The following is a 137,631-nucleotide window of genomic DNA, read 5'->3' as shown; positions in this document are numbered from 1 at the left end:
TCCAGAGAACAGAGACAGAGAAAATCTCCTCTCTTAAGTCTTTTGTCCTAAACAACATCCTAACTAAAATCACTATGGTTACTTAACAGATATGATTCTTGAGTAAGATTATCTCTATAATAAGGCCACAGATTAAGAACATGTTATTGTTTGTATGCATGGTTTGTGGTGATAAAGTTTGTTCTTGGTTGAATGTGTGAACTGAACCAAAGAGGTATGTAATTGTGTCTTAGCCGCCACAAAGCATAACATGTTTTAACATCTGCATGCCAGCTGGCTTTCCAGCATAGAATTTGACAATTTGAATTTGATGGTTTGATTTAAATTTCCTTAACAGTTAATTTTACAGTACATAGATAGACAGACAACAGTGATAGAATGTAATTTTACAGTAATCTCTGGTGGCATGTGTTTTCAGTCAGCATTATTTCTCTGCACTCCAGGGCAGGCTGTGCTTTAAGTGACAAGGCCTGATGAAGACCACTCATATTCTCATGTGGCACAAAATTATTCAATGGCTGAGTGGAAACAATCCATTTCAAACCCATCATTCATAACTAACCTGCTGTGGACCCCCAGTATCCAAAAGTCTTATTTCTCCTTTGTGTGAAATAACATACTGTGTGCAAAGACTGACGAATAAACCCCCCCACAGTTAACAGCATCTGCGTGGGCCCCACAAGGGTTGTAACTCAGGAAAGAACTCAAGTGCTGTCTGTTCTCCGCTTTGGTAGGGAGGGTGCGAGGAATGCGACACCGAATTGGCTATACCAATGATGTCCAGCTTGACCTGTGGTGGGATGGCTCCTGTAAAGGAAAATGAGCACATCTGGAGTTCTGGAACATTCTGGCTAACCAGTTTAATTCCTCAAGGAACATTTTTGGTGTGTCTGCATTCAATGCAATGGGTCCACTGCATTATTTAATGATGCACCTGTTCCAACCCCGATGGTCCCCCAGAGGCGGTCAAATGAGGTGAGACTGAAGGGGTGACTCCATTCTGAGCATGTCTATAAACTAGCCATGATATTCTGTATTACGTAATATTGGAATGCTGCAAGGAGCATGCTCCATAATAATTTGAACTTCCTCTGCAGGATCTGCTGAACAATGAGCTCTATTTCTATCCCAGTTCACCATTCAAGAGGACATGCACGTCACAAGGTTTAGCTTTAGTTTTGGCTGAGCATGGAGCTGATGTGGCCCAGGCAGTAAAAGCTAAACAAAGTTTGGGCGGTCTCTCTCTTGGCAGTAATGTGAGTCCGTAATAGAGAATGAAGCAGGGGCCAGTGAGTTTAGCTGGGGTGGGGATGACCCACGCACACACTCTCCCACATATAAAACTTTAATATCTGAACTTTGACTTCCATCAGTAGTCCTTTGGAAAAAGGGATCCCTTAAACTTCTGTAGTCCAACTAAAAAGCCTTAAGGCTCATTCACAATAAAAACAATAACTGTAAAGGTAGCAATAGCCAGCAGATAACATTCCGTTTGTTGTATCTATTTAAGCGTGTGCTGTAATGTTATCTGTGGCTTTAAATTCTTGAGTCGGATGGATTTTGTCTCTGTATTTATTGTTAATCAGCTGGGGGAGAAAAAAATATTCTGAAAGTGATTCTAATAATATTGTTTTACTGTGTCGTTATCGTTATAGTTGTGGTGTGGACTTCCCTATTACAATAACCTTTTGAAAAATCCAGCATAAACTAGCCTGGATATACTGGTTAGAGATGGTATAGTTATGCTGTTCTCAAACAAAACTGAGCTGGTGTAGCTGATCCACCACAGCATTCCCGCTTCGCATGCCGGTGACCAGCAACCAGCATCCCTGGTCCCAGTATGCAAAACATACCTTATGTTGGTGACCAGCAATGCTGGATTTTTCAGCAGAGTAGAATCAGAATGAGTATTAAAACTTTTTAGTTATCATCCTTGGTGTGAACGGCCCTTTACACACTGTGCAAAGACTTGCACCTGTGTTGAACAGCAACAAAGACCATTTGTTCACTTGAATGTCTGGTATCATTGCCCTTTTCAAACAAGGTAACACTGTTAAGAATTAATTCATTATGCCCTGGCACATACATTTCTTGGCTTAGGTTGAGATTTGACCTGACAAGAACTGTACAGACCGCGAAGAAAGCACTGTAGTCTTTGAGAGGCCCAGGCCAAGTGGAAGAGAGCGAAGAGTGGAAAGAGAATCTGGCGGTAACAACACACACACACACACACACACACACACACACACACATATATATATGAACCCTGTGCTCTGGCTTTGGCACACTGCATCCCTTGCCTGATAAAATTAGAATCAGGAAGCAAAACAAAACGTTGAGTGATCTGCACAAGTTTCTCAGAAATTGAATTTGACAGACAGGTTTATGGTCTTGTTAATCAAAAGAAAAGGGGACCCCTGAATTTTGACTGACTGCATTTGGCCTGTAACCACACACCACGCAAATTTACTCAGCTCATTGCAGAGTGGCTTCAGGGCGTCTTTTTAAGCATTAAGTCTGCCTCACTGCTCATGACACATGGTCTTTTTCAATTCACATGATGGTTTACGTAATTGCATTTTCTTCTCTGTACAGTGCTGTTTTTGGGGAGTGTAAATTACATCATCATAATAGAAACAGAATGAATTAAAGGTACATACCAGAGAATTTTTTTTTAAACCCTAGTGAAAAACAAATTTATACCAAAATGTAATTAAAACAGATTTATTTCATACTAAGTATACTACAAATCCACCAGTCATAAGGGTCAATTTGAACCTGAATAATAAGAATCTGAATAAATAAGCTTTCCAATGATGTATGGTTTGTTAGGATAGGACAATATTTGGCCGAGATACAACTATTTGAAAATCTGGAATCTGAGGGTGCAAAAAAATCTAAATATTGAGAAAATCGCCATTAAAGTTGTCCAAATGAAGTCCTTAGCAATGCATATCGACTCACACAGATACATTTTTGATATATTTACGGTAGGAAATTCACAAAATATCGTCATGGAACATGATCTTTACTTAATATTCTAATGATTTTTGGCATAAAAGAAAATTGGCTATTGCTACAATTTTACCCGTGACTTATGACTGGTTTTGTGGTCCAGGGTCCATATGTGGTCACATATATACTGACGGTCACTGTGATTTTGCCAAGTAAGACATGTTCCTGGATCAACATATTTTGTTGATCCTGGAACAACATTCCTATTTGAAAATTTAGTCCTAACCTTTTCCCAACCCCTAAACCTAACCCTACCCATAATTTATCCCTAAAATCAGAGGGAAATGATAGTTGAATAACACTGTTGTGGAAACACCTAACCCAGGTTGTAAGCCTAAACTTGACATAAACTGTAAACATGTCCCTCAAATCTGATTGGTTGATTGGAATGTTGTTCCAGGATCAACAAAAATGTTTATCCAGGAACATGTTGTACTTCACGTTCACCATTTAGGGACATATTGCTTGAGACTTACTGATATAAATATTATAATTACTTTATTTGGAGTACTTCTTTATTGCACAATGCACATTTCTTAATATTAAGACTACAATGGGCCCTATCACACAACCGGCGCAATGCGGTGCCAGGCGCGACGCAAGTGTTTTTTTGCTAGTTTCAACCTGACGCAGTTAACATTTTTACATCCAGTGCCACATTGTTTAAATAGCAATGCATTTGCGCCCATTTGTGTGCCCATGAGCGTGCTGGTCTGAAAATTAGGTGTGTTCAGGCGCATTGTTGTCGTGTTACTATTTTGAGCCAACTAAAATAGACTACGCCATTGACCAACTAAAACCTGGTCTAAAGTCAATGGAGCAATATTTGTTTTGTTATTTAAAGAGCGCGTTAGTAATATGTGGCTATATGTGGGTGCACAAGGCGTGTACCCTATGCTTATTACACACACAGGGACGCACAGCAGCACACAAACATGCCAAATATTAAAAATAAAAGGATTACAATGTAAAAGATTATTATTGTGTGCATAAAGATAAAAATGCTTTGGTGGAATCCGGCTTTTCCCGTAGATGGTCTGCTTGCACGCTTTAAACTCACGCACGAGCAGATCCGTTTCTTCGCCAGAGAAGCATTCAGTTTTTCCGCTTGCAAATTCTGCTATGTAATATAACGAATCCGTCATGGCGCGAACACAACTGGCTTTTAAAGGGAATGAGAGATGACACTCTGATTGGTTTATTGCACGTTACGCTCAAAACACACCCATTAGGGACAACCCTTTTAGACCATGCGCCAAACATTTTTCCCATCCTTAAACTAGCAAAAGTGGATTCGGACACGTCTTAAGTGCACTTGCGCTGTGCGCTTTAGACCATACGCTTAGATCGTTAAAATAGGGCCCAATATGTTTTAATATGACTATTAATAAGGATAGTATGATCAATGTATAATATCAGTATTTAAATGCAAGATATTTAAAGTGTACCTGAAGTATACTTGCAATAGTTCCATTTTAGCACAATCAAATATTAAGTATATCTTTAGTTTGACCTCAGCACTACTTCTGGACAACTAAAGTACATTAAGTACAAAATTAGTTGCTCCATTTTAGCTAACTTTATATCAATTTAGTACACCAAAAGTACAATTGCAGGGTATTTATATTAAGTACATATATGTAAATGTATTTGTAGTATATAGCATAAAATAAATGTATTTCAAATACATTTTGGTATATTTATTTTTCACTAGGTTTAATCTAATTACACATAATTTTTGGTCTATTTGTCTTACTCAGTTCTGAAGCATCTTATATCTTTATATATCTTATATTTTTAATAATGTGTAGAACTGAATCCCCTAACACTGAATCAACATTTTAAATTTATTTAGAAGACTTGATATAGATGTAGAAGTGTGATGCTCCATTATGCTAATATTATTTTCATTAAGTAGTGTGTTCATGTGTGGTACTTAAGGCAGCACGCAATGCCAAGGTTCTGAGTTTGAGCCTCACCTGGAGCATGGTTTTCAGGGGTTAGTGTTAAGACCAGTCTGACTTTTGCTGCTCATCTTGAATTGAGCCAATCTGTAGCATTTGTGCTAATCTTCCTTTGAGTGAGAGGTTAATGCTTGAGTATCCCAGTTTAGTAGTCCAATCCCCATCATTGGCTCCTATAGCTGAGCTAGTAGAGCATGGTGCTGAACACCAAGCTCATGGGTTTGGTTCCCAGGAATCACATATCCTTTATTCTTAGAATACTTAAATATACTTTTAAGTATATCTCAATCAAAAGTACAAGAGTACAAGTATAGGCCAAATATACTTAGACTTTTCTTTCAGTATGTCAAGTATACTTACCTGCAATTTTATGTATATTTCTGAGAAGTACATAAAAAGTAGATTAAAAGTATACTTTCTTATTTTTAGTTTAAAAGAAGTATACTAATAGCACACTTGAATAATTTTTTTTTTTAAGGGTAACTGATGTTACTTTAGCTAAAACCTATTCTGCAATCATCACACAGAATGAGTCACACCTTCATTCTTTTCCCAAAGTTTGGCCCATCCCTCTTTTTCTGGTCTCTTTGTTGGAGCATTTGTTCTAATTTCTCCAATGGTGGCCGTATAGAGAGAGAACCCTGTTCTTGGCAACGTCTGCACTGGACTCAATTTGAAAACTGAACGTACAGAATCAACAGCTTTGCCATTTCAAAGGAATGAATACAAAAGGTGAAAGGCATACTCTCTGAGAATCTGACCTTGGAATCATCTCTGTCTGTGCTTTGACAAGCAATTCTTATCACTTTCTCTTGATAATTGATGTTGGGGCATACCTCCCTGACCCCCCTTCACCCTCTCTGTAACAACGGTTTCCATACAGAAAGGGTGATTGTGCCTCTTCATTCCACCTCATGCCACTTCCCGGCTCTCTCTGTACCTCGCATGACAGAAACAATGATTATGGCAGCAGGGGTTGAGCGTAGTGGATGTTTTTTTGGGGTACATGAGGACAGTCAGGGGGATCCTTTACTTCTGTTGCCAGGCCCTCAACAGGAGTCTCCTGGGATTGCTCTTGGTGTAGCACGCTCTTCCTCTCCACCACAAAGGGAGATTTAGCCCTTGCTGTGTCTAGGGAAGTGGACTCAGAGGGAGGTGGCGCACCAGATAAGGGAATCTAGAGCAAAGAAACAATAGTGTCACAAAAAAGAACAGTCACAGCCTTTTAATGTTTGCAGAAAGCTCCTTGCAACTCACCAACCCCCCACCCCTCAGGCATTTGCAGCATTGTGTGCGCCTGCCCACCCAGGACTATGACATTGGTTGACATACTGGGAGAACAGAACAACATAAAAGACGCTGCAGCATTTTTTATCTGAAGCCAACAAGTGTGTAATACAAACCCGATTCCAAAAAAGTTGGGACACTGTACAAATTGTGAATAAAAAAGGAATGCAATGATGTGGAAGTTTCAAATTTCAATGTTTTATTCAGAATACAACATAGATGACATATCAAATGTTTAAACTGAGAAAATGTATCATTTTAAGGGAAAAATAAGTTGATTTTAAATTTCATGGCATCAACACATCTCAAAAAAGTTGGGACAAGGCCATGTTTACCACTGTGTGGCATCCCCTCTTCTTTTTATAACAGTCTGCAAACGTCTGGGGACTGAGGAGACAAATTGCTCAAGTTTAGGAATAGGAATGTTGTCCCATTCTTGTCTAATACAGGCTTCTAGTTGCTCAACTGTCTTAGGTCTTCTTTGTTGCATCTTTCTCTTTATGATGCGCCAAATGTTTTCTATGAGTGAAAGATCTGGACTGCAGGCTGGCCATTTCAGTACCCGAATCCTTCTTCTACGCATCCATGATGTTGTAATTGATGCAGTATGTGGTCTGGCATTGTCATGTTGGAAAATGCAAGGTCTTCCCTGAAAGAGACGACGTCTGGATGGGACATATGTTGTTCTAGAACTTGGATATACCTTTCAGCATTGATGGTGCCTTTCCAGATGTGTAAGCTGCCCATGCCACACGCACTCATGCAACCCCATACCATCAGAGATGCAGGCTTCTGAACTGAGCGCTGATAACAACTTGGGTTGTCCTTGTCCTCTTTAGTCCGGATGACATTGCGTCCCAGTTTTCCAAAAAGAACTTCAAATTTTGATTCGTCTGACCACAGAACAGTTTTCCACTTTGCCACAGTCCATTTTAAATGAGCCTTGGCCCAGAGAAAATGCCTGCGCTTCTGGATCATGTTTAGATATGGCTTCTTTTTTACCTATAGAGTTTTAGCCGGCAACGGCGAATGGCACGGTGGATTGTGTTCTCCGACAATGTTTTCTGGAAGTATTCCTGAGCCCATGTTGTGATTTCCATTACAGTAGCATTCCTGTATGTGATGCAGTGCCGTCTAAGGGCCCGAAGATCACGGGCATCCAGTATGGTTTTCCGGCCTTGACCCTTACGCACAGAGATTGTTCCAGATTCTCTGAATCTTTGGATGATATTATGCACTGTAGATGATGTTAACTTCAAACTCTTTGCAATTTTTCTCTGAGAAACTCCTTTCTGATATTGCTCCACTATTTTTCGCCGCAGCATTGGGGGAATTGGTGATCCTCTGCCCATCTTGACTTCTGAGAGACACTGCCACTCTGAGAGGCTCTTTTTATACCCAATCATGTTGCCAATTGACCTAATAAGTTGCAAATTGGTCCTCCAGCTGTTCCTTATATGTACATTTAACTTTTCCGGCCTCTTATTGCTACCTGTCCCAACTTTTTTGGAATGTGTAGCTCTCATGAAATCCAAAATGAGCCAATATTTGGCATGACATTTCTAAATGTCTCAATTTCAACATTTGATATGTTATCTATATTCTATTGTGAATAAAATATAAGTTTATGAGATTTGTAAATTATTGCATTCCTTTTTTATTCACAATTTGTACAGTGTCCCAACGTTTTTGGAATCGGGTTTGTACTTATCTACAAAGAAAAATGTTGTTTTTTATTGAATATTAAAGCCACAATATGTACAATTTTTGCATTAAAATATCCAAAAACCACTAGCACAGTGTTATATATTTTGTTTATTTGTGTACTTACATTATCCCAAATGTTTCCAACAATGTTTAAATCCAGAGAAATTCACAATTTTAACCACTGTAACGTCCCTGCTCATTGTTGCCTGTCAATGGTGTCATGTCCACGTTATCCTCAGTTTCTGCTTTTACTGCCGTAGAAAACATGGCAACACATTAGCTGCGTCCCAATTCAGATGCTGCATCCTACAAAGGATGGTGACTTCAAATGACACACATTTGAACGCCACAAAGGTTGGAACAAGCGTTGTTAAATGAATTGGGATGAACTGGGACAGCTTTCATAGCGCCGCTGTGAGGCAATCGGCCTTCAAATGGGGATGCAGACTTTTGATTGTTTGTGGAGGAATTCCAGTGATGAAAAGAAAGTCATGTCTATTCTCAAACATAAAACGCACAAAACAGAACCACTGTGCATAAAGGCTATTCATATAAGCACATTTAAACCAAAGGATTTACACTTTCATTAATTTGATACACTACTCCACATAGGAAGGAACAGAGTCAGACATGCCAACTAGTTATGATGAAATACACTATATTGCCAAAAGTATTGGGACACCCCTCCAAATCATTGAATTCAGTTGTTCCAGTCACATCCATTGCCACAGGTGTATAAAATCAAGCACCTAGGCATGAAGACTGCTTCTACAAACATTCGTGAAAGAATGGGTCACTCTCAGGAGCTCAGTGAATTCAAGCGTGGTACCGTGATAGGTTGCCACCACAGAGGGGGGTCAGCGCATGCTGAGGCGCACAGTGCACAGAAGTCGCCAACTTTCTGCAGAGTCAATAGCTACAGACCTCCAAACTTTGCGTGGCCTTTAGATTAGCTCAAGAACAATGCATAGAGAGCTTCATGTAATGGGTTTCCGTGGCCGAGCAGCTGCATCCAAGCCTTACATCACCAAGTGTAATGCAAAGCGTCGGATGCAGTGGTGTAAAGCACACCGCCACTGGACTCTAGAGCAGTGGAGATGTGTTCTCTGGAGTGACGAATCACGCTTCTCTGTCTGGCAATCCGATGGACGAGTCTGGGTTTGGCGGTTGCCAGGAGAACGGTACTTGCCTGACTGCATTGTGCCAAGTGTAAAGTTTGGTGGAGGGGGGATTATGGTGTAGGGTTGTTTTTCAGGGGTTGGGCTTGGCCCCTTAGTTCCAGTGAAAGGAACTCTTAATGCTTCAGCATACCAAGACATTTTGGACAATTTCATGCTCCCAACTTTGTGGGAACAGTTTGGGGATGGCCCCTTCCTGTTCCAACATGACTGCGCACCAGTGCACAAAGCAAGGTCCATAAAGACATGGATGAGCGAGTTTGGTGTGGAGGAACTTTACTGGCCTGCACAATGTCCTGACCTCAACCCGACAGAACACCTTTGGGATGAATTAGAGTGGAGACTGCAAGCCAGGCCTTCTCGCCAACATTACTGCCTGACCTCACAAATGCGCTTCTAGAAGAATGGTCAAAAATTCCCATAAACACACTCCTAAACCTTGTGGAAAGCCTTCCCAGAAGAGTTGAAGCTGTAATAGCTGCAAAGGGTGGGCCAACTCCATATTAAACCCTAAAGATTAAGAATGGGATGTCATTAAAGTTCATGTGCACGTAAAGACAGGCGTCCCAAAACTTTTGGCAATATAGTGTATTTTATTTATCCTATAGAAAACAATTGCAGAATCAGTTTTCTTACTATAGAAGCCAGAAGTGTTTTGAGGCCTCATGGCCTACGTGACTGTGATTGCAAAAGTCAGATGCATCTGAGGAAGTCTTGTGGCCCATTGAGCAGTTTTTTGCTAAGTCAGGGGTTTTCCAGTAAACAACAGATGGCTGTGAAAGACCAAGATCATTATAGAGGTGTGAAATAAAAATGTCATTTGGAGGCTTCTTGCCTTTGGGGAGTGTTGATTGTCCTTGTTACAATGTTACATTTTTCCTATGAGAAAGGGTGCACCATCAATTGAATTCCACAATTAGGGAGTAAGGCAAAAGATGTAGAACTTAGTTTTGGGAAAACCAGAATCTTAATAGAGAATTATATCACTTTGTTGCAAAATAACAGATAAGCAAACTGTATAAGAACTGTGCCCTGGCAAATTCAGATGAACAGCTGGCATCTCACTTTATTGCTTGATAATAAATTTATGCTAAAATGCTAAAAATAGAGAGTTGTCATGATAGAAATATATACAGGATATGCTATAATTAATTAATACGAAAATACAACTACAACTGTATTATTTATTATAAAATCATTATTTTATTTATTTTTTTATTTTGGTCAAGTTCTTCATCAATATGTCGACTTTAGCTTGCTTGCTGGTTGTATGTCGTTATTTCTGCTTTGAAATGAAAAGGTTCTCTAATATTTAAATTTTGGGTAGATGCATTTTTGTGGAAAAAAGCTACACTGTTTACTTTTAACTAAAAGTAATTATTTTCCAGATAATAAATACAACATAAATTATATTTAGAGGTCATAATAGTGGCATTAAAAAGTTTGAAAACCTGATTTTGAGTCATAATAATTTTGAAATTAGAATTAATATATAGTTTAGGCAGGAAACTATAACAATCGCTGATTGGTTCTTCCAGTACCGCAACACCAAACAATCAGAGATCTTTCCTAATCCACGTAGCTTTATTTATATTGTATCCTAGCTGCGATCAGCATGCCGCAAGATATGAGAACTTCTATCATCCCACCTCCTCCCCAGCGCCACCTGTAGAGATCTGCTACGGGGGGTTCTACCATCTTGCAGCAGCCTTTCTTTTGTTGTTATTTTGACTAAGCTCAACAAATCATGTATTTGCTCAGCAGCAGCAGCGTAGCAGATCTCATCCGCCAAAATCAAGCCTATGTACATTCCATGCCCCATGCCAATAAATTCTGGTTGAAATCTATTCACTCTGTAAGTTATCATGATTGAACTGTACTTTACATTTGCATGGCTAAATAAAAGAGGTTATTTAATAACAAATATATGTACAGATAAAGCACAGTTTTTGGGTGAAAACAGAGAATGAAAGTATAGAAATTAGAGTATGTATCCTGAAGAAAACTGCAAGGATTGAGAAATGTCTAAGTGGTTGCAGCTTTCAGAACCATAAGTCTGGGCAGTCATCACATTAGAGGCTATCTAGCTTTGTTGCTGTCTTCTCTGAAACAGAGGACACACACAATACTTGGAACTACATTTTATGGCAGTGTGACAGGGAAATGAGCCCTAGGACAAGCTGCCAGCAGTGGTCTCACAGTTTCAGCTGAATATGAGCAGAACAGAAAGATGATCGGTGAATAGAGATGCATCTTATTCACAGCCATGGAAAACCTTCTTTTTTTCCCCCAAATATCGTTCCTTCATCAGTTCATGAACACAAAAAAGCAAAGGTAAAGCACTAGTTTTGATTGCAGTAGTTCATTTCAACCTTTAACATTAAAGGGTTAGTTCACCCAAAAATGAAATTTCTGTCAATAAGTACTCACCCTGTGTCGTTCAAAACCCGTAAGACCTTCCTTCATCTTCAGAACACAAATTAAGATGTTTTTGATGAAATCTAAGTTTTTTTATCTCCCATAGAAAGCAACGTAATTACCGTCACTCAAGGTCCAGAAAGGTATTAAAGACATAGTTAACCCTTATGTGCATACCTCGGGTCTTTATCGACCCGGGACATCATTCACTACCCTCCTCCTCATTCATTTTTTAAATATAGATGTCAACCTTCTTAGTATTCCTCAATCAATTTATTATAAACAATATAACAAGAAAAAAATTGTATAGGGTCGCTAACGACCCGAGGTGTGTATCAGTGTAAGTATATTTTTTTCTGCACAACAATTGAATCTATGATGACGGAATAAGTGCAGTTCACCTTTATTCCACAAGGTGGCAATGTCTGATACACAATGATGAAGTCACGTTTCATTCAGACAGAAAACGAAAGAATAGGAAGTATCACAAGCAAAACGATTTACTGCAGAGCAAGTACTGAACACAATCAAATATGACTGTCGCTGTCACTTGATGGATCTGGTGAAGCTGTCAGCGATCAAAATATTGATTTTGAAGTTGTTGAAAATGATATAGTTGGGCTCATATTCGCAATCTAAAACATATTCTTAAAACTATCATTTGCTGAATGTAATGGGAAATGAGCTCTGACGAGGACAGTGATGATGGCATAAAACATCTGCTCAAAATGAACCCTTCCAAGCTCCAAAAAGGTAACAAAATATGCTTTATTTTATTCTTCTGTAATTGTTACTCTAATATCAGGGGAGTTTTATATTATCGCGAGTCGCGACAGGTAGAGATCCATCCGTGTTAGATATAGATCGGGGTCGCTAAAGACCCGAATAAGAATGATTGGCGAAACATTCATGCATTTAAGGGTTAAAATAGTCAACGTGACTACAGTGGTTCAACCTTAATTTTATGAAGCGACGAGAATACTTTTTGTGCAAACAAAACAAAAATGACTTTATTCAACAATTTTGTCTCTCCCCTGTCAGTCTCGTACACAGTTGACACAGTGAATGCAGTTCAGTGCTCCCGTGTTTACATCCGAACACCGGCTCAGTATTGGCCGGCTCCTGTGTCAACTGTGTAGAGCAGGGGTCTCAAACTCAAATTGGCTGGGGGACACATCATAGGAGGGCCATTTAAACATTTAAGCACAAGAAAGCGCAAAATTTCTGAAAATTTACTTTCCTTTGCATTATTTCTCATTTACTTCAAATTTCATTAATAAAATATTTTGTGCCATACTTAACAAAAAATGTAAACAGCGGTGTCTCTATCATTGTTACATACAGTAGGCCTATTAATTTTTAACAGTTAGTGCAAATATTTTCCCTTACTTTATTTTTAACTTAAATAACATCAAAATCTTGCACTGAACAACACTGTACTGAACAAATGTGTAAATGGCCCGCGGGCCGGCAGTTTGAGACTACTGGTGTAGAGACTGACAGGAAGGAGAAAAAATTGTTGAATAAAGTTGTTATTTTTGTTTTGTTTTTGCGCACAAGAAGTATTCTCGTCACTTCATAACATTAAGGTCGAACCACTGTAGTCACGTTGACTATTTTAAAGATGTCTTTACTAATTCTCTGGACCTTGAATGTGGTAATTTCGTTGCTTTCTATGGGAGATAAAAACCTCTCGGATTTCATCAAAAACATCTTAATTCATGTTCCAAAGATGAACAAAGGGTGAGTACTTAATGACAGAAATTTCATTTTTGGGTGAACTAACCCTTTAAACATGCCAAGGACGCAAAATTTGATGGTTAATATAACAAATGAAATCTCAAATGACATAAATAATTGTATCTGTGATAGAATGTCTTCAAAGTCATAGCCAAAAACCAGAACAACCAAAATTAAACACATCTCTTTGATCTACAGAGGCAGGTGCTGGTGGAGTTACAAATAGCTCCCACACACTGTGCAAAGCAGATCCCAGATCAGTGTCCTTGAAGTTCATGTGATAATTATGTAAAAATCAGCTATTCATATTGCAGTCCCATTCCAAAATGGGGTAGTTGATCTCAGTCTCAGGCACTCCGCAATATGTTTGAGCTGAAAAAAATACGACACGGAAGGAAGGAAACCATTAAACATAATCCAGACACAGAATACGTGATAGGCTGCTTGTCCCTGTGCAAGCAAAACAGAGACAGTCACGGAATTTCAGTCACTGGTTTGTCTATCACATTTTCATGACAATAAATGAATGCCTAGGAAAATATGATTCACACTTTGCCCCATGTGTGCTATAGAGCATAATGTGAAAAATATATTTACATGTTATGTTACACTGTTCCCTGGTGTAAAATAGATTTGAATGTTTCATTCAAATTGAATAGTGTTTTTTTTTTTTTTACCACTTGGCAAGATTCAGAAAGTTATGAAAACACATTGTACTGTCTGTAGTGTGCACAGAAAACCAAGAGACAGAAAGTTCCTTTCAGCAACTATGTGCTTTTTGTTTTTTCAGATTTGTACACTTCTCTTTTTAATAACAGAAACAGACTTAACCAACGGAAGCAGACTTAAAGGTGCAGTATGCGATTTCTCAAAATCGTTGTTGAACACAGTTGATATGTGAAATCAGTCCAAACAAATACACCCCTCCTTCATGGCTCTGCCCCCAAAATGCAATAGACAAATTTGGAGCAGACATATCAGTTACATCACTTGCAGCTGTGCGTGCATCGTGTTGGCAGAAAAACAGTGGTAACAAGTGGAGGAAAATGGGCAAAATCCGAAGAATAAGAGAAAAATATTTTGTTGTGCCTTTGGATGTCAAAATCAGAATGCAAAAAAAATAGTCTTCATTTTTATAGAATACCATTGTTAAAGACACTCTTTGAAGCTAAACCAAGCGGCAACCGCCCACAGTCTCTCTTGAAGCCAACACGGAAGTGACCTAAACTGCAATTCATCGACTGGCCGCTAGAGACAGGCTCCAAAAGGGAGTCAAATCTGTATCTCCCCCATGTTAAAATGCCCAACTTTACAGCAGAAAAAACATGTTTACAGCCTGGTACAAAAAGTGGTTTTGGTCTATACAGCTAATTTTGCCCTTCATGTCACCTGTGAGAGGGGTGAATCTTTTTTATAACTCATTCGTTTAAATTATATTAAGCCTTAAAATTCTGCATAATTAAGGGCATGCTAATTCAAGCTGCTGAACCTGGCATCTCTACCATGTTTGTGCTTTTTTCTGGATTATTTCATACAATTATCAAATAATATTGCTTGCTGTACGGTTAATGGTCGAGAAAGATGTATGTCTGTGTACATGTGCACGCATGCAGAAGATAAACAGAACACACGTTGTTGGATCGTCTTGTCATTGGTTAAAAGTCCACCAGATTTACTACAATGACAATGGCTGGAGAATATGCCTCTTAGGACACCACAAAATCTGACAGCACTGCTTTGATATTATAACTAAAACTGCTGCATTATTTTGAAAGATATACTTTGGACAAAGGCTCGTTTGTAAGAGTCTAATGTATAGGATTGTGTACAGTTTTACAACATAAACGGTGCCCAGATTGCATAATGTCATGAAGAACGATGATGGAGAGCAGATCGTTCAGAATAATGTGATGCAAACAATGTACAATATATCAATATTTCATGGATTTAACGCTTTTGTGGACAAAAAGTGCTGTTGGATGTTTTTCAATGGTTGCTTATCATGGACATTTTACCCAAGTGCGACGGATTGGATTCATCTCATGATCAGTGATTATTATTTAATGAAAGGTATGAAGTCCCATTTTAATTTTGCATGTTGTCATTTGCACACCTGACACAAATTACAATATTACTGTTGCTGGAGCATCTATATTGTAAAACAGACACTGTAGACTGACAGTAAACCCTTAGAATGATGTATAATTTGTTATCTTTATTAATATTTTAGATCTATTTTAGATATCCTAGTATCTAAGATAGATATATAGCTCCTTAGCCTGAGCTAACTTGATCACATCGAGTTAGGTGGCGGTGGTTTCAGCAACCAGGCATCTCAGCTCCACCCACGTCCCGCCTCTTTGCCCATTTTCGTTTATCCGGGAGTGACGCGCTGCCAAGATGGTGGCAGCTGACTCTGCCCACTTTTGGGCTTCAAAAATGGTCTTCAGAAACCTACGGGTGATGTCACGGACACTACGTCCATTTTTTTTTACAGTCTATGTTCTGTTGGTCTCAAAACTTTGGTCTCAAAGTTTTTGCTGTTGCACTGTATGCATAAATTGTGAATTATAAAAAAACAGTGTTTTTAATTTACCTTGAAAAAAGCTTGCAGAAAATACAGATTTCTGATCATGTTCTTTGTCTCAAAATTGTTTATTGCTGTTTATGTGTTTGTAAATCAAGCCAGTGACTACACAATTAATTTCACATTGTTTCACTTAGTAGCATGAAAATAATCTGTTATTTAAATTGTGATTAAATTATATGTGATGTGATCTGTGAAAACCCATCACATGGGGAAATTTTACCTATCACAGGTATCAACACCATATGAAAGCTGGATTCGAATCTGTTTTTACTTCTTTCATAGCTTGTCTGTAACAAAAGTTATGGTTATCTGAAGTCGGCTGATCGCTCTGATTTTCAGGAATGGAATTTTGAGAAAAACAGGTTTAAATAACTGTCACCCCCTTTTTTCGCACAGACATGAAAATGCACTATCCAAACATAAATGGTTGTAATTCAAGAATGCTTTGGAATATAGACCTAAGGTTGGTCTTGTTTTAAAGAAGACACTGTCAGATTATTGTAGAAGTGAAATAAATTATGAAAGTGAAATAAAAAAAAAGTTTATAGAAGTTTAAGTTTATGAAAATGTAAAAATATAATTGTTTATATTTTATAATAATATAATAATATATTACAAAGCATGTTTTACTCTTAAACTGCAAGAAAATAAAACCCAAAAATGTCAACATTCCAAATTTTAGGTTGAAATATTTCAAAAATGAGCTTTCAGTAAGATTTTGTTTGGGCGCAGTACCAAACATTTCACTAGATGACACCCAAGCTCCATATCTGACCATTTAAGGGCGCCTCCATTTATTTGAGTAATCTGAACCATTTATTTCCATATTTTCATAGATTTTATGAAGTAGACATCCTATTCAGAAGTAGTATGGTTAGTTTGGCAGTATTTGATTTGAATTCAACCTCTAATAAACATAATTATAGCTCCGTTGTTCTATTGCGCTTCGTTTTTTTTTTTGTTTTTTTTGTTTTTTACCTCCGCTGGGAGTGTTCTCAAACAGTAACGTTAGACAGGTGCACCGTTGGCACGGGGGACAGGGAGGTCAGGACACGCAATTTTAAAAAGACAGAAATTGACCCCCGCACTTTTGATAAGGGCTGCTTAAGTCAGTATCAAACTAAAAGAGTATCAAAAAAGCTACAAACTAGCTAAGGATATTTTCTTTCAAATGAGACCATTTTCACGTTTCTGTGAGCTTTCGTTCGTAAATAATCAACTGTTTTGTTGCGGATGTGCAGAAGGGAAATGCGCTCTCGAAGAAACATGCAATCTCCAAACCGTCGATCAAAGCATGCTAACGTTTTCTGAGGACATGTCGATGGTATATAAATCATGCCCGAAAGTTAGCATTCGTGGGGACATGTCAATCAAGCCAACCGTTCATTCAGAAACTGAGAAATTTGACACAGGCTGATCTCTCACATTCAGTTCCGGTTGACGCGCGAGCTGGCTTGACTGAAGTATTTGTGAGTTTTCGTGAGGATTTATAGTTTATGGACTGTTTTGATTTCGATAATCACATCTAGCAATGGAAAAGCATCGATGGCATCGATAAAAGAGATCTTTGAAAGCAAAACTAAAGTGATTATTGCCTCAGCCAGCAACGCAATGGGGAGGATGCACGAGAGGAGAGGACTCTGCGTTTGGTATGTATAAACTGTTTTACTGCATTTGCAATGCTTATACTCATTTTTGATTGAATTATTATTATTGTGATGAATGCTGGGGATTTCTCTTTTTGTTTGGCTTTGGCCCCGCCTATTGGAACTTTTCTGCAGCATGTTCTCTTTTCATTGACAGGATGTAAGGATAATTTAACTCACCTGGAGGACATTTAAGGGACAACAGGTGAGAGAAGCGTGGGCCAGAGTGAACGTGACTGGCTTTTTGCGCTCAGGGGAATGTGGGGACGCTCTGTGTTGCTCGAGACCATTAGGGTTTGTCCGGCAACGAAGATAGTTAGATAGATCGTATGTGTGTAGTTAGATAATGGTGGGGGGGTGTTTAGGAGCGCTGGCCACATGTTCCAGGAGCGTTTTGAAGACACTTTATTACGCCAAGAGGATTGATCAACAGCTATTACAGACATTGTGATTTCTAAAGAAAATTGTGCTGCCACAAAGGACTAATTAACGACCAGTGACGTTGTGATTAATTGCCGCTCTTGCGGGACTGGAACGTACTGAAAAAGAGCGCGTGCTGTCTGCGAAGACACTGACCATCCAGCACGGCTGATTCCTTTCCCTAAACCTCGGGGTGGGGTCTTGTTTCCTGGACATGGGGAAGTGTTTTACATTTTAATTCTTTTTCATGTGTTGTGTGTATGTGTGATTGTGTACGTTGTAGTTGTGAGTTTTACAGTTTTATGAACATGATTACTCTGTGTACGGGACGGGGGCGGCGCTGATCTTTTCACTTTCTAAATTGATTGCAGGATCACGATTTCTAGTGTGCTGTGTAGGGCTGGGAATAACCGCCAGAGTGCAGTGTAGTGTAGTGTTAAAGTTTCACTTGTGTAGCGCCATTTGTCCTAGTGAGAGTGTACCGAGTAAATGTTCGTTGAACTAATTTAAATGCTTCTTTATATTAGGGTTAGATTTCTTTGTATACAATTGTCAATAAAGTAATACCTTTCTATAAAGTCCTGGTGTTGTAATGTACCCTCTGTCCTTCATTAATTTGATTAAACCTCTTTAAGTTAAATCAGAGGTTTATTACACTGGTGGCAGCGGTGGGATAATTTAAAAAAAAAAAAAAAAAAATGGAGGAAGAGGGTATGTCTATGTCACAATCAGGAACAAATTCATTAGTTTCAAATGGCGTTATGACAGCTGCTAACTCTGGTGTAATTCCAGTTTCTCGCCCTCTTTTCATGCCGGAAACGTTTACTGGGGTAGGATGGGAATGGTCTGATTGATCTGAACAATTCGAGATGGCTGCACAAGTAAATGGGTGGGATAATGAGCTCAAGTTAAAGTTTATGTCTTTATTATTTTCTGGTCGAGCCAGAGATATTTATGGTGGACTTCCTTATGAAGCAAAGAATAATTATGTCCTTTTAAAAGATGCAATGGGCAAGTGTTTAGAGCCTTGTGAGAGTGCAGACTGGAATCGGGTGAGCTTTTCCTCCCGACGTCGGCTCCCTAATGAGACAGCTCATGAGTTTGGTAATGCATTAAGACGCTTGATTTATAAAGCCTACCCTTCTGCTGATGCTGCTACTCAAGATTTACTGGCTCGTGACCACTTTGTCGCACATGTAGGTAGTGGCGATATGCGTATACATTTGCGCAGTGCAAAACGTGCCACTTTAGAAAGTGCCATTAACTTAGCATCTGAATTGGAGCTTATTCGGAATTTAGAGCATACATATTGTTCAGATTCTAAAGTCCGTGGTCTGAGTGCTCAGAATTCATCTGATAACAAGGTTGAAGTTTTACTGGGCATAGTGGAGGAGTTGCGTCAAGAAGTTAAGGCTTTACAAGTTACTGTAAAGGATATGCAGGTGAAGTTTATGCCAGCTACTGTACGCACCACCCCCATGATAAGTTCATCTGAGCCACAGGTCCGTTTTCGGACTGAAGCCTGCTGGGAATGTGGTTGTACTAGACATTTGCGTAGGAATTGCCCTTATTTGCAGGGAAACTAGAGGGGGCGGGCACAGCAGGCCAAATGCCTGCCCCCACGTCAGTGTCTGATAAATTGGCCTCAGTTTCTACAACCGGTGCTGGAGTTTTTCTGACAGGTAAAGTAGGTGGGTGTGAAACACGTTTATTGATTGACACTGGGGCACAGGTTTGTATTGTACCCAAGCAGTTTTGGCTCAGTGTAACTAATGGGGGGTCCAGTTTAAATGGATATCAGGGTAGAGTAGCCGTGGCGAATGGTGGAGAAATGTCAATCCTGGGTCGTTGGCAGACTGTATGCCAGTTTGATTCCTTGGCTGTGATTGCTGAGTTTCTGGTGGCTGATGTTACTCCCCAAGAATTGCTGCTGGGTACAGATTTTCTCTCTAAATTTGGGGCAGTTATTGATTTGGGTGAAAACTGTTGTCGGTTAATGGGTAAGAAGCTCCCCTTGTTTAGTGAAGATGGTAGTGTACAACCTAAGGTAGTTAGGGTGCAGGCAGATACTATGATTCCTGCTCGTACTGAAGCTATTGTACCTGGTAAAGTGGAAGGACTTCTTCCACAACATTATGAGGGTATGATGGAGCCTTTTTCTATCATGCTTCCAACATGTGATGTGATGGTAGCTCGAGTGGTATGTAAGGTTGAAGAAGGAGTGGTGCCAGTGCGAGTTATCAATGTGTCAGAAGATAATTGTGTTTTAAAGCAAAACATGAAGATTGGTACTTTTTTTCCTGATGTGGAGGTAGGGGATGGTGCGTTGACCACCAAAGTGAATGAGCCAGTTTCCTCCTCTCCTTTGACTGTGGACTATTTAGTGTCACATTTTGGGTTGAAGGAACAGGGGTTTGATTCCAGTCAGATGCGGGCGATTGAGGAGTTACTACATCGTAATGCGTCCGTATTCAGTAAAGGGGATACTGATCTGGGGAGAACTCACCTCGCTTTGCATAAGATAGATACTGGCTCTGCACAGCCTGTTAATTGCCCCCTCGTCGGGTCCCTTTGCACCTCCAGCAGGAGGTTGCTGAGCAGATAAAAGAAATGAAAGATAATAGCATAATTCGTCCATCATGTAGTCCATGGGCAGCCCCTGTAGTTTTGGTTAGGAAAAAAGATGGTAGTCTTCGTTTTTGCGTAGATTATCGTAAACTAAATGATGTTACAAAGAAGGATGCGTATCCTCTTCCTAGGATTGATGATGCTCTTGATAGTCTAACAAATGCCTGTTGGTTCTCAACTTTAGACTTGGCGAGTGGCTATTGGCAGGTGGAGGTTGACCCACAGGATAGACCTAAGACTGCATTCATTACTCGTCAGGGTTTATTTGAATTTAATGTTTTAAGTTTTGGGTTATGTAACTCTCCAAGTACTTTTCAGCGTCTGATGGATGTTGTTTTGGCTGATCTGCAGTGGACCACTTGCTTAGTGTACCTTGATGACATAATTGTTTTTGGGCGAACATTTCAAGAGCATCTTCAGAGATTGGATGAGGTCCTTCTTAAGCTTCGTCATGCTAATCTTAAGGTTAAACCTTCTAAGTGTACCCTTTTTGCCTCCCAAGTGCAATATCTGGGCCATGTTATCTCTGCTGAGGGAGTGATGGCAGATCCGTCTAAGGTAGAGGCAGTACGGGCTTGGCCTACACCTAAAACCCAGACTGAGGTGAGAAGTTTTGTAGGGTTAGCCTCCTATTATAGAAGGTTTATTAAAGGGTTTGCTGAGATTGCTCGCCCTCTACATCAGCTTACCGAAAAGGGGAAAAGATTTTGTTGGGGGGAAGAGTGTGAGGAGGCCTTTCAGCAATTAAAAGCAAGTCTGACTGTTGCTCCTGTCTTGGCCTATCCAGACCCTAAAAAGGCATTTATTTTAGACACTGATGCCAGTGATGTAGGGATTGGGGCTGTATTGTCTCAAGAAGATGGGGGTTTGGAGCGGGTGGTGGCATATGCTAGTAGAGCTTTGACTAAACAAGAACGGAAGTACGCAACTACAAAGAAGAAGCTGCTTAGTGTGGTAACTTTTACAAAGCATTTTAAACATTACTTGCTCGGGAGGGAGTTTTTGTTGAGAACTGATCATAACTCATTGCGTTGGCTGCATAATTTCAGTGGGTTGGAGGGGCAGTTGGCTCGCTGGGTAGAGCAATTGGCCAATTTTCAATATAAAATCATTCATAGGCCGGGAAAGCAGCATGCCAATGCTGATGCCCTCTCAAGGCTCCCAGGATCTGTGGGTGGAGGTAATTTCCCTCAGTCTAAGGCACAAGTGACAGTAGTTCGAGCAGTAAGTGAGGCTGAAGTAATGGGAAGTCCCATAAGAGATATTCAGGAGAGCGAAGATGATTTGGTTAAGGCTCAGCAAGAGGACCCAAGTATCCAGCTGGTGATTCAGTTGAAAAATGGCTCAGGGGATAGCCGTAGGGAAGCTGAGCTAAACCCTGCTCTTGTTAAATATGTGCCATTGTGGGACCAATTGCAGGTTCAGAATCAGCGGTTGGTAAGGATACCTCCAGTAAATTCTGATGCTGCTTCTGCAGTACAGGTGGTTTTACCTAGAAGTCTAGTTCCAGGGGTGCTGTCCATGCTGCATAATACACCAACTGGGGGACATTTAGGTATTCAGAAGTTACAAGCTAAGGTGAAGGATCGTTTTTATTGGCCTGGGTGGTTTGGGGATGTAAAAAAATGGTGTAGAGAGTGTCATGATTGTGCATCTCGCAAGGCTAATGGAAAGGCTCCTTGCGCCCCTCTTCAGATGTCTGTTGCATCCCGCCCATATGAGCGTGTGGCTGTAGACATACTGGGCCCATTACCAGAGACTTTAAATAAAAATAAGTACATTTTAGTTATCAGTGACTATTTTTCCAAATGGACTGAAGCATTTCCCCTCCCTAATCAAGAGGCTCAGTCCATTGCCAGAGTGCTGGTGGAGGAGTGGGTGTGCCGGTATGGAGTGCCTCGGAGTTTACATTCTGATCAGGGGAGAAACTTCGAGTCTAGCTTGTTTAAAGAGCTGTGTAGATTGTTGCAAATAAATAAGTCTCGTACTTCTCCTTATCGTCCTCAGTCTGACGGGCTAATAGAACGGTTTAATCGTACTCTATTGTCAATGCTTTCATTGTTTGTGGATGAAAATCAGATGAACTGGGATAGGTTGCTGCCATATGTGATGATGGCCTATCGTAGTAGTGTGCAGGCAAGCACTGGGTTTACACCATATAAGGTGTTATTCGGGCAGGAAATGGTACTTCCAGTGGATATTATGTTGGGGGTAGATAATATGCAGAAATTTCAGTCTGTAAATGAATATGTGACTGGAATAGCAGAAAGTTTATCTACAGTAGTAGAAGCAGTAAAAAGGCATCAGCATCAAGCTTCTCAGCGACAAAAGACGTGCTGATTTCCGAGCAAATTTCCACTACTATGTAGTTGGTGAATTAGTTTGGATTCAAAATAAAGCTCGTAAAAGGGGTGTATGCCCCAAATTGCAGAGACGCTTTAAGGGGCCATTTAAAGTAATCGAAAGGGTGTCTGATGTGCTGTATAGAGTGCAGCTAACAGAGGGGGGATCTGAGAGTGTTGTGCATTTCAACCGAATGAAGCCTTATGTTGCTTGTTCTGTTTCAGAGTCTGTGGGGCAGGATAACCAAATTACCCCTGAGGACTGGACTGCTAAACGACATCCTGAGGTCCAGAGCTGTGCCGAAGAGGAATATAAACTTGTATGGGGGTATCATCGACCTGCTGCTTCAAAGGCTGCCCAGACAAGGGAGAAGGCTGTTGCATCTAGTATTGAAAGAAATCAGATATCAGAGGCTGCTGTGGAAGATGTTTTTTCCAGTGGAAACTTATATCCTGTTGCTGGGGACATTGGTTCAGGTGAGGTGCAGCAGGAGAGTGGGGACCAGAGGATGGAAGCTAGAGGCTCCCTTCCAGAGCCATGTCCACAAAGGATTCAGCCAGCTCGTTTTCGGAGACCACCAGCTTGGTCCAGGGATTACAATTTGATGTGACTCGAAGACGAATCCTATCTACCTGAGGGGACGGGAATAGTGTGATGAATGCTGGGGATTTCTCTTTTTGTTTGGCTTTGGCCCCGCCTATTGGAACTTTTCTGCAGCATGTTCTCTTTTCATTGACAGGATGTAAGGATAATTTAACTCACCTGGAGGACATTTAAGGGACAACAGGTGAGAGAAGCGTGGGGCAGAGTGAACGTGACTGGCTTTTTGCGCTCAGGGGAATGTGGGGACGCTTTGTGTTGCTCGAGACCATTAGGGTTTGTCTGGCAACGAAGATAGTTAGATAGATCGTATGTGTGTAGTTAGATAATGGTGGGGGGGTGTTTAGGAGCGCTGGCCACATGTTCCAGGAGCGTTTTAAAGACACTTTATTATGCCAAGAGGATTGATCAACAGCTATTACAGACATTGTGATTTCTAAAGAAAATTGTGCTGCCACAAAGGACTAATTAACGACCAGTGACGTTGTGATTAATTGCCGCTCTTGCGGGACTAGAACGTACTGAAAAAGAGCGCGTGCTGTCTGCGAAGACACTGACCATCCAGCACGGCTGATTCCTTTCCCTAGACCTCGGGGTGGGGTCTTGTTTCCTGGACATGGGGAAGTGTTTTACATTTTAATTCTTTTTCATGTGTTGTGTGTATGTGTGATTGTGTACGTTGTAGTTGTGAGTTTTACAGTTTTATGAACATGATTACTCTGTGTACGGGACGAGGGCGGCGCTGATCTTTTCACTTTCTAAATTGATTGCAGGATCACGATTTCTAGTGTGCTGTGTAGGGCTGGGAATAACCGCCAGAGTGCAGTGTAGTGTAGTGTTAAAGTTTCACTTGTGTAGCGCCATTTGTCCTAGTGAGAGTGTACCGAGTAAATGTTCGTTGAACTAATTTAAATGCTTCTTTATATTAGGGTTAGATTTCTTTGTATACAATTGTCAATAAAGTAATACCTTTCTATAAAGTCCTGGTGTTGTAATGTACCCTCTGTCCTTCATTAATTTGATTAAACCTCTTTAAGTTAAATCAGAGGTTTATTACATTATTTTAAAATGTGAAAGAACAGCAACCGATATGATAAACTATTATTTGACCAAAAAAAATGTCATTTAGGATATGGCAAGGCTACTTGCACACTGCACAGCTGTCTGCAAGTATGCAAACTTGAATAGAACTGCCATTTCAGTAAATCTACATTTTGATATTGTGAAATGGGTATTATTACAGTGCAAAAACTGTGTGTATAAACAGTAATTTCTTTGTTTCAGTTTCTGTTGAAGATTAGTGAGCAGCAGCAGCAGAGAAACATGAAAAGTGGGAGAAATGTGAAAATTAGTAGGTAGTTGGAGACGGAAAGATACAGGAGTTATTTGCCTTAGAATCCTAAAAGGACCGACATATCTGGGATTGAGCTTTTTGTTGGGTAGCCGGAGATGAAGATCATGAGTTAAAAGCCAGACCCACTGTCCTGGAGCATAATTAGGGTTGGGACGATGGTGACGATCTGCTTGCTTCTTTTGCTTGTTTACTGCTCGCTGCAAATGGACATGAGCCTGATCCCATACTGCCTCATTCCGCTGGATCCAGTCATCAACAGCCAGTACATCAGAGGGTTGCCCAGACCATGGAAACAAAGAGGTTGGAATTCTAAAACACACTGGAAGTGGGTCATACCAGTGGAGGGCTTTTGAAGAGAATTTTGAGCATATTCCGCCCAGGGGACAAAGCGGCTCCAGTCTGATTGGTTTTGTTGACAGTTCGTTCTTAGAAACCTTATGAGCTCTTATTTTAAGTGTTTAATTTGGCCATTAGACTGAGGGTGATAGCCCGAGGTGAGGCTTACATTCACATTGAGCTGATGGAAGAAGGCTGACCACAAGCGGAACGTAAACTGGGGACCCCTGTCAGAAATATTGTCTTCAGGTAAACCATAAAATCGAAAAACATACTGGAAAAGGTTCTCAGCTCTCAAAAGCCGTTGGGAGCTTGGGTTAGAATAGTGCTGCTAAAAAGCCAGTGGGAGCTTGCTGTTAGAATAGTGGTATTGCCTTGAGAGACCAGGAGATCAGTTACAAAGTCAAGGGCAATGTGAGACCATGGTCAACAGGGGATGAGTAAAATTTGTTGCAGGTCAGCCAGAAGTTGTCTGGAAGGCTTGGTAGTGGCACAGACATGACAGTTATTTACTTAAGTAATAGTATCAGCTTGCAAGGACTCCCACCAAAAGCGGTTACGTAAAAATTGTACTGTAACAGTAATGCCAGGGTGACCAGAGCTTAGGGAAGAGTGGACGCAGTGAATGACCTTTTCACAAAGGCCTGGCAGTACATATGTCAAGTTAGGAGGGCACACTGGAGGGGGGTGGGTGTTGTGAATGGGCATGAGTGATTTCGTTCATAATGTCCCACTGTATCGGGGCTAGATTAGTGAAGTGGGAATGATTGGTTCTGATGAGAGATTCTGAGGGCTTAGGGCTGCGGTCGTGCTGGCGAGATAATGAGTCGGCCTTAATGATCTCAGAGCTCGGCGGGTAGGAAATTGTAAAGTCAAACCAAGTAAAAAATAGTGCCCACCTGGCCTGCCTGGGACCTAATATTTTGGCTGAGCGTAGGTACTCCAAGTTTCGGTGATCAGTTAACACCAGAAATGGATGTCTTGCCTCCTCGAGCCAATGACGCCACTCTTCAAAGGCAGCCTTCATGGCCAGAAGTTCCTGGTTGCCCACATCATAATTCTGTTCGGAAGGAGAGAGTTTGCTAGAGTAAAAAGCATAGGGTTATAACTTGGGAGGGTTACCTTGGTGCTGGGAGAGGACAGCTCCAATTCCGGTGTCTGAAGCATCCACTTCAACCACGAATGGGGTATTGGGGTCAAGATGATGTAAGATGGGAGCAGAAGTGAAGCGATGCTTCAGTCATTGAAGGATTGAATGGCAGCATCAGACCAGTAGAGTCTAGATGGTCCTCCCTTTACCATGGTGGTGAGTGGTGATGCAATAGTGATGAAGTTCCTTATTAATCTTCTATAAAAGTTTGTGAATCCTAAGAATCGTTGCAGTTCTTTCACCGTGGTAGGTTGAGGCCACTTGAGTACAGCACGTACCTTACTATCATCCATGGCCACTCCTTCATGATGTAACCGAGGAAGGAAATGGATGTCTGATGATATTCACACTTCTCAGCCTTGGCATATAGTTGGTGCTTAATTAGACGTTTCAAGACCGCTGGTTAACGTGTTCTTCCAAGGAATCTGAGTAAATCAAAATATCATCAATGTAAACAATCTAACATCGGTTCAACATGTCTTTGGACTGGAACACAGAGGGACTATTGGCCAGCCCAAAAGGCATGACAAGATATTCGTAGTGCCCACTAGTGGTGGAGAAGGCAGTTTTCCATTCATCTCCCTCAAAGATTCGGATGAGGTTGTATGCGCAGTGGAGGTCAAGTTGTGTAAATTTTAGCTGGCCTCCGTTGTTCGAGTGCTGCAGGGACTAAGGGTAGTGGATATTTGAATTTTACAGTTATGTCATTGAGAGCACGATAGTCCGTATAGGCCACCATCTTTCTTACCCACAATGATGGCTGGATCTGATGGCTAGATCGATGGTCCAATGTTCTCCCTTCATCTCGACAGGCTAGCTTGGATTGTACCTTGACTTTTAAGCCTTTGCATAACAATAGCTTTAGCGTGTCGTCCACCCACACCATCTGAGTGTCAAGAGTACCAAATTCTAATGCGTACTCAGTGGCTGTGTTTCTTCCTTGTCTAAGAGAGAGTAACTGATCCCCAGCACTCTTTCTTCCCTCAGGATGTTCGAATACTTCGCGTAACTGCTGTATGAATGCATTAAAGGACGTGAGATTCAGGACCTAGTTAGACTAAACAGCTGTTGCCCAGTCTAAGGCTTTTCCAGTCAATAACGAGCATACTAGAGAAATTTTACTGTCATCCGTGGGATATAACATGGGCTGCTGTGCTACAAACATGGAGCACTGCATTAAAAACTCTTTACATCTAGCTGGGGTGCCATCGAATTTCTCAGGAAATGCGAGACGGGGGTTGGCAGTGATATTACTCTGAGATATGAGATTTTGTACCTGGCTTGGAGGTGAAATCGGTGGCGCAGGATCCGATGCGAGCGTTTTTAGCCACGTTAGCTGTTGTTGATGCGTGGCTAGCAAATTTGCCTGAGCCAACACCTCAGACATGCATGATAACTGCTGGAGCCATTGCTGGTGAAGTATTTTGTGACAGTGACTCAGAAGCACCCGGATTGAGATCCATGTGCGGTTTATTTATTTATTTATGCGGTCTGTTAGCAAAAACAGAATACAGACAGGCGTGGGTCTGTACAGCCAGGTTAACAACAACAACGTAAGCAGAGACGTAAGCGTGGTCATAACAGGCAGTCGAGGCAGGCAGCAGTTAGTAACAGTAATCCTAAATACAAAACACAGGGTCAAAGGCAGGCGGCAAGAGCCGAGAGAACAATAATCCAAACAAGGTCAACAACAGGTTAGACAAAACAAGGGGAAAACGCTCAGAATTGCAGGCCGTGGCAATACAATACTTCACACTGAACTATACATACTCTGAACTATAAATAGTCTGTAAAATGGCTACCAGGTAATGCACAATAAGGTCAGGTATAAGGATTCTGGGAAATGAAGTCTGAAATTTAAAACTCAGGGAAGGTGACCTCTGGTGGCCGATGGAAGGAACTTCGTGGGCACTATTTGAGGGAACAGCCATTTGTAGTGGTGTCCGAAATCATAGTGGACGATGTTGAGTGCACTCATTCAATCCCACAATGCACTGCAATAACGAGTGTACGACCGATGCACGCTCAATGGCTAGAGAATACCCATAATGCACTGTGAGAGTCGCACGCTGAATGAATTCCCGCGTCTCGCCAGGAGATGGCGCTCGCAGCTGAATCAATCATCCATTCATTTTCCAAACCATGCTGGTCCAGTATAATATCATACAGGTATAATTTCCTTTTTAATTGATCATTAAATCATTTAATTAAGGTTTGTACATGCTAGTTTTCATGGCAGAGTTTAACATAAATATTCATTACTACTGGAACTGCCAGTTTGCTACATTTCAAATGATTAAACAGCAAGCACAAACTGCAAAATCGACAGCCCTTCCGGCGCACTCAGTGTCCGAATTCACTCACTCGTTTCATTCACTCCTTCAAGTGTACTATATTAGTGGAGTAATGTAGGGAATAGTGAATGAGGGTATAGGGGGCGATTTCGAACACAGCAAATGTGTTTATAGACTAAATACCATGAAGCCATTCTAGATACCATAGAAACCATATTGTTATTTTTTTACCATGGTAATGAGCCATGTGTTGTCTTACCTGTGGTTATCGTGATCTAAATATAATATATACTATGGAAGACCAATGGTAAATTCTAACTAAAATATTCACATTTTACCAAAAAACAATAGCTTTTTAAAAAATTTTTACAGACATTGAAGTAAAAATACATTTAAACCTGCGTCCCAACTCATGCTACTCTTACTGTCAACTCAAGCTACTGTCAAGAGACAAAACATGTCATATGATTAATATTTCATGTGTGGTGTGGTGCTACCAAATCAGGTGCTGCTGCCACTGGTCTCAAATGTTAGTCTGGAGCCCTGTATAAAATTAAGGAGAAGTATTCGGTCCCCAGGGGTGTCCGCAACATCGAATTAGAATCTGGCCCCTATTAAAAAAAAGTTTGGACACCCCTGACATAGGGAGAGCATAATCATGACAGCTATTGGCGAAGATCAATAGCTTCGCCGCCAGTTTTGTCTGACGAAACATTAATTAATTTAAAACATTAATTGATTTAAATATTTAAAATAAGGAAAAGTGTTCAGTTAGGGTTTGATGAAAAACATGCTGTTATGCATGATTTATCACAACTGATATGTAACCTCTCTGTGGTATAGGCTATGTGACAGGCAGTGGGTCTTGTTCCGAAAAAGCTTTTAGTGAACAGCACTGTTGAAAAATGGTGTGGCGAAATAATATAATAAGCATTGATTCACTCCAGACCGTGCCTGGGCCAACCCCCACCCCCCACCTCATTTCTTGGAAGCTTCTATCAGATTTTAGAGACTTGTGCTTATGCATCTGGGCTCCACTTGTTTAGTAAAAATCAGAAAGCAGATGACTTCCACCAGACTGTTAATTAATATGAAGTAAGGACATTACAGCTATGTACAGAGAATCATGCTGATTATAATCGTGTTTCCAAAGTCTGAGGACTGAAACTCGCGTGCAATATCACACGAGCAAGAGTGCCGTTGTTCTGAAATCTGAATGTCCGTTATTCAGCTTTATGCTGCCTTCAAGTGCACCTGGGAAACTTTTACCTCAGAGTCTGGCATTTGTTATTACTCCAATGTCACGTATTCAAGTCGAAAACTTAACATGGAAGTTGCCTAAAACAAAACAAAATAATTAAATTGTGAACAATAAACCCAAATAACTACATCTGAATTCAAAAGTATTAAAATGATTCATTTCTATAACTGATGTTTACACTTATTTAGTCTATTAAATCAAATTGTATGCATTTCATAAAGCAAATTGTGAAAATTGAGTCAAGTATAAAATCACTCCATCCATCCACCTCTACAGCTCTGTTGGGCTCCTCTATCCCTCATGCTCCACCGCGGTCCTCACTCACTTCGGCGTCGCCTCAGTCCTCTGGCCCCCTGGCTCTACCTTGGACACTCGTCGCAGGGACTCTGTCTTGGTCCTGGGCCTCACCATCTCCCTGCGTCACCTCAGTCGGTTGGGCTCAAATCTACACCTTGGCTCCTCCCTTCATCAGTTCCACTGTGGGTCACCTTCCTTCTGGCTGCCTCCTGGGTCGCTCTGGACTCTTGTCTTCCATCCGCTCCTATTTGGAACCTTCCACTTTCCGCTCCTCCATGGGCCCTTTCACCATGAACTCCTTCTTGGCTCCACCCTGGTTTCTCCGGCCAGTATCTCTGCCTGTTTCAAGCTCTACGCCAGCTCCTTGTCCACCTTTAGAGTCCCCACCCTCTCTCTCTCAGTCAAACTGTTACGCCGTTTGTTTTCGTTTTCATGGACTATTAGTTTGTTTCTCTCAGTTACCTGTTTTCCTTTGTTCCATTTTCCCGCTCTTCATTTGTTACTACGGTTTTTGATTAATTAGTTGTCATCTGTTTGTCATTGAGTTCATTCACCCTGTGTATTTAAGTTCTTAATTTCATTCCGTTGTGTTTGTCTGGTATTGTTCATATGTTGTGTTCTACACACTGTTTTGTTTGTGTTTCTTGCTTGGATTACCTGAGTTTTACTTTGTTTATTAAAAGGACTTAAGTTAATTGATCTTTTTCGCCTCTGCTCATCATCCTCCGAACTAAAACATGACATTAGGTTTGATTTTCGCTCACTGATCTCTTATCTTTCTGCAATGTTTCAAATCAACCCCCACTTCTCTCAGCCATTCCAACCTGATCTCACAGGAAAATGTAACTATGTTACGAGGTGCCGATTTCATTTGATTTCAAATGATGTAAAACGTACAAAAACATATGATTATTAGAAAAAAGTAAACATGATGGTCCACCCCTAACCTCAAACCATATCACTGGGGCGTAAGCAGATCATACGAAAACATACAAATGAGATCGTACGGATTCATATGAATTAGCCACCAATTCGCCAAAACATAAAATGGTTATGAATGGCCATGAAATTGGGTTGGTCATTCATATGCTCAGAACTCGTATGCTCCGACTCAACTTGATAGACACATTGGATGCATTCACAAAATCTCTGTATTACTGTAATTATGAAATTCTGACTTGTAAAAAGTCCTTGTAGAACTCATAACTACAATTTGTAGTTACTCTCAGTATTTGGAGAGCTCTTGTACCACCTGATCAGTGCAATGTCATGTGGAACCACTCAAAATGGCAGTGGCTTCAGCAGTAAAATGTAGAAGCAGTGGTTTAGTAATATTTAATATTATTAATTCGTATAATCGGCTATTGTTAATGTCTTAATAATGTAAGAATAATCTGAAAATAAAAGCCCTACAATACAGTTTAATGTAGAGTTGAACTATTGTTTGATTGGCTGGGAGAATCAATGGAGTTTAATCGCCCTGTAACTGGACCTTGTGCGTATAGATGAAACGGTATGAAAATTTCATATTATTATTATAGTGACCAACAACAGTTATCAATTTTTATCAAGGTATTGTTAAAATGTGATGTTCAAAAAGTATTGATACACACAATGAAATCATTTCACTAAGTTTTACATTGAAAACCAACAAACAACAATTTATAAGCACTGCGCTTATAAACTTTACTTTATTAGGAAGTACACGGAGGGAAGATGAAAAGAAAATGCAATCGAAACTTTTCTGAAGATAGTCAGTTCCCTACAGAGATATGTTCATATAATTAATTCATTCGTACCGTCATTCATAAAATTTCCTTAAGCATTCAGTTGTAAATTTTGTAGAAGTAAAACCTCTCACTGTCTTCCGCCATGTATTTACACAAAACAAAAGTTTTTCATATACGATTTTAATAATAATTAAAATATGGAATGGTTATACAAATCGTATGAATTTATCATCAAACCTGTAACCATTTCATCCCTACATGTTTGAAGTTTTTCAAAATGCTGATCCCCACTTGGAAGATTATATTATAAAGTATTGGCATAATGTCTTGTTGAACACCCTACTAAAGCTTTGAATCCTTCTGTTTTGGTTGCTCTTTTTTATATTTACTTGTGAACTTTGACACCTGATATAGCTGCAGACTTCTACAGATAGGCCTATACATATCAGAGACAAGATGAGCATGCTTCATTGGGAGAGAATTATGAAATCTTGCCTGCATGTTGACAGCAGGATATCAAGTAGGACAGCAGGCCTGTTTTGACAACAATTCTGAGGCCTGGGAAAAATTGTTCTGTAAAGAAAAGTAGGGCAAGCTAGGGTAAACTAGACAAATGTGGACACAGTGTTTTGTTGGGAATCAGAGTTTTTGGCAGTTTAACCAATAATCAAGTAAGCATTCAATCAGAAGTTCTGTGCAGAGTGTTTACTGTGAAATTTGAGCCACAGCAAATCAGAACTACATGATGAACATACATAATGCACCAACAGTCAGCACTGCATGACAGACAGTGCCTTAAATTTAAAACATCAAGCCAGGCTTTTATCGCTCCCTTTCAAGGACCATAACTCAGAATGAGAATTAAATGGAGATGTAGCATAATCTTTTTCTGTTTTGTCTCTATCTTCATTCTGATGTTTATGTCATAAAATGTCCAGGAAAAAGGGGTCAAGCTGACAAAGTTCAGGCAGGCACAGGAACAATGGTGGTTTTGTAAGTGTCCCTTGGTGTTTATCAGTGCGCGACTGCCTTCGTGTCCTGCTGGGCACATTCTGAGCCTGCTGTCACGAGTGCCACTATCATACAGTAACATAACCGCAATGATCAGCCCTCCTCCACCACCATGCTGTGCGCTCTCTGTTCCGTGTTTTGTTTTGTCTCTTTTTCGTTCTCTCTAATTCTTTATACCATTGTCTCTTTCTTCAACCTATTCTCTCTTCTCCCAACTTTTTTCCCACTCAGCTTCTGTAACAGATAATCAGTCAGAGACTTACTTGTACAGTACTGTGTGAAATGAGTTCAGTACAGTTCATGTTGAGGCCTGGGTGGAAATAATTCAGTGGTACATATAGGGGCAAACAAAGAACGCAAAGAAGCTTAGTGACAAAAGTTCTTGAAAATCTCAGAATGAAGTTTTGTGAAGAAACACGATCTGTTAAATGTGAGGTATGGCAGTTTCAGGAAGGCCAAGCAGGTATATGACACTGCATTTACATGGGCAGTTATACTCTAGCTACAGCCGATTTTTTTTTTTTTTTTTTTTTTTTTTTTTTTTTTTTCCAGTCAAAGACAACAGAAGACAAATTGTTGCTTAAATCCAGTAGAAATCACACACACACAAAAAAAGAAATTTCTGTCAATATTTATTCACTAATGTCGTTCCAAACACAAAAGAAGATATTTTGAAGAATGTTGGTAACCAAACAGTTTTGGTTACCCTTCCATTGTATGCCTAAAAAAACTTGTGTGTTTGGCAGAAGAAAAAAACAACATGAGGGTGAGTAAATTATGACAGAATTTTCATTTTTGGGTGAACCATCACTTCAAACTGCATGTAAACATACTTACCAAGAATCCTAAATCATATCTTAATCCATTATTAGGATCCTTCCACAAAGATTGGAATTGCTTTTGTTTAAAAATGTTTCTGATAGGCCCACAAACAATTTCCAGTTCACAGTGTTTGAGTGTAATTTATTTCATTAGTCCCTGATTTTGTGGTCTGAAAACTCTGGAACTTTAACCAGGATCCTCAGAAACAACAAGCAACACATTTGCATTTCCAATTTTTCCAATAGCAATTCAAACAAAGTCTTTTTTCTCTGTGTGGTTTGTGCACTTTATAAGGATACTGTTGAATTTGAATTGTGGCCCTCACTGGCCTTACTTAATATCTCAGAATTCTCCACTGTGTGACAAACCAGCTGTGTTCATATTTGTTTCAGCGTGAGAGCCTGGCCTGGGAAAACCAAGGACACGCACCAAAAAAAACCACACATACAAGGGCTTATGGGAATACAGACGCAATCCTGCTATTTGGGTAAGTCTTTGAATTTACCTTAGATTATATCTGACATTAAAGAGGATGTTCTGACTAGATCGTTGTTGATTCATAACCTGAGAGCAAAAGCATACGGGTGAAACTGATATGCCCCTAGGGAGTTGAGGAGTATTGAACTACATCCAAGATGTGCACTGTGAATTTTTCTTTTGATGTTTTAAAAGGTTCATGTCAGGATGATGTAAACCTTGTATCTTCACCATTAGTTGAGAACACTGGAAATGTTTCTCCACATGCAGAATGAATGCTAAGACTCTATGTAGTATTTCTGGTGAATTTATGAACTCTGTGCTTCATAGCAAACTGTTCACAGCTGTTCACTTGTACTTGCAGCTGTCATGTAAATGTGTTCTTTAATAACCTTTGGATGGCATGTTAATCTAAAGATATATACTGTGCAACTGCACCCTAGGTTTTGGGAATCGTGAGCTCAGGGTCATGAAGTAAAAGCTGCCTTACACTGATGTCTAGTGCTTATGATTCAACTGTGAGCTGTATGTGCTGCTTTAGTGCATTTTGAAAATGAACATAGAGATTTTCACAAGATCATACCACAAAGCAAAACTCAAACCTGGTCTTTTGTGTGATGTGTCCTTGAGTCAGGCTGACCCAGACAAGACAAGCTCTTAATGTTCTCTCTATCTTTTTTCCTTTCCTTTCCTTTCCTTTGATTTGATTTTTTTTTTTTTTTTTTTTTTTTTTTTTTGCCCTCTTCAAAACCTGTACAAAATAACATAATGTTACTTTCCGCACATACGGTTAAAAAGGTCATTCGCAACTCATGTTTGTGTTTATTCGCTGGTAGAATTTTACAGAGGCCTGTTAAATAATGTATTGTGAGGAGATTAAGCGTTAATTCGTTAATGATGTACAAACAGTATATTAATGCACACTACTTCAATATAAAAGGTCCAAGGGAGCAGTAGGGTGAATTCAGGTTGATTGGGACACTTTTTCCCTGTTATCTCAATGGCAAAAAGTGTCCCAATCACCCTGAATTCACCCTACTTGAACCCTTTTTACTGTCTGTAATGATGTGCTTCTACAGCTATTAATAAAGTTTTTTTTTTTTTTTTTATACATAACTATTTACATTTTATATCTCTCAATATTTCAAGACATGAAAATGCTATTGTAGATAATATAATAATATTCAAGGTAATCTCCTATTAAGTTTACCCAACTATGATGACTTCCACTTCTAAGAATCCCATAAATGTGAAAAGGTCCATACTGAGATTTGGGATCCTTTTTTTTTTGTTTTTTTTGTTTTTTTGTTCTTGCATAAGTTTGAGTGAACTTTTTGAGCACAACATGGATCAAAAGTATTTTTTCTTTGCTTGAGTAAGAGCAGTTAAGTTACCCAATACAACACCACCAAATTTGCATTTGTTTTATTTTTTCATGTAAGATCTAAATTAGATTATTCCCCACTGTTTGATGGTGTAGCTGTTCCTTTTAGCCTTTAAAGAAACCACAGGCAGTCAAGAGACTGCTTTTAATTTGTGACTACATTGGGCAACGACAAAAGTATTTCTAACACCAGCATAATAGTCTGGTTTAAAGAGTCACTGAGTTTAATGGGCAGGCATGAGGCCATTGTTGCTGAGGATGACTGAAGATTTACATTTTTCTTTGTGGAGAGAGTGGTGAAAATGTCGGAGTATGTGGCTTTTTTACAAGCTGTCTGAATATTGAGCATCTCTCTCGGCCATGAGTCAAAGTGTTTGTTAAAGAGATCATATTGTACTTTTTTTTTTTTTTTTCCCTCAAGGTCCACTTTTTGCACCAAAAACAGAATATAGTTTATCATGGCCATTTCTGACGTGAAATGACTAAGCTTTTTCTGTGTTTACACAGAGACTGCTATTTCTTTCTCTGTTTTTTATTTTATTATATACATTTTTTTACTTTATACTAGAAAAGTGAAGGTGCTAAGAGGAGAGGAAAGTGGAGGGAAAAGTGTAATAGGTTTGGAGAATTGCATCATTTTACCCTCTCCTCCCCAGGCGATGTTTGCCAAGCACAACTTCCTGATCTCTGTGGTGGGTCTGCTGTCGCAAGAAAAAATTAGCAATAAAACCATACTTAGGTTTTTTCATTTATTTTTCCCGACCTTGTTTGTTGCATTATCCCAGTTTCCAGAATCCTATATCACAGATGGCCTCCTCTTCACTCATAAAACTGTGTTGGCAAGAAGCACATTAGCATTACCTGGCCTGTTAACATAGCAATTATTGTTTTGTTTTTTATGCATTTAAAAAGGGGAATCAAGCCTAGCCAGATCTTGCTGAGGTTTGCGTTAATGTTTCTTGTAAACTTAATTAATAGTGGCATATCTGGTTCTGTGCATAGGATCACCTTCATTATATATGGCCATCTGTGACTGCTGCAATGAACAGGCCTTTACCAGTATTACAGCTAGGGCTGCCACTAACGATTATTTCGGAAATCGAGTAATTGGTTTATTGTTTTGACGATTAATTGAGTAATCTGATCATTTTTTTGTGGTTAAAAAAATAGACCCAAGTGAACAATAACAATAAAATGACTTAAAATACATAGTTATAATAACAATGAGGAAATAATAATTGGTTCAGATACAGTATCAAAAGCAAGTAGGCTAATCATATGGTTTTATTCAACAACACTGTTAAAATACATTGTGTAATATACATAATATAAACATAACTTATGTACATTACGTATTATAACAAATGCCTGCAGAGGGCGCCAATGGCCTGGTGATTGTTGTTATTACACTTTACAGCAGGGGTTCTCAACTCTGGCTCTCAAGATCCACTTTCCTTTTGGCTGCATCCGAAATCACATACTTCCCTATACTAGCCTATATAGTATGTGAAATGTGACAAAAGAAGCATCTCTGAATTCACAGTACTCATGAAAGAGTAAACAAAATGTATCCAGATGACCTACTTCTTCTGATAGACACTTTACTATCCCATGAGGCCACGGGAGAGGATTTGTGAATGGCAGTGAAGCAACGCAACTGACCTTGGTAGGTCACGTGAAAAGTACGTAGTACGTCCAGATTACATTCATACTACACACATACAATACAGAACATACTTTTTTAGTGGTCGCAAAGTAACTACCTTTAGAGTATGTGATTTCAGACACAGCCTTTAGCTCCAACCCTTATCAAACACACACTGTAAAAAAATTCCTGTTAAATTACAGTAAACTACAGGCAGCTAATTTACCTGTGCTGTAATGTTACAGTGTACCTACTGTAATCTGCAACAACAGTTTATTACTGTAAAAAAACAATACAGTACTGTGCTGTAGAAAATATAAGCTGTACAGTATAATATACTGTCAGGTGGTTGACATTTTACTGTTATTTTAGCTCCTGCTGTAATCTCAATGAATTATATATTACTATATATAATAATAATAAAAAAAAAAACTAAAATTGCTTGCAAACAAATGACTCCAATAAGAGATGGCCTTAAAGCATTATGCTTTTATTAAAGTTAATGTATCAAATACATTCATTAAATGATGCTCTTCACCAGTGAGAATGGGCTAAGCAGAACACCATGCAGTGACTTCAAATAAGCATCTGGTTGTACAACAATGCTGTGACTAAATAGCAGGTGACTAAATAAAGCCCCATTCAGAGTCAATGAGGTTTTTTTTTATAAGGGTGTCCACATGGAGATGTACAGTTGCTGTCTTTTCTGCACAAGCTTCCTTGTGTTCTTGGACACCACCTTCACCTGGCTAGCCTTCCACCCCCATCTCAGGAGTTTACACTGATGATGAGCCTAAAATGCAATTGTAGATAAATATAAGATATTAGGTGAGGTAAGATTAATTGCACTTAAGAAAGAAAAAAAAACTTTTACATTCACCATATAAGTTGTTGCAATTATGCAATTATCTGAGTCATCTTTAACTCAGATTTGAGGCATTAGAAGATGTTAGTATCTTTGATGTAGACAGCATCATATTACTTTGTCAGCAGTGTTAAGCAGATATTTAGGACTAGGGATGAATTGCCCTAATGTGGGACATTTTTTGCATTTCAGACATTTGTGACATATTGCGATGTGTAGCCAAAACATTAAATCCAAACCCAAAACCATTTTAAAAACCCCAGAATGTGTCCTAATTAAATCAAAAGAGAAAATGCAGATAACACATTCATAAAAGAAATGATAGACATATTAGTGCTCTTAAAGGGTTAGTTCACCCAAAAATGATAATTCTGTCATTAATTACTCACCCTCATGTCGTTCCACACCCGTAAGACCTTCGTTCATCTTCAGAACACAAATTAAGATATTTTTGATAAAATCCGATGGCTCAGTGAGGCCTGCATCACCAGTAATAACACTCCCTTTTCAATGCCCAGAAAGCTACTAAAAGCATATTTAAAACAGTTCATGTGACTACAGTGGTTCAACCAACCTAACCTTACAAAAGAGCGGCTTTATTCCACAATATCTAGTGATGGGCAATTTAAAAACACTGCTTCATGAAGCTTCGAAGCTTTACGAATCAAAAATACCTTAACTTGTGTTCCGAAGATTAACGAAGGACTTACGGGTGTGGAACAACATGAGGGTGAGTAATTAATGACAGAATTTTCATTTTTGGGTGAACTAACCCTTTAATGCAAGTCGTCTAAAACTGTCTGCAGCTTTACTAATGTGGGATAGTTGTGTCCCTAGTGTGGGACACTGAAAAGTCTATGATAAAAGGCCAAAATCTATGATGATGATGATGATGATGATAATAATATTAATAATAATAAAAGGTCTATGAAAAGGCCAAAGTCTATGATAAAAGGCCAGAATCAATTGATTTATGCAGAATAGTAAAGTCTTCTTAAGTTAGTAATTCTCTTGGATATTGATGGACTAACTGATAATTGAACATCATCAGACAAATAATACAATATGATAGTTTTGATGCGTTTATTATAAAAACATTAAGCAACTATTTTCTTAGGCTATGTTATGTAGAAAAGAGTTAAATGCACAGTCAGAATTCCTCACTGTTCTCTAGTTCATTTTACTTAACAACAAACACATGCAACCACAACAGGCATAGCCAAGGCCTACAAACACTAAACCTTAGGTGTCCCACATTAGGCAGTATCCCACTATAGGGCAATTCACCCCATGTCCTGCAAACCTCAAGATGTCAGTTAATGCTATCTTTAAATAAATTCAGAACAGTGTTTGGAATGTGAAGTAAAATTCTCTGTCTTTACCTCCCTCCCTCACCTTTCTCTCTCTCTCAACTATGTTAGTTGATCATTGGATTGTTCAGAGTGGTCATGTTGTAGCATAGAGCTCTACACGTAGCTGGTGCAATGATAGTTTAATTTTAATAGGAAGAACAGAACTGCCAGTTTACAGAACCATGCAGACTGTATTTTCTAATGTATTTTGTTGACCTTTCAGAAACAGCAGTGATGATATTTCTAACAAATGCAGCTGCTGGGACATTTTGAAATTTTATGAGACTTCAGGGTGCATGGTTCACATTATTGGCAGTTCTATTCTTCTTTTTAAATTTGCATGCAGAGAAAACCGGCTAGCCACTCGAACTATCGCTGGACCATGTGTAGAGCTCTATACAGTGAAATGGTCAGTCTGAAATGTCCAATCCCTTAACAAAGCTGTGCTCTGAGTGTATGAGAGAAATAATGAAAGAGAGAGAATTACTCTCCATTCATTAAACTTCATCTCAAGGAACAACTGTAATCATTGTCGATATCTGAAGCTGATATAAAAACAAAAGAGAGAGACAAATTTAAAGGGTTAGTTCACCCAAAAATGAAAATTCTGTCATTAATTACTCACCATCTTTATGAAATTTTTGAAGCGTCAAATTGGTAGTTGCTTAGCTGTCTATAGCTGCACAAAATGTAATTCATTCAGCGTTTTCCTCTAAAGGGACATAGTGGTGGAAAAAAATTGGGATGGGAGGACAAAATATTTTTCAAAGCTTTTGCATTCTCTCACAAAACTTTTGTGTTCCCCCGAGAAACTTTGCATTCCCTTGCAAAACTTTCGCAAAGATGTTTGCGTTCCCTCGGAAAACGGTTGTGTTCTCTCGCAAAACCTGTTGTGAGTTTTGACAGACACTTCCTGTTTAATGTCCCTCTGGCAGTACTTCCGATAACTCTGTACGTTAACAATAGAGTTTTATTTTGAACTTAGACTTAAAGGGCTGCCGGTTTAGGGCCCACTCCACTAGAGGTATGGCATCCTCTTGGGCATGGTCCAGCGGAATCTCTATCGCAGATATCTGGAATATGACCGCTCCTTAGTCGAAAGATTCTGACAATATGGCATTTCTGCATGACTATTGCTGCGTCCCAATTCGCATGCTATCCATCCTAAATAGTATTCGAAATAAGAATTAGTATGTCCCAAATCGTACTATGTTGAAATGAGTATTCCAAAGATACCCGGATGGTCTACTTTTTTCCGGTTAGAATTCGAAATGCAGATCCGTGCACACTTCTAACGGCTAATATTGCCCATAACACATTGCACTATGGACGAGGATTCGATTAGAACTACAAATACGAATAAAAAGTAAATTATACGAATAAAAAAACGAATAAAAACTACAAACGTGACGGATGTGCGAGACTGACGGTTAAGCAGAGCGGTTAAGATAAAGGGGTTTGAGTGATTAATAATCAGTAGTATCTAACCTGACGAAAATATATTTATTAAACGTTATCCACATTATATTTCATCTGCAACAGCATTGTGAACTTTTATAACAATGCATTTGGTCATTAACTTTTAAATGCATCATTATGCAAAGATCAGGAGAATTCTCTGCATGAAAGACTCATGACTGGCAGATCAACGTGCGATTACATTTCTCTTCGAAACAGTAGGAAATTAAATTTAATTGAATGTGGAGAATTTTAACTGTGACAAGATGACTGACAGGGTAGTTTAAACAGTTACAGGTTGCATAACTAAGCGACAGAGCGTCCATTAAAGATGCAATTATGACAAAGTATGTCCCAGAGCTTGCATATTCTTCTGCTACACGCAGACGCAGCATTAGGCATTCAACCTCACCAGTTTTGACGGGCTGAAATGCCAGTGGTCTGTGCAGTTGCACAGACATAAACCAATCAGGCATCAGAATTTGGAGAAAACTGAGTTTTCCCCATAAGCGTCAGTGAACTGACGCAGTGCTCATTCCCGGGAACGTTCTCAGGGAACCAGGGTTACATGAGTAACCATAAACGTTTTCCTCCATGTCATGTTACCATTAACCAACATCAAATAACCGTGAACATGAAAAGTGTGTTAAAATATTGAAATATTAAGTTTTTCAAATGTTAAACATGATTAACAACATTATAGATCATGAAATTCTGAATGCTTTCAAACACCATTATGAAACACGACATGAAAGTAGGTTGCCTGACTTTCATTGTTCTGTGGAAGATATATTGAAAAATGTGTCAGTGTTTTTTTGTTTTTTTTTTGTACATACAATGAAACACAGTGTGCACCAATATTGACTGGTTCCCAACATTCTTCAGAATGTCTTCTTTTGTGTTTCAAAGAAGAAGGAAAAAAAAAAGTTTGGTTTGGAAATGATGACAGATTTTGGACTGTCCCTTTAATCTATAGACATATATAGTAGGCCTATACATGACTATTCCCGACCAGGGGTGTATGGAAAGATTTTAAATGTTGTTTTGCAGCAAAAATATGTGATAAATAATAGTAATAGTAAGTGTGCATTTACTGCATATTACGTGTGACCTTAATGATAATTCTTCATGAGATCCAGTAAATGAGAAAACAGGAAAACATTTGTAGTTTGGTGTTGATAAAGCGTATGGCTAAAACACTGGCTATCTACAAAATAGTCAAGAAATTAAGGATGACACAGAATACTCACACCAGGCTAGCTTATATAGCCTACTTTTTACATTTTTGGTTTGTTTCAGTCATTGTTGTCAACACTCCGCAGTACTGTAGTCACTGAATGAAAACAAACTAGACTGATCAAACTATTCAAATAAATTTTAAAGTCACAAATATAAAAAAAAGCTAAACACATCAAATAGTAAAACAATAAATTAGCCTAGTCTAGCATAGGTTATTTGCTCATCTGGGGTGTGTTTCCCGTACAACGACGTAACTCTCTACTTCACTACCATAGTACGATGCATCGTTGAACAAATCAACTAGCTAGTCACGACTGTTTCCTGAAACCGTATTGTCACAAACCTGTCGTTCAGCCACGTTGGTAAATGATGTCATGCAGGTGGTGGAGTAATAACTTCTTTAAATGAATCCATTTGAGATTGAATTAATGGCCATGGACATGGCATCTGAGGACTAATTATCATTTTTCTCAGTTATTTAGCTCCATTTCCAGATTCAATCATAGGCTCGTTCTTACGTACCAGAGCACATACGCACAATGTGCACTCTTCAAAAACGGTGATTAAAATCTTTTGAAAACTAAAATATATAAATGACATTTGCATATATTCGAAAAGATAAGTCGGCTTGCTTATTTTGTTTAAGGCAACGATTTATTAAGTCCACATGTCATAAAAACAAGAAACTATGCTCCTAACCACAGCTCGAGAGCTGTCGTTTCAACCACACAAGTTTGTGATGCAGTTTGCGAATGTTCATTTGAACTATGGTTTCGGGAAACACCAAATCATTGAACTATGTTAGTAACGAAGGAACTTGCGATGTTAGTTGGCTAACGATGCTTTTGGGAAACACACCCCTGAATGGCTATAATCAATCAGGCAAAACAGCTCAGACGATTTATCATATTACACAAACAATGCACTGTTTTGAACATGAGAACTGTTACAGTTTATGCACAACACTGAAACATTGATACTTTTTCGAAATAATCCATTGAACAGTTGTGATTTGAGGAGCGTGCACTAATATTTACAGTTCCATTTGTTTGTGGGTTGCCTCAAGGACACACCCACAATAGGGGGAAATTATGAATATTCATGTAAGCACCACCCAGTGGAACCAAATAATTCAGGAACTGAATATATTGTAACACTGACACAGGCAAATTGCAATCAAGGATTTTTTAAATTGAGTAGGCTACTCTAATTTAATCGAGGAATCATGACAGCCCTAATTATAGCAATAAACAAACAGTGATTATGTAGCTATATTTAACTCATTTCCAGTTCCATTCACATGTTTAGAATGTGGTTCCATGCGATGCTGTTTCAGTGTTTAAAGTTTGTTCTTTCAGTGTAATTTAAAGCCAGTAACAACCTGTTGTTTTATAATGACATATGAAACCTCACCAGTCCAGTTTCAGCTTAACTTAGAATAAGACAGTTGAAGCCAGGGAGGAAAATGCAAACAAACTCTGAGGTGATAATGGGAAATGTTGAGGAAGGAACAGCAAGTACTTTGACTTAACAGTATGGTTATTGAATGATCACATGTAGTTCATCTGCACACATTGTGTGCTATATACATACAATACACACAAAATAGACTCGACAAGTCCTGAGAACTTTTTACATTATGCACACCTATAATCTAATTTTATCACTGCTTTGTTGAGATTTATTTATTTATTTAACAATGTGTTCAAAAGATCAGTTTAAGTGAAGGTTAATATTAGACAGATGTAAGGAATCTTGGGCAATAGACTAACATCTGGTTCTAATTACACCGTGTCATACAAGCTTCAGCTAAAGTGTGTGTGACTGCAATGATTTGTGCGGTGTCTGACACAATGTAGTTTTTGTGAATCGAAAGATTTGTGACTTTTTTCCTTCTTTTTTTAAAAATTTAATGTAACAAGATGGAGCCATTTATTTAAATCATGACTCCCCCCTTAGTTTTTGAGATCGGGGATCTTTGTAACACTTTGCTATAACTCATTATTGTTTTGTTTTTGCTGTTTTTAAGTAAATTAATGGTATACTTTTTTTTATTAATATTAGTTCTATCTGCTACAAATTAAAGTTTTAAAATGTACAAATTATGCCTAAACTATATAAATTAAAGTCAGGAATAAATGTTAATGAACTATATTAAAGTTATGGTAGGCAATTTCATAGAGGCTAGAAATAGCAAACTACCTTTGAAAGCACTGATCTATATAAATGACTGGATTGCTCATTGTGTTCTAAACTGCCAGCAGGCGGTGAAGCCACCGGAAGCATTCGAGGGCCCATCTTACGATTCCCTACTGACAGAGGGCATCATTAGCTGCATCCCAATTCAGAAGCTGCATCCTTCGAAAGCCTCGAAGCTCGGAAAGAGCGTTGTTAAATGGGACGGTCTAGTGTACAGAGGATTGTTCCTGTCACCTAGCAACTGTGACAGTTGCTGTTGATGAGTGGCAGTAATGTTTGCACTGGACTTTTCTGAAAGTTATATTAAACTGTCTGAAAACAAAACAGGGTTCACAAACTGTCTAAATATGTTCACCATGGCCCATTTCTGTTTATAATAAAGAGTATAATATATAATTGCATCTTAGTAAGGTATGTCAAGATTTAAACCGCATTTTACATTTGTATCATTAGATATTTGAGTAAGCTGAAACCCAATACTTTAAAAGTGTACTTTAAAAATTTAAAAGTGTAGTTCGGCAATTTAATTCAAAAAATCCTGTCATCCCTGCCGCGCAATGAATTCTGGGGTAGGCAAGGCCATGTAGGATCAATCTGTTATAACTTTCATTGCAGTAGAAATGAATGATGCATTTGGAGGAGCCTTCAAATTGGGACAGCCTTCGTCGCACTGCTGTGATGCAGTCGGCCTTTAAATGCAGCCTTCGAAGGATGCAGCCTCTGAATTGGGATTGGGATCGCTGATGATGTGTGATGTCTGCATGAGAAGAGTGTGTGGAGGTATGGAAAAACATATGTTGACAGGCAGGTAGGACATTGTATCATTGTATTCGAACCGAATGCAATGACTGGACGAACATTTTTTGGTCCTGAGACTTCCACAGAAAATATGTGTACATTTTTTAATATTTAGACCACTTCTATTATTGATTGCTATCAGGATGTGAAGAGAGTTTCAACCAGTATGACAAAAAGTGTTTATAAATAAATTGCCTACCCTACCCTAATCATAAATCATTATCATTTGCAATTGCTTTTATACTTGAATGGCATGATCATCTATCCTGTGCTCTGTAACTGTACGTTTGATTGGTCGGAGCTGTCAAATAGACAGAAGAAACATTTTGAAAACTTTGCAGTAGGTATTAAAGTAAAATGTAAGCAATGTTTTGAATTACTGTATGAGCAAAAGCAAGATCAATGCAGTATTATTAAAACTTATTTTCTCTATTTCACAACAATGCAGTATTGAATAATATACAGCAAAAGTGAATTGTGCCTAATTTATGTTTAGAAGTTAATTTAGGCTTATTGATCAAGTCGAGTTGAAGCAGACGCACATGAGTGAATGAACAAATCTAATTATATATTCACTCCAAAACTAACTCGGTGCATGTTAAACAATTTCAACACTTTCTATAATACCATTCTTCAACTTGTACTGTTGTTTTTGGGTTAAAGGTGGTTTGGTGTTCTGCTTAAAAAGTACAAAAACAAAATCAGTCATCCACGGCTGTTTTCACATGTATGCCTCACCATCCTCTCACACCCCTTTTAATCTCTCTGTCTTGGCAGGACTTGTGAAGGCTATAAGGGGATACCAGATTGTCTGTGCCAAGAATGGAAATATTAGACACCTTAAAATTGAAAGGACTTTTCCAGATTTGTTTGAGATAGGAGCGCATGGCTTGGGTTTCCAGTTAAACTCTGAGAAATAGTCCAAAAATAGCTCTTATCTATTTAATCAAACCTGGCAGGTCTTGACTAGGGCAAGATTTTCAAGAGATTAATCTGTATTTTCACCTGCATTGCAGGTTATTGTCGCTTGAGAAACTGGGTTTGTCTGTCATCGCTGTATTAAAATATCTTTGTGTTTTGTTTTCTTGCATGGTACTGTTCACTGCTCACTAACATGAGAAAAATATATTGGGGTTATTGTTAGGTTAAATATTAATTAGGTCACAAAGTTAGATTGTTATGATGGTGGATTTTATACCGTTTTTGTGCACTAGGACAGAGGTTCCTGGAGCCCCCCAGCACTGCACATTTTGCATGTCTCCTTTGTCTGACACACCCATTTCAGGTATTGGAGTCTCAATTAATGAGCTTATGATCTGAATCAGCTGTTTGATCAAGGAGTGTTGGTTGACTCCAGGAACATGCTGGGAACCGAATGCCCATTTTACTGAGAGGGTATTTTAACTCAAAAATCTCAATGCATCATGTTGCTTTAGTTTTTTAACTGTTCACAACTATTTTTTTCTTCCCCCAACATCCCTGGCTGTCTCTTTCTTTTACGTTAATTTATAGGAATAAAAACACAAAATGACAAGACTGTAGAATGGGTATGGTGGTCTTTCTAAAAATAATTTGATGATTTCTGTTTGCAAATTTAGGCTTTCTCCGTTTTTTTAGAGAAAGAGAATTTGAGAGGAACATAAAGGTTATAATGATGTAGATATTCGTAAAATTTTTGTGCATTAACTAATTTACTGTGAATTAGTTGTAAAACTAAAGTTTTTGAAGCCATTTCTATTTCTCAGTAGTGTGTGTGGGATGGGGGGAGGGGGGCATTACCATGTAATCCATGTCTTACTAATGCTATTAGGTACATGTGACTGAAATCATAGGGAAGCCAAACATGAACAAATAGTTCAGTGGGTCAGACCTGCTAGAACTCAGATTTATGTCATATCAATTGTAGTCACGTAATGTCATGCAATCCTGGTCCTAGGGACCCCGTGCTCTGCACATTTTGTATCTCTCTCTTATTTAACTCTTGTAAGCTATTCATTTGGGATGTATACTCAGGATGTTGGAGTCTCCAGAGACCCTAGACAATAAAATTTTTGATTTTGTAACATAATAATGTAATTTTTTTAATTAATTTTTTATTAATGTTTTTACTCTACATTTGTGCAGTGTTGGGAGGATTTGATATATTTTTTCTAAATTTATTTAAATAAATTTTAAAAAATATTTTTAAAAAAACAGTTTTTTATGTAAAATTTACTGTTAAAAAAATCTATATTTCTCATTTTCATTAATGGAAAAAACAGGTCTTGAATTGATTTTTTTTTTTTTTTTTTTTTTTTTACATTCTGAAAACACAAATATAATCTAATTTTTATTAAAAAGAAATTTATGGATTGAGAAGAGGTTTGTCACACTCACACCACATGGACTTTCAGTTTGTTTGTTTTCATTAATCACATGTGCTCCTTTGTTCTGTTTTCCCGCCACAATCAGTCACCATGGACACTGCACTAATCACCACAGCTGTTAATCATTTGAGTTAATTGTCTTTGTATATAAGTTCAGTTCTGTTGGCGTGTCTTTGTCTGGTCTTGTTTCTGTTTTGGTTGTGTTGTTGCTTCTCTGTTGGATCATGCCAGTTTGGATTATTAAGGTTAACCTATTTATACTCATCTTCATCTTTGTGTGTGTTTACACAACCAGCATGTTATTCTTTTCAAATATTCTGGGAAGTATCTGGCAATGAACAAAATTCTTTCTCTATTCACATTTGAACATCTGGGTTTATGAGATTTAAATTTATATTGCAAAATAATTTTTCTTGTTAATGTCTTAGTTGCACATAATTTTTTGAGCAATAATGAATCAACAGATTCCTTGCTAACTGAATATGCTGTAATACTGTACTTGATTTTCCTTCTTTACTGGAAAGAAATTAATCAGATCTCAGAACAAAGTGTGTAGCTGCTATTACATGCCAAAATACAGCATTTGCAATCACATCCCGGAAAGATAAATGTGGTCACTGTTCATTAGTAATGTGGTCAATGCGTTTGTCTACAGTGTGGTTCAGTATTTTACCTGCAACATTTTATTGACAAAATTGTGAAACTAAATTGCTAGATCCACCTTATTTTTCAATGTGGAAGTAAGCTGTTTTATACCGCTAAAAATAACTGGAAGCGGATAACACCGGAAGCCAGACACATTGAATTTACAAGTGGCTGCACCTGCTCTTGTGAAAAATAAAGGTGGATATACATCTGTCTCTGCTCACTTTCATGTTATAGCTCATAATAGTCTCTCGTGAAGAGTTTAGAGCTGTTCTTGTGGGGTTTTCCCCATTCTTGGTATAATAAATAATGTGACTAAACTCAATGTTAATAATATAAGTAGTAAGTCTTTGGGACAAACGTAGTACCTAAGAATAACCTATTCAGCAACATGCCTTTTTTCTGTAATAAAGCCCAGTCTTCATCCATTTTTCCAGCAGCAGGTTTGTGAGTTGTCCTAACAAGAATCTTTCCAAAAGGTTATAGAGGTACAATTAGGTCAGAGACTTTTTATGTGCAATTATCTGCTTACCACACTTACTATTTTTAAATCTTGTAGCTATAAAGTTTTCTCCCATTTTTAATGTAGAAGAACACATCCATGTTATATCACTACTAACCATAGTGTTTCTTTTCCATACAAAATGACTTGTGGTTCCATCACAGTTAACCTGGAACCACTTTACCATATCAAGAACCAAAAATACTGTCTGCAGTCAAACACGATTGACTATTCTCAAAAAAAAAAGACGAGAACACAGCCAATTTGCACAGCTGTATTTTTAAGGGAATTTTATACTAGAGAACTACAAAGCTTTTCTGCAGCTTTTTGTAGATAATTTACCCAGTCATGCACACAGATCTTTCCCAAAATGACTTCACTTAATCAGTCTTTTTATTGAGAACCACATTGTTGCTATGTATGATGACTGAAGAACTCAGTTTCCCATTATTCCATAACTTCCCATTGCATACAATAACAGTTTATGATTCAACCACACACTGATGATCTGTGTGAATAATTTGTGCTTTACTATTTATCTTATAGGATTATTTCATGTATTTTACTGTTACATGGAGTGAAAAAAGAATTGAAACTATGAATATGTCCTAACTTCACCTCACTTGTCCTAAACTGCATATCTATCCTGAAGTTCTCTTGCCTCCTCCTTAACATTTTATTCCGCTGGGTTTATTTATTATAGTCATTGCTCATATTCATATAAATCAAAATCAAAAAAACATATTATTATTATTATTATTATTATAGCCATGCTTAGTAAAAAAGAGAGAGAGAAATATGTTTCATCTGTATAGCCTTTGAACCTGTGTTTGAGGAGATATATCGTTTGCCACACCTTTAGGAGTGTACAGAACTGCCCATTGCAGTAATTTAACAGTATGATAATCACAATATATTTTTGCTGCCAACAGTATTCTAAGTGGTTGAAATTGGCAGAGAGATAACTCTTGTTATATTCCACTGAAAAAAGTAACAAGTAACTTGACAAGCTGATGACAGAATTTTCATTTTGGGGTTCACTGAAGTCCACCATAATTAACCTATGGAACAGTGTAGCTCCATCCCTAATCAAACACACCTGAAAAATGTAACCTAAGTCTTCTGGATTGGCAGGTATGTTTGATTATGGAACTAAACTCTAAAGGACCAAAGTTGGCCATCCCTGACCTAAAACATTATAAGAACTTTGCAGGCTTTACAGTATGTCTAAGATTTCTGACTTAAAGTTGTGTGTGAAGGAGAACGATATGTGCCAGTATGCTTTGTTTCCTCACTTATGCACCTCATTAGTACAATATCCTACAAGAATGCAGCACTCAAAATATGCATTAAGGGTCAGTGAACCCAAATGTGCTGGTTACTAGGACATGACACACAAAATGGAACTGCAACTGAGTCACTCTGTGTGGGAGTATTCAAACAGCTGCTGATGTAACAAAAGGTCCCTCTTGACTGTGCTGGGCATCAACATTATCACTCACACAGATGCCTCCAGGCTTCTATAACAATAATGTTTGATTCTATGATACAAAATATTTCTATATTAAAATCAATATGGTAAAGGATTAGGATATATAGTATAATAATTGTATTATTATATTTATGTGTTACGGAAGCCCTAAACGGCCATGGATTATTATTATTTTCTATCTTGTTTTGTCGTGATCACGACTTAATTTTCTCGTGATCTCGAGATAACAAAAGTTGTTTTCTCGTCATCTCGACATAAAAGTTCTTTTTACAGTGATTGATTCTAAAAACACACTGTACCCGGATTCTACTGTTGCTATAGTAACGAACACAACTTTCACGCGCATCTGATCGACGGATAAATCATGCGCTCTTTTATCTTGTGGATATTTCAGCAAAATGTTTACTTCACTTAATAATAAAGTTTACAATAAATAAATACATATAGGCTAATCAATCACTGTTTAATAAATGTACGCTAAACATTTTATTTGTGTAATTAACATGTTTTATGATCAACAGAGCGTTCAACATCTCAAGCGCAGCCAGAGTATACCTTCAGAAAGATGCCAGATTATTCTATAATTCTATAAATTACTCGATTAAACCCACTTTATTTTCCTCATTCGTTTGAAATAAAATTATATTACATAATGTGTTTGTTATTTTTATTCGTCATGTAGGATAGGCTGTGATATCATTAAACTGTCTTCCTCCAGTTTCCATTAAAAAGAGGTGCAATACTCCAGATTTCCAAAAAACAAAACTTTAATCCAGTTGATATAGGCTAAAACAATCTTGGGATGCTGTTTGAGATCATATTTCTTATCAATATACATTGAGTGAAACGAACACTGAAACTGCGATGATTAAAATGGCGTCTTAAAGATACACAATAAGGTGCAAACAGAATACTATACAGTGACATCAAAATTAGTTTTAATAAGCAATAAGTTTAGTATCACACCGAACTATTGCGGTCGTGAAACTGTGGTGAGTCATGCACTAGTCAGAACGATAACAGATAAACTTTCAAGCAAAATAATCATATTCAAGCATTTACAAGTTAAGTTAGTTACTTAACGCACACAATACTGCACAAAAACCGAAACTCGTACAATCTGGGCCAATATAAACTAATACAGTAAAGTGGATATTTACCGCAAATCATCAGTTATATTTGGTAATATACTGACACCTGTTGGCACATTTGTGTAATTTACAGCAGAGATTAAGTCGTGATCACGAGAAAACAACTTTTGTTATCTCGAGATCACGAGAAAATTAAGTCGTGATCACGACAAACCAACTTTTGTTATCTCGAGATCACGAGAAAATTAAGTTGTGATCACGACAAAACAAGATAGAAAAAAATAATAATCCATGGCCGTTTAGGGCTTCCGTAATGTGTGGTGTATATTAAAATAATGTTTTAAAAAGTCACGTATTGTTAGGCTTATAAGAGAATGGATAATAATTGACCCCCTTTTTGACAACTTTCCACTGAGTGTGAGAGGTTGTGCCACTCTGATTGTTCAACCAGGAGCTGGCTCAAGCCCTGCTGTTAAGCTCATTTAAAGAGCACATTGACCCTGGAACTTACATAGAACATGACCCCATTCAGTGTAAAACAAAACACCCCATCACAATTTGGCCACCAGAAGAACAAAAGAATGCATGGTCTGAGCAAATGTATAAACAGCCAATGTTTCATCAGTGACTGAGAATCTGTCAGGTTGCTTTTGCTAGAAGAGGAGACCTTGTTGATGGTTTTGTCAGGGGATAGTGCCCTAATTTTGGATGAAATGGGACTAAAAATAATCATTATGTGGAGACATCAAATGCATGTTAAAAATCAATCAAGAGGCCTGGGCTGATTAATTCAAAACAAAGCATTCTTTGGCTTGTATAATAATTTGCTTCTAAAGTTTTATTTACTTTATCCACTGAGCAGCTGAAGGTCTTCAACTGATGAGCTGAGAATGAGGTTCCTCAAGAGGGGGAGTTCTGGCATGGATTGTGTTGTGCGGTAAATGTTGTTTTGTGAAGCCAAGGACTTTGTAATCTTTGAGTACATGGAATCTGTACTTGTAGGTAAGGCACGTCACAGCCTGGTCTGTTCACTTCCTGTAATATTAAAAGAGGAATATTGCTGACCTGACTTGTCCTCTATCCCAGTTCTTTTGGACCTATAGAAAAATGATGTCAAAATTATTAGTGGCAAGTGTTGGCCCTGCTTGTCCACATCATTGTGTGTGTATTGTTGCCCAAGCTTGACTCTGACATTACCTCTGACTTACCCTTTATCTTAGAGTTACAAACAGTTCATTTATTATCCTATTATAGTCCAGCAGCAGCAGCTTAGTAGACTTGCAGCATGTGTTTGAAGGCAGATCATGTTTTTAGACAAATGTTCTATGCAAGCTGAAGCACAGATGGTGCAGGATTGAAGAGTACATTGTTTGAAGTTCATGCACAGATACCATGTGACTGAGTACAGGCATGTGAGTGTCAATGCACATTGGATGTGTATTAGGGCTTCCTGGGATCAGGAGATTTCAAGAGGAAGGATGAGGCATGTGTGGACAGGTTCACTGACCTTTATTTCAATCTTAATGTAATGGAAATATGTTTTTAAAAATTTGTATAGATTATGGGAAGTTATTACAAAAGGACCTGCTGCAGAGATAAACAATGTAGGATGCAACTTTTAAATAAGACATTAAAAATGTAAGTGGTAGCCAACTCAGGATAACATGTTATGTCATTTTTATGTTTCACTCTATCTAAAATGTACAGAAGGTGTGTGTGCGAGAGAGAGAGAGAGAGAGAGAGAGAGAGAGAGAGAGAGAGAGAGAGAGAGCGAGCGAGCCACACACAGATTGCAAAAATCCCACTCAGCCATGGAAGGGGGTGGTGGGGGTATCAGCAAGTAGATTCAACACTCAAGGGAAACGATCCCAGTCTTCCATTTCACAGCCAAGAAAACCAGCACATGGTGTGAAAAGTAATGCTTTAAGCGTTATGAACACATTTGAATCCCCTGACTCATATTTCTGCCAAAGACATAATGGAGGCAGACACCATGTGCTGAAAACTTTCTTATTTTCAATCCTCATCAACATGAGATATAAGGTAGAAAGAAAATTATGTTTAAGCCGCTTTTCTACCGTTGGGCCGAACGGTTCTTAGGGTGTGTTCACACTTCAGTTAGTTAGTTCGGTTGGTCTGCTTGGTTCATTTGGTACGCAAAAAAAAAAAAAAAAAAAAAACATATAGTCCTGGGGCCTGTTTCAGAAAGGATGTTAAATGAAAACTCTGAGTAATTCTGGGTTTTCCGTTTGAGAATGGGAGGTATGTCAAACCCGAGAAAGCAGGGTAAGTCAAGCCTGTTTCTGAAAGAGAGGTAACTTATACTCAGAGTCAGTTACCATGGTACCTTACTCTGTGAACCTAACCTGGTCAGGAGCAGGTTTCCTTCGGTAAACCCAGAGTTTCTTTTGGTCTCCTCCCCCTTTATTAAGCGCAAGCGATGTGTAAATACTTTCACACAGAGTATTTTTTGTCTTATTTCAAGTACAAATATCAAAAAATTCTTAAATCAAGATGGATTTTCTATATAAGAAAATTATAAAGTTATACATTATAAATATAAGATATTTAGTCTTGTTTCCTGGGGGGTGGGAGGGGGGTCTAAATTAAGTGCATTTTACTCGAGTAAAATTATCTGCCAATGTGGTAATAAAAATAATCTTAATACAAACGGAAAACAAGATTATTCGGAGTGTCTATTACTAAGTGCGCCCACCAATGTCACACAAGGTTAAAAACAATAATGTGGTTATTGGCTTCAGTGGCAGTAGTGCGTTGGGCGTGGAGAACTAACTTGTGACGCAATTGACCGAGTTCGAAATCGCCTTTTGCCGAGCTCGCTCTTCTCCCTTTTTCCATCACATATCACATCAGAAAGGCATTGATTTTCAACAAAAATGAAGAAAATGTTCCAAAAATGGAAGTAAATTGCCTAACGGGTGTTTAATAATGATAAAATCATTAACACTCTTATTATTGCATCCTGTTAATGTACAACAATACTGAGGTGCAAATAGTAGGCTATGTATCTGCCAGTATAAAATATAAATAGCATCTAATTACTATTTACACTTATTGCAAAGAACTGGTACTTTTAGCCTACATGGTAAATAGAACATAATTTGCAAAGCCATCTTCATTTATATAGCGCTTTTCACAATACATATTGTTTCAAAGCAGCTTCAGAAAAATTAGTTGTGTCCGTGGATCTATGCGAACTGGAATGATTTTGATAACGTTTTATCTATACATAGAGAAAGGAAAGGGAAGGGGGCCTTTGCAGGGGATAGTTTAGTTGAAACGTCAGGGCTACGTTATCATCATGTCTAGATGCAGGTCCTTCATCTCATCTGGATACGGCCTGGATCTGGCAGGCTGTGGCAAACCTCTGGATAAACAGAGAGAGACTAATATTAGCGTAGACGCCATTCTTCTTATGATGTAGAGAGTACATCAGGTGTTATGGGAAGTGTTCCCGGTTCCGGCTGACCTAATCTATGCAGCCTAACAATGTACATGATTTGAATTACATAGAAGTACAGTATCTTACAGAAGTAAGTACACTCCTCACATTTTTGTAAATATTTTATTATATCTTTTCATGTGAGAACACTGAAGAAATGACACTTTGCTACAATGTAAAGTAGTGAGTGTACAGCTTGTATAACAGTGTAAATTTGCTGTCCCCTCAAAATAACTCAACACACAGCCATTAATGTCTAAACCGCTGGCCACAAAAGTGAGTACACCCCTAAGTGAAAATGTCCAAATTGGGCCCAAAGTGTCAATATTTTGTGTGGTCACCATTATTTTCCAGCACTGCCTTAACCCTCTTGGGCATGGAGTTCACCAGAGCTTCACAGGTTGCCACTGGAGTCCTCTTCCACTCCTCCATGACGACGTCACAGAGCTGGTGGATGTTAGAGACCTTGCGCTCCTCGACCTTCCGTTTGAGGATGCCCCGCAGATGCTCAATAGGGTTTAGGTCTGGAGACATGCTTGGCCAGTCCATCACCTTTACCCTCAGCTTCTTTAGCAAGGCAGTGGTCGTCTTGGAGGTGTTTTTGGGGTCGTTATTATGTTGGAATACTGCCCTGCGGCCCAGTCTCCGAAGGGAGGGGATCATGCTCTGTTGGCATTCATGGTTCCCTCAATGAACTGTAGCTCCCCAGTGCCGGCAGCACTCATGCAGCCCCAGACCATGACACTCCCACCACCATGCTTGACTGTGGGCAAGACACACTTGTCTTTGTACTCCTCACCTGGTTGCCGCCACACACGATCAACACCATCTGAACCAAATAAGTTTATCTTGGTCTCATCAGACCACAAGACATGGTTCCTTAGTCTGCTTGTCTTCAGCAAACTGTTTGCGGGCTTTCTTGTGGATCATCTTGAACTTGTGATCGATATGACATCTCTTCGTTTACTACTACAAACTGATAATGGACAGATAAGTAAGATCTGAACCATGCCAATGCAATTCCACTAATGCCAACATAATTTTCAAGTCTATTCAAAGAATATTGTGGTCGATAGTGTCAAAAGCAGCACTGAGGTCTAGTAACACTAATAGAGAGATACAACCACAATCGGATGATAAGAGCAAATCATTTGTAACTCTAATGAGAGCAGTCTCAGTACTATGGTACAGTCTAAATCCTGACTGGAAATCCTCACAGATACCATTTCTTTCTAAAAAGGAACATAGTTGTGATGAAACTGCCTTTTTTCTAGTATTTTTGACAGAAAAGGTAGATTCGAGATCGACCTGTAATTGACTAATTCTCTAGGATCAAGTTGTGTTTTTTTTTTAATAAGAGGTTTAATAATAGCCAGCTTAAAAGTTTTTGGTACGTATCCTAGTGATAATGATGAATTAACAATATTAAGAAGAGGATCTTTGACCTCTGGAAGCATCTCTTTCAATAGCTTAGTCGGTATAGGGTCTAACAAACATGTTGTTGATTTTGTGATTTAACAAGTTTAGAGAATTCTTACTCTCCTATAGCAACGAATGAATGGAATTTTTCCCCAGGGACACTACAGTGCACTGTCTGACGCGATACTGTAGTAGACGGTTGCATGGTTATAATTTTCTCTCTAATATTGTCAATCTTGCAAGTAAAGAAGTTCATAAAGTCAATACTGCTGTGCTGTTTGGAAGCATCAGAAGTTGAAGCTCTATTTCTCGTTAATTAGCCACTGTATCAAATAAAAACCTAGGGTTGTGTTTGTTTTCTTCTAAGAGATTTGAAAAATAAGTATATCTAGCACTTTTTAAGGCCTTTCTGTACTCAATCATTCTCTCTCTCCACGAAACGTGAAAAACTTCTAGTTTTGTTTTCTTCCAGCTGCACTCCATTTTTCTGGCAGCTCTCTTAAGACCCCAAGTGTGCTCGTTGTACCACGGCGTTGGATTAGTTTCCTTAATCTTCTTTAAGTGCAGAGAAGCAACTGAGTCTAATGTGCTGGAAAAGAGAGAGTCAATAGTTTCTGTTGCAACATCGAGGTCTTCTAAGCTGTCTGGTATGCTAAGGCGATGAAACTGATCAGGAAGATTATTTATAAAGCAATCTTTAGTGGTAGAAATGATGGTTCTAAAAAAAATGCACTTAAATTATTATTTTTTCCTTTTTTTGCATGTGGGATACCATAAAAATGAGTATTAGTTCAATAACTTACCATTCTGCCAGTTTTCACCTCTGATATTATAACAGTAATAAGAATTTAACTTGTATTGACTCAGAAGTATGCGGATGTCTTTTAGTCGGGTGCTGTTGCCATGGTGAATCGTAATATCGGAGCTCCATTGATCATGGCTTTTCATAGTCGTGGTGCACTTATTTAACTCAGAGTGAACCTACTCACTACTAACTCAATTCAGCTGTTCTGAAACAGAAAACTCAGAGTTTCCCATCTCAGAGTAAGTCAACTCAGAGTTCAAGTTTTAACTGAGAGTTGGTTGAACCTCCTTATTGAAACGGGCCCCTGGTCCGCTTAGAGATCAGATTGGCATTTTTATCACCGAACCAAAAGATACCGAACCTAAAGGCACAGGGACACGTGCACAATCTGATTGGTCGGCGTTTATAACGTATTGCTTATTTTGAGATGGAACTTACCGAACATCCAAAACAAGGCTGTGTGCTAGGCTAAATGCGCATGTTGTATGTCTGTAGCCTACATATGGTGGTATTTTGACCAGCTGAGAATTCACAAAGAGCTTATAAAATGTGTAAAGGAGTCAAAACAGTAGCAGGAATCCCTCTGTCACACACACAAACGATCTGCTGTGAGGAGACGCGGTTCTGATGCCTGTACCGAACTGGGATGGGCAACATCACGACTATGACGAGGAAAAAAAACAATATGCGTGAGCATTCTGTCCGGTCGTTAAGATATCATAAGTGTAGTAATGACAAGATGCTTTAGTAAAATTCAATTTCATTTAGAATAAGTATTAAAAAAAGGTCCTTTATTGACATCAGTGGTTCCAAGAAGAATTACCCATTGCACAAAAGTTTTTAGATTAAATGCACAGTATGTAATTTTTGCCACCAGAGGTAGCATATTCAAAACAATAACAAAGGCGTAGCTTGATGACGCTGTGAAGGAGCATGGAATGAATAGGCTTGTTCGAGATGCATCAGCGCTGAGCAGACCAATCCGCGTATGACATCAAAGTACCACGAGAGCGACTGGAGAGCATATGACTCTCTATTATGCTTTTGAATCGCTCTCGCGGTACTTTGATGTCATATGCTGATTGGTCTGCGCAGCGCCGATGCATCTCGAACAAGCCTATTGTTGTTGGATTTGCTCGGCCGCCATGACAGTCGCTTCAAGTGGAGTGATACAAATGGTGAAAAGGTAGGGGTGCTGTTATCACTAGAATACTGCATGGTTCTCAGCCAATCAGATTCAAGAAACAGAAAGAACTGTTGTATAACCAGCTTTTATAAACATTACATCTGTGCATCTTGGGACAAAACAACTGTCACTGTCATGTAAGAACAAAATATATAACACTGTGCTAGTGGTTTTTAGATATTTTAATGCAAAAATTTTACATATTGTGCCTTTCATGAAATGATTTTCAAACAAAGAATAAAAATGTTCTTTTAAGAACAGCTGAAAGGTTTTTTGGGGAACCCAAAATGGTTCTTTTTTTGGCATTGCTGTGAAAACCCTATTTTGGAACCTTTATTTTTAAGAGTGTATGCTATGCTTGGTTCTACTGGGAAAATTTATCTCTGCTCTTAATTTGTTCCAGTATAACCCTGTTAAGGCATAATTGCATGGATCAGGTCTTGTGCTGCCCAAAGCTCCGAGGATCCAAAGCTTAAAAGATTTGTTTCTTGTTTTTGATTTAATTTCAGTCACGTAAAAACACAAACATAACAGATTGTTCCTGATCTAAAATCCGTTTCAGCAGAAAAAGCCATGAGAAAAACTGTCAGAGTACAAGCATTTCTTAAGCGTCATAGCAGGTGTTTGTGTTTTCCAGAAATCCGTGAGTATTTCTATGTTTGGCGGATTTAATTTGGCTACTGTTTTTGTTCAAATGGATAAAGAGTGGATTACAACTCACCACCCATTCTCAATGACTAGCACATGTTATACCAAAAACACCAACCGCAATAATCAAGTGACTACATGCCTTGTAGAACAGGGTTACACAACAGGGGGGTTCTATCTATCTATCTATCTATCTATCTATCTATCTATCTATCTGTCTGTCTATCGTTATGTCTGTCATTCTATCATTCTGTCTATCTGTATCTGTCTATCATTCCATCTATCGTTCTGTCTATTTGTGTCTGTCTATCATTCTAAAAAAAAAGCTGTAACATTAACAGCAGTATATAAAGCACTGGCACCCACTCAGCATCTTTATTTAAAAGTAATATTTAATTAAATAAAATTGTATTATTAAATGGTTTAAATATCACTGTGAGTAGTTCAAGTAAATAGGTCATATTGGTTTAGATGACTAAAACAGTTGAGAACCCCTGTTATGAAACATGATTTGTAATCATCTCATTACTTGTAATCATCCATTATTACTGGAACATGAGAGAAATCCAACAGGCTATGAGTCAAATGTTCTTATTTAAAAATATACTTAATAACCAAGATCCCATGTTTTGTTAAAGTGTACTAAAATGTACAGAAGAGTACAGGTATAACAAATAATATACAGCAATGCAGTAATAGTGTAGAATTTTACAGAGTTAGAGACCAATTAGATAAAGCCAGTTGCATCTTTAAAAATTGATTATACAACACAGTCTGCTGCAATCGAAAAATCTTAAATGTGTTTAAATCAGTAACTGATTTATTTATAAAATGTTACTGCAGCTTTCATTTATAACAAATTCTTTTAGTCTGTGGATGTTTTTCTATGTCAAATCATCCGGTTGTACCCAACAGCTCTGTTCCCAGATTTGTTTATGTGTATAAGCCTGTGCCTTGGGATTTATCCCTTTTCGGATTTTGTACATATTTTTGCATGATGTTCTTAACTTACTTTTACTTACTGATGTTCTTTACTTAGGCCAATTACCATGCTGTACATTTACACTTGACCAGATTCACATCCTGGGAGTCACGAAGGCTAGCTTGCATTTGCCCAAATACACACACACTCCTATATTGTGCAGATAAGGCAAAGTTCAAGTCTCTCTCTCTCTTTCTCTTTCTCATGTTTACTGTACATGATGCCATCATGTTCTGACTGAGAGAAATTGAGGGGGAAAAATGTTGTAAACAACACTGGACAAATTTAGACAGAGATTTAAAAACTGATAGAGAAGCACATAAATAAGAGCAGAGTTTGAAAGTGAGAGAACAAAACCAGAACAGGGGAGATGGAAGGAAGATAGAGGAAAATGGGGCAGAGATAAAGTAATGAGGAACAGAAAAAAAGATTGTGTATATAAGAGAGAATGTTGGAACTTCACTATAGAACGTTCAGTACTGTTGCCATAGTAGATGATGTCACATTTATGCCTTAGCATGATTTTTGAGTTTGTTTTGTAAGCTGATTTATTTTTGTGTGTCATTGTGTATGTGTGAGTTTGTGTGTGAGTTGTGCTGTGTTTGGCAGATGTCCAATATTTACTCTTCAGTATATGTCTGACAGATCCTAAGAACACGCTGTCCTGGGAAAGCTGTTTTTTTCCACACCTCTCTCTCTCTCTCTCTCTCTCTCTCTCTCTCTCTCTCACTCTCTCACTCTTGCTTTCTTTCTCTGCATTTGAGATGAGCAGGGAGCTGAATCAAGTCTTTGTTCTTAGACTAAGACACTGAAGAGGATTATCTATATGAAGGAGGTGAGTCTTTTCTCTGTGTGTTTCTCAGTAGCAAAGCTCCTACAACCTTTTGCAAAGTAAAATCAAATCTCTTTCAACAACAAAACTGACTCATAGATCACAGTCCTTCATGCTTGATCCATTTGATTTGTTCTTTTTGGTTCAATAAGCACTTTATTTAGTTAATATCATCATTCTTTCAAACTACTTACACTGTTCTAGAGCTTTCCATTAAAAATAAGCAAAACCCAGTTTAAGTTAAGCATTAGACTTTTTTTCAAAAATGTGTTTACTGTCTCACTCAGATGAGACTCCAGTAATATTAGTAGGCTAATAAAAGCTTTTTGTTTTTATAGCTTTGATATACATATGAAAGTTCGCATCACCAGCCCAATACTACTTACTTTATCTTGGTAACCCCTCTTATTTCGGAACAATGTTGTAAAGTAAAACAAAGCCCTCTTCATCAAATATATACAACAGCAAAATAAGATTACAATACATCAAGTCCAAGGTCATCTAAGCACCTGTTCTCACACAATGTGCTGGTAGTGTCTCCTCAGAACACATTATAGTTCATTAACAGAAGGATTAAGGCTCCAGGCAAATCAAAATCATTCACTTTTGCAATTAATATCACCATATTATTGAAAATACATAGTAACAACTGACTGATTACTGTATATGCTTGCTTCAAAAAAGTTGCAGATTTGCATTTCCGCAGCACTTTGGTGCCATTTTATATATATTATAATGTGAGGAGAACTATGTCTAAAACTTGTGAAAAGCTGCCAAAATATTTTAAAGAAAAAATCTATCCTGTAACCAGCCAATAATGTGTCATAGTCCTGATGGGGTTATGTAAAATTCATTCAGGTATGTCCTATACCTTCTTAACCTGAATGATAGTGTTACCAATGTTTTATAAAACAAGACAAAGCTTATTGAAGTCAACATGTTTTCTTTTTGATTCAATTATTGTGCTACATTTGCCGAATAGATAAAGGTTCTATAGGAAAACATGTTTAACTGGCTATTTAAGTATAAACTTCATCAGGGAGAAAGGTTTTTAAAAATGTGGCATATATTGGTTTAGCCAGCTGTAAAAATCAAGGTTCCAAAAAGGGGTTTCACAGAGATGGCATAGAAGAACCCTTTTGGTTCCCTAAAATAACTATTTTTTCTTAGTTTGACGGATCTTAAATTCTGATTTCAGATGCCAGTAAACAACCTTTATTTTTAAGACCCATGCACTGACACAGCCCTTTTGACTAGGATTTTTAGTAAAACCTGAGATCACCTACATTGTGGGGCCAGCAGTGGGGCCAGCAGAAATGGATTAATAAACATACTAAATGATATTTTTTTGAAAATGTAAAAATGCGAAAAGTTTTCTGTGATGGGTAGGGGATAGAATATACAGTTTGTACAGTATAAAAACCATTACGTCTATGGAGAGTCCCTACCATGATAGTGAACCAGACGTGTGTGTGTGTGTGTGTGTGTGTGTGTGTGTGTGTGTGTGTGTGTAAATCACACCTGCTGAGCTGATAGCAACATTATCTGGCAGATGGGGGTTGAGAGGAGTGATTTTGGTTAGGAATGTCTTGCCTGTAGGTTCTTCTTTCCCATTCAGGCCCCTCAAGAAGAAAGAAGACTTGCATAACGGCTGTTTTGTAATTTCAGCAATATGGAAACAAGATATTTACAGCCTGAGACAAAACGGTTCCTTCCTTTCCACTTTTCTTTGTTCTTTCTGTTTGCTTATGTGCTGATGAAACTGATCTCAGGATACATGTTATGGTTCGTAGATCATAATGTCCATAATCTTTTAGGGAAAACCAATATTCAAATTAAAATAAAGGCAAATAATCGAAATATTACAGTTGTTTTTTACAATCACATTGGCACCAATATCAGGTGATCTAACTATCAGTTGAAACAACTGCTACTAATAAGTACTAACTGCATGTTGCATCTATGTTTAGATTATTAGCACCAATTACTATGGATCATGAACCAGTAGAACTACATTATCTATGGATGTAATATTTCATCATCATTCATTTCCAAACACTGTTTCTGTGGTCCCATGTTCATGTTTTTAGATTTGACATCACTATATGGAGTTCCTTATAATGAGAACCTGTGTCCAAATATAGAAGTATAGCTGTCAATCCGTTTTACTCTTTACAGTAAGCCAGGCGAGGAACACTGCAGTTGAAATTTTACTGTACTGTTTTTTTTTTCCCTTTTTTTGTAGCTAAATAGTTTTGCTTTGATTCAGAGAAACCTTTGTAATTTCATTGTATTACATCAATATTGTACATTTCAGAATTTGTTCACTGATTCCACTGTGTCTGTAGTATTCTCTCGACTAGTCTTTTTACAGTGATGTATTTACGTGTAGTACGTGAAATTATTGGTGTCTTGTATGTTGATCTAAATTAATGTTCATATGATATTTTGTGATAAATGGTTTATTTAAACCAAGGATTCCACAAGTGCAAGTTTCTTTAAAGATATGAATCCAGAATCCAATGTCTGATTAATGACACCAAGGTTCTGAAATCAGTGCCAAATTATTGTACAAAAGGAGTGAACTTTAAACCGGTGTTGGCCATGACCTTCATGCTTGATCAGTCAGGGCTGTTCAAAGCGTCCTTAACTCTCCTGAAGGTCTGGGATAGCCAGGTTGAGGAATGGTTTTGATCCTGACCCCATTTAAATGGCCCTAAGAGTGGACCATTGACCCCTGCCCTGCTAAGGCCAATTCACACTGCACTGACTGATGCCGACCAACGTCAACAGACACTTCATCTGGTTTTGTTGGATTTGTCTGTTACCCCTGTCTGCATTGGTCTGAATCTGTTGAATGTCCGCATTGGTCACCGTCTGTCGGTGCAGTGTGATTTTACTTGGAATCCATGCCAGAGATAACACCTCTAAACCCCTGTAACAGAGAACCTTCGTCAGCAGAGCATTACACTCTGGCTTCATTTCTGCCTCTGTCATAATATTTAATTACTGCTATTAGAAGTTAATCAGATTATGGGGATGGAGAGAAAATACAAAATATTGAAGGACCTACTACTCTGTGAGCAATGGTGTTTATTTGTTCATGCACAAAGGATGTACTCTGGCAAACATAGGTATATAAACAACAAGCAGTTTATACTAAATTTTAAGGGATCCTGTGAAAGGGTTACTGTTTCCTCACGTTGACCTCAGGATTTTGGATATTGACAGTGGAAACAACTTGATCTTGCTGTTCTGTGTATTGCAATGTGTTCCAGCCAAAAAAATGTTGCTGTTTAATGTTTGATATGTGGCCATCTATTCAGCCAGAAGATGTTATAAGACCAAGCCACAGCCATTTTTCATTGCTTAAAGACCTCACAAATGGTTAGACAAATGCAATTTTTCTTTCCTGAATTGACCAGTCCCACTTTATATTAGGTGGCCTTAAGTATTATGTACTTACATTTAAATGAATTAATCCTTATTGTGTACATACATGTTTTTACACAGGTACTTATATTTTAAAAATACCTGCATGTGATTACATCTACAATTAATTTCTGTAATTAGGGGTTCAAGCGCGTAGCGCTGAAACCCTATTGTAATTGTTAGGATTTTTATTATTATTATTCCACCATAAAACTGATCCTGCAGACCAAACCGTAAGGCCTAGAGACTTGGCCAGATGGTAGGTCTCAATTTGGGGAAAGGCCTGACAAGGTATGACCCTGATTGGACTATAGGGGGCGCTACAGTGATCAACAACGCAAAACTGCTTATAACTCCTAGACCGTTTGTTGTAGACTCAAGTGAAAAAAATTCCGCCGTTTTGAATTTTCTAAAAAATCTACTTTTTCGAACTCCTCATAGGCGTTTGTCCGATTCACTTGAAATTTGATATACATCATCTAGAGAGCTTCCTGGCAAAAAGTTATCAAAAGAATTTTGATTGGTGATTCACGCTCGTGACGGGATGCCAAAACGTTCGAAGTAGGCAGGGCCACTGGTTATAACCTATAAACTTAAATGGTTATAACTCTTAAACGAAATTAGATATTTTCACCAAACTTGTCATACTCATGTAGGAGTTCATTCTGTGGTCATACAAAAAAAATTGCTGAGATTTATCATTTGGTGGTACTATACTACGAAAGAAAAAACATAAAAACAGCTATAACTACGCAACTGTTAGTCCAATTGACTTGAAAATTGGTATGGATTGTCTTTGTCCGAGTTGCCTTGATGATTTATGATGACATTCGTGTATCTCGAAAAACATGGCTGCCATCGGCCTATAAATTTTGAGCACCTCTTAGACCAGGTTAACGGAGTCCGATTGGGACGAAACTCGGTGAGCCTGTTTGACTCATGGCCCTAGAGGTCTGGGCAAATTTTGAAAGAAAACGGCCACTGGGTGGCGCAATCGTGTTTTAGACCCTATATATCACGCAACGCATCGCACATACACACAATATTCATATCATATGTTGAATCTCCTCACTCTGAACAACTTTGCCTCAAGAACCACTGCTGTCAATCAAATTATTCATTAAACATTTGCGATTATTTTTTCAAACTCCTCATAGGCCATTTGTGCAATTTGTTCAAAACTTGACATGCATCATCTAGAAACACTAGATATCAAAAGAATTTCGATTGGTGATTCACGTTCACAACAGAACGCCAAAACGTTTGAAGCAGGCAGTTGTCTTTTACTAAAATGGTTATATCTCTTGATTGCAATGAGATATTTTCACCAAACATGGTACACGTGTGTACAAGCTCAGTCCGAGGTCACAGTAAAAAAATTTTAGTGTTTGGCCACTTGGTGGCACTGTAATAGGAAAAAAACATGAAAACCACTACATCTACACAACAGTTAGTCTGACTGACTTGAAAATTGGCATGCACTGTCCTTGTCCAAGTTGCCATGATGGTAAAGTGATTGTCCACTTGGTTGTGCTGTAACAGAAAAAAAAAACATGAAAATGGCTATAACTATACAATCGTTAGTCCGATTGACTTGAAAATTGGCATGCAGTGTCTTGGTCGAAGGTGTCATGAATGTCTATGAGGACCTTCGCATCTCTCAAAAAACATGGCTGCCATTGGCCTATGAAATTTGAGAACCTGTTAGACCAGGTTAACGGAGGCCGATCAAAACAAAACTTGGTGGGCCTGTTTGACCCTTGACTCTAGCAGTCTGTGTGAAGTATGAAAGAAATCAGCCACTGGGTGGTGCTACGTATCACACATAAACAATATTCATAGCATATGTTGAACCTCCTCATTCTCTATAACTTTGCCTTGAGGTCCTAGGTATTTTACACAACCTTAAAACCACTGCAGTACTATCTAGATTTTTTAGGTCAGTAATTATCAAAAACTGTTGAACTTTACCATTTGGATAGCCATAACAGGATTATTAAGAAAATGGCCATCTCCAAATGTAACCAAAAGCCTATAAATCGGCCTAGACCATAACACCATAGATGGCATAAAGGTCTTAATACGCTTGAACCCCGATAATGCTGCTTGCAGCTTTAATTACATTTATAATTACACTGTTGACCCATCCCTTACACCTTAACCCACCCTTAAAGCTACCCATACCACCAAACCTGTCCCTAACTTTACCAGTATCCCATCTCAATAGAAGCACAAGTGTTTTGCAATACAATATGAACGCAATAAGTACATTGTACTTATTTTTTGATGTAAGTACATAGTAGTTAAGGCCACCTAATATAAAGTGGAACCAGTTGACCTAACAGGAAGCTGGGTGATATAAATCTATAGGCAGCCATCTTGCTGGAGTCATTGGGTTCAAAGCATGTTTGTATAACGGTCAAGAAGTTTGAAGCCAGGTGCATCCTACAGGGCAATTACACTCCCTCTTGATGTTTCGACATTCCTGGTTGATAATGCACCCATATGAACTCTAAACAAATGCAAATATTTTCATTAACAGCATGATAAAGTCAAACTCCTCCAATGAAATGTCACTTAGGGAGTGCTGGATCTTAGAGTGCTAAGCAGAATTTCACCCTCTTCATCCATCCAAGAACTACAGACTTTTCTTATTGCATAGTAGTGCAATATCTCATGATACAGAGGATTAAACGGCATTCCAAGGATTGTACTGTAGCATTCTGAGGGCAAATTCTGAGGGTCATTGATACTAATATATTGGCTTCCTGTTATTTTGTCCAGCCCCTGAACAAAGAAACATACCTTGAAACTTTTTTTCAAGCAGCTACTTTAAGCAAAACATAAATACTTCCATTATTATTCATTTTTTACAGTTCTTTCTGAAATATTTTCTGTTGTGAAGTAAGCCATTCAGTTTAAGTGTGCTTAGGCCAGAACATTTTCTACAGAAGGTTTGTCCTAGCAGTGATAACTGTACAGCTCTCTATCGCCCCCCATGGACAAACATTGATAGACTAAAGTAGGAATATCACTACTGTGACTTTGTACCTCAGATATATATAAATGCATATAAAAGCTGCACTTGTTCATGCAGGTGCATGTTTAGAACTATTTCCCCCCTTTATGTCTAACACAATTTTTTCTCATCTAAAGTGCAGAGCTACTCACATGCAATTTATAATCATAAACTGATATAATACTACCTTATTAGGCATTCTGTACCTATAATCATTTTCTAAAATGACCTCTGGTGGAAAACATTGAACCCATCAAAATGATAAAAGTTTGTCCTTGTGCCAGAGGCTTACATAAGAATGAGTAGCATGCGATGTTATCACCATATGGCAATGTCTTGGAACGTGTGTGGTGCAGAATTGACCAGTGGTGATATTGATGAATGGCCACATGTTCTGTGACCTCCAAAGATCAATCACCCCAAGGCCAAGGAACACTGTGTTCTGCACAGCACTGAAGCAAGTATGTGCAGGAAACACTTTAACTGCTTACTGTATGGGCAAGGCTTAGAGATGAATGACAGGGTTTGGAGTTTTTGTCTGAGCTGGATGAAGGAGGATCTGTGTAATTTCTTATTGTGTACTGTACTGTCATGTGTAATTAGACAAACTCAATGTGAATAGCTTCTGAGGGAGGGAGGAAATTTAGAGAAAGAGAGATAAATACAGATAAAGATTTAAACATGAAAGACAAACACAGAGCTTATGGACCTACTTCACACACATTCTTAAGAAAGATGTGTGGAAAAGACAGAAGTAGGGTAATGATGACATGAGGTACTGCAGAAACTCGTCAATTCAGGATGAAATAACACGCCTGATGAGGGAATGAGGTCAATGTCTGTAGGTACTTCACATCCTATGTTTGTCTCCCTTCCTCCCTCTGTTCCTCATTCCTTCTTATTCTTTGATGCTTCACCTTTTCCCAGTGTAAAGGTCAGATTCTTGCTCCAAGGATTTATGGTACTGTTGATGTCTTTGTTATACAGCTCTCAAAGTGTGCTCAGTGGGAGCACAAATCTACAGGTGTCAGCAAAAGGAGATTTATTTGTAAAGATGATCTTAAGTAGTTTGAATGTTTTAGTAATATTACATGTATCTTCTTGGACTTTTTGTCATGTCTTTGTGAAGACATGCACAATTTATCCGCACTAAGAAGAAAAGTTAGTGACCCTGTAAATGAGATCTTTCTTTCATCATTTCACACATTCAAATGCCTTCTCTACTTTTTATTTGCCAGCAGCACTTTTTGTCCTGCTTTTGCTTCCTTTTGTACATTCCTATGAATAAACATTTGTTTAATGTAACTTTGAAAGGAGCAGCAAATTAGACCTGCTGGGCTTATAACACATACACTGATGCCAAAACACATCAAAGGGCCATTTCATGGATTAATCACAGAAGAAAGACAGTCATATGATCAAAAGTCCACCACACGTGCACACAAAGAAGCACAACGTAGTGCAACCAGCTACAAGGGAAAGTGTCTCACTGACACCTGTAATTCAAGTCAAGTAAGTTTTAATTTTTGCAGTACACATTGTTTCAAAGCAGAACAATATTGCAGTAATAGTGTCTTAAATTCTGTAAAGTCTTTATTTAGCAGTTTAGCAATTAAAAAAAAAACTTAATACATTTCTCCCACACAATTCTGATTACTTAGAAAAGAAAGTTTTCACAATAGAGTTTTGAAACCAAACAAATGAGTAAAAGGGTGAAAAAGACATGAAGAGCACATGCCTTGTTGGAAAGAAGACAAACATATGTATGTTGGGGGGGGGGGGGGGGGGGGGGGGGGGGGGTGTACAAGAAGTGTTGTGAAGCTTTGGCTATTGGGCTTTTATTACATCTGCTTGAGCATAGTCCCTCCCCTCTCCTGCAGAGTACACTATATATACACACACAGTCAGACGAATCTGTTCACTAGCTCTTACTCTCCTACTCTGAGTTGGAACGTGTGAGATGTGTGTGAGCTTGAGATTGTAGGGAACGGAGCAGGCACATGGTTGCTCGTTTGTAAGTGTGATCCCACTTGAGAAAGAGACAGTGACAAAGAGACAGGGAGAGAGAAAAAGAGGGAAAGGTGCCAGAATCAGTATAAGAGAGACAAAAAGAAAGAGAAAAGAGGCAGGGAGAGAGTACAAAGCATTTTCACCTCTAGTACAATGGAAGACTGTGCATTGTCTTTCTGGATTTACATCGGAGTAATGTCCATCATTGTTGGTGGAGCGGTGAAGAAGTTTCTGGCATTCCATATCAGTGCCATGCCCTCAGTGGTGGCATGGCTGGGTGCCACTCTGCTGGTGGAGAGACTGTGTGCCCTGTGCATGCCTGCTGTGCTGGCAAGATTGGTCCTCTGTGTGTCCTGCTGGCTGTACTTTACGTGGGCCACCCCCAAACCCTCCCTGCCAGTGGAAGGCAAGGCAGTCTTCATCACAGGTAAGAACAGAAAGAAAAGGAAGAACCAAAACTAAATTGGAGAATAAAATGAGTGGCCATGCATGTCATAGTTTAGACTGTGATTATATTTAGTGCTTGATAACATTTTTGTTTTCTTTGTTTGATTCATGGCTCACTGAGAGGATTATTATGTATTGTCCTGAAATGCACGTGAATTGATAAGCAGAGATTGTACAAACAGCTGGGAAATGTAGGTCATGCTGGGTGGATTCTGTTGTGCAAAATTGCCACAATTATATTATGATTGCTGTTGTTTTGCTATTTAGTGATTCAGTAACAGTAGAGGTAAAATTAGAACAGTTCCCGCCTGTATTGTGACTGAATGAGAAGCAAATTTGTACACTCCCTGTCAGAACATGCTATGTTTTTATATGGGAAGCTCCATATTGATTACTTTCCTGATTAGACTCACTTCTACCCCACAAAACATTCCATGCGTTTGAGTACAGACTAGGACACACTGTACTATGTTTGTAAAACAACTTTTTCTATCCATAGACCATATCAAGCTAAATACAATGTAATGTTCAGCTCAGTGTGATAATTAATCACTAACTGTATTGACCCATATTTTATGGCAATGAGGAAAACACGTGGTATGAACGAAATTATATTGGTCATGTGCCTTTGTATTCAGGCTAAGCCAAGTTTGAGTGGTATTTGTAAGGTATGTTCTGATTGTCTTGACCGTCTTATGTGCTGTGTGTTAACCTCTATTGTGTCCTGCTCGGTGAACTAGAGAGTACTCTAAGATGATTTGGCTTTTTCTTAATTGGCTGAGCTAATCTGATTCTAAGTTAAATGATCTTATGCAACTAAAATGCAGTGTAAGCCATAAATCAAATCAAAGAGCTGTTGTGTTGTATGTAGTGGTGTACTTACAACTCATTTACAAATTATAGCTGTATTTCTGTACTTAAGTGCTCTTTGGAGACTTCTGTTGTTGCAGTGAGTGTATTGCCAAAAGTGAAAATTTTGTCATCATTTACTCACCTTCATATCATACAGGTTTGGAACAACATGAGGGTGAGTAAGTGATGATAGAGCTTTCATTTTTGGGTAAACTAACCTTTTTTCACACTAGTTACTCTGTACTTTTTGTTCATTCACCAAGATTCAGAATTACTTTTTGCTTTGTGGGGTCGAGCCACCTGTCCCCAAGAGAAAATAGCTTAATAAACATACAACATAATGTTCAAATTAATATCCTACAAATTAAGAAAGTTTTGTGTGGGGGTTAGTTTTAGGCATTGGGGATAGAAAATTATATTTCTTCCATATAAAAACTGCATGTGTTAATGTGTGAAAATTACAATCAGCAGCTCTTAAAAGGAATCTAACAATGTGTAACTGCTAGCTCGGACCTTGAGGAATTAAGGCAATTATGTGTTGATTTGTTTGACTGTTAAGCAGTTTTAGAACTACTTTTTAATCTGGATCATAAGCTCCTTCAGTATCCATGTACTTCATTTGAGCACGTATCTTTACAGTCCAGTAATATGTTTATTTCTTTATCCATTAAAGCCCAAATCAGCCCTAAGCACCTACTTTACAAACAATTGCTTGATTGCTAATTATTCTACCTTTTCTTTATGGCAAACCATGATATTTGAGAAACTGGGAGGTACAAGCACAAGAGCAGTACATGAACCCTGAAGCATTTGAGTAACTCATATGCATTATATATGTATGTATGTGTACGATAAATCTATCACACTACACCTGCATGCTGTATTATTAGCCTGGACTTTTTATGTTTTATGTGAATGTTTGGCATATTTTCCTTAAAGGTTAGGTGTGCAAACAGCTAAAAGAGCATTGATCTTTGTTTTGTTTGTTTTTTTGATAGTTAAAAAAGTTAATTTTTGACCTTGTCAAGTTTTTCTCCTTGAGCTGCCATGGCAAACTAACTGGCATGTCTGTTATTCACTTAACAGGGCAAGGGGTTAAGTTCAATCAGTTACTCCAAGGCAGCTTATAATAGTTTGATGGACTTGGGTTTCTCAGAAATAACTCATATGGGTTCCTTAAATCCCCCAAAGCTGTCTGCCGTCTATTGGCATGGTAACCATCAACTCAGTCAACCTCTTTCATCGCTTGTTTTAATACATGCACACAGAACCAGCGTGAGTTTCTGAGGTTGGCACAGAGCATGCTATTTCAGTTTAGTTTTCTTCATTTTCTTGTCTTTGTTTCTTTTGTACCAGAGCTAGCACATAATGACATGGTATCATACTTTAGAGTAATATTTCAGTTGGTCATCATCTTTTCCTAAATTACCCTTCTCAAAGTCACTCTTATGCAAAAAACCAAAAGAAAGTGCAAAACCTGTAAACCTCTTACAAAGCCAGCAGAAAGGCACAGTCAGGGCTTGAATTGCTGTGAGGCAGGGGGTTAAGGTTACAGAATTGGCTGACTACACAACTTAAAGCCATTAGTCTGGCTAGAGTCAAGCTGGAAAAACGCCTATAGACTGCAAGGCCAGTACACCTTGTACATGTTAATCACCAGCTCTGGGAATATAACGTTAAAGTGTAATGTTCACTATGCCAGAACTCCCTAAACATGTAAACTTTTATAATTTTGACTCCTAATTATTCTGAGGCATCTGTTGCTCAAAGAACACTTCCTTCCTAAATAATGAAACCGCTTTCTTTGATTAAAAAATGTGCTTATTGTTAGGGAGGATTTCCATAAATTGCCCAATAAAAAGGAATGGCGCACACATTTGTGTACTCTGTGTATAAATGTGTGTTTTTCAGGAAATTCCTTCTTTTAGCTTTGATAATACTCTGTAAAGACTGCATAGCTAGCTGAAACGTGTACACTCACATCTTAATACCGCTCTCTCTATTTCTCAATTTCACATTGCAAATAAACCATGATGACTGAACTAAGCTGTGATTAACACCAGGTTCTAGCACCATGAAGGTGTGAACTTCTAGTGTTAAATAAACACACGCTCGCATCTCCTCATCTTCCCGCACTAACATTTGCTTCTTTTGACTCTCCCTGTTTGAATCATTGAGATATGTCAGGATCAACAAGTGTATAATTCGTTCAGAACTCCAACATTTCTTTGAAGTTTATGACGTCAATCCGGATCTCTAAATGAGCTACTAAGTACCAAGTGACATTAGTCCACATGTGTTATGAAGGGCATTGAGGAAATCTGATCAGGTAGCATGAGACACACTCATTGTGTTTACATGCTGAGGACAGCAGGAGGAAGCACTATTAATCCCACACCATTCACCGATCTGAACGCTCGCCCCTCTATCATCAGCATGGTTTTGCGTGTGAACTCACAAGTGAGTGAGGTGAAAGATGCATATATCTTGGTCCCAAATATTATTTAGACACTTAAACTAAAGAAAATGTGAAAGAAATGTATAGATGTAATTTTAATTATCTTAATTTTATAATAAATATATATATATACATTTAACTGTATAAATGTAATATATTTTTTTATAATTGTATTACTTTAATTATATTATTATTAGCTAAATTAAAACAAAAAAGCATTTGGATTCTTTCTGGTTGTCAAACCTTTGTTCTTCATGTTTATATTTAAAGGGTTAGTTCACCCCAAAATTTAATTTCTGCCGCTAATTACTCACCCTCATGTCGTTACAAACCTGTAAGACCTTCGTTCATCTTTGGAACACAAATTAAGATATTTTTGATGAAATCTGAGAGTTTTTTTTATCCTCCATAGAAAGCAATGAAATTACCACATTCAAGGTCCAGAAAAGTAGTAAAGACATTGTTAAAATAGTCAATGTGACTACAGTGGTTCAACCTTAATGTTATGAAGCGATGATAATACTTTTTGTGCACAAGAACAAAACAAAAATAATGACTTTATTCAACAATTTCTTCTCTTCCCTGTTATTATCCTACGCTATTTACGTTGCAGCGCTTCCGGGTTCTACGTCTGAACGCCGGCGCTGTTCACGTGAGCAGCACGACGCATGCGTGTGATGCTGATGCAGGAGCCGGCCAGTACTGAGCCAGCGAATAAATTCCTCGATGCGCATCAAAAAATAAAAATCATGTGACTTTGCACGATGGTCTTTTTGCAAAGCATCTGAAATTCTGTTTTGGTTGTTCTGAAATGCCTGAGCAAAGTCTGTCATCAAAGTGGTTTGGTGTTATATCGACTCATTGGACGGAAACCCTGCTTTATTTGCAAATTTTTTATGCAATATTCCCATTTTGCTCATAAATTAAATTTGCAACTTTGGATTGAATCACAGCTATTGTCTCTCCATCAGCCTCAATGTTTCGTGTTTAGCTCTTTTTTCGCTGAGGCCAGGGAAGTTCCACATATTGCTTCACTGATTAGCACACACTGCCAGTACCGACTGTCCTCCAAACCCTGTGGGCTTCACTGCAGTCACATATATCTGTGTGTGGGAATTCAGAAGTGGCTCATCAGGGCTCTGGCAGGCCTTTTCCTTACCCAATGTCCCTGGAGCAACTCCAGAATGCAAGCCAGTTGAGTGTGGGATGAGATATGCTAGACCCGAGGTGTCTAATAATACCCATATCAATGTTGCATAAGAGTACACAGTAAATATTTGGAGGAAAGTGTAGGGGAGGGGCACTTGTGGCATTCGCGCTACGCTTAGTTGTTCAAGCCAGGTGAAGAGGTTAAACAGATAAGGAAGGTTTAAGTGTAGCATTGTGGGGCCAGAGTTCAGAGAGGATTTACTTGGCACAAATGAGATGCAGTCTGACCTGTCCGAATTCATAGTATTCAAAAAACAGTAGTAGAAAAGTACCCGGATGACCTACTACTTCCGGTGAGATTCTGAAACTTAACTATCCCATGAGGTAACAGGAGAGGTTCCCTTTCAAGGAGACACTGTGGGAACGCCCCTCTGTGATTGTGTCGTGAAGCACGTGTGAAATCAGTCCAATGGCATGACGGAACATCATAGCCGGGTGACATCATGACCAGGAAACTATAAAGCACACCCAAACCAAACAGCCTAGTCTTCAGCAAGCGCTCTCTGTTGAAATCGTCAGTCTGTTTGGTGTTTGCCTGTCATTAGTTAAGTAGAGTATGTTAGACAGCATATATATATATATATATATATATATATATATTTGAAAATGGCGAGCAAACAACAGTTTGACAGTAACAACATGGCAGATGTAGTGCGCCCAAATTTCATTCATACTACCCATATTTGTACTATATAGAACATACTTTTTTAACGGTTGCAAATTTAAAATTCAAATATAGTACCTACTCAGACAGTACGCAATTTCGGACGCACCATATGTTTTTCAAATCTCTGAATTGCCATCTGGTGGCAGCAGCTGGTACAGCTACTAAAGGAACTTGAATGTTATATGAAACGCACAGCTTGTCCAGTGTTCAGAAAGATTTCATTTATATACTTGTCACCCAAACAGTGTCATTTCATTTTCTTGTGTAAATGTAGCAGCCAGCAGTGTTGCGTCAAAAGCACAGTACAGGCATATTTCGGTGCATGAAAATTTGCAGCATGGTGGCATTGGTCTAAAATTTGGGCTTTCACTCATTTATTTTAACTGGAAAGTATTCATTTTTCCATGTAGTTCCTAGCATTACCACAGAATTAGAATTACCAGAATTAGAATTACCCAGAGCCTTCTTAAGTACCTGCTGGGGAACACGTACCCCTGGCTGGAAATAACTTATCTGGGTAATGGCAATATTTGAAAAAAGAAGATAAATAAACTGATGATAAATTGTAATAATGCCAGGTAGGTATATTTATCTGAACAGTTGCATTATTTAATAATAATAATAATAATAATAAGCTAAAGTCTGTTAGTCTTGATTCATGTATTTTTAACTCCCCTATCCTAAGACCCTCCCTTCTGCAGGAATGGTCTGTTTATTGAGGAATACTTTGTGTATCTATGATGGAAAACACACTGACAAAGAGAGGGCCCAGCTAGTGCACTGACTGATATGTGTGTGTCCTCAGAGGACCTTGAGATAAAATGCAGAGGTGTGACTGTGTTATGTGTGTTTGCTCTCCGTGTACACTGAGTAACTGCTGTTATCATAACTGGTGTATAATTGTTTGCTACACATTCACAAATTAGAGGTGAAAAGTGAGGCCACTGACCTCTGGACAGTGTGTGATACGCTTGAGTGATTCTACTATTTATTATTTATTTATTTTTTTAGCTTTACAACTTTGACTTGCCTTCCAAAAAAATTAACAAGGAATGAAATAAGTCTAGTTTGGATGGAAACAAAATTCCTAATAATCAATTGTAAAAGAACAAATATTATAAAAATTTGGCACTCACAGAAAACTTTCATTTCTCAAGCCCAGCAGTTCAATTATGTTGTAGACCTCACACTGAGAGAAATATTCATGTCTGTGTATCTATTCATGCAACTTTTGTTTCCAGAATATGTAGTGTACTGCCGTTCATTTCCAAGATCAACTTGCACATCTGTTATTCTTCTTTTTGTCTTTTTTTTATGTTCTTCTGTGTCTTGGGTGTAAAGTTCCTATGGGTTTACACATTATCCATACTCAAATGACCCTCATAAAAATCAGATGTTAGATTTTCATATTAATGTGTCATTCCTCCTGCCGCTACTTCTGTAAATGAGTGTATCAATCAGATATCAATCATGAGTATGCATTTGTAACCATGGCCAGATTTGTTTTGTTGAGTCCTGATTTGCATATTTTAGATTTTAGTAATACAGCTCAAAAACCACAATGTCCCTTAAGACGGTAAGGACATTGTCTTCAAACCAACCAATATCTCTTTCAGTTGTGTAATTTAGTAAAGAGATAAGAGAGTCATGTTTCAGAGATTGATGCGTCACGCTGTCATGCAACTTGATGTGGGGTGAAGACATTATATAATTGTGCTTTTGTTTTGTTTCCTGTTGTACCGTTCTGGTTTAGCTGAACTTTAATGATGTTCAGGGGTCATATAGTAGTGAGATTACATGTCACCAGTGCTGATGGTGTTTCGTGCCAAGTTTTTTTCACATAAGGAAGTTTCCTGAAACTGGCTGAAGTGTTCTAAAATGATTCCAAAGGAGCTATTATAGTAATGACAATATTGCTGTGGTGTTGCATAGCATGCCATTTAAGTGTAATTACTAGCAAATATTGCCAAAATGTAAGTATTTAGAAAGAGTTTTGATTGTAATACATTGGTATAACATTCATCTTTCCTTCCCCTGTCTCTGCAGGTTGTGATTCAGGGTTTGGTAACGCTACGGCAAAGCGGTTAGATGCAATGGGGTTTGAAGTGTTTGCGACCGTATTGAACCTGGACGGAGAGGGAGCCAAGCATTTGCGCAGAGTCTGTTCATCACGTCTTACCCTCCTGCAGGTAGACATCACCCAGCCTCAGCAGGTACAGCAAGCCCTGCTTGACACCAAGGCCAAACTTGGCATGAGAGGTGAGGATTTATTTTCGCACTATGCCACAAAATCTCACTCCAACATGTTTGAACACAATGAACTTAAAATACCCCTGTAAGATTGTTATATTTTTAACACTGCAAGTGATTTTTGGTTACCCTAAATACACTTGTAAATACCCAACTTGTGGTTTCATTTCTGTTAAACCAAATCTTGGAACCATGCTGTCAACAAAGCACCTCATTGAATTACTTTTAAAGTAGGTCAAATAAATCAATTAATTTGTTCTCAGTGGGCAAACATTTGTTTATTTTACAGGAGATTCAGCATAGTCTGGTGTATATGTGTTTGTTTATAGTGTGTGAGCTTTTTTTCTTTCTCTGAGATTAGACATACTTGTTGGTTTTGGGAAGAGGGGGGGTGGGGTGAAAGGGCGATGTATAGTTTTGGTAGTACATGAAGGGAAATACATGAAAATGTATTACGCTCCACAATTTAGATGCTGAGCTAAGGGAAAAGTGAGGACATATTTGAATGCTCAGATTTTTGTAGACTTAATCTTTTGTTCTATAAATCTCTTAAGCATAAAGTTTCTAAATGAGGTTTTCCCAGCCATGCCATAGAAGAACCATTTTGGGTTCCCCAAAGAACCTTTCAGTGAATAGTTCATTTTCATATTTTAATGATCTGAAGAACCTTTTTCCACTACAAATAACCTTCAGGCTTCTTTTGTTCTCTCTCCTCCCTGCTTCTTTCCCTTGTTGATTAATTTAAGTAGATTAATTTAAGCAGGCTAAATGTAAGATGGGAGTGAATATAATCATAATTTTAAAATAAACATTTAATCAGGTATTAAACTCCGACAGACCAATAGAGCTTTTTGGGTGTTGTTATGAAAATGTGATGAACAACACAATGGATGACACTTTTGCAGTTTTCCTCCAGTAACTTTAGAGCAGTGGTTCAACTAGCAAACATCCAAGAGGTCCACAAGATAACTTAAAAGTATTTAAATTAATAAATGATTAAATCAAAATAATACTCTTTTAAATGTTTATTTTTTTTTCCTCTAGATTTGTGGGGGCTTGTAAATAATGCTGGATGGTGTGTGAATATTGGGGATGCTGAGCTCTCCCTCATGTCCAACTACAGAGGATGCATGGAGGTCAACTTCTTTGGAACGCTCACCGTCACCAGAACCTTCCTGCCACTTCTCAGACAGGCAAAAGGCCGGATTGTGACAATCTCCAGCCCTTCAGGTACACATACATTACACGTACACGTGAGAACCAGTGCAGCTGGTGCACTTATGCAGATATTATCTATCCAAATCACTCTACTCAGACTTCACTGCTAATAAAAGGGTAAGAAAAGAAAGAGTAAATTAAATTGTATGTATGATGACAAGTTTATGAGTGTTTTTAGGTTCTTGTTTCAGTGCTAAATCTAATTAAGAGTATCTCTCTCTCTCTGTCATCCACATAAAGCTGCCAGTGCTTATAAATGTATCTCTGTCCATCAGATGTTTATTTTATGCCTTCCACCTGGCTTCATCACACCTAACCAAACACTAATCAGAGCCCAAAGTGTAATCCACCTGTTTTCTTTTCTTCTCAAGTGTCCACTAACAATTTCAACAGAGAGCAACTTTCTGCTCAAGCTCACGCTGGAATTCAGTCAACAGGAGAAATCGGCATACTTTTTCACTTTTCCTGGCTCCCCTGATTTTGTCTCCATTTGTTTACCTCCATTGTGCCAAAACAGTGTGATACTATGAGTAACAGCCTGGCGCAGGGCGCCGTTGAGATCTCCGTAAACACTGGCGCACAGCCCTTTTAAATAAAGATGTCTCCATCAGTGCAGTCTCCTTGTTGAAGGAAATAAAATGTTTTAAGCTGTCATGGGCAGCAGATGCTACTGTCACAATAGAGATGAACAGTCGTTCTCTCAGAGGACTTACAGGAGGCCTGTTGTCTTAAAACTTCCCAGACATCTTCCCGGTAATGTGAACACAAGCTCTTTTATTCGCTGAAGGCTCGAGGCAAAACCACATTTTATAAACAGTCACGATCTGCAATTAACCTCCACAGGCTTCCTGGATTTAATCCAGATCTTTATTACACCTACAATGAATGATACTCCCTCTGTCAAAAAAAAAAAAAAGAAAAAATCTGGAATGTGTCCCACGAAGTTCATCATTGTACCAGTTCTCTGCCAATGTAGCAAATCTAAACAGTAATGCGCTAGTTCTTCTTATATAGTCTTTATCATATCAGCCTGTTCATTAAAATGTTCAAGGATGTGCAGTGCTGTAAATTGTGATTACGATATCTGTAGGTCATTTAATCTTTCTTTCTCTTTGTAATTCTGCAGGTGAGCATCCCTTCCCTTGTTTGGCGTCATACGGGGCTTCAAAAGCTGCTCTGAATCTTTTTATCAACACACTTCGTCATGAGCTGGAGCCATGGGGTGTCAAAGTCTCCACTATCTTACCCTCTGCCTTTAAGACAGGTGATTAACATTTTTACCGTGTGAAATCAAGATACAAATACTGTATGCTTCCAATGTGATGATTCACTTATCTGTTTATTGTCATTCTTCTCATCACAGTGGTTGCGATTTGAATGACTTTCCTTTATTATAAAACACACACTGCACACTGTTCAGGCAAATTGTGTAACGTGCCCCAAGGCCACTCATATGGATAATTTGGTATATAAACCGCAAACCCCCTTTTTAACCTCTAGTTGAATGAACTGGTTTGTCATATTAGTTTGTAGCATATTGTAAATTAATTAAAAGACAGGCAAGATGTGAAATTACCATTTAGTTCTTCCATTTCTAAGCCCACTACATTATTAAAAATACATTACATTATTTAATTTTCTATATTTAAATATTAAAATATTTATAATTATTATTTTTTATTTTTCGCTTATGTTCCTATGGTTATGTTATTTAGTTATTTATATATGTACTGTATTATTATGTCAAATGATGAAAAAAAGAGTACAAATACAGTTTTGTGTTGTTATCGGACGCTTAACAAAACAGTACTATACAAGGAAATTAAATAAAGACAGCACTGCTTTGTCCTAGTGAATGGGCCTGTCAGATATTCTTAGACAAATGGGTCACATATTGAGAGAAAAAGTTCTTATTTAAGCTGTTTATTTACGTCTGAGCCTCAGGGATTCATCAGGTTTTGAGTTGACTCCTTTCCATGCCAAATGCAGGTCTGGAATTACAATATAAATAACTGAATAAAGTGTCCTCTGACCTCTGTTTACATTCCCTTCTATGTCTCCAATCTGTCCTGGACTGATTTTTCCATGACCCCAACCTTTGTTTGCACGTTGCATCATGCTTTCGGCTCTTTTTCTTACCTTGCAGGTCAGAGCAGTAACACAGAGTACTGGGAGAAAGAGTACAAGAAACTGATCCAGAACTTGCCACCAAGCCTTCTCGAAGAATATGGGGAAGAATATCTGCTGGAAACCAAGGAACTCTTCCAGAGTTACGCAAAAACAGCTAATGAGGATCTGAGTCCTGTCATCAACACCATTGTGGACGCACTACTCTCTCCTCAACCCCAGGTGCGATACTACGCCGGGCCGGGTTTAACGCTCATGTACCTCATCTGCAGCTACTTCCCTGTGAGCATCAGCGACAGGTTCCTCCAGAAACTGTTTGTACAGAAGAAGGTGATGCCTCGTGCCCTTATGAAACAACAAGGCCTGAGCCTAAACGACAATAACAACAGTATAAAGGAGAACATGAATAACAGTAACAACAATAACAGCTTCACAAAGATTATTGATTAGTACTGGTAAAAAGTGTAAAACATCCTTTAGCACCACTAATGTGATCTACTTATAGAGATTTGTTTCCATTGTGTATACTTTACTTTTCATTTCTCTTGTCTTGTTTTGTTGTATATATTGTGTAATATTTTGAGGGGATCACTGAATTGCACCAAATCATCAATGGTAAACCCAGTACTTACAAGGCAGTTGACACTCTTAAGCATCATGAAGATAATAATAAAGAAGAGGTCATGCCCACAGTTCTCAGGTGAGGCAAAATTCAAACAGATACAAAACATATGGTTTATTTATTTTGGAGAATGCATAAATTCTGGGTGTTTACCATGGACACACCTTAAAGGCCCGACCGTTCACACCAAGGATGTTAACTATAACGATAATGATAAACATATTTTTAATCGAGTCCACACCATAACGATATAGTTGAAATCACTTTCAGAACATTTTTTTTTTCCAGTTGATGAATGATAAAAATGGCCAATCAGAATTCACCAGACTTTAAAGAGCTTGAGCATTTAAAGTGGCAGATTGACATAACTGCAGAATAAACAGAACGATATTGTCCACTTGTGTGGACACTAATATAGTTATCATTATAGTTATCTTCATAGTTATCATCCTTGGTGTGAATGGGCCTTAACCAATGTGCTATAGATTTGATGAGTTTGGTGTGAAATTTCAATTTCACCAAGGCATGTATGATCATTAACAGCCAAACACCTGACACGGCTGTCTTTCCATACTGCACTGACAGGCTGATGATAATGTTACTATTTTCAGTCCAGGGTCAAATATAGTGAGAGTGCAACATCAAGTAAATATTGTGGGTTGTGTTTTTTTTTTTTAGATAAGTGACCAATGGGCTGAAGTGGTTCCTAAGAAGTCCTTTTTTAAATGTATTTTACTCCATAGTTTATTGTTATATTTGTTTATTTTTTCCAATGTCATATTTTTGGCTTATTTATGCCATTTTGTTCTTAATAAATCACTTAAACTGTGAATTTTCTACAAATATAAAAAAAATAAAACAGAAAAAAAATGTAAATTGTTCACCTGATCATTCTTAGAATAATATTAAAGTTGACTTTTTTAAATTGTTGACCTTTGCGTTTTTGCATTTCCTATCAGAGAACATGAACAACAGTTCCCTTTAGCTGGTCAAAGATATTTGTGTATACTAAATGACCTCTATGAAACCCAGCCACCCACCTCGGCTGTGTTAATTAGCAATTGGCTGTAGCTATGCTAATTGCAAATTTCAGTTTGTGTAATGAGGCCAGAGTTTTACAAGCCAGATTTAACAGAGCTAGAAAAAACTTTTTGATCTTTTATTGTAATGCAGTTTTTCTTTAGGCTATTATCTTTATTTAAAAAAAAACTCATTTTCTAAAATGTACATGTAAATTTATTTAATATAATAAGCATATAAATAAATATGTATTTAAATAACAATTAAAATTATACGCATTTACACTGTTCAATAGTTTGGGGTCAGTAAGATTTTGTTTTTAAAAGAAATTTATAGGCCTACTTTTATTTAGCAATGATACATTAAACTAATCAAAAGTCACAGTAAAAACTTTTACAAAAGATTTCTATTTCAGGGGCCGTATTCACAAAACATCTTAAGGCTAAAAGTAGCTCCTAACTTGCCAAATTAGGAGAAACTCTTAAAAATAATGGGCATGTCAGTCCTAAACTTAAGAGTATTTTACAAAGCATTTTAGCGCTAAAACTAGCTCCTAAATCTGTGAAAAGTAAGGAGTAGTCAAGAGGACTCCTTAGTCAATAAGACCAAATCACAAACAATCCTAAAATGGTTGTTGCCAGCAATCCGCCCAAAGACACTGTACACCATTGAGGCGATAGGTGATAGAGCCTTGGGTGCTGAGCCTTTTCTTCAAAAATGCAATAAATATTTTGATTTATATTGAGAAAGGTCCACGAGCTGGAACTCGAACTCAGGTCGCCCGAGCTTCCCACAATCGGTGCCGATGATAGGATATTATTTTCAACTTGACCGCAATGTTTTATTCTCTGTCATTCAATACAATTTGCCTGTACATAAATGAACATCGCAGATTAATCCACCCCTTTCTCTCTCCCACTCTGCTTCCTGTCCTGTCTACTCTCTGTCCTATCATAATAAAAAGGCAAAACCATCAAAAATAAATCTTTGAATATGTGTATATATATATATATAAAATAATGTCAGATTACCTATGGCAGTTGTTTTCACGAGTTCACACTTATAAATGATCGAATAGAGAAAAATAAGCATGTTTGGCATGCTGTCCGGAACTCAGAGTGCTTCCCCGTATCCAGGAATAGGAACCAGCCAAGAGTGTAAAGTTGGGGTGGTGGAGGGATGCAGAAAACTGCCGAGGTAACAGGTGAGTCGGCTGTGTATACATACGCCTCCTCTCGAGCTGATTAAATAGACCATTTGAACGTGCTCCTCCTGAACTTTGTTTATAAAACATCATTTGTTGCTCGAGATGCAGACATGTAGGAGGCTGACAATTAGCTGAACATATATTTGTTTAATTAGTGACACTTAGCCTGCATTTTAAAATCTTTATTTGAATATGACAAGTTTTATTTTAAAATCTTTATTTGGATATGACAACATTGTTATTTTAAAATCTTTATTTCAATATGACAACAGTTTTATTTTAAAATCTTTATTTGAGTATGGCAACATGATACCTCGTTCTACAAAATATGATTAAATCACTGACAGAGACTCCTCTCCTACCAGCCAATCAATGTGCATAGTTAGTAAGCGTGTTGACATCATCCATAGCAAGGAGGTCAACCCCGCCCTTTCTCTTGGCTTAAGACTTCTCTCTTTTCCTGAGTAAAAGTTTGTCTCAGCAGCTTTGTCAATACTAGGTTTTAAGAGAAAACTCTTAGCTAAGAACTTTTACTGATATTTAGAACTCTTAGTGGTAAGATAAAATGTTTTGTGAAAAAAAGGCCCCTGTTCTTTTGAACACTCTATTTATCAAAGAATCCTGAAAAAAATGCATCACGGTTTCCACAAAAATATTAAGCAGCACAACTGTTTTAATCATTTAGAATAAGAACTGTTACTTGAGCAGCAAATCAGCATGATTTCTGAAGGATCATGTGACTGAAGACTGGAGTAATGAAGCTGAAAATTCAGCTTTGCCATCACAGGAATAAATTACATTTTAAAATACATTAGAAAACAAACAATCATTTTAAATTGTAATATTTCGAAATATATAATCTGTTTTTACTGTATTTTGATCAAATAAATGCAGCCTCTGTGAGTATATAAGATACTTCTTTCAGAAACATTAAAACATCTTACCAACCTCAAACTTTTGAACTCTAGTGTAATCATTTAAGAATAAATCACTGAAAAGTATATACTAATAAACCACGCAGGAGAGAGAAGAGTGGAAATAGGGTGAGAGCCACTCTAATTGACCATCATGGTCTCTATACTTGCGAGATAATGGACACTGAACAGAGGATTCAGCTGAATGTGAGCAAATCTATAATGGCTTTAGTTTCATTCTTTAAAACATTGTGTAAATAGTAATCTGTGTCCACCCCATGACCTAGGCCAATTACCACACACATTTCAATATAATGATTTTCAAAGATTTTTGACCAGAGCAGAAAGGTATGGTTCCTGGTAAATGTTATACTAAGAACTAAGCCTTCTCTAATTTCATGGAAGCGGGATCCAGGCATTCAAAAAGCAGGGGAACGGGCTCAAAACATCCACAGTTAAGAAGCTTAGCCTTTGGAGCAAGGTCAAAATCCCGGAAGATTTATTGTTAATCATGTTTATCTCATTAACTGCATTTATTGTTTTTGGAAAGAGTGGTGTGGACTTTCTTTGATAGCTGAAACATAATAAGGAATAAATGGGACACATTGTCACACACCACATCATGCTGGGTCCTGTGATTAACCAAGCATCGCTTGGTCCATAATTGATGAGAACTTTGTTCCTAAACAATGCAAAGTGTAAATATGAGTGTCACTTGTGTAATAAACAGAAAAAGTATGTTTAGCAGTCCCATGTCTCCCAGTCCCAGCTGGAGCAATTTGGGTGATTATCAAAAGAAAAATCATTCATTTATTTATTAAAAATAAATAAATAAATAAAGGTTTTACAAACATTTCTGCTTCATTGTTTCTTTAGAAAGTTTCTTCAGAGTTTCCTCAGTTGTGCATTATACATCAAACTTATGCAAACTTATAATCATACATCAACTACTTCTTTTCCTAACCATCAACTGATTCTGAAGTGGTTAGGATTCATTAATTTTGATCATCATTTTTTCATTGTTTTCATCCTCTGTACAAGCTATCATGTGTGGCTTTGCCAGGCTGTGACGTAAAACTAAAGGCTGTTAGAGACAATATGTCCAATTCCAACTTCTTGTTTAAAAAATCAATATATCAACACATGAAAAAAAAATAATAAATAAAATCTTCAAAGTCTCAGCATGGTCTAGCAGTTACTGCATGTGTCATAAGATGAGATGTGGTGCTCACATGGGTAATGCAAGTTCAAGTCTGCAGCAAGTTTGCATCATTTGCCAAATTCTGTTCCCCCCTCAGAATATTCTGAGAAAGAGTCAAGATTAATAATGCTAGTGGTGTCCTGAGGCAAAAGTTCAGCCAATTCTGGAAGGGAAAATCACTTTTAAAAAGGGAAAAGAAATTCAAGATGTTTCACACACAACTATACGGTCGATGGGGGCGATGTTTAGGACACAAAACTCAAAAAGGGAACCACTCTATTTAATGGGAATCACACTGTATTGTGTACAAGGTAGGAACAAAGTAGGAAATTATTTACTGTGATAACAGTAACATTTTCTAATAAATCGTATATATATATCCTGAAATGTTAATGTAAACTATTAATGACATTTTCTTTTGCCAATAATGAAGCACTACTTCCAAGATATTATGTTTACAAGACAGATGCTCTGACATGTTGAGATGTGGTGCTCATGTACGCAGTAAGTTCAAATCTGCATCAACTATCCATCAGTTACTGTTCTCTACACTGCCACTGTTAGGTAACATGGCAAAAAGGACAAAAATAAACACAATGCTGGACCCAAGTACTGTATGTCCAAGAGTTGAGAAATTTGGCATAGAAGAAAGAAAAGCAAATAAAATTCTGAGAAAGAGTTAAGATTAATAATGCTAGTGGTGTCCTGAGGCAAGAGTTCAGCCAATTCCAAAGAGGAAAATTACTCAAAAAAAAAAAAAAAAAAAAAAAAAACACGGAAAAGAAACTAAAAATGTTTAACACACAAGTCAACCCTTGGGTGGTGGTGGGGTGTTTAGGACAAAGGGCAGGAGATTGTACCACTCAAAAGAGGGAACAATAACACACCACTAACATAAATAAACACTGTAGGCCAATCCAGCATTACCTCGCAGCTGGTCTCATTCACCATACATGGATTATCAGCAAGATTTTCCACTCTAACACTTTATGTTGTCAGCACATCTAGCCGTACTTGAAGTACTTGTATGTAGAACTGATATTATGATTAACAAGATAGTGACTGGCCTGCTAGCAACAAATTTCATTCTGTTTAAAAGCTTAGCATTTCAAAACCTTTGCAGGTGTGCAACAGGTTTTAAAGCAATGGTTCTCACTTGCCAATTCCCCTCAGGAGCGAGGAGTGCTGCACGCTGTCTCAGCGCTGCAGATGTTAAAATCCAGGACAGGACGTTTGCCAACATCAACATACTAAGTTCTTAATGCTGAGCATACTTGGAGTGATGGAAAATGTTAAGGTTTGTGCTGGCCAGACTCACTAGGCTAAAGAAGTAGGTCCAAAACCATAACGGATTTCAAGGAATAAGCCTCATACGTCTGTTTCTAAGTATCTCCTTTAAGCAGTTTGCTTTTTGTCACTTTGATCATAGGAAGGTAAAGCATGAGAAAGAAGACAAGAACACCAATGCAAGACAAAAAGAACATTTTATTTTAGATATATCTACATATTCTATTAGAGACTCTTTCTCTCTCTCTCTCTCTCTCTCTATATATATATATATATATATATCAATCATTATATACCAATCGACCCAAAGACGGTTTTCCATTGGACGGGGAAGGTTTCTTGTGCATTCTGTCTTTTCAGTGTGGAAAGGTAATTTAATTCCAATTAAACTCTTATCTGACTCCATTTTATTATGACCTCGAATTTAGGTTGGAATGTCAATTGATTATTGACCATTTATATTTATATTTATAATTTACCTAGACATTTGATTATTCTGTTTTACTCTTTACTCTTATTGTTCTCGTTCATTCGGGTGCCAGAGTCGCACAGGGTCCTCGCAACGGCCGTTCATTAATTATGCGGGCCCACGATCACAAACCCGCCAGTCTTGGTCACTAGACAGAGGTAATTGTCTATACTATTTAGAGCGTTGCTCCCATGCTCACTCATTTTATTTAGTCCCCATAGATCTGTGTACACTTGAATTAAAGCAACATTATCTCTAGTCAGAGGTCATGACCACTACTCCAGATATAAGCCGACCAATACTTTCTCTAATAGTAGTTTTGGTATGGTCATGCCATGGTTTCCCATGTACACGTAGCTAGAGTAACATTACATTAAACAGAGGTAAGGCTCACCCTATTTAGGTTGGTCAGTCAACATTCTGTTGCCCTAAACGGAAATTCCCTTTATTAGCCTTCACAGTATAAGTACACTTGAACTAATGCCAAGCGTTAGTCGGAGCTCTAAAATCTCAGTTGGTGTGCCCCAATGCTCCACTCAAAACTGGACTTTAGTCCGTTACTAACCTGACGCAGATTTGCGGTAACAATGGAGTCAATAATTTTAGAGTAAGTCAGAATAAAATCAAATGAAACAATTTATTAGTCAGGTAAACGTATCATGCCAATTACATAATCAATTCAAAGATGATCAATACAAAACATCAAATGCTCAGAAATAGAGTAAAAGATGTATACCTGACATTTAGAAAAATGCACATTGCTGAGTGTCCTGGACACTCAGCAATGTGGGCTGATGTGACAACAGAATCGCCCCGAGCCTTTTGCAACATTTCTTTAAATACTCAGACCAAGACAAAACATCCCCCAATGTGGGGCATGAACTTACAACCAGAATTTGCATTGACTAGGGTCACAGACCTAGGGAGTTCGCACCTTGTTGTGGAACAGGAGGTAGTTTGGATGAAGGACCCTGGGAAAGGGGCACACCCATGATTGCAACCAAAGTATCTCTAAACTCTTAAAACCTTTATTACCTTTTAGTTTACTTCCATGTAGACGAGACCATTGTACCAGCTGCATTGAGACATTTTAAATGATACCAAAATTGACTGTTAATTCACTTGCATTGACAGAACATTATAATCTTTATATAAGGGGAGAATGTGTAAAGGGAACGAAGCGGGGAGAAGGAAAAAATGTGAAGAAAGGACAGGATGGAGAGAAGCTTTCCCGCAACTCTGTGGGGTGTGAAGACAAATGGCTGTATGTGTTTGTACTGTCCATATCTCAGGAGATCAAAGTATCTGAGGTTCTGTTTATCTTACAATATATATATATATATATATATATATATATGATTCAAGATATAATTGGATTGAGATCTAAGGAATTTAGGAATTTAGAGGCCAGGGCAACACTTTGCACTCTTTATCATATACCTCAAACCATTCCTGAACAATGTGTGCAGTGCATTATCCTGCTGAAAGAGGCCACTCCCACCAAGGGACACCATTGTCATGAAGGGGTATATCAGGGGCCGCATTTACAAAACATCTTAAGGCTAAAAGTAGCTCCTACCTTACCGATTTAGGAGAAACTCTTAAAAATAATGGGCGTCAGTCCTAATTTTAGGACTCCTAAATTTTTGCTCTAAGAGTATTTTACAAAGTATTTTAAACTAAAACTAGCTCCTAAATCTGTGAAGTGTTAGGAGTAGTCAAGAGGACTCCTAAGTCCGCTTCAGCAGTTCACCCAAAGACACTGTACAGTCTACACCATTGAGGCAACAGCGATAGAGCCTTTGGTGCTGAACCTTTTCTTCATAAATGCAATACATATTTTTATTTATAGATTTGAATCTACCATAAAACGCCAAAAATAAATATTTAATAAATAAATAAATAATGTCCGGTTACCTGTGGCAGTTGTTTTCACTAGTTCACACTTACAACAAACGATTGAATAGAATAAAAAATATATAATAAGCATATTTGGTGTGCTGTCCAAGAGGATCGAGGGCTCCGAGCTTGGAATTTAGCCCAAATCCAGAGTTCTCCCCATATCCCCAGTCGAGAGTGAGTAACAGGGTAGTGGAGGGATGCAGAAAACTGTCGAGGAAACTATAGGTTAGTCAGCTCTCGTCTGTGTATATATAGTATACCTCCACTCGAGCTGATTAGATAGACCGTTTAAATGTGCTCCTTCCAAACTTTGTTTATAAAACATAATTTGTCGCTTGAATTCTGCAATCTCTCGAGATACAGACATGTAAGAGGCTGAAAATTAGCTGAACATATACTAGCTTAATTAATTAATGACACTTAGCCTACATTTTAAAAACCTTTATTTGAATAAGGCAACATCATTTTTATTTTAAAATATTTATTTGAATATAGTAACATTTGTATTTTAAAACCATTATTTGTATATGGCAACATATTTCTATGATTATATCGCTGACAGTGACTCCTCCCCCATCAGCCAATCACTGTGTGCATAGTCCATAGCAAAGAGGTCAACCCCGCAATTACTTTTAGCTTAAGACTTCTCTCTGTTCCTTAGTAAAAGTTTGTCTCAGCAGCTTTGTGAATAGGTTTTAAGAGAAAACTCTTAGCTAAGAACTTTTACTGCCATTTAGGAGAACTCTTAGTGGTAAGATAAAATGTTTTGTGAATACGGCCCCAGGTCTGCAACAGTGTTTAGGCAGGCATGTGTCAAATTTACATCCACATGAATGGCTGTACCCAGGGTTTCCAAGCAGAACATTGCCCAGAGTTTCACACTCCCCCCACCGTGCATGCTGGTGACACTTCCCCAGGTAAACGGCCGTCCATGTGATCGATGCTCACATGCCCATTGTAAGCGTTTTTTAAGGTGGACAGGGGTCATATAGGCACTTGGTAGCCTTGGGCACCCAACACCCTGTAGCCGGTTTGTGGTTTATCTCTCCTCGGACCACTGTTGGTAAATTCTCACCACTGCTGACCGGGAGCAGCACACAAGCCTTGCCATTTTAGATAAGCTCTGACCCAGTTGCCTTGCCATAACAATTGACAAATTCGCACAGTTCTTTATTCCTGTCCATTTCTCCTGCATTTCAAACATGTTGATTACGACAGCTGATTGTTGTCCTACCATCTAATCTATCCAGACCTTAATATGTGCCCTTGTTTGGAGATCAACAATATTTGCTTCACCCGGTCATAATGTTATGGCTCATCAGTGTATATGCATTTACTGTATACAATACTCAGCAAAAAAAAAAAAGAAACATCCCTTTTTCAGGATACTGCAGGATACATGCACCTGTGGAACAGTCCTTAAGACACTAACAGTTTACAGGCAATAGAGAATTAAGGTCACTTAGGACACTAAAGAGAACTTTCTATTGACTCTGAAAAACAGATGAAATATACCCAGGAGGATCCCGGATCACCTGTGTGAATATGCCATAGTCCTGAGAACTGTGGCCAGAGCGATAAATTACAATGTACATAACGTAAGACGCCTAAGACAGTGCTACAGAGAGACAGAAAGGACAGTTGGTCGTCCAACTTGCTACTGACTCATTGAATGAGTCTCATTCACTCGTAAAGTTTTGCCGCCATCTAATGGCGTATTAATGTAACTTTCACTCAATCCATATTACGCACTAATAAACACTTTCTCAATACCAAATACAACATATTATTTATAATATTAATAATATTTATTGAACAACAATATTTAAATTAACAACATAGCCATTATAAATGACAATAAGAAATAAACATAATTGTACAATTCAGTCAAACGTAGAAAAGCAGTGCTCTAGGCCTACAGCAGTTCCCTCACCACTGTCCCGTGACAGGTTGTCAAGTGAGCCGTGGATAATTACCAAATGCCCAAAAAAAACAAAAAAACAAAAAATAAATAAATGCTAGGTACACAGTTAAAAATATATATTAGTGCTGGGCGGTTTGACCAAAAATCTGTATCACGTTTTTTTTTTTTTTTTTTTTTTTTTTTTACTGGACCTTTATTTTGGCATATTTTACTGTCAGGAGTACATTGAATATATTATATAAACATTGTAAGGACAAATAAAAATTTATTAAAAATGTAATCAAATCAGTTCATAAAGCAACAATTTAGTTTAAAATGTAACCATATTAATTTAATTATTTAATTAAATTAATATTAATAAGCAGACTACATTTTTACTGTGCAATTTCTGTAATTTCAATTAAGACCTTTGAGTTTGTGTTTTAATAAACGGTGTTATTATTATTATTATTATTATCTCTATTAATCGAAGTACACTCGATTGTACAATAGTATATTTCTGTTATTTCAAGTTATACCGAACTTTTATTTTGACAGAGTCGTGAAGACCTTTGACTTCCTGTGTATATATGACAAATGTCGATAGTTTTATCAAATTAAACGGTGAAATGTTCATAAAGTGACTCTAAGAGCAGCTCTGCAGATGAAGTTCATGTATAGTGTGAGTGAGACAGCAGACACTGAAATCATCGCGAGCGTCACGCGTGCTTCAGGTGTGTGTAGTAGTAGAGGAAAATGCGGCGCTCATTCACACAGACTTCAGATTTCAATACTAGTCTTTTTTTAGCTTTAATATTCACAGACACTAGTCCGTATCAATATCTGATTCATTGTACAGCCCTACTTTTGATTTATTCGTCCAAAAATGGCCAAATTCTGTGACGTTCAGCTTTATACAGTAAGTTGTATTTGTGACTGGATTCCGTGATTTCATCCGTGTTTTCTGCATCGCGGAAATCATATAGCTCTACATGGTATGTGCAGTATTAAAGAGAGTTAATTTTGTGAGTTATTTACTGTTGTGTTATAAAGTTGTTTCCATTAGTGTAAGAAGGGTATGCGGTTAATAGAAGTCCGCTCTCTATACGCTCTACATAGCGCTTCATGGCCATTGAATAGAAACGGCAGCTGTTTCAGCTACGCACCGGTATGGCGGTTTTTGAAAAATACATATCGGTCTCGAAATTGAAACCGGTATACCACCCAGCACTAGAATATATCGTTGGTGTCAGGCAGAAACCAGTATCTCTATATTTTCTAATTTTTTGTTTTATTTTATTTTTTAAAAATCAATGCTATTGGTCACCCTTTATGCCTGTATGTGGGTTTTACAAATATTTAACGAATGAAAAGGATTTTAAAGAGTTTGTGACAAAACCTCGTAACTCCATTGGATCCTCAAACTGTCAGTCAAACCTCATAAACCTGCCCACCTCTATCGTGAATGAAGTGTTGCAGGCATTTTGAAGATATATCTGCTTGTTTGCAATGCAAAGGTAAATAAAGATCACAAAACATTCTTAAGAATAAAATTCTTCTTAACTGCTAATTTCTTCTTATTTTCAAACTTAAGAAAAAAGATAAGAATATTTTGTATTCTCAAAAACTTTAATTAAAAATGTTCTTATCTTTTTTTCTTAAGATTGTTCTTAAGATCAAATTTAAGCATTCATATTCCCGAAAAGAATGTTCTTAAAAATCATCGTAAATAACTTCTTAAAGTTAGGATAACCTCCAACCTGTCTTAAATAGACGCTCAATGAATTTATTGGGTCGTTTCAATATTAAGCATACAACATAACACTAGCTAGCTAAATATAATACATATTACTTGTACCCTGAATGTGGACAAGCAGTCTAAAGTCTGAAATTACATTATTGATCATTTGCGCGTACCTGTATATGATGCACACTCAAGCTTGTGAAAGAATTAGTAAATCATGAGCATGATTTAGCCTTTTTTTTTTTTTTTCCTGCATGTCATGTGCGGGGCTCCGTAAGCTACTGTAAAACATTTCCAGCTGGTTAAACTTAGAAATGTAAGTTCACCTGCTGCCTTAAAAATGTGAGTTAACTCAACTTGAAAATAAGCTTTGTTTCAACTCAAAAATAGTCAAGACAACGCATTACTTTAAGTTAAAATTTAAACTTCAAATAATGCATTGTCTTGACTATTTGTGAGTTGAAACAAAGATTATCTTCAAGTTGAGTTAACTTATGTTTAGTTATGTTAACTCACATTTTTAAGGCAGCAGGTGAACTTTCATTTCTAAATTTAACCAGCTGAAAATGTTTTAGCACACACAGATACAGGACGCATTCACTCTAGAGAGAGCGCAAAAAAGACAGTGTACAAATGAATAGGAAAGAACGTTGTATCTTGAGACAAGTTTTTTTTTAAATAACAATTTTAATGGTCCATTAAAAACATGACAGAGTGATTAGCTCCCGTCAAACAACCACAACAAAAATAGTCTGCGCGCTCATTATATCTACGGTAGCCTAATCTACAGGCAGTGACAGGCTTTGAGGTGTTTTTCATTTAGCGAGTCTTCAGCAATTACCCCCTTTCAAACAAATAAACACCTTTCATTTTCTTCTTAAGTAAAAAATTAAGATCTTGCCCTAAGTTCTTAAGAAAATATTTCAGAACTTCCTAAGAATTTTTCAAGAATTGCACTTAGGAACATTCTTAAGAACTTCTTAGAATTTATCTTAAGAATTTTCTTAACTTCTTTCTTAAGAAGATGTTTGTGAATTCGGCCCCTGATGTTTGAAAAAAAAAAAAAGTACAGCGTTTTCTTTGTTCAAGAAACACTGTCTATAAAGGCTAATGTTTTATGTATTTGAAGAGCGAGAAGAATCTTCGTCTGATATTTCCCGTATTTGTAGCCAATATGCTATGCTATATGTAAGTTAAATATAGCCTCAATATTAAATTATTAAATTTAACATAGCACAGTTCGATTTTTCTACATCTTGACACAAAGTAGGACAATACTGACTGTGAACAATAATATTTGCTAATGACCATTTATAAAACATTAATTATTATAATTTTATTATATTTTTGTATAATTATTTAGATTTTTATTTACATAGTATGCAGGGCTGGAAATGGCTGAGATTCACTGGGGGGACTCTAGATGGGAAGATTTGTTTGTCACCTGTTTGTCACCGGATGTCACCTGTTGGAGTTCGGGTTCCTTGCCGCTATCGCCTCTGGCTTGCTTAGTTGGGGACACTTGATATTCAACAATGTTTTTGATCTGCCTGCATTGACACCATTGTATGCGAACTACATTAAAAACTATTGATTTTTACAACGGAATGAATCACCATTTTCTTTAAGAGCTGCTGTGCAGCCAAAATTATTTACCTGTTATCACTGTAAAGCTGCTTTGACACAATGTGCATTGTAAAAAGCGTTATATAAATAAAGGTGACTTGACTTGACTTGAAGTTAATCAAGTTACTTTCAAAAGGTGTTTTACTCTATTTTGTTTACTTCCGTTTGGGATGGGGGGACTGGTTGTCTCCCTCGGTTGCTCCCTCCTCCCTCGTGAGGTTTATTTATTTGTTTGTTGCTTTATTTTTGCAAAATGTCCCACACATGCAAAGTTGGTTGATAACACAACTGCAATAAAGTAACAGCCTATAGTTAACAATTACTTGTTTACAAAGTGCCATGGGAAGTCAAACTATCTTTACTTAAAATGTTCTTATACTGAACGTTAATTCAGAATTAAGATGTTAATTCTTGGAATACAGACAGGTTTTTCCTAATGGGCATATCTGTCATATTAGCAGACACATTTTACACATGGGGAAAACCAATATTTAGTCAATAATTCAAGAAGGTTAAGCTCTTGATTCTAACTTGTACTTGGCCAATGAAAAAGTAGTTCTTGTAATTGTTTAACCATAGCATTTGTTATAACAAGGATATAATTACAGCTAGACCATTGATGACTCCTCATTGCATGCTTAGGGCAATGTTAACTTTCTCTCTCTTTTTTTTTTTTTTTTTAAATCTATTCCTTTAATAGATTATATATTTAAAAAGCTTGCAGGATCATCATCATGTTTTCCCCTCTTTTCATCAGTCTTTTTAGTGGCTGTTTTTAGATCATGTTTGACTTTCTCCATAGCGTTTTACTACATTCTCAATAGAATTCAAATGGGTTTCACATTTTATCATAAGAAAGGCTCGCGCAATTCTTATACTTTTGGAGCGCGCGGCGCGTCACTCCTGCTTATTAAAGCTCCGAACGTGCGATGTATACAATTAATTAATTGCCTGATTCTATGTTTCGGTGTGGGGGTTAGAGTACCGGCAACATGTGAGAAGTGCCGGTACGCAAGACAAAGCGAGGCTACGGTACAGAATTAAAATAGAGAAGTGCCGGTGCGTACCGGCCCACTTCGAGCAGTATGATCGCGTGGGTGTTTAAATCCAGATCGTGATCTTTTTGTGATTAATCATGCAATTTTATTGCGCTATGTTTTTGTGCTGAATTCGTTTAGTTTTCTTAGGCTATTGAGTGAATAAATACAGAAATCCATTCATTTCGCTAAAAAAAAAAAAAAAAAAAAAAATCGAACCAATTTGAACTGGAACGCCGTCCCCCCGCGTTACCCCCCATTTCCAGCCCTGATAGTATGTGATTGTGAACCAAAATTTAGTAAATAATTTTAACATTATCTATTCAAAATATAATTATATAATTAATATCATTAAATTTGAAAATATGAGTTCTTGAAAGTTCAGTTGTAAACCTTTTCTAATAAAATGATTAAAAAGAAATAAAAAAAAAAACAGCGAAATGTTCATACACAAACTGCAGTTTCTTTCATCAAGAATGAAGCATCATATATTTTATTCACAAGACACGAGTTAAACTCTCAATGAACGTCACCATTTTCCAGTTCACCCCATGTGCTTCAAAGGCCATTGTGTTCCCTCTGTTTGTTTGTTTTCTTCCTGGACTGTGGGACACAATTACATTGTAAACAATGTAAAGCGTATTTCTTCCCAGCACTTGCCACTAGGTCATGGGCCAGAGCCACCAGGGCATTTGTCAGGTGGCCAAGCAAGATGAGGGACACAGAGGGGCTTAGGACACCGCAGGATACACATGCCCATCCAGTACAGCAGCCTTTGTTAGAACTACATTGATGGGGGCTTAATGTTTAGGCTGTGTTAATGAGTAGAGAATGATCTTGGGCAACTGTGGCTATATATCATTAATTTCACCCACGCAAATAATTAATAGTTTGGCAACTGCAGCACAATTATAATGGTGTCTCACTATAGATTCTCCCACTGGCTTATTGGAAGTGAGGTCATAGCCTTGAATTACCATTGTTCAAGTAATTAACACAGATACAAATTATGCTATTCTTCATGTTCACTTTCGCAGAATGCCACCCTGCATCTGATGCAAGCTTTCGCAGAAGCTTTGCATAAGCATAGGACTGTGCAACATCATTTAATGTGCAGTGACTGTAAAGCAGTTCCAGCCAGTATAGATACACAAAGACTGCAGCATTTTAGGGATTCCTATACGTCGTCTTCTCAGTCTGTTTGTAAGTGGAGGTCAACGGGTACAAGTCTGCATAAATCAGTCTTCGACGACTTCTCTCATTCACTGTTTGACAAGGGCGCACAAAAACTTCATTAGCAGACTATTTTTGCTCATCTGCTTTCCAACAGAGATCTTCTTGTCAAAGAAAAAGCCCATGGAGATGAAGCTGCCCAGTGCGCTTGTAATAATGCCAGTCAAATCCCAGGGCATCAGTGAGGGTTGTGCAACCACAGAACCATTTCCTGTTAGTGCAAAGGAACAAACAGGCTATGTACTTGTAACTATACTATAAAATGTAAGTATAGATGTGTATCTTTAAGTATACTAATTTTTCTATGCATCTTCCTTTCTTCACCAAGTACACAAAAATTAAAAAAAAAAAAAAAAAAAAGAATCTCTAGTGTGATCGTTTTGGTTGTATAGCAGGTGACAGTGTGCATTTTACAGTTGCCTCCCATATTCTGAAAATATCATCTTTATTTCAGTATCTAATTAGAGCTAACCCAATGCTTGTCCTCCTGGGTACTGGAAACACTTTGACTACCACAGAAACAGTAAAACTGTTTCCTAGCATCAGCAAAAAATAACCAAAGGCATCTCTCTGAGTCATCTTAACATCGGCCTCTCACCACTAATTATGGGGATGTGTCCGGAGGGGGCATGCGCTTAAAGCAACACTACGTAGTTTTTCGACCTTAAAATAATGTCTCTAAAATTATTTCATTGGTAGAACAACTCTTAACCGGACGAATTCTACTGCCGCTGCTACCTGAGCAGCCTCTTAGCGGCTACAACCACACTCTGCATGTTTCGTGTTCGGGCAAAGTCCCTTTCAAGGAAAGTCTGTTCACTCGTCGGCCATATTATCAACGCCTCCGGGCAGCTATTTCGGGCATCCAAGACCAAGTCCTATCTATTTGAATGGGGGAATCCTGAAATCTCAAAAACTGCTTGGCGAACTCCCAATTAAATTACATATTTCAAATCAGCAACAAAATCTGACATGAACCGTCCCATAAATGTTGTTTCTTATGTTAAAATAGCATTAAAAAAAGCTTATTTTTCAGGCTAGATGAGCCAATGTGCATGTGCAGTCCTATGCGCGAGTCTCAGATTTCTATGGGAACCGGAGCCTCTAATGGCAGCTACAGTCATGCAATGACTTTATCAATCAGGGATTGGCTCTTTTACTTAGAAGGCGGGACTTATTCCGCCATATTGTGCGTTGCAGTTTCTCCCATTCATAACTAATAGGAGTTAACCGTCTTTCTATATCTATAGTCTTTGGTTTGGGTCGGTACACACAGCCCCGCCCATTCCCTGCCAGCGGAAGAGTGCGACCTGCTTTACAGCATAAGTCACATATTTTACTGGTTCCCTAGGTGGAGTTAGCCAACAGCTAACTATAAAACAAAAAGTCTCAAAACCATGCGGACATTATTTTATTCTATTATACAAATTACACCCTTTGCAAATAATGCTACATACGAACTATGCGAGCAAAAAAACTAGGCTAGCATACTACCGTTCTTTTTGTCATTGTACTTTTCAATTCTGGAATACGTTAACAATCAATAAAACTATGTAATGATATTTGTAGAACATAGTGTAACACGGGCTACTTTACCTGGTCGTGGGCATGGTTTCCAAACGAGGTTTCTGCATTCGCCGGTTCCGTCAGCTTAGTCAACGAATTCATGTGTATTGCGCTGCCCACTGGGAAGCTTATACAGCGACAGTATTTACGACACTGTAACAGACAATTGCGCTTATCAACCACATGGGGGAACCGTAAACAAATGTTCCATGGTTTAGCTTTAAAGGCTCAGTGATGTAGGTCTTGCACTCTTTACTTTACTTTTTACTATTTTAAAACAGTATAGTAAAGACATTGCATCGCATGAACTTAAAGGGATGGATCACCCAAAAATGAAAATTCAGTCATTATTTATTCACCCTAATGTTGTTCCAAACCTGTATGAATTTTTTTCTTCTGCAGAACATATTCTGAAGAATGTTGGTAACTAGTTTTGGTGACCATTGACTTCCATTGTATATAGACAAAAAACCCATTGAAACATGTCACAAATATCTTCTTTTGTGTTCCACAGAAGAAAGAATGCCATACATGTATGGAATAACAAGAAGGTGAGTAAAGTTAAATGGTATTTCTGCAATGCCAAACACTTGGGTGACGAAACAACAGTAACTTTGTACATGTACCGTATCACGTAATCCAAATGGCCATAATGTTCCATAAATTTATTTAATTTATTAAATTTCATTCTTGATATATTGAACTGCATTAGATCTGGTAAAACTAAACGTTTATTAACGTAATACTGTAGAATTAAGTCAACAATAATATTCCAAAATTAACATGGTCAAAACAACTGCATTGCATATTTATAACTCTAATTAAAGAAAATGGCAGGGGGCATCTGAAAGATTTGTGCATTTTCCAGGAATACTACCGTGTGTAGCAATAAGAGGATGAACTCAGTTTAACTTCATTGTGCTCTTCTCTTGGCTGCAGTGACATGGCTGCTAAGATAATTTGCATTCAGAAGGTTGCTAGAGTGTAAGCCATTTCCTGTCTTCTGATCTGCAATAGGTCCAGAGCACTGTGGAACTAAAAGGCTGCGATTGTTTGCAGTAATTAAGCGTTTTTAATGAGGCCTGAACCTTAATGTTTTAGCACGTAGAAAGAGCGAAGATGGGGTCATCAGGGAGTAAAAAAAAACAACTGATGTTCATCCAAACAGAAATACAAAACTCAATGTACTGTGTGGGTGTTTAGAACATCACTAAGACAATTTCTTATCCAGTGTTTTACAACACAGATAACCAGCCATTCAACTACATGTTCAAACCAAGTCTGGTATTTACAAAAGACTGACGAAGCTCGGCCGGTAAGTGGCTGTCACAGCCTTCACATGTTTAGGTACAGCTTAGCTTTTGGCAGAGTACAGAAAGCAACACAGCGTTAATGCAAACACGGCATCATTAGCCCCGGAGGCCTCTCGTGGGTTTTGGCAGATGCTCATCTTCCTGTCAACTAGAACACCACATGCTTAAAAATTTCAATTCTCAACACAATAGTACAATGGCCCAGACTAATTTTGTTTATAAAGAACATCTTCAGTTTGTGTCGGAAGGTACAGTAAATCCTTTTGTGTTCAGCTGAATGTCTGTCTATAGTACAATTTAAATTTAAATTCAAAAGCTCATGCTGTAACCAACTTGTCAAGTCCAAGCCAATCTGCACATGTTGATGATGGATGATTGGGCTCTTTGCACCATCTGGTGGTGGCTAATGCAACTACTACTGTATTAATCAAGCTAGATATCTCTACAACATGCAATAATGGTTGTTTTTCCATCCTCTCTTTTTTTTCCTCATAAAGAGAGAATAAAAATTAAAAAAAAAAAAAAAATCAACACAAATACTGTATATACAGTGTGTATATATATATATATAGATTTCATTTAGATCACTTAAAACAGACAATATGGTTACAACAGTACAATAGATTTAACATTGCAAGCAGAGGGCAAGGTCTCTCTTAATACTAGATCCATTTGACCTCACCGATTCTGCTGTCAATCATAAAATATGATCTACTCCATAAATTATGTCAGCACAAATGTAAGCACTATTTTACAAATGGGAAGCACACAATTCTCATTTTAACAAACATACATAAAGAATCTATACACACAAAAGAACATTTTCACTCAAATACCCAGCATTTCTCTTTTTTTAAGGATAATCCTATTGTACCTTATTTGTGAAACACATGCAAAACAATTTCTCTGTAAATCAATCATAAACCTATTCTTACATAAACCGTGCTGTTGAATTGAATACAACAATTCACACAAGAATGGTTTTACGTACAATTTTAAATTTGTTCTGCTTGTTTCATGAATAAGGACAACTATCTAGATTAGCAGAGGTTCTCTGACACTCATCAGATGTGAATGCTGGATCCACTGAGATCACGAGTTCAGAGAATTTATAATCTGAAAATGTACATTAATCGAAAAAGTATTCAATGCATAAATAATAATGATGGAATGTATGTTTTCCTAGTCTTACACAGGTACGGTGACACAATGGATCACAATAGATCTCTCTTTAGTTTTGTGTTTCACTAAAACAAACTGGGGTGTGATCGCTTGCCAGCTGACATTATTGCACAGCCATGACATTATGAAGCAAAATAACATTGACTACTTTTATAAAACTTTTCATAAAAAAAAAAAAAAATCCCAAGTGTTGATAGGGAATGCTCTGCAAGTCAACTCAAAAAAATGATCCTTTACTCTAATAAAGACAATCACAATGAAAGGTAAGAGTGGCATAGTGCAAGAAACAGAGAGGAGACAGAATCATCATTTTCAAACCTTAACATAACAGAGCACAGTTAATACATGCCATGTGGATCATTATTCAAGACTGATATTATGTACCATTAGAATATGGGGATGTAGTTGTCAATCTTAGCCCGGTGTCTTTGGGCGATACACTCTGCAATCCACACAATGTTCCGGCACTCTTGTTCCTTCAATTTGACATAGGCATAGAACACGCTGAAATGAAACTGATTCAGGAAGGCCAGCTTATTAAGTTTCACCTGCAAACACATAACCAACATTTTTCCATTAGCAGAGAACTTTAAAAAGGACACATTCGCTAACATAAAAAAAAATTCAATGTAGTGGCATTCTCTCTGCATAAACTCATGCTGACCTCATGTTCAAAAAAGCGATCCTCAAGGGTTTTGTCTCCTGGGTTGCTGCCAGCACCCTCAAAGAGAAGCTTGTATTCCTGAAGCAACATGAATTCGGTGTTAATCCTCAAATCATTTTGGTGGACAAAAATACCAGAGACCCACGCTATATGAACTTGACATCAAAACAAGTCTTTAATATAGAACTAAAAGAACAGCTCACCTAAAAATGAACATTCTGTTGTAACTGAATCATGCGGTCTATGAAATGTTGGTTGCACTTTATTTTACAGTACGTGCACTTTCAATGTACTTTCAGTGTACTTACCAAGGAACTACTGAATAATGTAAGGTAACTACATGGGTTAAAGGGTTAGTTCACCCAAAAATGAAATTGCTGTCATTAAGTACTCACCCTCATGTCATTCCAAACCAGTAAGACCTTCATTTATCTTCGGAACACAAATTAAGATATTTTTGATGAAATCCGAGCGGTTTCTGAACCCAGAAGGGTAGTTGTGCACAAAAACAAAACAAAAATAACGACTGTATTCAACAATTTCTTCTCTTCCATGTCAGTTTCCCATATTGTTAACGTAGTAAACACAGTGCAGCGCTTCCGGGTTCTACGTCCTTTTATGTCTTTACTACCTTTCTGGACCTTGAAAGTTGCAATGACATTGCTGCCTATGGGTGGTTCAGAAACCCTCGGATTTCATCAAAAATATCTTAATTTGTTCAGAAAATGAACGAAGGTCTTACGGGATTGGAACGACACGAGGGTGAGTTATTAATGACAGAAATTTCATTTTTGGGTGAACTAACCCTTTAAGATTAGGTTTAGGGGTAGGTTCAGGAGGACTAGTACCTAATTAGTACCCAGTTATTGTAATTACCACAATAAGTATGTACATGCGAAACAGGACTGTAAAATAAAAGCGAAATATTAGTTTATGCCCATTTATGTCTACAAAGATACCTACAGGGTAGTATTCAGCCACAGCTTTGACCTGCTCGTAATCATCCGCACGGGCTAGCTGTGCGAGACCCTCTGGGTAGAGCTTGCCACAGTGAGGGAAAAGTTTCGCTCTGTCTTCTTTGGAGAGCTCCGTACCAAAGGAGTTAATGGTAATGATGAAAGCCCTTCTGTCTGCCTCAAACTGATACACAAACCAAGCTTTGTTTTAGTTACTAAAACACTGAAATGCATCAATAACAATCAGAATCTTTTCCATTGTACAGATGTTTACTCACCTCCAGAATTGGACACATGGTGTCTGCAGTTGTTCCACCCAATGAGGAACAGAACTTGTAGAAAGCTTCTAGATAAGCCTAGAGACACAGACAGAAGATCAACAACAGCTCATGGTTTCATGCTTAAAAGCCAAACTCTGATAGAATACTGACATATTTTGTAATCTTATTTACCTTTATTGCTATTTTGTTATTTTTATTATTACTACCAAGTTTTCCATTATTTCTTGTGTTCGTCTTATCCTTTTTTATCTACTGTTTATATATTTAATGGACAGTCTAAGTAGCTGACCAGGTTTACATTTCACTGCAAGTTTTATTCTGTATACAACTGTGTATGTAACATATTACAAATCTTGAATCAAAATAAGAGTTTAATCTACTTTATCATTTTTCCTGCTCAACAACAGTGCTGTTAAATAACGTTTTTGTAGCCAAGTCTTGGTATGTGCCTATACAGAAATCAATCTAACCTGAAAAATTGTGACAACTAGCCCCAGTTTCTCCTACATACATTGTCGAAGTTAGATCACTCCCTGCACATAATATCCAGACAAACCAGCGAGTTTCTGTGCTTAATTAAGCATATTTGTCATGCCATGTGAAAATTCCTAATGAACGTTCAAGATTTACGTCCCGGTATTTTCCATCCCAAGGCTGACCTTGTAAAGGGTGTTGCGAATTATTTCAATGTTCATCTCATCCAAATCCTGCTCAGAGATGCAGTCCTGAAAGAAAGCAGCTGAAACAAACAGAAATAGCCATTGACTGTGATGTGAGGATGAGCGCTTTAGTATTATTTAGAACAAGTTTTGGAGATTTGTAAATGCTTAAAAAATACAGACAATAAATTACAAGATTTGCAACTCAGTGACTTCCTCTGGCCACAAAACTGCGAATGTTATTCATGTGTTCATTTTTCATATTAACATTGTCTTACCAAGTGGTGTATCCACTAGGATGGCATTATAGAGCTCTGCTGGAGTCTGGGCAATGTTAACGGCCTCCATCTGTTCAAAGCTGCCAAGTGGATGGCACTTGGGCACCAGCTCAGAGATGGCCCGCTGATGCAGAGTTCCAGTGATCAGCAAAATGACATTGTCAATCATATAGCTGTATCTGAAAAAGCAGTAAGGCAGAAAATAGCTTAATAATTGGTCCTGAGAGGTGAAATATTTTAACACATAGCTATTAGTTAAAAGCAGACAAAGCTAGGAAAAGTTTTCATACGGTTATTCACTAAATTTGAACATTACAGTATTATATGTGAGACCTTGTGTTGTGAATTGGCAGCATGGTTTGCTTATGCTCTTTGATATCTGACTGCACTCACGTGATGAAATCCATGAAGCTGGCCAGAGGCTCATAAGACTGGTTCCTCATATGGCGAAACTCAACCACCATCTTCTCTTTCAGCTTGTCATCAATGACGGAGACAGTGAGGGGGGAGGCTTCATTGGCCAGGAAGCTTCCATAGTCAGTGCTCTGCAAATGAAGCTTCAGGTCTGAGGAGAAATACAAGAGAAACCTTTAACCATTGACTATTTTAAAAAAAAAGAAAAAAAAAAAAAGAAGAAGAAGAATTTCTATAAAACCAAATTGTCATTCTTCAATGCTAAAGGGTTGGAAGTGGAGTCTGGAAGGGATTTCTTTATTAATCTCGGAAATGTTTTTACACAGTTTCCAGTTCCCTAAAATACAGGCAAAAATTCCAAGTGAGTCACTTGTTTCTTAATTGTTTCTTAAAGGGAAAGAAAAAATTAGCTACAATTTATGTATTTAATTTCTAAAAACATGGCATAAATTTTTGGGTTATTTTAAAAGTCCTCCTTTAATTGTAAAGTGTGAAATATTCGGCTCTAATGCAGCACAGGTTGATTTTTTTTTTTATTGCAAAGAAGAAACAGCACTACATTGAAATGCAAAGAACATAACATGAAAAGCAAAGGGAAAAAACAATAATAACAATAATCATTTTTACAATATAGGAAATATCAGCAAGAAAGACCTAACATTTTGCCTAGATTTGAAGAAATTTGTTGTGAATGAAAAAATTTGCAATGCAAAATATGTTAAGATAAATAAGTTAAACAGATCAACAATAAGTTAAACAGCATGGTTACTGCCAGAAAAAATACAGAAACATCTTTCAGAGAAAAGTTTAAATCATATTATAAAAGGAGATACATAATTTAAATTATCCCAAAAGGAACATATCTGATTGCACTGATAAAATAAATGAAGCAAAGCTTCTTACCCAAATTTACATCTAGGGGATGTGTAAACTAAATTGTATAGCAATTGATTTACTTTTTTTTTTTTTTTTTTTTTTTTTTTTTTTTAAATCAAGAAGGTAACTTCCATCCAATAAATTTTGTTCATAACTGTTTTTCTCTCATTAAAGCAAATGTGCTTTTTTAAATAAGTGGAAGTGACTTGCTGGAAGAGTAAAGTCATAAAAACACAGGTATATTGCCATCAGCACAGGTTGAATGAAAATCTGGCCATCCTACAGAACTGACGTCATGACATACTGTATCACATGACCTGCACCATCAACTATCATTCCTCAAATGAGACCTGCATCTTTCGTTTATTAAAAAAAAAAAAAAAAAAAAAGAAAACACATATTTAGTATTTATCCCGATCATTGCTTTAAACGGGTCACAATCAATTACTGGCCGGTCTTAATTTAAAAACAACGTTGAAATCAGAACCGATAATGCCCCGGAAACCCATCGGTCCGTCAGGTTAAAAGCAGGCCTTTTAAATTAATACCGTACATTACATTTCGTGTTTAAAACAGAGCCGTGGTTTAAACCTTTGCGTACGATCATGTAAAATAAATGCGTACATAAACAGAGCAGAAAATAGCTGATACATTGAATATGTTGCTGACAGCACCACAGATAGCATGTATATTTAGCATGTATAGCATGCACTTAAATTAGAAAAGTAACATAATATAATGATCAGAGGACTTCATTTGTTGACTTGATATCAGGGCAGAGGAACATGGGGAATATAAGGATGTAAAAACTGGATTTCACCTGCTAAAGGGGATTTGAACGCTCGGAGGATCTGTGATGGCTAAAGAAACAAGCTAACTGGCATTAGCTGTGCTGTTGCTATAACTATTTATGAGTGTTACCACAGCAATGATAAAATACGGTTTTGCATCTTTAAACGACGATAAATGTCAATAACGACACCCAACTGAATGTGGAAATGTCGAAAATGAAAACGGACACAGATCAGATCAGCTAGCAGCCTACATACACATTCGACTCACCTTCCAGAGTTTCACACTGAACAAGGTTCAAATAATCCGCCTGAGATAAAATACCAGCCTTAAAACCTCTCACCAGCCCCTCCAGATAACCATTATCCACATTAAAATATAATTCAGAGAAAGGCATGGTGAAAAAAATAAGACTAACTGTGTACTAGCTAAAGAAAATGCAAGATGTAGCTCTATAACGCAGTCTTGACTGACAGTGCGGTCCGATTCGTGAACGATTTGTTCTTCAGAGTCGGATCTTTTTAATAAAATATTTGAACAGATTCACAAAACAGGTCTGAATGATTCAATGTAATTTCTACAAAGATTAATAGCTACTGGATTGTTTACAACTTGATTGTATGACAGTTTAATCAACAAACAAAACAGTTGGTTTTAGTAAAATCGCATTTTTTTTTTACCCGAAAGATGTAAAGTCATTTTGATTTTGTTTATTGTAAATGCAAATTGTAATTTCGAAATGACTTTATGTAGGCTATTATGAGCTGAATACTAGCTGCAATAAACTAAACTGGGACACTACAACACAATAATACATAACAATAAACAATTATTAATACAATTTAATCGTGAAAATAGTAATACATAGCAATAGACATGACGTAAAACAACATCTGAGAATCATTTTGAAGCAAGAATCTTAAATCGAACTGTTCGAAAGAACCGATTCGTGGAAATGAATCGGACCACCCATAACTGAATGAGGGAAGTTGCAATACCCGGATGCACACACACACTCATGTGACTGAGCATCTGACTATGTGTGATCTCAGACCAGCCCTCCGAACAGAAGCAAAGAGCTCAAACCTCATTCGCAAAGTCCACATGTTTGTTTAAATTATCTTTGGATGTAAATGTTTTGTTTGTCCTTTAGCAAAATTATTTTTTTTTATTATATTTATTATTTTTCCAGTAGGCTATGCTCCCATCCACCATCCTTACAAATCAACTAACATATACATACATACATATATATATATATATATATATATATATATATATATATATATATATATATATATATCTTTTTTCTTCATTAATTAAAGGCACTAGTGCTTTGTGGGAGGTCTCTAAGATATTTTTTGTTTTAGTAGACTAAATAAAATGACATTATTGCTTGCTTGGCGCCGATCCGGTGAGGCTACTGACTTTTTTGAGGGGTAATCTTTCTACTAAATTTATCCAGTCCATGTCAGGGGTTTTTGTTACCTTACCTACAAAAAAGGAAATATGCACTAATTTTTAATTATTACTACTATTCGTAACATTTTATATTTATTGCAAAGTCATCAAAACTAATTATATTGTGAACTTGTTACCAAAAAATGTCAAAAATAAGTCGAAATGATTGTGCATGACATTCTTTTAAAGGCCCACTGAAGTGCCTTGAAACACGTAGCGTTATTCAATGTGTTGACGTCATTTCCCAATGAAACAGGAAGACAGGGCAGGACATATCGAACAGCTCCTCCCCTTTTAAAAAATAGCCAATGGCGTTTTGTTTATCACAGCTCAGACAGAGCCATTGAGCTTAAAGCCGCAGTGTTCTCCTAATCTCTAGCATTTGATTGGACAGAAAATCTGATGAGAGGCTGAAGTGCAGAGTGAAGTCATCAAAATTGATCCATAATGGCGGAAGTGAGAGACTGTCCTCCGGTTTCAGAGACAAGGCTTAAGCTAGTCCTAGACTAAAATGAATGTTTGAGCTTTTTTAACTGAAAGCAACTTGTACTGACACATCTTAAAATATGTCAGTGCCATGCTAGTGTACGTTTATGAAAGCTACTTAAATGTCCTTATTGAACTAAGGCCTAATCCTGGCTTATAGTCTAAACCCTGTCTGTGAAACCGGGCCTATAAGTTTTGAATGCTTATATCTTCTAAATGCGAATTTTGTCATTGTTTTGGTGTACACTAGCTTATAGATAACAGTAAGGCTAACATGTTCATACTAAAAGGTAAAAAACTTCAATTTTGAATTCATGAGGACTTTAAGTAGCCTATGTGAAACGCATTCGCAAAGGTTGCCAGGTTGCGCAAAAGGGACAGTTAGCATCTCTGCTCAGTGAGGCTGGAAATGTGACTTCCACTAACTGAAGAAAAAATGATGAAATAAACTAAGCAGGTCATTTAATATCCTTTTGATACTGACTCCTTTATCACTGCTTTGCTTTCTGAGACATTGTGAAATAATTACTCCTGTGCCACTGCTGAATCTGACAGTGAGACCCTCCAGTGAGTTTGGAAGCCATCTGATTATTTTATACAGGGTTTTTTTTTTTGTTTTTTGTTTTTTTTGACATTTCAATGTATTTGGAGTCGTATGCTTTTTGTGGGTCTTAAAGTGCCTTATATCAAGTCAAGTCACTTTTATTTTTATAGCGCTTTATACAATACAAACTGTGTCAAAGCAGCTTCACAGTGATAAACAGGAAAATAGCAGGATCAATTATGGAAACTCAACCATGGAGATTCTGCTGTAAAGCAGCTCTGAAAGACAATATTGTCATTATTTAGCTCAAATTTAGCTTATATGTAGTCACCTGCTTCTTTTGCCATGGTTGCCCTTTTGGGTCTGCTGCTTTGTCACCCTCTAAATTGAGTATTACTTGGGGTTAACATTTAAAAAAAAAAAAGCTTATCTCTCTTTGTTATATACCATTGCCCAAAAGAAGGGTGGGGACCTCCCATAACTTGATTCAGTTCGAGCACTGATTAAAGGGTACTGGCTTTTGAAAAACATCACTACATATGGTGCACTCAGACCAGCTTCTGAATAAGAGGTACATTGAACACTGCACAGAACCAACATAAGATAATGGAGAGATTTGTCCAGAAGATGGTGTTCACTGGAAGATTATTAATGTACATTTTCACATGAAAAATGAATAGATTTCTGTGTACTCATCAATCCTCTCTGATAAATTATTTTTTCTGCAGAATTAAATGTTGATAAATTGTCTTTCAACGGAAACACTCAGTCCATTATTTCTTCAAATATGTGTTTTATATTTTCCAGAGAGCAGGATATGAACTAAAATCATCTTAATTCAATATTAGACGGCTAAAAGCATGTCATGGTTTAAAATAGCAGCAAATATTTGTTGTTTGGTGACAGTTAAGCATTACATACACACATTATTTATTTATATATTTAATTATTTTAAAAAGAGAGATTGACCATACATTTGTCTACTACGTCCTAATCCTTATAGATCAGTCTTTCGATATATAAACTAACAATTCTGACTTGGCCTGTTTGTTTTATACAAAATTATCTAAATAACACATAGGTTTCTGTTAATTACACGTTCTAGTTTCCACTTATAAACAATTCAGATTAATCTGACCTTACAAAGATAAGTACTAAAGTTCTAATAAACAATTTATTTCCTCACAAATGGATGCTCTATTGCGACATCTGCAGTAAATCAGCAGGCTGGAGTCAGCTGATTGTAGATGCATTAGCTTCATAATGAAGTGTTTACTGGTCAGTACTGAGTATTAACTATAGGATGAGCATGACATATGAATGTAGTTAGTCTAAAGTACAAATGCAGTGCCTATAGCTCAAGTATTCAGGCCATTAACCTTTCCTTATTTATCAGGAATAACCAAAAATTATGAGCAAAATTACAAAATTAAGCTGAAAAATTAGTATGTATACTGAATACATGAATATAAAATTGTGTAAATATAAAAATCTATAAACAAATATGCAAAACAATTAAGCCAAATAAGCATCAGATTAAAAATAGTCAGCATCATTCAACTGATTTTTGTTCCAAGTACTGGTTCAAAATACAGAACCATGTTTCAAACTTACTGAGCTTCACTCAACTAGCAATGAATTTTTCATACTTTTCATATTATTTTATACATTTAACATCAATTGAAATCTGAAAAAAATTTTTTACTTATATTTCAGCAAATATTTTTTAATTCTAACATCATCGTTAAGGAAATTCTGTATTGCCTATATATTTTTTCATGTGTTGATGAATGCGTGGGCTTATAGTATGTGTGAGTTTGTGCCAGGCACAAGAGACCACACCTCCATCCACTGATCAGCTCCATGTGTCCTTCACCTCCCACCTCAAGGAGCCCTATAAATCAAGGAGTCTTGTGCAGACCCTCAGCCTGGGACGTGGAACGCTGCAGGTAGGTCAAACATACACACTTCACTTACACATGTGCATGTGCAAACGTAGATAGATCCACACACATACTGTATGGCAAATACAAAAATACACATCTACATGCTCACAAACATATACACAAGATTTCAAACAATCTTCAGTCTGTATTTTCTTGACTGCACTCTTTTTTTTTAGCGAAAACTACCAGATCACTAAAAGTGTGGCTGAAGTTTATCTTGTTTTTGAGTTTAAATGATTATGATGCTGAACACAGCGATCTTCACCTGGTTTTTGATAAATGTCATGGTGATGGCATCACATCCAAATCTGAGACGTAGTGAACACTCTTTTGCTCTATATGACACAGGTAAGATTTGATGTCATTTTTCAAAAACATGGAGTGTATCTTTTCTATTGATAATTTCAGAGACGGCTCTGTCGTTTGAAAAAGATTTTTGCTGTTGTTATTGTTTATACAATTTAAAGCAATTTCATACACTACAAATTTTCACACATATCTGATATGGGATATTAGAATTTTACTTTTTTTTCCAAAATAAAAATAGTTATAATACATAATAGGTAGGTATATATAGTGTACATATATTTAATTTTATTTAAATTTTTTAAGTTTTGATTAAGTAAAATAATTTCAGTTCCAGTTCTTCAGTACTTTATTTGGACATTATCTTTATATTTCAATTATTATGGGGAGCACACAACATTTTTGCAATAATTCTCAGTACTTCATTGTGTAAATCTAGTATAACATTAAGTGTTTATTGGACACAGTGCTTTTATTTATTTATTTGTTTGTTTGTTTGTGTTTTGTATGCCATAGACATACTACCTGTAGTGGAGCCCCTTGAAAGAAACTCAGCAGAAGAAAAACTGCTAGAAGACTTTGGATCCTATGATGAGGTGGTTAATCTACATTTGGCATTCACATTTAATATCATGTGACTTACAAAATTTACGTTTATGTGCCTCCATGTGGTACGCCAAATAACAGTGCTAAAAATATTTGTTCCAAAAAAACAAAACAAAAAAAAAAGTTCTAAAATGTTCCTTTTATTTAAATTGTCCTCATGTTTTATTTTAAATATCTGATCTGTTTACAATTTTAATATAGGCTAGTTTTTAACTCTAAAGCATAGCCCACATTCCTACTCAAATAGTTAAGGTGATGATGACTTGGATGTCCTGATATCATTGGACATGGTACTTGGTCTGAAAAGTTTGAGCACTATAAAAATTGTGTTGAAGTATTTTTGTTTCATATTGTTGCCATACCCACAGGATCTGGGTAAGGCTGTACGGCTGCAGAGAAGAGGCACACGCTCCCCCAGCCGCTGTATCCCTCATCAGCAGTCCTGCCTGGGCCATCACCTGCCCTGCTGCAACCCCTGCGATACGTGTTACTGCCGTTTCTTCAAAGCCTTCTGTTACTGCCGTAGCATGGACCACACCTGCAAAAACTAATATAGATAGAACCAAATTCTACCCTGAAATGGCTAATGGTGGCTTAATGTTTACAGTTTATGCAGCTATAGAATGTATATGTGGATGGTGCAAACATGCATCCTTACACTATCCACAGAGACGTTTGTTATTATAGACCAAACATAATGGTTAATAAAGCTGCACAAAGCATAGAGTGCACCTTTGCTCTTAACACTTCAGATTTTTATTGCTGCAGTTTTAAGGTGTAACTTTATTGCAATTTTAAGGGTCAATATCTACTCACTGTTCAAAATATTTTGTATATATGCATTCAATAAACTCTGATTAATGCAGATGTGTAGAGTATTAACTAGAAGAGCTACAAAAGGTATCAAACCACCTGACATCAAAACTGCACATATACACCCGGGAGGCAGAAGAAAAACTGAATAATCTATGCTATAAAAAATTTACCAAAAAACAAGAATCAAAACAAGAAGTTTAAATAACTTAATTTTAACATTACTTTTCTAGTAATTTGAGATTATTATACTCTGAAGCTTGTTTTGTCTTATTTTAAATCATCTTGCAGCCCCCATGTAACTAGGCCCCCTATAGGTCCTGGTCCCCTGTTTAAGAACTCCTGTGTTAAAATGCTTTTGTTTTGATTACTTTATGATTATTCTAAATAATTATTCTAAATAAAATAATAAATAATGAGAAAGTGTGTCTTAACCCTTGGCTGGTAGTGTATGTATAAATCTGAATAATATATTTTTTTAATATATAGCCTTTATAATAATTAATCCAAGAAAGAGGAAACAAAAGGTCATGTCATATATCTTTATTAAAAGAAAATAAAGACAATATTCATGGCTGCTTTAGTTAGAAGCAATGGTCTGGTCAACCCAAGCACGGAGCGCGGTGACACGGGCGTACACCGCAGGGGTGGAAGTGGAGCAGGTGCTGCTTCCCCAGGACACGACACCAACCAGAGTCCAGACTCCATTCTTCTGACAGACCAGAGGACCACCAGAATCACCCTGGAAAACACATAGAAGAGTTTGTATTCAAAACATTTATCAATACATGTAAGAAGAAACTTCATTAATAGTAATATATAAATAAATAATTGTCGTATATATTTATTTGGGAGCTCACCATGCAAGAAGAGACACCAGAGGCTCCAGCACAGATCATCAGATCAGTGATGTTGGTTCCCCAGTAACGCTTGCAGTCAGTGTTGGTCAGCAGAGGCAGAGCGGCCTGCTGGAGCAGGGGTGGGGTATTAGCAGCTGAAAGGACAGATTGGCAGCATTTTAAAAACACAGACAGAGAGGACAGAAATCCAATTCAAGTTTGACTTTCTTAAACTATAAAAAGTGAACGAATTCCATTATATATATTAAAACTAAAAAAAAAAAGTTTCATCGTTGTAAACGTAAATATTTTGTAAATATGCAAAAATGATAAAAAATGCTGAAATGAAATGAGATTCTAAAACTCACCATTGTACCTGGTCAGGCCCCATCCAGAGGTCACACACTTCAAGCCTCCAGCGAAGTTGTCACTGGTTTCAGCGAGACACACAGGAGACACGCGAGTGTTGAGCTGAGCGGGAGTGGCCAGCTTAATCAGGAGGATGTCATTGTTGATGGTGTAGCTGTTGTAGTTAGGGTGTATGATGGACTTTGGGAAGAGAATACAGACACGTCAGCATTCTGATTTTAAGGCAGCAGTCCATGGAAATGCTCACTTCAGGTTTCTATTAAAAGACTACCTCCAGACAGCAGTTCATGTAGGATATATGCTAGTGTTTCCTGAAGTGTTTTTCAACAGTGGGGAATCTGTGCCACCGCTGCTGAATATTTAGTGAAAAGAAACCATATTACCTAGGTTGTGAGTGTGAGTTTGCAGTCTGTATTGAATGTGATGCAAAACAAACATCGTGTTCCGACCGCAATTTAATGGCAAGAAACTAACGAATGACTCGTATGAGACGGTTTTTCTTTTGTGAATCAAAAACATAGCCTACAGCATGACCAGTGTATTCTAATTCATGCACAAATGACTCTTGTGAGCCAGTTCTTTTAATGAATAGTTCAAAAAGTTCCCTCTTTAACAAATCCTTTACTGAACTGAATGAAGGGCTGCGTTTCTCAAAAGCATTGTAAGCAAAGTTGATCGTAGGGACCATTGGTGGCAATGGTTCTACGATCTACTTAGGCTTGCGATGCTTTTGGGAAACGCAGCCCAGATCCGTGAGTGAACTCACTTACTGAAGTGCAAATTGTCATTATTAGGGGCCATTAAGCACTAAATGTGCTGCAGCCCCTACTGTAATTCTTCTTTATTATTTTTCTTCTTGAATTTGAGTCTAGGGCATCCCTATGAAGCTTATATAGGTTCATTCTGCAGCAAACACTGCGATACTCAATAAAAGAGATTTTGAGGGTCTACACACCTTTCCAACACTAATGGTCTGAATGGCCTCAGAGCTGGATGAACGATCATGCTCACCCAGGATGACGCGGTGAGAGGTCCTGTAAAAAAAAGAAAAGATCATCAAAACAGTATAACCCAAAATCTCAAAATCGGGACAATAGGCTATAAATACTATATAAAATACAATAATATAACTGGAATTCAAACTTATTCCCCAATAGATCCTTAGTTAGTCTCACCTCACACCGCAGTGAGCAGCAGTCACGACCCAGTACTCGTTGATCAGGGAGCCACCGCAGAAGTGCCAGCCAGTGGAGTCCTGCAATAAATGTAAAATGATAAAATAAATTAATAAATCTTTTGAGTTAGGATTAAGTAAGCATTGTTATTCACACCAGTTTTACCTGCAGAGACACCTGCCAGGGCCAGGAGTGAGGACGTGCCTCCTCACCATTCACAATCCTGGCATAGCCGGTGACAACAGGGGGGATGGCAGGAACGCCACAGCCTAACAGACCAAAAAATTGCACCAAATCAATTTAACAGATTCATACATCCTAAGGACTATTTAATAAAAGTTAGCCAAGCTTAAGGGCTGGTATAAAAGTATCTTATTATAAAAAATAAAAAAAAACAGGATTGTACCGTAGGCTGCACCAAAGAAGGCGAGACAGGATAAGATCCACAAGAAGGCCATTGCTGCACTTGAATATTGCCTGCTCCTCTGAGGGCTTTATATATTCAGTCCTCATTCATATCCTGGACTTCTTATCGCTCCACTGTGGGATACTGTGCACCTTGCAAGAGAGAGTTTTTTCCACCCCTACAAAAGATAATGCCCCCTCCTTCTGGTTGCTTTAAATCAGCTGTAAATCTTTCATTAATGAATTACATTTACATTTATGCTCTTGACAGTGACTTAAACTGCATTGAAAGTAATCATTTTATCAGTCCGTGCATTCCCTGGGTGTTAAACCCATAACCTTGGCATTGCTAACACCTTGCTCTGCTGTTGGAGCTACAGAAATACTACCCAGTTACCTATTACAGAATGCCATTAATTCTCTCAGATTCACAGTGATTGAAAAGAGGTTATGAGGAGGTTATGTCATATAAATGCTGATAATTCTGTTTCACAATGAAAAATTCAAAATTGCTCTAATATTGTGTTCAATATCTCAGTTTCATGCAAACCATTTCTTAGGAAAACTGTACTCAGAAAAGTGATAACCTCCATGTTATACGAATGAATAGGCTATAGTTGATAATACCTGCGTGGTAGAAATATTTCACATGTGAGCTGCTAGTTTTGTAATATTCTCTGTTAATTAGACTGCACAAAAATCTTCCTGTAAGTTTAATTAGAGGATTTTATATTTTTCATCTCTCAAATAAGCTTATTGAATGAGTTCAGCTCTCTTTTACTTTTTGTTGCGTAACATACACTTCAAGTCATGTTGACTGCAATAACCCTGACCTGACTAGCTATATTTTAATACACACTGATAAAGCCGTGTTTCTGGTTTCAAGGCCTCTGTGTCCACATCTGCACTGATTCCCAGGTCATGTCAAATTAGGTAGCCTATTCCCCGTATGTTCATTAGTTCAGCAGTATGTACTGTAAACGTACATAATTACATGATTTACATTCTGCAACCAATTTACTTTGTACTAGATATACCCAAGATCAAAATATTCCAAATTGCTAATATTATGAGATTTCATTCAAAAGAGAAACTGAGCTAGAAAATATTTTTATTCATGAGTCATTTTGTATTTATTTTTAAATGTAGATCTGTATTTATTCATGTCTTGCTCATTTTTTATCCAAAGAGATCTGAATGGAATGGAAAATATGGCAACATCGGTGATTCTAAGGAAGCATGCAATATTGCTATTATTGCTTATAAAAGTAAGAGTTGAAAAGCAGAGTGGACTTTTTTTAGCAGTAGTAGCATGCAGTAGCATTTTTTCAATATTTAAGATTTATTGAATTAACAGTTAACATTAACTATGTTTTTAGGTATGCACCGATCTGAATCATCCGATATTCAGAATCGTTATGGGCTCCAATATAGCCTAGCTGGATCGGGTATGTTCCACAAAAGGCAAAAACTCACAGCAATGCACCTGAAATGTTCTTGTGCACTATGTTCCACACGTCTTCCGAAGCATTCGATATTAGTGTGTGCCAGAGCCGTTGAAAAACTCTGGTGTGTAACGTGTAGGACGGATGAATAAATTGAAGTTCACGGAAACTCCGCTGCGGCTGTCAGTGATTCTCCATTCAGCATTCAAGCAGCGTGTCGCGTTCGGTTACTACAGTCTCAGCACTGTAAAACTAGTGACGCTTAACAGCGAGGCTTCGAAGCTTGAACCAAAAAAACAAAACACCTCACAGTGAAGCCCTGTACTGGAGCTTGATTCGTTTTGCCATAACCACGTGACGAATAAATATTTACATGTGTAGTTTTTGAGCGTAGATATGCTATTCAATTTAATAATACTCAGTTCACAAGCACTTCAACTTCACAAGATTCATAACATAACACCATATCCTCTTCATTTATTTTGATTATATATACCTATATGCCTTGCCTATGAACTCAGGTTTAGGCAAAATAAATGGCTACATGTGTTGATAGAAGCAGATTCATAAAAATTGCTACAGTAACACCACCATACAACACAGTACAACACTACAGTACACATGACACGTGAAATTAGAGAGAGATTAATTATTTTTATTGCCTTTATGTTTTTCATAGCACAAACTGGTTTAGGATAAATGAAAATCAAAAAATGGTTGGGTCGTATGGGACGCAAAGGCAGCTTTTCCACCTTTTGACCACAAGATGTAGTTAGTGTGCACGGTGTTGAAAAGCTTCGAGTAATGAACCGTTTTTCGGCACAATTTGATAAAAGCCTCAAACACTTCAGGAAGCCTCGATTTCCCATCACTATGTAAAACTCTCACCGAGATGATTCACTATTCCCATTATTATAGGCTACTTGATCTGTAGATAAAGGTCTCATCTCAAAATGACTCATCTGGCCGGAGTTTATTGCTGTCAGGCCATCCTCCACTGTTGTTTTGTGGCGCGCGCATAGGCATTACGGCGATCTTCCGCCGGTCTTTCGCGTTCATTTATTCAGACAGTTTATATTTCAAAACTAAATAAGTAAATGTAAAAAAAAAAAAAAACACATACATGACATAAACAACATAAATACATATAAAATAATGCAACAAAAAATTAATACAAATAAAATAATATTAATTACAGTTACAATTACAGATATCTTTAAAATGAAACTCTCTGATTCCAAAGACTACTTTCACTTCAGATTGATAGTACACCACACCAAAATTCCACTCACACAATGTCAGGACTGTCTGATGTTGCATTACAAAATAAAGGCCCTCCAAAACCCATATACTGTATAACCTGTTTTGCCACATCATTCTGCACCCTGGATGCACATAAGCGGTTTGAGCCTTTAATATTATTATATTTTTGCCCACTGAAAGATTATTAAAAGCCTATTTTGTTCTACTGTATCTTGTTGCCCCATTAAAAAGCTGTGCAAGACATTAAATAAACACATTTAAATTTAAAATGTGTTTATTTTTTTAAACAGGTCATATTAGATTTATATTTATATATACATCTTATTTTATATTTATATATAAATCTTAGAAATCGTTTAGATGTGTAGGCTATAAATATAAATCTAATATAAATTGTTTTTCATTAATGTATTTTATAAGAATACAGGTAGTAGTTTGTAATGTGAGTTTTTTAATTAACATTTCCTCGCTAAATTTTATGTGCACCAAATTATAAACTGTGCACCAATATATATATACATATATATATATATATATATATATATATATATATATATATAGAAGTACTTTTGCGGCTGAATTATCCACTCACCATATATTTTTTTGTTGTAGATTGATAATGTTTTTTATTCTTTTTTATTCATTTGTTGTTTTTCTCTATAATGAAGTAGTGTGTATTGTGTGGATTGTGTTCCACACACACAGATGTATAGATATTCTATCATGATCAAGAAAAAAAACAGCACTGGTATTGGATCGGTATCGGCCGATACTCAGAATTTGCATACCGGAATCAGATTGGTTATGAAACATGGTAAAGGTGCAACTGTATTTAAATGACTTCATTGTGCTGATATATTCATATATTCATAATTGCACAACAATCACCTATTTGATCAAGTGTCAAATTTGGAGCTGTCCAAAGCTATTGTGTTTGAAGGGGTTGTGGTTACAATGTAATTTTTATAGTATTCAGTACACAAAACAGACAGAAAATAGTAGCAGAAAATAGTAGCAAACAGAGTTATTTTTTTCTGTTTTAAAGTGCACTTACTGCAGTTTTGAACAATTAATGATCTGATTATTTTGCTATTATTAAAATGATGTAATAAGAAAAAGTCACTCAAACATATTGAAAGTCCATTGTCCACTGACTATCAAAGTAATACATGTTTTTTTTCTTCTACAAAAGCACAAGCAGGCTGTTTTTTTGTCTCAAAATAAAACTTTATTGATGAAAATTATGACCAAGAACTACTATAAACATTTGTGCTTTAGTTTGCAGCAATGGTCTGGTCAACCCAGGCACGGAGTTTGGTGACACGGGCGTACACACCAGGCGAGCTGGTTGAGCAGACGCTACTGCCCCAGGACACAATACCAACCAGAGTCCAGACTCCATTCTTCTGACAGACCAGAGGACCACCAGAATCACCCTGAAACACAGAGAGGTAAGTCAGATCTTCATAATCTTCTAGAACTTGGCAAACAGAAAGGTATGGTGGAAAATCAAGAGAGATTCACCATGCAAGATGAAGCACCAGAGGCTCCAGCACAGATCATCAGATCAGTGATGTTGGTTCCCCAGTAACGCTTGCAGTCAGTGTTGGTCAGCAGAGGCAGAGCGGCCTGCTGGAGCAGGGGTGGGGTATTAGCAGCTGAAAGGACAGATTGGCAGCATTTTAAAAACACAGACAGAGAGGACAGAAATCCAATTCAAGTTTGACTTTCTTAAACTATAAAAAGTGAACGAATTCCATTATATATATTAAAACTAAAAAAAAAAAAAAAAAAGTTTCATCGTTGTAAATGTAAATATTTTGTAAATATGCAAAAAATGACAAAAAATGCTGAAATGAAATGAGATTCTGAAACTCACCATTGTACCTGGTCAGGCCCCATCCAGAGGTCACACACTTCAAGCCTCCAGCGAAGTTGTCACTGGTTTCAGCGAGACACACAGGAGACACGTGACTGTTGAGCTGAGCGGGAGTGGCCAGCTTAATCAGGAGGATGTCATTGTTGATGGTGTAGCTGTTGTAGTTAGGGTGTATGATGGACTTTGGGAAGAGAATATAGACACGTCAGCATTCTGATTTTAAGGCAGCAATCCATGGAAATGCTCACTTCAGGTTTCTATTAAAAGACTACCTCCAGACAGCGGTTCATGTAGGATATATGTGATATAAGTGTTTTTCAACAGTGGGGAATCTGTGCCACCGCTGCTGAATATTTAGTGAAAAGAAACCATATTACCTAGGTTGTGAGTGTGAGTTTGCAGTCTGTATTGAATGTGATGCAAAACAAACATCGTGTTCCGACCGCAATTTAATGGCAAGAAACTAACGAATGACTCGTATGAGACGGTTTTTCTTTTGTGAATCAAAAACATAGCCTACAGCGTGACCAGTGTATTCTAATTCATGCACAAATGACTCTTGTGAGCCAGTTCTTTTAATGAATAGTTCAAAAAGTTCCCTCTTTAACAAATCCTTTACTGAACTGAATGAAGGGCTGCGTTTCTCAAAAGCATTGTAAGCAAAGTTGACCGTAGGGACCATTGGTGGCAATGGTTCTTCGATCTACTTAGGCTTGCGATGCTTTTGGGAAACACAGCCCAGATCCGTTAGTGAACTCACTTACTGAAATGCAAATTGTCATTAATAGGGGCCATTAAGGACTAAATGTGCTGCAGCCCCTACTGTAATTCTTCTTTATTATTTTTCTTCTTGAATTTGAGTCTAGGGCATCCCTATGAAGCTTATATAGGTTCATTCTGCAGCAAACACTGCGATACTCAATAAAAGAGATTTTGAGGGTCTACACACCTTTCCAACACTAATGGTCTGAATGGCCTCAGAACTGGATGAACGATCATGCTCACCCAGGATGACGCGGTGAGAGGTCCTGTAAAAAAAAGAAAAGATCATCAAAACAGTATAACCCAAAATCTCAAAATCGGGACAATAGGCTATAAATACTATATAAAATACAATAATATAACTGGAATTCAAACTTATTCCCCAATAGATCCTTAGTTAGTCTCACCTCACACCGCAGTGAGCAGCAGTCACGACCCAGTACTCGTTGATCAGGGAGCCACCGCAGAAGTGCCAGCCAGTGGAGTCCTGCAATAAATGTAAAATGATAAAATAAATTAATAAATCTTTTGAGTTAGGATTAAGTAAGCATTGTTATTCACACCAGTTTTACCTGCAGAGACACCTGCCAGGGCCAGGAGTGAGGACGTGCCTCCTCACCATTCACAATCCTGGCATAGCCGGTGACAACAGGGGGGATGGCAGGAACGCCACAGCCTAACAGACCAAAAAATTGCACCAAATCAATTTAACAGATTCATACATCCTAAGGACTATTTAATAAAAGTTAGCCAAGCTTAAGGGCTGGTATAAAAGTATCTTATTATAAAAAATAAAAAAAAACAGGATTGTACCGTAGGCTGCACCAAAGAAGGCGAGACAGGATAAGATCCACAAGAAGGCCATTGCTGCACTTGAATATTGCCTGCTCCTTTGAGGGCTTTATATATTCAGTCCTCATTCATATCCTGGACTTCTTATCGCTCCACTGTGGGATACTGTGCACCTTGCAAGAGAGAGTTTTTTCCACCCCTACAAAAGATAATGCCCCCTCCTTCTGGTTGCTTTAAATCAGCTGTAAATCTTTCATTAATGAATTACATTTACATTTATGCTCTTGACAGTGACTTAAACTGCATTGAAAGTAATCATTTTATCAGTCCGTGCATTCCCTGGGTGTTAAACCCATAACCTTGGCATTGCTAACACCTTGCTCTGCTGTTGGAGCTACAGAAATACTACCCAGTTACCTATTACAGAATGCCATTAATTCTCTCAGATTCACAGTGATTGAAAAGAGGTTATGAGGAGGTTATGTCATATAAATGCTGATAATTCTGTTTCACAATGACTGAAAATTGCTCTAATATTGTGTTCAATATCTCAGTTTCATACAAACCATTTCTTAGGAAAACTGTACTCAGAAAAGTGATAATCTCCATGTTATACGAATGAATAGGCTATAGTTGATAATACCTGCGTGGTAGAAATATTTCACATGTGAGCTGCTAGTTTTGTAATATTCTCTGTTAATTAGACTGCACAAAAATCTTCCTGTAAGTTACAACTCTCTTTTACTTTTTGTTGCGTAACATACACTTCAAGTCATGTTGACTGCAATAACCCTGACCTGACTAGCTATATTTTAATACACACTGATAAAGCCGTGTTTCTGGTTTCAAGGCCTCTGTGTCCACATCTGCACTGATTCCCAGGTCATGTCAAATTAGGTAGCCTATTCCCCGTATGTTCATTAGTTCAGCAGTATGTACTGTAAACGTACATAATTACATGATTTACATTCTGCAACCAATTTACTTTGTACTAGATATACCCAAGATCAAAATATTCCAAAATGCTAATATTATGAGATTTCATTCAAAAGAGAAACTGAGCTAGAAAATATTTTTATTCATGAGTCATTTTGTATTTATTTTTAAATGTAGACCTGTATTTATTCATGTCTTGCTCATTTTTTATCCAAAGAGATCTGAATGGAATGGAAAATGTAGCAACATTAGTGATTCTAAGGAAGCATGCAATATTGCTATTATTGCTTATAAAAGTAAGAGTTGAAAAGCAGAGTGGCATTTTTTTTTTAGCAGTAGTAGCATGTAGTAGCATTTTTTTAATGTTTTAAGACTTACTGAATTAACAGTTAACATTAACTGTGTTTTTAGGTATGCACCGATCTGAATCATCCGATATTCAGAATCGTTATGGGCTCCAATATAGCCTAGCTGGATCGGGTATGTTCCACAAAAGGCAAAAACTCACAGCAATGCACCTGAAATGTTCTTGTGCACTATGTTCCACACGTCTTCCGAAGCATTCGATATTAGTGTGTGCCAGAGCCGTTGAAAAACTCTGGTGTGTAACGTGTAGGACGGATGAATAAAGTGGAGTTCACGGAAACTCCGCTGCGGCTGTCAGTGATTCTCCATTTAGCATTCAAGCAGCGTGTCGCGTTCGGTTACTACAGTCTCAGCAGTGGTGTAGTCTACGTGATACGCAGGTATACGCCGTATACCCACTCGGAATGTTCAAGGATTTCCGTATACCCACTTAAAAAAGCGCGAGGATACGTAACCATCCAATAAATCACAAAATATGATTTGTGGTTTGTTGCTTTTGACATGAAACAAAGTCTCATATTTCTCAAAGTCTCAAGTTTCATATTTTGCCCATTTTACTTCGGAATAAAAAAAACATAATACCGTTTTGGCGCACTTTAATGTGATCGTGACAGATCGCAGCAGCAGTTCAAGAGAAGCGGCAGCCTGACGCGCACGTGAACTGATCCTCTCCTCCGCTTTAAGTTACCAGTTACAGCGCGAAATAAACATGAATGAACATCTCAAGGTAAGATAAAAGATACACTACAACTTAACGAAATCCATATCATGTCTCGTATAATCGCTTAATCAATGTTTCAACCGCGGAAAGACGTTAATAACGGCTTGTAAACAATGTCACTTAACGTCACATTTACCTCAGAACAAACATATTCAGTGACCATAAACTCGTTAGTCAGCTAGAAAAATGAACTCTAGAGAGGAGCATTTATCTAAATATATACACCATATTACATATTAACTATAATTTTTAATGTTCTTCAGTAGCCTATATTATGCATGTTTGAATAAATCCGTCAAGTTGACAGCCACCATTTAAATGTTTATATTTCAAAAAACGAATTGGAGTAGAAATAAATTTAGTTAGTAGGCCTATTATAACTTTATTATTATAAAAAATTTCCTTAAGTGTAACTTAAGTTTGTATTCAAATCAGTTAATTTTAACCTTCAATAACCAACTGGTTCCCATGTATATTTTACAGCATTAGTTGAGATTTTTTTTCTTGAGAAAATTCGCCATGTACTGTATCTGATATACAGTATATCCAAAATAACTGATATTGAATCAATTGCAAAAAACAAAGTCCAAACAGAGTGATATTGTGACATACTGATAAGCTTCATCTTTCCATTATTGTCACACTCTAAAAAATGCTGGGTTAAAGTTGGGTTGAAAATGGACAAACCCAGCGATTGGGTTGTTTTAACCCAGCAGTTGGGTTAAATGTTTGCCCAACCTGCTGGGTAGTGTTATTTAACCCAACTATTGTTTAAAAATTACTATATGGCTGGCTTAAAATGAACCCAAAATAGGTTGGAAATTGAAAACCAGACACATAATTATAGAGGCAACAATAATAATCAAAAGGTGAACATTTATTAATAAAAAATTTAATAAATGTTTATTGTTTAACTGTTATGTTTAATAATAATAAATGTTAATTTCCAACATATTTTGGGTTCATTTTAAGCAAGCAATACAGCAATTTTTACACAATAGTTGGGTTAAATAAAACTACCCAGCAGGTTGGACAAACATTTAACCCAACCACTGGGTTTGTCCATTTTCGACCCAACTTGGGTTGTTTTTAACCAAACATTTTTTAGAGAGTAATAATAGTTGCAACGTGCACTCTTAAATGTGCATTGAAACTTGCCAGCTGAAAAAATATGCACCAGGGACCATATTCATATAACATCTCAGGCTATCTTAAGTGGCTGAGTTAGATGGTGATTGACACTAAACAGTAGAAAACCAGTCCAGGGTCTCTTCAGCTGTAAATGCCATTGGCTGGTAAAGTCTTTTGTTGATTATAATAAATTGACATGTTGATAAAACACACATAAGCAGTCTTTCAGAATGCTCTCAATTACATATAGCCTAGATCAGATGCATACTACATGCATTAGTGAGTGTGCTTATGGGGTGTCACTCTGGGACATGTAAGTATGAGGCTGGGAGGGAAAAATCACAGTATACTCACTACAGAAAGCTAGACTACACCACTGAGTCTCAGCACTGTAAAATTAGTGACGCTTAACAGCGAGGCTTCGAAGCTTGAACCAAAAAAACAAAACACCTCACAGTGAAGCCCTGTACTGGAGCTTGATTCGTTTTGCCATAACCACGTGACGAATAAATATTTACATGTGTAGTTTTTGAGCGTAGATATGCTATTCAATTTAATAATACTCAGTTCACAAGCACTTCAACTTCACAAGATTCATAACATAACACCATATCCTCTTCATTTATTTTGATTATATATACCTATATGCCTTGCCTATGAACTCAGGTTTAGGCAAAATAAATGGCTACATGTGTTGATAGAAGCAGATTCATAAAAATTGCTACAGTAACACCACCATACAACACAGTACAACACTACAGTACACATGACACGTGAAATTAGAGAGAGATTAATTATTTTTATTGCCTTTATGTTTTTCATAGCACAAACTGGTTTAGGATAAATGAAAATCAAAAAATGGCTGGGTCGTATGGGACGCAAAGGCAGCTTTTCCACCTTTTGACCACAAGATGTAGTTAGTGTGCACGGTGTTGAAAAGCTTCGAGTAATGAACCGTTTTCCGGCACAATTTGATAAAAGCCTCAAACACTTCAGGAAGCCTCGATTTCCCATCACTATGTAAAACTCTCACCGAGATGATTCAGTATTCCCATTATTATAGGCTACTTGATCTGTAGATAAAGGTCTCATCTCAAAATGACTCATCTGGCCGGAGTTTATTGCTGTCAGGCCATCCTCCACTGTTGTTTTGTGGCGCGCGCATAGGCATTACGGCGATCTTCCGCCGGTCTTTCGCGTTCATTTATTCAGACAGTTTATATTTCAAAACTAAATAAGTAAATGTAAAAAAAAAAAAACACACATACCTGACATAAACAACATAAATAAATATAAAATAATGCAACAGAAAATTAATACAAATAAAATAATATTAATTACAGTTACAATTACAGATATCTTTAAAATGAAACTCTCTGATTCCAAAGACTACTTTCACTTCAGATTGATAGTACACCACACCAAAATTCCACTCACACAATGTCAGGACTGTCTGATGTTGCATCACAAAATAAACCTGTTTTGCCACATCATTCTGCACCCTGGATGCACATAAGCGGTTTGAGCCTTTAATATTATTATATTTTTGCCCACTGAAAGATTATTAAAGGCCTATTTTGTTCTACTGTATCTTGTTGCCCCATTAAAAAGCTGCGCAAGACATTTAAAATAAACACATTTTAATTTTTTTTTTTTTTTTTTTTTAAACAGGTCATATTAGATTTATATTCATATATGCATCTTATTTTATATTTATATATAAATCTTAGAAATCGTTTAGATGTGTATAAATATAAATCTAATATAAATTGTTTTTCATTAATGTATTTTATAAAAATACAGGTAGTAGTTTGTAATGTAAGTTTTTTAATTAACATTTCCTCGCTAAATTATGCATTTTACTAAATGTTTATATTTTATGTGCACCAAATTATAAACTGTGCACCAATATATATATATATATATATGTGTGTGTGTATATATATATATATATATATATATATATATAAGTACTTTTGCGGCTGAATTATCCACTCACCATATATTTTTTTGTTGTAGATTGATAATGTTTTTTATTCTTTTTTATTCATTTGTTGTTTTTCTGTATAATGAAGTAGTGTGTATTGTGTGGATTGTGTTCCTCACACACAGATGTATAGATATTCTATCATGATCAAGAAAAAAAACAGCACTGGTATTGGATCGGTATCGGCCGATACTCAGAATTTGCATACCAGGATCAGATTGGTTATGAAAAATGGTATAGGTGCAACCGTATTTAAATGACTTCATTGTGCTGATATATTCATATATTCATAATTGCACAACAATCACCTATTTGATCAAGTGTCAAATTTGGAGCTGTCCAAAGCTATTGTGTTTGAAGGGGTTGTGGTTACAATGTAATTTTTATAGTATTCAGTACACAAAACTGAATATAATATAAACTGAATAATTCTGAAAATAGTAGAAGAAAATAGTAGCAAACAGAGTTATTTTTTTCTGTTTTAAAGTGCACTTATTGCAGTTTTGAACAATTAATGATCTGATTATTTTGCTATTATTAAAATGATGTAATAAGAAAAAGTCACTCAAACATATTGAAAGTCCATTGTCCACTGACTATCAAAGTAATACATGTTTTTTTTTTGCTTCTACAAAAGCACAAGCAGGCTGATTTTTTTATCTCAAAATAAAACTTTATTGATGAAAATTATGACCAAGAACTACTATAAACATTTGTGCTTTAGTTTGCAGCAATGGTCTGGTCAACCCAGGCACGGAGTTTGGTGACACGGGCGTACACACCAGGCGAGCTGGTTGAGCAGACGCTACTGCCCCAGGACACAATACCAACCAGAGTCCAGACTCCATTCTTCTGACAGACCAGAGGACCAGCAGAATCACCCTGAAACACAGAGAGGTAAGTCAGATCTTCATAATCTTCTAGAACTTGGCAAACAGAAAGGTATGGTGGAAAATCAAGAGAGATTCACCATGCAAGATGAAGCACCAGAGGCTCCAGCACAGATCATCAGATCAGTGATGTTGGTTCCCCAGTAACGCTTGCAGTCAGTGTTGGTCAGCAGAGGCAGAGCGGCCTGCTGGAGCAGGGGTGGGGTATTAGCAGCTGAAAGGACAGATTGGCAGCATTTTAAAAGCCTAAAATGGACAAAGATCTAATTCAAGTTTGACCTTCTTAAACTATAAAAACTGAACAAATGCTATAGTGTATCTTAAAACTATAAAAATGTTTTATCACTGAAATGTAAATGTTTTGCAGGCCTAAGTGTATGCAAAAATGATAAAAATGCTGAAATGAAATGAGATTCTGAAACTCACCATTGTACCTGGTCTGGTCAGGTCCCATCCAGAGGTCACACACTTCATGCCTCCAGGGAAGTTGTCACTGGTTTCAGCGAGACACACAGGAGACACGTGACTGTTGAGCTGAGCGGGAGTGGCCAGCTTAATCAGGAGGATGTCATTGTTGATGGTAAAGCTGTTGTAGTTAGGGTGCTTGAAAACCTTTGGGAAGAGAATACAGACACGTCAGCATTCTCTGCAGTAATTCTCATATTCAGTGGCAGCAGTTTTCTCATATCTCTGTTTTAACATTGTCTCAATGGTTTGATACAGAAAATATGAAGAGTCAAGGCACCTCGCCAACAGTCATGGTCTGAATGGACTCAGCGTTGGAGGAACGATCATGCTCACCCAGGATGACATGGTGAGAGGTCCTAATAAAAAGATTTTTTACAGAATTCTTTTACTCAATAGAGAAACATACTTATTCTGAAATAATAGTTGTTAAAAAAAAATGATAATAATTTATACTTTAATACTGTCTTACCTGACATTGCAGTGAGCAGCAGTCACAACCCACCACTCACTGATCAGGGAGCCACCACAGAAGTGGAAGCCAGTGGAGTCCTGCAATGACACATAAGGTGTATTTATTATGGATGTTTTGCCAAGATATTTGTTTGTTTTGTTAAGTTTGTTTATTTATTATTCATATGTCATCTGTTAAAAAGGTGTCTGTTTTACCTGCAGAGACACCTGCCAGGGCCAGGAATGAGGAACTGCCTCCTCACCATTCACAATCCTGGCATAGCCGGTGATAACGGGGGATTGCTGGAATGCCACAGCCTTGAGAATAAAGGGGAAAAAAAGTATTAGTAGAAATATTCATACAAATCCAAGCATGTTCTTCTGCCCTTGATGGGTATGTATAAAACTGACACTTTTATTCAAATACAGTGGGTACAGAAAGTATTCAGACCCCCTTAAATTTTTCACTCTTTGTTATATTGCAGCCATTTGCTAAAATCATTTAAGTTCATTTTTTTTCCTCATTAATGTACACACAGCACCCTATATTGACAGAAAAACACAGAATTGTTGACATTTTTGCAGATTTATTAAAAAAGAAAAACTGAAATATCACATGGTCCTAAGTATTCAGACCCTTTGCTGTGGCACTCATATATTTAACTCAGGTGCTGTCCATTTCTTCTGATCATCCTTGAGATGGTTCTACACCTTCATTTGAGTCCAGCTGTGTTTGATTATACTGATTGGACTTGATTAGGAAAGCCACACACCTGTCTATATAAGACCTTACAGCTCACAGTGCATGTCAGAGCAAATGAGGATCATGAGGTCAAAGGAACTGCCTGAAGAGCTCAGAGACAGAATTGTGGCAAGGCACAGATCTGGCCAAGGTTACAAAAAAATTTCCGCTGCACTTAAGGTTCCTAAGAGCACAGTGGCCTCCACAATCCTTAAATAGAAGATGTTTGGGACAACCAGAACCCTTCCTAGAGCTGGCCGTCCGGCCAAACTGAGCTATCGGGGGAGAAGAGCCTTGGTGAGAGAGGTAAAGAAGAACCCAAAGATCACTGTGGCTGAGCTCCAGAGATGCAGTCGGGAGATGGGAGAAAGTTGTAGAAAGTCAACCATCACTGCAGCCCTCCACCAGTCGGGGCTTTATGGCAGAGTGGCCCGACGGAAGCCTCTCCTCAGTGCAAGACACATGAAAGCCCGCATGGAAGGACTCCAAGATGGTGAGAAATAAGATTCTCTGGTCTGATGAGACCAAGATAGAACTTTTTGGCCTTAATTCTAAGCGGTATGTGTGGAGAAAACCAGGCACTGCTCATCACCTGTCCAATACAGTCCCAACAGTGAAGCATGGTGGTGGCAGCATCATGCTGTGGGGTTGTTTTTCAGCTGCAGGGACAGGACGACTGGTTGCAATCGAGGGAAAGATGAATGCGGCCAAGTACAGGGATATCCTGGACGAAAACAAGACAATGACCCTAAGCACACAGCTAAAATAACGAAGGAGTGGCTTCACAACAACTCCGTGACTGTTCTTGAATGGCCCAGCCAGAGCCCTGACTTAAACCCAATTGAGCATCTCTGGAGAGACCTAAAAATGGCTGTCCACCAACGTTTACCATCCAACCTGACAGAACTGGAGAGGATCTGCAAGGAGGAATGGCAGAGGATCCCCAAATCCAGGTGTGAAAAACTTGTTGCATCTTTCCCAAAAAGACTCATGGCTGTATTAGATCAAAAGGGTGCTTCTACTAAATACTGAGCAAAGGGTCTGAATACTTAAGACCATGTGATATTTCAGTTTTTTTTTTTTTAATAAATCTGCAAAAATGTCAACAATTCTGTGTTTTTCTGTCAATATGGGGTGCTGTGTGTACATTAATGAGGAAAAAAAATGAACTTAAATGACTTTAGCAAATGGCTGCAATATAACAAGGAGTGAAAAATTTAAGAGGGTCTGAATACTTTCTGTACCCACTGTATGTAAATCTATTTTACAGAGGAAAAAACAGCAACAAACCATAGGCAGTTCCAATGAAAGCAAGACACGACAGAATCCAAATGAAAGCCATTTCTGAATCAGGGCTGTCTTACCAACTTTTGGGGGTTTATATACCCGTCCTTCCCACACATTTACATATTTTGCAACATACATGTCATTCCCAAAATATGCTGACACATTTACTTTGAGTTTTCACCAATGATCAAGACTGTAAGTATTCCAGAAACCGCATTTAAAGGCATCATATAACCTATTATTGACTTATTAAATAATATGAACTTTTTTAATTATTTAAATTTGCCAGATGCCTGAAAAATCCATTGTATTTATGTATATATGTATTTGTTTGTTTATTTAACACTTTTACAATGCATCAAAAAGAGTATCAAATTACATGTGAACCTTCCAGTGGAGAATTAGTTGGCAAAATATTCAGTTAGTTATTAATTTATTAATTATTTTTTCTAAAAAGCAAACTCAAGCAACAAATAAAATAATGAATTAAACAATTTAAAAAAAATTTTTTTAAATAAAATAATTAAAAATCAATCAAACAGAAGTGCTTAATAGCACATTTATGAAGTTTTACCCGGTTTATTTGAAAATGCAATGTACTTTTCATGTTAAACATGGCAATGTTTAAGTACAGTGGGGTAAAAATCATGGGATTCTGCACAGGTGAAGACCAGCTGATGCAGACTCTCAGGGTTAATTTTTGACCATAACATCATGTTGTCGTGCCCTCATTGGTATGTGTGAAATCATGGTTTGGTGTTAAATAGGACTTTCTGCCATCAATAATGCTGTGTCTTCTGCAAAATGTCTCTCCTGTGGCTGCTGTCCTGCGTTGCCTTCATTAGTGCAGCCTACGGTGAGAAAGCTTTTTTTCTCAGCTTTTTTTAAATTTTAAGTTCTATTTGATTTTTTTGAAGGTCATATCCATAGTATAGTCACCATGCACCCTATGTTAAAAAAATATATAGTTTGCATTTACGAAATCATTGGTCAATTGGCCTATTTATATTATACTATCAAATTTCATTATTTAGTCTTCTTGCATGTCTTGTTATCCCTTTTTCTTCAGGCTGTGGCGTTCCTGCCATTCCTCCTGTTGTCAGTGGCTATGCCCGCATTGTGAATGGTGAGGAGGCAGTGCCTCACTCCTGGCCCTGGCAGGTCTCCTTACAGGTATAATTTAGTATTATCTAGTATTATGGTAGATCATTACTACACAGCTTATGCAAAGTGTCATTTTTTATTTTTTTTATTTGCCATTTTGTTTAAATTACAGGACTTCACTGGCTTCCACTTTTGCGGTGGCTCTCTGATCAGTGAGTACTGGGTCGTGACTGCTGCTCACTGCGGTGTGAGGTGAGACTAACTTAAATTCACAGTTCATTCACAATCATTACGTTAACTATACACGAATGCTGGGATAGACGTGGATTAATTAACCTCTCTTGCTTATCTCCAGAACTAGTCACCGTGTGATTCTGGGAGAGCATAACAAGGGAAGCCTCAACACTCAGGAGGCCACGCAGACTATGAGAGTGTCAAAAGTGAGACTCAAGAACTTCAAACCTTTTCTTCAATAATAAGCCGGAGCTGGACATGTAATTGATCATTCTACAAGATAATGCAACATGATAATGCTTTTTAGTTATACTAAACCTCAGTCTGCATATGCTCATTTGTGTTTATCTTTCTTCATTATTTATTTACTACTTTTTCTGTATGACTTAATCTCAATTTCAGGTGTTCACTCACCCTCAGTGGGACTCTAATACCATTGAGAATGACATTGCCTTGATCAAGCTCACTGCCCCTGCCTCACTGAACACACATGTGTCTCCTGTTTGTCTTGCTGAGACTTCAGACCAATTTGCTTCTGGCACGGTCTGCGTGACTTCTGGCTGGGGAGTGACCAGATACAATGGTTGGTTGTCTATAACATATAATCAGTCTTTAATGCATACTTGCTTTTAGTTCTAGATGAATAGAAATCTTTCAAAATTTAATATTCATTAACTAGGATGTTTAGAATATATTTCTATAGCTAAATAATAATAATAATACATCATTATATTATTGAAATATATTATTATTCTATAAGGGTCATATGTTTAATATAATGCTAATAATAGATATTGATCTCTAATTACATTATATACACTACTATTTAAAAGTTTGCGGTCGGTACGATTTTTTTATGTTTTTGAATGAAGTCTCTTGTGCTCTGCATTTATTTAATCTAAAATACAGTAATATTGTGAAACAATACAATTACAATTTAAAATAACTGTTCTTCTCATTTAATATATTTTAAAATGTAATTTATTCCTATTATGGAAAAGCTGAATTTTTAGCAGGCGTTACTCTAGTCTTCAATGTCACATGATCCCTCAGAAATCATTCTAATATTCTGATTTCTTATGTTAAACACAGTTGTGCTGCTTAATATTTTGGTGGAAACCATAATACATATTTTTCAGGATTCTTTCATAAACAGGAAGTTCAAAAGTACAACATTTATTTGAGATAGATATCTTTTGTGACATTATAAATGTCTTTATGTCACTTTTGATCAATGTATCCTTGCCGAAGTATTAATTACTTTAAAAGAAAAAAATCTTACTGACCCCAAACTTTTTTTGGAATGGTAGCGTACATGTTTGTAATGTATGTGCAATATCTAACATGTTTTATGATCTCCCTGTAGCTCTCTTCACCCCTAATGAGCTCCAGCAGGTCGCTCTGCCTCTGTTGTCCAACGAGGACTGTAAGAGCTACTGGGGAAGCAACATCCATGATGTCATGATTTGTGCTGGTGCTGCTGGTGCCTCCTCTTGCATGGTAAGACTATCGTCTCTTCCTCACTTCCTCTCTAAATAACTCTCTTCCCGTAACTGTCTTGTCTGCCTGTCTGTTTAGGGTGACTCTGGTGGTCCTCTGGTCTGTCAGAAGGGTAATGTCTGGACACTGGTGGGTATTGTGTCCTGGGGAAGCAGTCGTTGTGACACCAGTATTCCTGGTGTGTACGCCCGTGTCACTGAGCTCCGTGACTGGGTGGATCAGATTCTGGCTTCCAACTAAAGACACAAAATGTATAGAGACTCCTTGACATCATCATTGAACAGCAGCTAACAAGATACTACAGCCACTCAAGGCTGTGAATTACAGTGGTTTTACCACACTTAAGAGGTGATGTTAAAACCAGCTTAATCGTGGTCAAACTAATGCTATGAGAGGCTTATTGCTTTTATATTATGGCTGTAATAGTTCAATAAATACATACAACATGTCATGTTACAGTGTTTTTTTAAAATATAGCCAACATTTATTTTTGTCCAATCTCATCAGTTCGAACAGATTCTGCAAAAACTACATTGTAACAGTTGTGAAACTTCTACATATTTATTAATTCATTTTTATTGTACTGAAATTAGCAAATGGGCACAAGTACAAGGTCTATGACTTTCCTAAAGAACGCAGAATAACATCAAATGAATTGTACGTGTCGTACGCATCTTTGACGGAGGAGGGCGCTAAAGACTCACACAAAGATTCATATTTGTTAACTCAGTATATATTTGGCAGATCAGGCTGCTTCTATTCATCAATACAATACCTGTTTTCTAGTATGCAGGCATTTTCAATAACAGTTTTAATTGCCAAAGGAATTCTTTTGTTTGTTTGTTTTCTCGTCGGAGTTTATAAAATTAATAATATCAAAATAATATCAAAATCAGGATCTTATTATATTAGAAGAGTGTAATCCCCCCGATATTTTGTGGTTATTTCATACATAAACCTAACTGTAAGATGTTTTTGTCTGCATATTTTTGTGTTCAGGTTCAGTCTCAAACCTTTAAGCTCCTCAGTCTATTATATATGAGGTAAAACATCACATAAGGGGTCTCCATGGCAACTTCCTGATCCTCCTTGAGACACATTTGCAACAGTGGAGTCAGTTGTTTCACAGAGTGATGTAGAGAAGGGATGAGACAAATCATACAATAGGAGAAGCTCTCATTTTTTCTCTCTGATGATGCTAAGACTGATTTTGAAAAGAGAGGCGTGGGAGCGTCAGTACAATAAAATGAAAAAAAAAAAACAATACCCCGTTAAACACTTCTTAAATTCAAGCATAAATTGATGTGCTAAAAGCTTGAACTCTTGAGCTCTCAGTTAGACGTCAGTTGAATAGCACAAACTATTTTTTTCAAACAACATACAGTAGTTTCAAGGTGAATGTCGCCTTGAGGTTGGTGTGGGCGTCTGGGCGATACACCGGTAGACACGATTAACCGGTAGAAATTTGTCAACCGGCAGAGACAATTGCGGTTACGTGACATTGCTGTGCTGCACAGTCATGAAAGCTTATTGTTTACATGTGTTTTTAAGCATTGCAGTTTAAAACAAGTGATTTTAAACCGTTGAAGCGCAATAAGCAGCAAAAGAGAGCTCATTTCGCTATATGCGCGCACTTTCTGAGACGAGTTCACATAAAGCCTTGCTCATAAAGCGCATACTTAAAAATGCCTTGTGCAAGTATCCTCTTCATATGAAAATTACCCCAAGCTTTACTCACCCTCAAGTCATCCTAGGTGTATATGATTTTCTTCTTTCTGATGAGCGCAATCGGAGAAATACTAATAAATATCCTTACCCATCCAAGCTTTATAATGGCAGTGAGCGATACCAACGAATATGAGCTGGAGAAAGTGCTTACATCCACATCCATCCATCATAAACATACTCCACACGGCTCCGGGGGGTTAATAAAGGCCTTTTGAAGCGAAGCGTTACATTTGTGTAAAAAAATATCCATATTTAACAAGTTATGAAATAAAATATCTAGCTTCCGCCAGACCGCCTTCCGTACATACAAAGAAAGTGTAAAATTCTCGCAGTTCAAAAAGCTTACGCTATGTCCTTCCCTATTCAACTTACGGAAAAAGCGTAACTGATGCGACGCCAGTTTACACTTTCTTCGTAAGTTTGAATATGGAAGGCGGTCTAGCGTATGCTAGATATTTTTATAACTTGTTACAATTTATACAATTTATAACTTTATACAATTTATGTAGTAGGCCTATTATGAATATCTGGTCTATTTCTTTTGTACCTTTGTTCTATTGTAGATTGTTGTCCTATTGCTTGTAATTATTTTCTTTGTTCTTATTTTATCACTGACTGTTTAGGCTACTTGTCTTCTGTAAGCTTAAGTGGTTTTTTGTTTTTTTACTTATGAGTATAATACTATAGTATCTCTTTATTTTCTAAATTGATGACAAGAATTAAGAAATTTCAGTAGAATCAAAAGTTTTGATTTGATTAAAGCAAAAATAACTAGGCCTATATATATTGTTATCTTGAAATAAAATTACTCATATTGTGATATAAGATTTTGGTCACATCGCCCATCACTCAGTATCAAAACCAAGCAATTGTGGAGCTTTGCTTTTCAATTTTTTGTTTGCGTCATCCACTTTTGAGTTTTATGTTCTTGCAGGGTTGAGACCAGAATTGAACATTTGAGATTAGTAGAAGGATCAAGAGAGTTCAAGGCCATTGAGGACAGCTGGATTGACTGAAAGATATAATATAGAACAACGCTTACCAAATTCCCCTTAGGACTGATTCCAGTATTGAGACAGGCAGCTCATCTGAGTGGATCACAACAAGAGATGACACTCAACCATATGGTAATAATATCTGTGGCTCTGCATAAATGTCTTGCAGTTAGAGATTCATGGTGGTGTCAGTATATATTGTTTTTGGACAATAATTATTTAGACATTTCAAAGGAATTTCACAATCAATTTCTCAGAAAATATTTTGATTCAAATTGCCACAGTTGAGCATTGCATTAATGATATTCCATTTTCAGTTTCTCTACAAGTATCTGCAAATAGGCACTAACAGTTAAAGGGATAGTTCACCGAAAAATTTAAATTATGCCATGATTTACTCACCCTCAAGCCATCCTATGTCTATATGACTATCTTCTTTCAGACGAACACAATCAGAGATATATTTAAAAATATCCTTAGTCCTCCAAGGTTTATAATGGTTGTGAATGGGGGGCATTTTAATTTAGCTGTGAAGAATGTGAAGAGCACTTCTTTATTGAAGAGAGTACACAGTACATTCAGCTTCTTTATATACCCACAGTGCATGGTGCTCAAATATGCAATAAGTGTGTTTTTAAATAGCCAAATTGTATTTTGCATGATTAATGTTCAGTGTAATTTCTTAATGTTGTGGTTAAACTCAGATATTGCTGTACATTTCTTTCATAATGCTGTACTATGGATTGTCCCCTTTAATGTCTCCCTTTCACTTTATTTATTTCACTCAGTCTGAGCTCAATAGTCTCAATCCCTTCTTTACGTCACTGTTTCTCTTTTCTTTTACCTCTTTTCTGTCTCAGTTTGAGTTCTCCCTCAGGAATAATGTGTATCATTATGAACCTGAGGTGCTCACTTGATCCTTTATGAACCAGATGGCTTTCTGCCCACTGCTGGACAGGAGAGAACAAAACTGCCAAGTCAAAGTCAGCGTGAACATACCTTGAGAATTCCAGCCCACCTGGGACACAGGAAGTTGTGTTATGCTTTGATACTGCTTCTAACAACAGAGTGAAAGATGAGTTTGTGAGAGTGTGAGGCTTTGAAAAAATTCCCAGTTCTAACTGATCTTTTAAAGCCTTCACTCAACACTACTTTCTGTCATAACACATATGTACCTTTTTCTTTGTTTAGTTACATTTAGATACTGAAAGAACTAGGGATGCACCGATACCATTTTTTAAGGACCGAGTATGAGTTACCGATACTTTTTTCTAGTACTCGCCGATACCTATACATTTATTAATTTCTCTCTCTCTCTCTCTTTTTTTTTTTTTTTGATGTTGCAGTTTTCCAAGCACAACACAGTGAGACTAATGAACGTAGGACAGCTTCTTTATTATTACTCTACTGAAAAAAAGTAATATTTTTTATGTGCTTGTCACAAACTTAAAGAACAAAAATTTCACAGTGTCCAATAACCTTCAAAGGGCATAATTACCAATAATTGTTGTTAGGCCTATATAAAAAGAAATTTTCAAACAAATTACAAACAATACAACAAATACTATAGAGATACAAATTACAAAACTTGTTTTTCAGATACAGTAGGTTTATTTACCATGTGTACAGTAGGTTTATTTACCATTCACCCAAATGTTTACGTCCACTTAAGCCATAACCGACTGTATTTACGTGAGATACTCCACACGATGGACATTTTGACAACTGTGTGTGCATTTGACCATTCAGGCGCAAGGAGAACCGATCGCACGCCTTTTGAGAGAACTGGGATCTCGCGCGAGAGAGAGAGAGAGAGAGAGAGAGAGAGAGAGAGAGAGAGAGAGTCATTCAGCGCGTTTCCGCCGATTCCTTCACTAATCGATAACGAATTGTGATTGAAAGCATGCAGTTCGCAATGTGTGTGTTGTCATCATTAATTTTGAAGTATTCCCACACCTCTGAGGCTGACATTGTTTCTGCTGCTGTACATGAGCTTGGTATCGGGCCCGAATACCAGAAAGAACTGTAGCTATTTTTTTGTTCTATATTAAATAATCAGTCCTAATGATATCAGTCTCACTTTTGACTTATGGAAAAAAAAAGAACATAAGGACTGTAAATACCACAATCCCACAGTCTTCTTTTTCTATTTCTGTTCATTGTTTCAATCCCATTTTCCTATTATTCCTGAAGTGAATGGAAAATACACTGATATTTGCTTTAAGATTTAAGATTTATAAAGTATACATATTTGTACTAATTTCCCATGCAATTTCCAAAAAGCTTTCTGAAGATGAATGAAAAATGTTTAATAAATTGGAGGTGGCAACAATGAATTGACAATATCACTGCTCTTTGTTTGCCTAAACATATTTATTACATATAACAGAATTAAAATTTCCTGATGAAAAACACTAGGCTACAGAAATCCCACAATAAAAATGTAGTTTTCTTATGCTTTTAGAACAATGTCACTGGGATCGTTAGAACAATGTCTAGTGCCTATACATAATATACACCTATATGT

The 137,631-nt window shown here is 37.4% G+C and overlaps 7 protein-coding genes and 1 long non-coding RNA gene across 8 annotated transcripts; 3 read left to right on the top strand and 5 right to left on the bottom strand.

Moving 5' to 3' along the window:
* Window positions 1-69,000: 69,000 nt before the first annotated feature.
* hsd11b2 (hydroxysteroid (11-beta) dehydrogenase 2) lies at window positions 69,001-81,880 on the top strand. The gene is made up of 5 exons (XM_051900345.1): window positions 69,001-69,527; window positions 76,780-76,992; window positions 78,028-78,213; window positions 79,328-79,465; window positions 80,348-81,880. Exons 1-5 carry the CDS (start codon window positions 69,254-69,256, stop codon window positions 80,776-80,778), a joined length of 1,242 nt encoding a protein of 413 aa, XP_051756305.1. The 5' UTR covers window positions 69,001-69,253; the 3' UTR covers window positions 80,779-81,880.
* Window positions 81,881-94,879: 12,999 nt separating this feature from the next.
* Window positions 94,880-98,288, bottom strand: LOC127515964 (uncharacterized). The gene is made up of 2 exons (XR_007930895.1): window positions 98,090-98,288; window positions 94,880-96,704 (listed from the first exon to the last, which is right to left on the bottom strand). It is a non-coding gene; the product is annotated as an uncharacterized LOC127515964 (long non-coding RNA).
* Window positions 98,289-99,918: 1,630 nt separating this feature from the next.
* On the bottom strand, window positions 99,919-105,983 carry atp6v0d1 (ATPase H+ transporting V0 subunit d1). Its single transcript, XM_051900164.1, has 8 exons — window positions 105,745-105,983; window positions 103,786-103,957; window positions 103,393-103,571; window positions 103,115-103,194; window positions 102,453-102,530; window positions 102,182-102,358; window positions 101,219-101,296; window positions 99,919-101,102 (listed from the first exon to the last, which is right to left on the bottom strand). The coding sequence occupies exons 1-8, from the start codon at window positions 105,869-105,871 to the stop codon at window positions 100,941-100,943; spliced, it is 1,053 nt and encodes a 350-aa protein (XP_051756124.1). The 5' UTR covers window positions 105,872-105,983; the 3' UTR covers window positions 99,919-100,940.
* Window positions 103,964-111,688, top strand: agrp (agouti related neuropeptide). The gene is made up of 4 exons (XM_051900165.1): window positions 103,964-104,167; window positions 109,772-110,259; window positions 110,734-110,813; window positions 111,192-111,688. Exons 2-4 carry the CDS (start codon window positions 110,145-110,147, stop codon window positions 111,372-111,374), a joined length of 378 nt encoding a protein of 125 aa, XP_051756125.1. The 5' UTR covers window positions 103,964-104,167; window positions 109,772-110,144; the 3' UTR covers window positions 111,375-111,688.
* A 476-nt stretch (window positions 111,689-112,164) lies between these two features.
* On the bottom strand, window positions 112,165-114,603 carry LOC127516066 (chymotrypsin A). Its single transcript, XM_051900361.1, has 7 exons — window positions 114,426-114,603; window positions 114,185-114,288; window positions 114,020-114,099; window positions 113,800-113,878; window positions 112,844-113,024; window positions 112,497-112,630; window positions 112,165-112,378 (listed from the first exon to the last, which is right to left on the bottom strand). The coding sequence occupies exons 1-7, from the start codon at window positions 114,475-114,477 to the stop codon at window positions 112,217-112,219; spliced, it is 792 nt and encodes a 263-aa protein (XP_051756321.1). The 5' UTR covers window positions 114,478-114,603; the 3' UTR covers window positions 112,165-112,216.
* Window positions 114,604-118,337: 3,734 nt separating this feature from the next.
* LOC127516067 (chymotrypsin A-like) lies at window positions 118,338-120,774 on the bottom strand. Its single transcript, XM_051900362.1, has 7 exons — window positions 120,587-120,774; window positions 120,346-120,449; window positions 120,181-120,260; window positions 119,961-120,039; window positions 119,012-119,192; window positions 118,657-118,790; window positions 118,338-118,568 (listed from the first exon to the last, which is right to left on the bottom strand). The coding sequence occupies exons 1-7, from the start codon at window positions 120,636-120,638 to the stop codon at window positions 118,407-118,409; spliced, it is 792 nt and encodes a 263-aa protein (XP_051756322.1). The 5' UTR covers window positions 120,639-120,774; the 3' UTR covers window positions 118,338-118,406.
* Window positions 120,775-126,357: 5,583 nt separating this feature from the next.
* LOC127515588 (chymotrypsin A-like) lies at window positions 126,358-127,889 on the bottom strand. Its single transcript, XM_051899412.1, has 7 exons — window positions 127,878-127,889; window positions 127,731-127,832; window positions 127,534-127,613; window positions 127,342-127,420; window positions 127,031-127,208; window positions 126,677-126,810; window positions 126,358-126,588 (listed from the first exon to the last, which is right to left on the bottom strand). Exons 1-7 carry the CDS (start codon window positions 127,887-127,889, stop codon window positions 126,427-126,429), a joined length of 747 nt encoding a protein of 248 aa, XP_051755372.1. The 3' UTR covers window positions 126,358-126,426.
* A 2,356-nt stretch (window positions 127,890-130,245) lies between these two features.
* ctrb.3 (chymotrypsinogen B, tandem duplicate 3) lies at window positions 130,246-132,832 on the top strand. The gene is made up of 7 exons (XM_051900360.1): window positions 130,246-130,399; window positions 130,613-130,716; window positions 130,820-130,899; window positions 131,003-131,087; window positions 131,284-131,464; window positions 132,248-132,381; window positions 132,460-132,832. Exons 1-7 carry the CDS (start codon window positions 130,348-130,350, stop codon window positions 132,619-132,621), a joined length of 798 nt encoding a protein of 265 aa, XP_051756320.1. The 5' UTR covers window positions 130,246-130,347; the 3' UTR covers window positions 132,622-132,832.
* The last annotated feature ends 4,799 nt before the right edge of the window (window positions 132,833-137,631 follow it).

The sequence above is a fragment of the Ctenopharyngodon idella genome, chromosome 7 (genome assembly GCF_019924925.1).
Source record: "Ctenopharyngodon idella isolate HZGC_01 chromosome 7, HZGC01, whole genome shotgun sequence".
Taxonomy (NCBI): domain Eukaryota; kingdom Metazoa; phylum Chordata; class Actinopteri; order Cypriniformes; family Xenocyprididae; genus Ctenopharyngodon; species Ctenopharyngodon idella.
The sequence above is the reverse complement of the archived record's forward strand: the minus strand, read 5'-3'. Positions and strand labels throughout refer to the sequence as shown.

Excerpts from the sequence above, each read along its gene's own strand:
- hsd11b2 (XM_051900345.1), top strand. The coding sequence starts at position 69,254 with ATGGAAGACTGTGCATTGTCTTTCTGGATTTACATCGGAGTAATGTCC. Across the intron at positions 76,993-78,027 it reads GGCCAAACTTGGCATGAGAG|ATTTGTGGGGGCTTGTAAAT; the intron begins GTGAGGATTTAT and ends TTTTTCCTCTAG. Across the intron at positions 79,466-80,347 it reads ACCCTCTGCCTTTAAGACAG|GTCAGAGCAGTAACACAGAG; the intron begins GTGATTAACATT and ends CTTACCTTGCAG.
- LOC127516066 (XM_051900361.1), bottom strand. The coding sequence starts at position 114,477 with ATGGCCTTCTTGTGGATCTTATCCTGTCTCGCCTTCTTTGGTGCAGCC. Across the intron at positions 114,289-114,425 it reads CTTCTTTGGTGCAGCCTACG|GCTGTGGCGTTCCTGCCATC; the intron begins GTACAATCCTGT and ends TTGGTCTGTTAG. Across the intron at positions 113,879-114,019 it reads GCTGCTCACTGCGGTGTGAG|GACCTCTCACCGCGTCATCC; the intron begins GTGAGACTAACT and ends TTTTTTTTACAG.
- atp6v0d1 (XM_051900164.1), bottom strand. The coding sequence starts at position 105,871 with ATGCCTTTCTCTGAATTATATTTTAATGTGGATAATGGTTATCTGGAG. Across the intron at positions 103,958-105,744 it reads TCAGTGTGAAACTCTGGAAG|ACCTGAAGCTTCATTTGCAG; the intron begins GTGAGTCGAATG and ends ATTTCTCCTCAG. Across the intron at positions 103,572-103,785 it reads AGCTTCATGGATTTCATCAC|ATACAGCTATATGATTGACA; the intron begins GTGAGTGCAGTC and ends CTGCTTTTTCAG.
- LOC127516067 (XM_051900362.1), bottom strand. The coding sequence starts at position 120,638 with ATGGCCTTCTTGTGGATCTTATCCTGTCTCGCCTTCTTTGGTGCAGCC. Across the intron at positions 120,261-120,345 it reads CCTGGCAGGTGTCTCTGCAG|GACTCCACTGGCTGGCACTT; the intron begins GTAAAACTGGTG and ends CATTTATTGCAG. Across the intron at positions 119,193-119,960 it reads AGACCATTAGTGTTGGAAAG|TCCATCATACACCCTAACTA; the intron begins GTGTGTAGACCC and ends CTCTTCCCAAAG.
- LOC127515588 (XM_051899412.1), bottom strand. Across the intron at positions 126,811-127,030 it reads ATGGGACCTGACCAGACCAG|CTGCTAATACCCCACCCCTG; the intron begins GTACAATGGTGA and ends CTGTCCTTTCAG. Across the intron at positions 126,589-126,676 it reads CTGGTGCTTCATCTTGCATG|GGTGATTCTGCTGGTCCTCT; the intron begins GTGAATCTCTCT and ends TCTGTGTTTCAG.
- agrp (XM_051900165.1), top strand. The coding sequence starts at position 110,145 with ATGATTATGATGCTGAACACAGCGATCTTCACCTGGTTTTTGATAAAT. Across the intron at positions 110,260-110,733 it reads TTTTGCTCTATATGACACAG|ACATACTACCTGTAGTGGAG; the intron begins GTAAGATTTGAT and ends TGTATGCCATAG. Across the intron at positions 110,814-111,191 it reads ACTTTGGATCCTATGATGAG|GATCTGGGTAAGGCTGTACG; the intron begins GTGGTTAATCTA and ends CCATACCCACAG.
- ctrb.3 (XM_051900360.1), top strand. The coding sequence starts at position 130,348 with ATGTCTCTCCTGTGGCTGCTGTCCTGCGTTGCCTTCATTAGTGCAGCC. Across the intron at positions 130,717-130,819 it reads CCTGGCAGGTCTCCTTACAG|GACTTCACTGGCTTCCACTT; the intron begins GTATAATTTAGT and ends TTTAAATTACAG. Across the intron at positions 131,465-132,247 it reads GGGAGTGACCAGATACAATG|CTCTCTTCACCCCTAATGAG; the intron begins GTTGGTTGTCTA and ends ATCTCCCTGTAG.